Source organism: Muntiacus reevesi, chromosome 13 (assembly GCF_963930625.1).
Source record: "Muntiacus reevesi chromosome 13, mMunRee1.1, whole genome shotgun sequence".
NCBI lineage: Eukaryota > Metazoa > Chordata > Mammalia > Artiodactyla > Cervidae > Muntiacus > Muntiacus reevesi.
The window spans coordinates 51,522,549-51,666,727 of record NC_089261.1 but is presented as its reverse complement, the minus strand read 5'-3'; the positions used below and the strand labels follow the sequence as shown (position 1 = coordinate 51,666,727).

Genomic DNA, 144,179 nt, shown 5'->3' with positions numbered 1-144,179 from the left:
TATAAATATTTTCTCCCATTCTGTGGGTTGTCTTTTTAAAGGCAGAAAGTGAATTAGTGTTTGCCAGGGACTGGGAGGAGGGAAGAATGGGACTTATTGTTTAATGGGTACAGAGTTTTAATTTTGCAGGATGAATTCTGGGAATGGACAGTGGTGATGGTTGTACAACAGTATGTATATACTTCATACCACTGAACTGTACACTTAGAAGTGTTGAACATAGTCAGTGTTGAACATTTCATCACAAAAACTGGGGGGGGGGGGGGAACTCACCTGGGAAAGCCTATGGATGAGAAAGTAAAAATCTAATGAGATAAAGTAAAACAGTAAAATTTATTCATTAAAAAAGGGACTCTCTTAAAAGGTGTAGGAAGGATATAGGAATCTCAGAAAGGAGAATTCAGTACCCTTGGACTCTTGCAGCCAATACCCTAAGACTGAAATATCTTAGGTGATTACCAGACCTAGAGATAGTTTTGTGGAGAAGTCACCCAAGGGGCGTTGTGTTCTTCACCCGATAGGTACAGCCAGCTCTTGGTAACAGCTCTCCTTTCTCTCTACCATATGGCGCCAATTCTCCCCAAGAGTGGCGCCCAAGGGCAGCCAGAGACATGAGAACCCACTGATGCTGCCCAGAGAGGCTGCCTCTCAGAGTAGGGCATGCGGAGAAGGCTTGTAAGGTGGGCCTGCCATGACATTCTCTCCCTAGACTACTGACTCTTGATTCTGATGCATTCTCGTTGAATGTGGTGGTCTGCTTTTATGGAGGGCTGGAGTAGGGTGTGTGATGTTTGGACAGCAGCCGTAACACTTAGTAGATTCTGTGGAGATATGTCAGGTGGCCGTCTCTAGAGTGCGTGTGATATTCAACACCAATAATCCTCACCTTTGGATTATAGAGCGATCTCAAGCCACTGGCAGAGCCTGTTTAGCATCCTGATTCAGATACAAATGAGGGACAATTATTAATGCACCACATAGGAGAAGGCATAGATTTCATTGAGACTTTAGCTTATATAATTCTGTAGAAACTCTTTGAGGAAAAGATACAACAGTATGAATCCAGGGCTTCCCGGGTGGCTCAGACACTAAAGAATCTGCCTGCAATGTGGGAGACCTGGGTTCGATCCCTGAGTTAGGAAGATCCCCTAGAGAAGAGAATGGCTTCCACTCAAATATTCTCACCTGAAGAATTCCATGGACAGAGGAGCCTGGTGGGTTATAGTCCATAGGGTCACGAAAGTTGGATATGACCGAGTGACTAAGCACACACAGTATGAATATAAATTTAGTCATGAAAGAAGCTATTGATACAGAAATGGGAAATCACAACACATTTTAAAATGTTGACTAATGCTGAAAACACCAAGAAAAAAAAATCCCCACACCATTGAAATACTTTCTTCTTCCATATTTTGGCAGAATATTCTCTCAATACCTTTACACATAAGAAGGATTTTATAATATTTTCTGTAAAGTATAGGGAGATCATTTCATCCTTTCTCTGGGATATCCAATTAAAATTTGTTTTTATTGATGTTTTCACCACTTACTATTGATTCCATCATGTCAATTTTGGGGACTGTGATATTTAAGAAAATTGCTACAGTGTATTTATGATTGTGTATATTTATTTATGAAGTGTATTTTTGATAGCCAATCCTTTTGACTTGATGTCAATGTCAATCACATTCTCTGCTTACAATTTTAACTTCTGTAATGATTGGAACACTTTCCCACAGCCTAACTTCTGACTCTGTACACGTCATATCTCACTTCCCTCCCCACATGCTCTGGTTCCAGGTGCTATGGGATTTTCTCCCACCGAGAGCTGATCTCTGGATCTGCCTGTTTGTGTCGTGTGATTGAGTGTATTGATGTGGTTACCTGTTCCTGGAAGCCTCACCCAGCTGGCAGTAACCTAACCACACACATACGTGACTGAGATTCATAGGAATATACCTCATTAAACAATATGGGGCTTCCCTGGTGGTTTAGATGATAAAAAATCTGCCTGCAATGCAGGTGACCCATGATTGATCCTTGGGTCAGAAAGATCGCCTGGAGAAGGGAATGGCTACCCACTCAAGTAGTCTTGCCTGGGACATTCCATGGACAGAGAGCCCAGTGGGCTACAGTCCATGGGGTCACAAAGAGTCGGAAACACCTGAGCGACTAACACTAACTAACTAAACTCAATACAGATGTATCATTGACTCAACTTCTGCTTTACTGGATCCCAAACATGCCTGCAACCATTCCAACTGGAGCAGAGGTTGGGATGGAGTTGGTAGTCTTTAGTTGGTTGTGCAACAGAAAACACTGTGTTTGCTAAATTTACAAAACTTCATGACCATTTGAAGACTTCCTTAAACTCTTAAGCACATTGATATTCATTAAAACTTAAGCTTCATTTGTTTTGTGGCAAACCCATCTTTGCCTCCTGGAACACACAAAGTGCTTCCTGTGTCATTGGCTGTGGATGGGTTCTCCTCTGATGGTCAGGTCCTCCTATTAAATCCAGCATCCTACACCATCTCCTTCAGCCTTTGTAAAATATGCCCTCTGAGGGTATGAGCATCTGTGAATATGGGTCCTTTTGGTTGCCCTCTCTCAGTCCCAAGAAGCTTTAGTAGATACTTAGACAAAGTTGTCAATTTCATTTTTTTTATCCAGGAGAAATTTCAGCTTTCAGGCCAACCAACAGGTACAATTTGATAGTTGGGGTTACATTATACCTATAAATTACAAATTTTGATCTCTGCTTTCTGTTGGCTGGGAAACCCAGAAACATGGCTAACTCTGAGAAACCACACAATTATTAGGACCAGGATACCTGGGACAGTCTCTTTGCTCACTTGATAAGACATCAGTAATACCCTTAGAATAATACTAGTCAATATTATTTATATACTAAAAATCTTTATATTCGTTTTGCTTTTAGTCATCCACATAAAGAATTAAATCTTTAAATCACTTCTGCTCTATTGACAATTTATTTTCAAGGTACTTAAAAGAACTGATAATGCTTGTAGCTTTAAATATGGTTAGCATCTGAGGAATCTCAGGTTAGAATTCTTTTTTCTTCTCTCTGCCACGTTATGGGTGGAATGCCAAAGTCGAAAAGTCATCTTGCCAAGTCTGAGAATAAAATATTCCTCATCACATTGAATTCTGCTGCTGCCTGTTTTGCATTTTTGTTACCGAAAGCAAGTTCATGTGCCTGATACACAGTGAGGCCAAACAAACCAAAATATGTGGAATGAGAAAGGTTTATTGCAGGGTCATGCAAGGAGATGAGGGAAGGGATCATGCCTCCCAAATCCCAGACTTCCCAAAAAGTTTCAGCAAAGCACTTTTAAAGGCAAGGTGAGGGAGGGGGCGTGGTTATCTGTTGCAAACTTTTTGGTGTCAGAATCCAGTTGCTCTTAAAGTTGTCCACCTATGGCAGGTCACAATGTTCCTACAAACCTCCAACTAAACAAATGTTATTCTCTGTTTTGCAACTTTTTATCTCTGTATGAATGGGCGCTTGAAGGTCAGAGCCTTGAGAATAGGCTGTCCTGTATATCTTAGACTATAGACAACATTCTTTTGCAAAAGGTGCACAGCCAGCATGACTAAGCACAGGCAACAGAGCTCAAAGTTTAAATCAGAAGTAATAAATCTAACAGAAGTCAGATTTGTTCTTCCCTATTACATTCTTGAATTTGTAACTTAAATAGGAATCATGTATTCGTGTCTATGGAAATATAGATGTTTGTGACACATATAATATGTACATAGTTTCATTTTTTAAGCATTTTAACAAAAACAGTATCTATTATCTTCCTACCCACAGCGAATAGTCTTCCCCTACAACTGAACATACCGATGTTCAGGTATTTAAGAAGGGACCAAAGTTAGATAACAAATACTTCAATTAGGATTTAGGAAACTGATGCATGGAAAATGAAACCTTTATGACTTCCCTATCACGTTGAGCTAGTTTCTTTCTTTTGTTGTCATAGAAAAGAACAAAAGATGCTGCTGGTTGAAAGCAGAGAGAGCAATTTGCACAGCAAATGCTCAGGGTGTATAATAATAACTAATTAACCTAGACTATAGGGTTGTGGCAACCCACTAAGGTGAAGTACATGAAAACATTTTGGAAAATGTAAAATGTTGTAGCCAAGCATAATTATGTTTATGTTTTACAGTTATATTTCTTTTAAAATATAAATATTACCCAATAATCTGTACATAATAAGAATTTTTATTTTAAAAATTCACAAAGCCTTAGGTAGTTTTCGAAAATTCTGTTAGAAATTTCCTGGTTTTAAATGTTCCCATTAAATTGAATCTAGTTTTTAAAAATAGTTTACTTTGTAGCAATGCAGATTTTAGCAAATAGTATTCTTAGAGACAGTTCTTATTGGGAAAAGATCATGTTGACTCTTTGCGACCCTATGGACTGCAGCCCACCAGGCTCCTCTGTCCATGGGATTGCCCAGGCAAGAATACTGGAGTGGACTGTGATTTCCTCCTCCAGGGGATCTTCCCAACCCAGGATCACACCCACGTTTGCATCTCCTGCATTAAAGGAGAATTCTTTACCACTGAGCCACGAGGGAAGCCTATAACCCTGGGTAGCCTTGAGTAAATCCAGTGGAATGTGACACAGGATAAAGATTTACTTCAACACAGCATTAGTTTATGTTTTACCTTTCTTCTCCTTAGTCTTACCTGCTTGTCTGTTACATCAACAATGAGATTTTCCCACAAACTTCTATTAAAACCTTTTTCCCATTCAGTTGAGAAAATGATTACAGATATACTTCCTAACTCCATTTGCTCTCAGACATTACTTTGATGCTCTGAAGGGATTCCACAGAATTACTATCAGAGAAAAGAAAAACATCACTTTTGATTACTGTGAATGCTTGTCTGTGCTTCGCAAGTCTGCAAATTGTCAAACTTTGTGTTTAGTTTACAGATTTTGAATAAAAAAATTAAATTACACACGATGTATTAATGTTTGATTGTGTGACTTACAGTTAATATACATTCAAGTGTGGGTGGATATGTACATAAGCAATAAATACCCACTTGCATATTTTTAATTGTTAGACCATAAAAGGTTGCACTTTTGTCTTACTGTTTTATGACATTATATCCCAGTAGTAACACTAAGATGTAGTCTATAAACAAAGGACTTATTAGATTATCTGAATTGTGAAAAAATAACATTTTGCTTAAAAGAGCTGCGGTCTAACACCTGTAAATATATTTTAAACCATAAAAAAAGCATAAAGTTACTCTGAAAACTGAAGATCAAGGGTACATCTCAAACTATAAAACAGACCTAACATCTGAATTTTCATTCTAGCAAGACACAGCCTGTATTTCAGTTTATATTTCTTCTAATTGATTTAGCAGGCCTGACGCTGAACGGCTCATAATACCACCAGTTTGATGAAGTGTGGCCCATCCGGAGGTCACTGGGTAACCATAAAAAACCTGCACTGAATCCTAAGTCTAAGGCTTTAAAGTTGGACAATAATATTCACAAATATATTCAAAAGTAAAGTTTCCAGTTGCTACGCACTTTTGAGTTTTACTTTGTTGAGAAGAATGTTCTCTGGAACAAACAGCAATATTAGGGACAGAATCAAGGAACATTCTTAATAGGAAATATTGAATTATTATGGTGCAGAAATAATTTTGCATTTCATTAATTAATCCAAAGTTCCTTTATTTGAGAATGGAGAGATGAGTTAGATAATTATGATGCTTCTTCCTAGCCCTGACAGTCTTAGTAAACAATATAAGATCAATACCTTAAAGAGAAAAACAGTAGGGCCAAATGGAGGTTTTCTTTTGATTCTCCATAACTTGGATCTTTTTTTCTGGCTTTCTCTTTCAAATCATGTTAATTTTTTTTCCAATATAAGTATCCTAAAAAGGAATCATCAATCTTACATCAAGCAAAAACTTAGTGATGAGATAACCAAAACAAATCCAGAAAGATAGCTGATGTGTTTATAGTGATACCATCCTTGTTCATTTTACTTTGAAAATGGAGTTATTTGTGTGTTGCTAGCAAATTCCTTAGCAAAACAACCTCTGAATCTGTTTTAAAGTGATTTAGAAGGGGAGAGCAAAAAATAATTTGATTTCCACTCTCCCTGATATGTTCCCTTTCATTACAAAAACCCACTTGAAAAAAAAAAATGTGATTCAAATCTCTTGTTTCTGACAACTACTGCAGAGGGAGATACCATGACTGCATCCTTACGCAGCCATCAGACATCATAACTCAGGGGCATATAGTTGAACAAATCTCTAGTATTATCCAGAATGAATTTGTATCTCCCCTCCCAGTATCCTGGTCTTCAGCGTTGATTGTGCCTCCTGTCTGAATATATTTTCTAAAGCCATTGATAAGCAAAGTTGTTGTGGGCAGAGATCATTCTAAAGAAACATAAAAACTTCATAAAAATTACACCAATATCCGTGCTTGGGAAATGGGTGTGATTTACAGTGGTACATTTGTGTTTACTTTCTGATGTGTTTTCTGGTTCACCCAGCATTTCTAACTTGAGATTGGAAAATAGAAGCCCACAGGCGAAGGGGAGAAAGAGAATTTGGCAGAAAAATTTGCATCCCAACAATAAAATGAAACGCTCTGCCCCTCTGAAATATATTTAATTTTTGTAATAACTTTAAAGAATTTCTTTTTAAAAAGCACCCAATTGAAAAGTTATGTGCAACATTTGTATATTATCAATGTTCTCCCTAAAGCTTTTTTCATATAGGTATTATTTTTTCTATAAAGATCAATGAAATATTTATTATAGGGACATTCTAAGTAGGGTAAATTACAAAACTGCTTAAAGTAGCATAGATCATGATTTAATTTTATCAGAATGTGGTGTGATAGAATGAAATTTCAATTATTAAGTAGGAACACCATAGATATTAAATATACAATATGATGACTAAATCAAATCATTCTTATGAATTAATATGTTATCAATTTTTTGAAAATTATATGGCACATTGAGAGATTTTTTTGATAGAATTTATAAACAAGTCATAATTGTGTTAATCTATCCATTTGTACATGAAAAAAATTGAGGTGGAGACAAGGCAAATCATTTGCCTGGTGTCCCGTTAGTATTCAGTGTAGAATGGACTGCAAGGGCTGTTACTGATCTGTCACACTCACCCTGCAGCATAGGGATCCTTCTAGGAAGCAGGACCATCATTGAGTGTGTATCAAGTGTGAATTTAGTATCAGGAAAATTTTACATAACTTCATGTTGAAAATTTGTGTAATATTTCCTAGTCACTCTGATATAACATAAGTAAAATTTCTTATGATTATAATAAAGATTTTGATTCATGGCACAATAATTTCTAAATACCAAGGTGATTTATTATTTGAGCATTGTATAGTCCTTATGTAATTATACACTCTACTTCACTCATTAGATAAAGCAGACAATTTGTTAATGGATGGAGGTTGTGATTTTTCTTTTGTATTTTGTATTTCAGACCTGTTAAATGGAGGGGAAAGAAGCAGACTAAATCTTGGAACTGTGCTTCACAATTGTACAGTATTTGGTATAGTTAGGAATTTGAATATTGTTAACTGACATTTTAAAAATAATTTTGATGAGTATTGCTTTTTGGAGCAAGTTAGCCAAAGATGCAGCTTCTTGACCCAGGCTTCCTAAGAAACTTACAATTTTAATAAATTGAATTTTTGTAGAAAACAACCCAGACTTCCAACAAGGTTGCTACTTCCTAAGAATCCAACAGCAAGAATGACAGATATGTTTCTAAGCATACCCTTCAATGTAAAGAAAACATGAAGAATATTGAGGTCAGGGATTATGAGGTGGGTTAGAGATTGAAAAGAGATGGAGTAAACCCTAGAATGCTTCAGAAAATAGAGACCTTGAAGCAAACAATTAGACATAAGATGCAATATGCTTTCCTGGAAGTAAGAAATTGCCTATTTAGAGCCTCAAAATTCACTCTGAAGCAAGAGAGCATACTGTCAGAGAGGGCATGAAATAGAGGTTAGTGAGAAATGAGCTCAAGGGAAGTAAAATTCTATGGCAAGAGAATCTGTCTCCTTTTTCCTACACATGATTTCAAATTTCATGTATTAATAGTTCATACTGAACACAGAATTGTGGACAAGAGCATGGATTCTAATTTAAGGGTTATGTCTAATTATAAAATGTAGATAATAATTTTACTTACCAAATGATTAGCATTGTTGGAATTCTTATTATAAACTAGGAACACTTTGCATATGTGAACTCATTAGACCTCAAGATAACCCCTTGAGGTAAGTTCTCATGCTCTTGTTATAAAGATTAAAAGGAGAAATAAATGCCCAGCACGTCAATGAATGTAGCAAACTGTCCAAAAAGCTAGCAACTTGGATCATCTTAATGAGATGGTCTTTAAATTAAATGAATGTAAGTTTATTTTTTTGTTGAAGTATAGTTGACTTACAATGTTGTTTTAATTTCTGCTCTACAACAAAGTGATTCAGTTATGTGTAAAAATAGTGCATGTGTGTGTGATCAGTCATGTCTGACTCTGTTACAGCCCCATTGCCTGTAACCCACCAGGCTCCCCTGTCCACGGGATTTTCCAGGCAAGAATACTGGAGTGGGTTGCCATTTTCTTCCCCAGGGGATCTTTCCAACCCAGGGATCAAACCCATGTCTCTTGCATTGGCAGTCTGATTCTTTACTACTGTGACACCTGGGAAGCCCAATTATATAAATATACATTTTAAAAAAATATTTTTTCCATTATGGTTTATCACAGGATATTGGATATAGTTTCCTGTACTGTACAGTAGGACAATGTTGTTTATCCACCCTGTATAAAATAGTTTGCATCTGGTAACCCAAACACCTACTTCATCACTCCCCTGTCCTTTCTCCCCTTTGGCAATCGTGTCTCTGTTCTGTATGTCTGTGAATCTTCTTCTGTTTCTTAGAAAAGTTCGTGTGTATCATATTTTAGATTCCACATACGAGTGATATGGTATTTGTCTTTCTCTTTCTGACTTACTTCACTTAATATGATAATCTCTAGAGCCACCAAAACTGCAGATGGTGTTATTTTGTTCTTTTTTGTGGCTGAGTAGTATTCCATTGCACATATGCGCTACATCTTCTTTAGCCATTTATCTGTCAATGGATGTTTAGGTTGTTTGCATGTCTTGGCTATTGTGAATATTGCTGCTATGAAAACTGGGGTGCATGTGTCTTTGTGAGTTACAGTTTTGTCCAGATACGTGGCCAGGAGTAGGATTATTGGATCATACGGCAAGTCTCTTTTTTAGTTTTCTGAGGAACCGCCCATACTGTTTTCTCTACTGGCTACACCAATGTACATTCCCACTAACAATTTAGGATGGTTCCCTTTTCTCCACACCCTCTCCAAGCATTTGTTATTTCTAAACTTCTAAAGGATGGCCGTTCTGACTGGTGCGAGGTGGTACCTAATTGTAGTTTTAATTTGCATTCTTCTGATATATTTGACTGTGTAGATCACAATAAACTGTGGAAAATTCTGAAAGAGATGGGAATACCAGACCACCTGACCTGCCTCTTGAGAAACCTGTATGCAGGTCAGGAAGCAACAGTTAGAACTGAACATGAAACAACAGACTGGCTTCAAATAGGAAAAGCAGTACATCAAGGCTGTATATTGTCACCCTGCTTATTTAATTTATATGCAGAGTACATCATGAGAAACACTGGGCTGGAAGAGGCACGAGCTGGAATCAAGATTGCCGGGAGAAATATCAATAACCTCAGATATGCAGATGACACCACCCTTATGGCAGAGAGTGAGAGGAACTAAAAAGCCTCTTGATGAAAGTGAAAGAGGAGAGTGGAAAAGCTAGCTTAAAGCTAAACATTCAGAAAACCAAGATCATGGCATCTGGTCCCATCACTTCATGGGAAATAGATGGGGAGACAGTGGAAACAGTGTCAGACTTTATTTTTTGGGGCTCCAAAATCACTGCTTATGGTGATTGCAGCCATGAAATTAAAAGACGCTTACTCCTTGGGAAGAAAGTTATGACCAACCTAGATAGCATATTAAAAAGCAGAGACATTACTTTGCCAACAAAGGTCCGTCTAGTCAAGGCTATGGTTTTCCAGTGGTCATGTATGGATGTGAGAGTTGGACTGTGAAGAAAGCTGAGTGCCGGAAAATTGATGCTTTTGAACTGTGGTGTTGGAGAAGACTCTTGAGAGTCCCTTGGATGGAAAGGAGATCCAACCAGTCCATCCTAAAGGAGATCAGTCCTGGGTGTTCATTGGAAAGACTGATGCTGAAGCTGAAAATCCAGTACTTTGGCCACCTCATGCAAAGAGTTAATTCATTGGAAAAGACCCTGATGCTGGGAGGGATTGGGGGCAGGAGGAGAAGGGGACAACAGAGGATGAGATGGCTGGATGTCATCACCGACTCGATGGGCATGAGTTTGAGTGAATTCCGGGAGTTGGTGATGGACAGGGAGGCCTGGCGTGCTGCAGTTCATGGGGTCGCAAAAAGTCAGACACGACTGAGCGACTGAACTGAACCAAGCAATTAGCAGTGTTGAGCATCTTTTCATGTGCCTATTGGTCATCTATATGTCTTCTTTGAAGAAATGTCTATTTAGGTCTTCTGCCCATTTTTCCACTTGGGGGTTTGGTTTTTTGTTGTTGAGCTCTTTGTACGTTTTGGAAATTAAGCCTTTGTGAGTCATATCATTCGCAAATATTTTCTGCCACACCATGGTTGTCTTTTTGTTTATGGTTTCCTTTGCTGTGTAAGAGCTTGCAAGTTTGATTAGGTCGTCTTTGTTTATTTTTGCTTTTATTTATGTCAGAAAATGTTTGCCTATGAAAGTGAGTGTATGATTACTCAATATCTAGTTAAAGTCATTGTTGGTAGTGACATGACCAACGTCATGAGAGTAGATGAACAGTTATACCTGAAATTATTTATGAATCCAAGACTCATCATAGTATCTGAAGATCAGAACAAATCATCCTGTCTATGTTATGTGCTTCACATTTGTAGTTCAACTATTTTTATTTATTCCTTGTCTTTTGGAAGGTGCCTATTTTTATTGCCCAAAGTATGCCTTGAAAATGGGTTTATAATGAATACATTTTTTGTTTGTGTCTGCCTGATTCTGCTCAAAATATGAAAAAATACATTGTGTGGGTGTAGTAAAATTTCTGATTGTAGTTGAATTTGGTTGAGTCTTTAAGAATTTTCACCCCTTGTCCACAGTAATTTTGAATGTCTTTTCTCACTATGCCAAGAGCTACCAAAGTTTTTTGTCTTTTACAACAGAGCTTTGCAGCAATAATTGGCACCAAGGTTCTCCAGCATGTTGGAACAAGCACTTTTTCTAAGGGTCCGGAAATGAATGATTTTAGCTAAAGCCAAAGCTTACTTTCACATCTCCCTGATCTGGGACACAGAGCAATGAGAGTTAAATAAGATTGGGATACTGATTCACTGTAACAAATATAAATTGGTGCCTATATACATAGCAAATGAATAAAAGAACAAAAAGTCAATGCCCTTTGAATATGCACCCTAGAAATAAAATTGTCTTTCATAGTAGATTTTGTGGCTTTTGAATAAAGTATAATTATGACCTTAAAACATTTCCTAATTTTCAAATAGTGTATTCGTATATTGCAATTTAGGGCTTCCCCAATTGCTTAGCAGGTGGAGAATCTGTTTGCAATGCAGTAGACAAAGGAGACTCAGATTGAATCCCTGGGTCAGGAAGATCCCCTGGAGAAGGAAATGGCACCTACTCTAATATTCTTGCCTGAAAAAACCCCACGGACAGAGGAGCCTGGCAAGCTACAGCTCAATGGATCACAAAGAAAGAGTCAGATACTACTGAGAGATTAAGCATACACACACATGTACACATTGCAATTTAGTTAGTTAAAACAGTTATTAGCCAACAAGTGCAGCATGAAATACATGATAAAGTGATTTGCCAGTTAGATGCATGATTACTTTATTAAGAAAACTATAATTGGACAAACATTTGGGATATATTTTAGATATAACTTTTTAAAATAGGAGAATGACACAAATCTCCAGCTACAAAATATCCTTGGAGATTGTTGGAAGTAATTTATGCAAGCCAGTCAGCTCAAAATGATAGTATTTTTTTTTGTTGAGCTTTGATACTTTTCAGAAAGCCAAGAGAGAAAGAGGTGAGAATAGATTTTGAAAAATATTTGTGTTGCTAAAATAATGGTCTCAATAAAATGCAGAAATAAAATATAGGCTGTGCTCCAATAAACTGGTAATCTCCTTGGCAGGGCTCTGAGTAATCCTTTTTTCAGATTGAGCATTTTTTTCTTTACGAAGATGCAGTATGCACATTGATTTGTCAGGCAAATAAGCCCCTCTAGAATCCATTGACAACAATTCAACTCTAACTCTGTGAGCATTATATGCTATCTGATATTACTCACACAGAAGAATTTTTTACACTTGTGGGATGTTTTCTCCATCTTTATTTTAATTTCTTTCTTAGTACAGAGAATCTGCCTTGACTCCAGTGGGTTTTTTTCCCCTTCCTTCTTTTGTTTTTAGTTTTGTCTGCATTCTTTTGAAAGTGGCTTGCTTCCAGTGGCTTGCTCTATTCCTTAGTCAATGTTATAAATGAGTGTCTTCTTGGATCCAAGTTATATCTTAAATAGATATTCTGATTATTCTTATGCCATCCCTTTATCAGCAGAAGTGATGACTGCCTTCCACAGTGGTACAGAGGATGTTTTACCAAAAAGCTATATTTGGAGTTTCAAATATTATAAGAAAAACATAAAAAGAAAGCATTTATCTTTATGGGAAATTGCACAGAGTAGAAATACTTGCACATGCACTTCAAATACTAATTTATCTCTAAGGATACAAGAAAAGAATGTGGTTTTAGACTTCAAGACACTTTGAAAATGATATCAGACCTTCCACAGTTGAAGAGTCAATATAACAAAGTGCCAAGAACATAGACTTTGGAAAAAGATGCCTCTACATTGAAATAACTCCTCATGGGACTTAACTAACCTTGTGTTAGGTTTCTTAAGCTCTCTGAGATTCTGTTCCCTCATCTGTAAAATAAGGATTGTAGTATATACTCCACAGAGTTATTGTAAGTATTAAGTGGGATAATATGTGATTAGAAGGGTAAAGCATTAGTAGCAGTAGATGGCTGTTACAAGGGAGAGAAACATTTCATTGAATTATAATAGGAAGTTTTGGACTTTTCCCATTATAGAAGATATATCAGTCTTGTTTGCTTTTCTCTGTGAGAATTGAGAATTAAACTATATGTTGCTGCTGCTGCTAAGTCGCTTCAGTCGTGTCCGACTCTGAGACCCCATAGATGGCAGCCCCCCAGGTTCCTCCATCCCTGGGATTCTCCAGACAAGAATACTGGAGTGGGTTGCCATTTCCTTCTCCAAACTATATGTTAGGTACATAAAAATTTTTGTAAGGGAAACCTCATAAACTGTTTCTGACAATGGAGAATAATAGAGAGGAACATGCTGTTCTGATGATGTTAGAAGTTCGCAACGCAAATAGGGCTCTGGTCTGACACTTCCTTATTAGAAAAAAAAAACAATGGTTGAGGCATCAATTTAAATAATAGCACCCAAATATCTTATATCTCTGTAGCATTATTCTAGGTAAAGGGAATGGAACAATGAACAAATGAGACAAAATTTCCTGATGTCTTAGAGTTTATATGTGGGTGGGAAAGACGAGCAATAGGTAAGATAAATAGGTAATTTATGACATATAACAGAAAGGGAGTAAGTGCTTTGGAGAAAAATCAAGCAGAAAATGATTGGGAGCGCTGTGTGGGATTAAGAGCTAGTTCATCCAGGGTGGTCAGGAATGGCCTCCCTGCTCAAGACTGCAAAGAAGGAGGGAGCTACAGATTCCTGGGGCTCAAGTCTTCCAGGCAGTGGAGAGAGCAAGGGTAAAAGCCCTGAGGCAGGAAGGAACTAGCATTCCCCAGGACTGGCAGGATAGTCATACAGGAATGGGCTGAAGGGAGGAGAGGTGAATGCTGTCAGAGAGAAGGCTATAGGGAACTTTGAGGCCCTTCTGCTTTTACAAAGCCCCAGTTAAAAACCAGGGGAGCAACCAAAGGGGACTCAAGGCCTTAAAACAGCAATCACTCTGGGTTTTGCTTTCTCAGTGATCTGTGAGACAGGGAGCATGATTTATTTAAAATCTTAAAATGTGAAATGAATAAGCAAACAAGAGGCATAGTATGTGTTTACTGAAAGCTTTACTCAATGGTTAAACCCTGTATAGATCTAACATTGCACAATATGGAGAAGGGAATGGCAACCCACTCCAGTATTATTACTTGGAAAATTCCATAAACAGAGGAAACTGGTGGGCTCCATGGGGTTGCAAAGAGTCAGACATGATTAGCACTTTCACTTTCAATCTCATCTAATCCTTACAACTAATCTAAGAGGTAGTATATACATTGCTTATTCTCATTTTATACAGAGGAAAATGAGTTTCAGCAACTTGTCTAAGATCATAAGGCCAGTGAGTCACATTAAGATGATCTGATTCCACATTCCAGAGTCTAAATTCTAATAGTCTTCCTTAGCAATCTTTGGGGAGATATTATTTAGCCTATCACTGAAAGCAAGAGAAGACTAGCCTTTCTTATGAAATGCAAAATAATCTTACCAAGTCTTACTATCATAATAGTCTTACTAAGACATTAGATGAGATTTAAACTGTTTATATCTGTGTATGTGTTTAAAACTTTTTCTTTAAATTCTTATTTTGCTATAAAGCCTTATTATTAGTTTTTAATAAAATACACTGCCTTTTGTATTAATGACCATGAGAGGATGAAAATACCTTCATATTTCCACCTAATATACTTTGTAACAGGTCTGAAGCTCAGGAAACAGTTTTTTGTATCAATATCAATATTATTTCAGTTCACATGTTAATGCTCAACGGTGTCAGGCTATTTAAAAAATTGATTCATGAATGTGTGCTCTTTACAGCCTGACTCATTCCATGAGACCACCTTTACCCTGCTACCCAAACCAGACAAAGATACTGCAGAAAAAGAAAATTACAGGCAAATATCACTGATGAACACAGACAAAAAAAATCTTCAACAAAATACTAGCAGATCAAATCCACAATACATTAAAAGAATCATACACCATGATCAAGTGGGATTTATCTCAGGAATGGAAGGATTTTTCAGTATCTTCAAGTCAATCAGTGATACAATGCAGTAACAAATTGAAGAATAAAAACCACATGATCATCTCAATAAATGCATAAAAAGCTTTTGATAAAATTCAACATCCATTTATGATAAAAACTCTCCAAGAAGTGGGCAGAGAGGGAAACTACCTCAACATAATCAAGGCCACGTATGACAAACCCATAGCTAATGTCATGCTTAATAGTGAAAAGCTGATGTACAGTATTGTGTAGTACATTCTGATGTACACTTTGGCCTCCTAATTAAGTCTTTCTAAGGAAATAACAGAGTTTGAAGTAGAATCAAGTGAATGGATATTTACCTTCAATCTAAGTCTTCTCTTTCTATCTTTAAAATGACTTCTGTTCTGGTTCCAGTGACATAGTTAACACCCAAAGTTTTCCTGAGAAGCCTGAGGAAATTTTTTAGAGTTCTAGTAGAAATGTGAACATAAGTGAAGATGGTTCTTCTTTTGCATCTCATAGGAAACGCTAGTCTTAGCTTGCTTCCAGTGATAGGCTGAATAATACCCTCCCCCCACAAAGTTTACACATATCCTAATCTCTGAAACCTCTGATTATGCCATTTTATTATATTGCAAAACAAAAACTTGATGATGTGTTTAAGGATCTTAAATTGGGACGATTATACCGGATTATCTAGGTGAGCCCAGTGTAATCACAAGGGTTCTTCTGCAAGAGGCAGGAGCTCAGAGGGAAGAGAAGGAGAAAGGAATTTGGAGTGAGGAGGAGCCAATGGTCAAGGAAGCTTGTGTGTGCGCTCAGTCGTGTCCGACTCTGTGACCCCATGGGCTGTAGCCCTCCAGCCTCCTCTGTCCATGGGATTTTCCAGGCAAGAATACTGGAGTGGTTTGCTATCTTCCCAATCCAGGGATTGAACCTGCGTCTCCTTCTTTGGCAGGTGGGTTCTTTACCACTGAGCCATTTGGGAAGTCAGGGAGTGACAAAAAGCTGAATAAGGCAGGGAAATGAATTGTCCCATGGAACCTCCCGGAGGAACCAGCCCTTGCTGACACCTTGACTTTAGCCCAGTGAGACTGATCTCTAGAAGCACAAGATAATAAACTTATCTTGCTTTGAGCCACTAAGTCTGTGGTAATTCACTTCAGCGACAATAGGAAACTAACATACTTCCTATTTCCCTCAGATTTTTGCCCCAGTGTCATGTTACAGGTTGAGTGTCTCCTTAGGGCAGGCTTCATCCTGGAAGGTGGCTTCATCTGGATAGTTTCAGGACCCTGGTAGGTCCAAATCCTCCAGCACAGCCACACCACGCCTTTCTGTGGTCCCTTTGTGCTCACCTGTGAACTGGAGCAGCAGACCCACCTGAAGTTTTGAGGCTGAGTAGAACCGGCCCTACTTGGCTTTTCAGTGAGGACCTCTTGGCAACGTTTGGCTTCTCCAGCCACCAGGGCCCTCAGAAGTCCCCTCTGCCTTTCCACATTTTCCTTAACAGTTGCACACACTCTGGCTCTTCCTGCTTTTGATGGATTGTGGCCACTGACTCCTATTTGGGGATTGGTAATGAGACTCTCACTTAATTGTGTTGTAGATGTTATTTGTGGGTTTCAGGTCTTTGTCTGCTGCTTATATGGGGGATATAGAGAGATCCCAAAATAAGCTTTCGGAGTCTTATCCATCCAGAAGTTTTTAATGTCATTTGTGCATGTGTGCTCCATCGCTTGGTCATGTCTGACTCTTTTGCGACCCCATGGACTGTAGCCCACCATGCTCCTCTGTCCATGGGATTTTCCAGGCAAGAATACTGGAGTGGGTTGCCATTTCCTACTTCAAATATCATTTGTAAATATGCACAATTTGGGGAATGAAGCTTTTGCTTCTTTGTCTTTGTTTTCTTAAACAGATTATGGAGGAAACTCCAAAAAGAAAAAATACATTATTCAGGGATTTTAAATCAAAATTTTTAGTTGACACTTGCTAAATAAACCAAGGGCCCAGTATAAATTTATACTTATTGTTTTCCTGTTGATCTTGGGTGGCCTTGGCCTGCAGTAGCTTGAAATAGGATTTCAGTTCCCACCCAGAGACTAAAATCAGGCCTTAGCAGTGAGAATGCTGAATCCTAACCTCTAGACCACCAGGAACCAGTAGTCAGTGACAAGGCCCTGGCCCATCAGCTGTGTAGAAATGGATATCTATGTAGAGATTCAAAGTAGTCAAACAAGGAAAGAATTTATTTGGAGTAAAAAAAGAGTACCTGTGTCTAGACACATGGCTGGACTCAGACAGTTGCACTCTTAGGATAACTTGAATCACTTTTATGAGGCACTTATAGTGATTTTCCTTTGGCCAGTCACTTTTGTTTGTTTATTTGCTTGGTTCTGAGTTTGTATTTGATATATCTTGGGGTCCTCCTATATGTGCACATGTATCTCTTAGCCAAGATGGATTCTAGTGAAGAAGCGGCTATGAGTAGTTGATATCACTTACTATGAGGTGACACCAATTGAGTCAGTCTGAGCACAGGTTGGAAGAAAATTTCCAGACACAGAGCATTTCAGAAGGAAGTGAGTGAGACACGTGCACCCCAATGTTCACTGCAGCATTGTTTATAATAGCCAGAACATGGAAGCAACCTAGATGCCCATCAGCAGATGAATGGATAAGGAAGCTGTGGTACATATACACCATGGAATATTACTCCGCCGTTAAAAAGAATTCATTTGACTCAGTTCTAATGAGATGGATGAAACTGGAGCCCATTATACAGAGTGAAGTAAGCCAGAAAGATAAAGATCATTACAGCGTACTAACACATATATATGGAATTTAGAAAGATGGTAACGATAACCCTATATGCAAAAGAGAAAAAGAGACACAGATGTACAGAACAGACTTTTGGACTCTGTGGGAGAAGGCGAGGGTGGGATGTTTCGAGAGAAGAGCATCGAAACATGTATATTATCTATGGTGAAACAGATCACCAGCCCAGGTTGGATGCATGAGACAAGTGTTCAGGCCTGGTGCACTGGGAAGACTCAGAGGGATCGGGTAGAGAGGGAGGTGGGAGGGGGGATTGGGATGGGGAATACATGTAACTCCATGGCTGATTCATGTCAATGTATGACAAAACCCACTGAAATGTTGTGAAGTAATTAGCCTCCAACTAATAAAAATAAATGAAAAAAAAAAAAAAAAAAAACAGAAGGAAGTGAGTTCATTAAGGACAAAGAGCAGAGATAATGTGGGTACTGTGAGCATAGGGGTCCACTTCTGCATAGACCAGGGAGAGTTGACAGTTTTCGTGGGTTAGTAGCCAATTTTTACAACCTGAAGATGAAGACAATTCCTGCTGGAAGGTTGGTATTAGGTAATTGGTTAGCTCTGGTGGTAAAGAATCCACCTGCAACTTGGGAGACTTGGGTTCAATCCCTGGGTTGGGAAGATCCCCTGGAGAAGGGAAAGGCTACCTCCTCCAGTATTCTGGTCTGGAGAATTCCATGGACTGTATAGGCCATGGTGTTGCAAAGAGTCAGACACGACTGAGCAAATTTCACTTTAGGGCACTAGTGAGTGGCTACTGGAGTGGGCATCTTTGCCTAACTGGGAGTCAGGAAGCCTGTTAGTGATGATGTAGCTTGGGGGGTGGGGTGTTTTGCCAATGGTTACAAAGAGGCTCATTCAGCTTCAAAGGTGACTTTGGTCTGGGCTCTGCTTCTGTGGCCTTGGTACAAGGCCTCGCAGTTGTGGCCTTGGGGCAGAACTCAACAACACCACATCCCTTTTTGATCTCCAAGGAGTCTTTCTGCTCATGTGTTGTCAGGAGGGTCTCCTTGACTTTGAGAATGAGAAATATGTGGTCTTTTATCTGCACAGGGCTCAGCTCCTCTTTGACTTCTGCTGTTTTGGATTATCTATCCACAGGGGATAAACTCTGGCTGCTTAGCCCTGGACCCATCTGTCTCCTGCCTCCCTATGACTTCCCTTCTTTTGAAAGGAAGCCAAAGGCATTTTGTGTCATCTGTTAGGCACCACGCTGAGTATTTTGTGTTCATTAGGTCACATGTTCCTCACAGCCTTATGAGGATATGTTAGCTGAATGTGACAGATAAAGACTCAGGCTGTGTGTATTCAGTTTGCTGGTGGTGGTGGGTGGGGATTTTTACAGAATTCTGGCTCCTAAGAGGGATGGAAGGTCAAGGGCTCATGCAGAGATGCATTCAGGGTAGTAGGGGTCTACTTACAGTGAAGACAGCATGTGGAGAGACTGAGGCAAAGGGTTATTCACATGAGCTGGACTTGCATGTTGTGGAGTTGAAACAGACTGGGCATGCAGGTGACTAAGAGCGATCTCATTCTTGACTCTGGGGGAAATGGTGACAAGACTTTCTCATCCTAACTCCTAGTGAGTGAGGCTGAAACTCATTGTGTCTGTGCTGTGCTTGGTCACTTCAGTTGTGTCTGACTCTTTGTGACCCCATGGACTGTAGCCTGCCAGCCTCCTCTGTCCATGGAATTCTCCAGACAAGAATACTGGTATGGGTTGCCATGCCCTCCTCCAGGGGATTTTTCCCAACCCAGGGATCTAACCAACCCATGTCTCTGTATGGGTCACTTTAGTGAAAGGTGGATTTAGTTGAAGGATTACAGTAGATCAAAAACACAACAAAACATGTTCAGCTAAAAGGAGGAAAAAGGATGATTCAAGGATGACAGCAATAAATTTAACCTGATTTACCATTTTCCTTAAGTGTGCCCCCAAAAATGTTCTCCTTGGAAGACTTTCCATGTCATACATTGCCCAACCTTCGTCTTTTAAAACAACAAAAATATTTTGATTCTGTCAAACCTATAAAAATGGTTGACTTCAATTTCTTCCTCTCATATTTAAAATGTGTCAGAGAAACATGAGTTATTATAATTGGATGCTTTTCTCATATGCCATTCTCAATTAAAATGACCATAAAACACCCAGCCATAAACATATTTTTTAAAAAGTGACTTCCTTTCTTATTTCTCTCCTCTCTCCATCCACCTCTGCCTCCTTTCTTTCTCCTTTCTTTCCTTTTCTTAATATGCAAACCAGCTTTGACTCAGTTTGCTAGAAATGATACATGGCACCTTTGAACCTTACTTCACTGGCATATTAAATATACAAACTTCAGTGCTATAATTGGTAGAATTTCCTACCATTCTCATTAAGAAGTCGAAACCATAAAAATGTTGGTCAAATACTAGTTATGACAAATGCACTGAATTTTGCAGTTGGCTATTTAACTGAAATGGATGCATTCTGACTTGATGTTCATGGAAGGAAAAGACTTCTTTGCCAATTTAAAAACTCACTTCCAACTTAGAGCTTTGCAAATTTAAGTTATTGTCAATCATGCTGCATTCGGGTCTGTAATCCCCAAGCACAGCATAACCACCTGCATTACTTCAAAATTTTCAACACACTCTCTCTGCATCAGCTTCATCTATCATCCTCCCCCTACATTTTCAGCTTTCTTCTGAACACCTGTCAAGTCTTGATATTTTTTGCTTTGCTTTGTGTTAGAAGTGTTTGTTCCAGATTCATTGACACTTTTCCAGGATGTGATGTATGTTTTTGGTTAGCTGTATCCTGGCTTTCCTCTTTGGTTCTTTCACAAGTGTGGTGTTTGATCATCGCAGGCTTGGATGGGACAGATTGCTATGCTGCAGTTGCTCATTAACTTGGCAGATTGATCAGCTCAGAGTTTCAAGGGAAAGCAGAACAAATGGACCACCTTGCTGTGTGTTGTGTGGTTGTCATTTCTTTTTCAATCAACACCTCCCCCCACTGTCCTCCCCACACACACACAGAGGCTTGCACAACCTATATGGTTTTAATGTAGTAGGGAGAACAAATCTGGGACCACATTGAATCTGTTTCTTTTACATGAACCTTTGTGTTCTATTGCTTTTGCTATAAGTTAATCACTAAAGGGATGTTGCCGATAGTTTAAAGTATACATATTAGCCCGTCTCTGGGAACTGTGCCTCCCATGCCTGAGTATTAAGCTAAAACACCTTTTATTTCGCTCAGGATGCATCCTGACCTGGTCCACCTATGAATGGCTTCAGGAAAGAATAAATTACCTTATTCCCTCTGGTGTCTGGCTGGAAACAGGAAATAGTCACAACAATTTAGCACCTTTTTACTTTACCTCTCACCTCCTCATCTTTGTTCTGGAAAAGAAATCAGCGCCCAAACCCAGGCAAGATGGTTCTTTGGGATACTGGTCCACCATCTCCGCAGTCTGCTGACTTTCCAAATAAATTCGCTATTTCTTGCCCCAACAGTTCGTCTCTTGATTAATTGGTCTATCTTGTGTGAGCAGTGCGAGCTTGAACTCAGTAACAATCACTGTGTCTGTATTTCTGAGGTTTCTCTTACTACTTGACTGCTCACCATAGTCTAAATTCTTTGTTTCTCCTCACAGTGTGTTATGCCACATATTAGACTATTTCTTCCTATTTTAGAGACTGTTGGATAGATAGACACACACACACATACACGCATATACCAGGTGAATAAAACTTGTATTTGTTGGAGAGAATTCCCTTATAATTGCTTCAATGTAGTGCTGCTTCTAGAAGGCACTAGACAGAATTTGTAAACATACTTGCTACAGCATATTTTACCTTTCAGTATTATTCCTTTGAGATTGATTTGTTCTGCTTGCTTTTGCTTTATCTTACATTTTTATTCACAATTGCATTTTCAAAATAATAGTGAGGAAGAAAAAGAACCTGTTCGTTTAAAAACTAGGAAAGAATTCCTCTTTGGTGAAGCAAATGCATTCTCGAGACCAAGGCTGTGATGGCCATTTGGTTTGTGGAATGACGTCTCTGGGTGTCACGTACAGACTGGACTGGGAGTGAGGCAAAGGCAAACCAGTTGCTATGGCTTGAGTTTCCCTGCACTGTGCTCAGTCGCTCAGTCGTGTCCGACTCTTCGCGACCCCGTGGGCTGTAGCCCACCAGGCCCCTTTGTCCATGGGATTCTCCAGGCAAAAATACTGGAGTGGGTTGCCATGCCCTCTTCCAGGGGATCTTCCCCACCCAGGGATTGAACTCAGGTCTCCCACATTGCAGGTGGATTCTTTACCAACTGCACTACCAGGGAAGCTCTAGGCAGTCTGAGAATGAGAGAGAAGATGAAAGTGGATAAGGGGTAACTAGCAACTTTCTAACAGTTGGAGTTCTCTCTGGAAGGAAGATTATCAGGCAAAAGTCTTCAGATCAGGAAGGTGACCTCAATACCATGCAACACTGTTTCCAGGGACTTATTATTGCATTACCCTGGAGAAGGCGATGGCAACCCACTCCAGTGTTCTTGCCTGGAGAATCCCGTGGATGGAGGAGCCTGGCAGATTACAGTCATGGGGTCACAAGAGTCAGACATAACTGAGTGACTAAACCACCACCCCCACTAGTGCATTAACAGTGTCATCTGCGTGTGGGAAGGAACTCTGAGCATATTTATCCCATGGTGTAAGTTATGCAATTTGTGCATTTATGTGTATTGGTGGCCAAAGGAGATAAAAAGGAACACAAAGAGAAAAATGAAAGGGAGAAGAGGAAGAAATAAGGGAGAGAGGAAAAAAGACATGGCAGAATTCTCCAATGTTTTCAAAATTGATCATGAACTTTCTGTTGGATGCTCTTCTCTCCTCCTCCTTTCATTCTTCTCGCCACTTTTTTTTTTCTGCCCTTTTTTCCTCTTCTTTTATGCTTCCTTCCTTCCTGCATTTTTGCTCTCATTTTTTCCTCTGCAATGAAAGAGAATGGATTGCGAAGTAGGAATGAGGGAAGAATTTTGGGAAAAGGTATCTTTCAGTCAGTAATTTCTGCATTCTCTTTGGTTTTGCTTATTTGATGCAAGGAAGAAACTGCTCATGTGTGCTCATGTGAGTCTTTGCATATTCAATGAGATAAAGGATATTTGCCTAACTATGGAGATGGAGGCCAAGTATGAGTTTATTATCAAGGGCAGGTCACGACATGGGAGAGAAAGAGGTAAGCAGTAGGAAAAGCCTGAGTAAGGTCCGTGGAGTACACCATTAGTTTTCAGAGAAGAGCAGTATTGGACAACTGGGACAGGATAAGGAGGGGTGGTTGGTGGAAATCAAAGATGTTCAGACCATTTCCCTGTCACTTAGGCTCCTATAGAATCCTTTCTTACCAATTATTCTAATTAAAATAAACTTATTAGCTGCTTCTGCCCTACTAAACTATAAACTTCATGAAGACAGGGATGGTAAAGAGCTTATTCAGTGCCAGGTATCAGTATATAACACACATTATTATTATCACTATTATTATTTTTTTTTAGCATACTAAATATTCTCACTTTGTGTAATGCCAGGCACATGACTAAATATTCGTCAGATGTTTGCTGAAGGAAGGAGTCAATTGGCAGATGCACATGGGAAAAGCATAGGTTGAGGAGGTCAATGAATTGGGTTGGTTCTTCCAAAGTGCATGTTCTCACCTAAGAGCTTTGTATGGTAGGGTATACGACTTCATATATCATTCATATGCTTTTGCAGGAAGTTCAAGTGGAAAGAGAATTTGCTTACAAAACGAATTCAAATACTTACTAAGCAAATTTTAAAATAATCTAATTTCAGTGAAATAATTTTACTAGTTTTTGATTTTGTAATTTATTTATAGTAATTTGTGACACGTGCTAAAGTAAGTTAGACATTTTATAGAAATTATTTTGGTGAATTTTGGCCCTGAATTTCACAGGGAAATTTTCATATAACTCATGACTGAATTCGCTAGGTTTGAATTCACAGTTTATTACTCGTTTTGTTTAACAGATAAAAGTGTGAATAAAATGTCTAGTCAAAGCTATGGTTTTTCCAGTAGTCATGTATGGATGTGAGAGTTGGACTATAAGGAAAGCTGAGCACTGAAGAATTGATACTTTTGAACTCTGGGGTTGGAGAAGACTCTTGAGAGTCCCTTGGACTGCAAGGAGATTCAACCAGTCCATCCTAAAGGCGATCAGTCCTTGGGTGTTCATTGGAAGGACTGATGCTGAAGCTGAAACTCCAATACTTTGGCCACCTGATGTAAAGAACTGACTCATCAGAAAAGACCCTGATGCTGGGAAAGATTGAGGGCAGGAGGAGAAGGGGACAACAGAGCATGAGATGATTGGATGGCATCACCAACTCTATGGACATGAGTTTGAGTAAGGTCCGGGAGTTGGTGATGGACAGGGAAGCCTGGCGTGCTGCAGCCCATGAGGTCACAAAGAGTCAGACACGACTGAGCAACTGAATTGAGAGAAAAAGATTTCACCCTTCCTTCCATACAGCAATGATTTAATTTGAAACTACTATTTGGAAAATTTCTTTAATAAGTTTATTCCTGAAATGAAGTATAGGGCCTCTAACAAATGAATCTACTGAACAGGGACATAAATCATATGGTAGTTATGCTGTCAGTAGTGGTAAAGGGTGTATCCTTTTCAGGGATTAAAAGATTTCCTGCTTTTTACAAGAACAAATAGTGGAAATCCAAGTTGAGACTTGACTATACCTATATTGTGGTGACTCAATGTCATGATTGAAATCAAAGAATGTGATTCACTTATAACTTGAGTTTCTGAAATGGAAATATCATAAGAATTATGATATCTAAATTGCACATATTTATATCTATATTTGTACCTACCATTTATATCCTTTGTTGCCTCTGAATATTTTCTCTGGAGTTCACAGATTTTCCAAAAAAAAAAAAAGTGCAGAAAGCTGAAGATCTTAATTACTCTAGGTGTTTTGATATTGCTCATTTATGAATGATTTTAGTTTGTTTAGGTTTAATAAAACCTCAACCATCTGTTACAAAAGAGTGCTTTCAGACTTTCCCAGATGACTGATAAAAAATGTATGTTAATAGGAGGCTAAGTACTCTTCCCCAGATCTCTTTTGAGTCACAATTTAGACTTATTGAGTAAAATAATTACAAGCAAGACTAGACACATCCTACCACACCAAAGATTCCAGTGATTCCCTTACTGGTGTGTGTTGTGAATTCTTCCCAGAGTTGATGGTGCTTACTGGGATTTTACATGAACTTTGAAATGTCAGATTTTGGTCTGACATTTTAAAATAACCAAACTGTTATTTTTCTGGAGCTCACATTTTGTTTTATTTGAAAGAAATGAAACATTAACTATCCCAGCAAAACCTCTTTCCTGTAACTCTTCCCCTCTCTTTTCTCTTCAAAAGTAACCACTCTTCTGGAGTTGGTTAAAGCCCTATGTGATTTTTGTTCTTTCTCTACATATAGAATGGATTCATAAATGCTATGCAGAATTGTATTGTGTACTTTTAAGCTTTATATAAATGGAATCATACTGTGTGTATCCTGGGGCAACTTGCTTTTTTTCAGTTCATCTTATGTTTTTAAGATGTTAATACATGTAAATTTGGTTCATTCATTTTACCAAGTGTATCACATTTTATAGGAAATAAACAGTTTATCTACTCCTCCATGACAAATGGTTAAGAGCTTACAGGTTTTTGCCATTATAAACATGTTGCAATGTGAGATCCTGAGCTTGTCTCCTTTGAGCACTTGAATGGGAATTTCCTTAAGGTAGATTTCTGGAAGTGAAATTCATAACTCATAAGGCAAGTGCCACTTTACCTTCTCTAGATATTTCTAAATTGCTCTCTAAAATTGTTGCATGAATTTACACTCTCAGATCAATATTTTGATTTTTCCCCATATCTTCACCAAATGTTGGTGCTGTCCATCTTAATATTTGTCAAGCTGAGAGGGGTGAAATGTTAATTTTTCTTTCATTTCCTGTTGTAAAACAGCTGGTTAAGATTTGTTACCAGGAGACTAGAAGGTACAATTACTACTTTTATTTCCTTTAGGATAGCAAGTGTTACATTCATTATATTCCTAGGTCCAAGATGCAAAACCATTACTAGTCCATGCATAGCCATATTTTTATTTACCTGTCTCTTTGTTTATAAATAATGTCATGAACACATATAAACTCTCATATAGATCCCAGAACCCTGAATTTTAAAATGTTTATCATTTCCTTGCTACTTAGGAATTGTGTGTGTGCTTGCTTTTGCTTGCTTTTAAACTTCATGAAAAGAGTATCCTATTGAATGGTTTTAGGACTTTATTTTAGTTCACATTATCCCAGATTCAGCCATGTTGTTCCATGAAGTTTATAGTTTCTTAATTTTCACACTCCATTGTGTGGATAAAACATAATAATTCTGCAGTAGAAGGGAATTTGGGTTGTTTGTAATTTTTTGCTTTCTGGTTGTTCTTATGGATGTGTAAATCTTTCTCTTAGTTAAATTGCTATGAGTAGAATTGGTGGGTTTTAGGGTAAGCAATTTCCAACTGCACTACTTTTTAGCAGTTTTGGTAAGATTCATCTGTGAAACTATCTGTGTTACTGTTAACATTCTACAACTCTTCAATTTCTTTAGTAGTTATATTGCAATTCAGGTGTTCTGTGTCTTCACAGATTAGCTATGTTAGCTTAACCATGGAGGATTCAAGTCAATGTATGGCAAAACCAATACAATATTGTAAAGTAAAATAAAAAAATAATAAAATAAAAAAATTTTTTTCCATTTCGTCTATGTTTTCAATTAAATTTTAATAAAGTTGCTGATGATATTTGCTTACTATCTTTTTAAATTTCAATTGTATTGTTAGGATTATGTTTCCTTTATCATTCATAAAATTATGTGCGCATTCTGCATCTCTTTCATCCATATGTATTACCAGAGGATTGCTTTTATTTGTCATCTTTCAAATATCCAACTTAGAGTTTACTGATCTCTTTATTCATCTTCCTCTTTTATTTCATTTTTAAAATTATTTTCTGTTTTTAACTTTCTTTGGGCTTATTGTTTGTTTCTAATTTCTTATTGGGGATATTTACTCTTTCGTTTTTATTCATTCTTCTCTTCTAAAGTGAGTAGTTAAGGCTATACACTCCTCTCCTAGAAAGCCCTTAAACTATTCTTCACAAATTTAGATACATAATGCTTTTATTTTTATTCATCTGTGAGAATTTTTAAATTTCTTACCATTTATTTTTTGATCAAAGTTTCTTTTTAATGTGTATGTTCATTTTCTTATTTTTAACTTTTAATTGTGTTATGGTCATAAAACATAATGTGTATACATTTTCTCAGAAAAGGTGTGAGATTTGTAGTATGGTTTTAGTGTATGTCAACCGTGATAACTGTTCCATGTGTATTTGAGAAGATTGTGTTTTTTCTTTTAATTCTGTCTTGGATGAGACTATGTTGACCCCAGGGAGGCTTATGAGGCTGGATAAGATGTCTAGGAATAAGACATACAGGAAGCTGTCAAATAGTGAGTTGTGTACTCCTTAAATGGATAAGTTAAACCTGGCCCTGGGGTGGTGGTCCAGGCACTTACTCACATTAGTTTACATGCAGAATTTCCCCAGGATTATTACATCAGGCCAGATCTGGAGAGTAGTTGTCATGCTAACAGAAAGTCAGGGGGAGCTCACTCATCTCATTCATATGTCATGGTCGATAGCTGATGAATGGTCCATAGATGGTGAAGTCCCATCACTTCATGGCAAATGGGTGGGGAAACAGTAGAAACAATGACACATTTTATTTTCTTGGGCTCCAAAATCACTGCAGATGGTGACTGCAGCCATGAAAATAAAAGACTCTTGCTCCTTGGAAGAAAAGCTATGACAAACCTAGACAGCATATTAAAAAGCAGAGACATCACTTTGCCAACAAAGTTCCATCTAGTCAAAACTATGTTTTTCTCAGTAGTTATGTATAGATGGGAGAGTAGGACCATAAAGAAAGCTGAGCACTGAAGAACTGATGCTTTTGAACTGTGGTGTTGGAGAAGACTCTTGAGAGTCCCTTGAACCACAAGGTTATCAAACCTGTTCACCTTAAAAGAAATCAGTCCTGAATATTCATTGGAAGGACTGATGCTGAAGATGAAGCTTCCAATACTTTGGTCACCTGATGTGAAGAATGGACTCATTGGAAAAGACCCTGATCCTGGGAAAGATTGAAGGCAGGAGGAAAAGGGGACAACAGAGGATGAGATGGTTGGATGGCATCACTGACTCGATGGACATGAGTTTGAGCAAGCTCTGGGAGTTGGTGATGAACTGGGAAGCCTGGCATGCTGCAGTCCATGTGGTCATGAAGAGTCGGACACAACTGAGCGACTGAACTGAACTGATAGCTGGTGAACCTGCACCTCTGTCTATGCCGCAGAATGTAGTTAAGAACTCTGAGGTATGGACTTCAGTGCCCTTGCTGCCTTCTCTGTGCTTTTGGTACATAAACCTCACTTGATTTTCCAAAGTGGTGCCGGCCTCCAGTAACATTTATTACTACCACTTTTCAATAAAGTGGTTGTGTACCTGATGAGGTACACATTCGTATGTTTTCTCCCAGTTGGGTTTTCTTATCAGAAATAGTTTGATTAAGTCCTTTCTGTCTTGAATTGTTTACCTTTTCTCATAGATTTGCGAATACATATTCTAAACTTTGTGTTTCTCTTATTGAAATAATAAATATTATTTTTCAGATTAAGGCCTATCTCTATGCTTATGGTGACTTTTAATGTTCAGAAATGTGTCAACTTAATGTGATAAATTTATAAATACTTAAATTTTTATAATTCTACATATGTTATTAAGGGAATACTTCATGCTGGGTACTAGGTCTTGGGAAATATTCTATTTCTATCTCACCAGTGATGAAAAATAAATTGTTATGATGAAAAATAAAACAGGGTAATTACTTTATATTACTGAGATAGCCTGATCATCATTATGAATTACTATTTAATAAATATGTAAGTGTAACACATTGAGAATATAATTAAAGATTTGGAGTTTTTTCTCTTTTATCACTTTGGGTGACAGTTTGCTTAAGACGTGAATTATGTGTTCTTTGATTGTTTATGGATCTTTCCTACATAAATCCCTGTATGCTTTTTGTGCATTTGCTATGCATGATTTTTAAACTGCTGATTAATTGCTATTGAAGAATTTTAAATTTCTGTTTACCCTTGAATCATTGTGGTAATATATATATATTTTAAAATATGGCTTATTTAATATAATTTTTGAAATAAATTGTTTTAAATTTGTGCTACGTTAGCATAGTTCTAAACCTGTATTTTGTTGGTACATATGAACCTTTTTTTCTTTATAAGGATTAACATCTACCAAGTCTTTTTACTTTGATCCATCTTGTCAAAAGTATGCTTAACTTGATAGCTTTTCATGGAAACATATGTTGCTTTTGTTGTTTCTTATTTTATTTATTTCCATTTTTATTATTACCTAATTACCCTCTTTTTTCTATGTTTTTTAGAACTTTCTCCATTGTTCTGTTATAATTTTTATTGTGGTTATTAAAATATTAATTCACAGTAGTATTAAATAGCACTTAAAAATATATATATATAGTGAAAATTTCCCTCATATTCTGACCCAATCTGCTCAGTTACCTTGCAGAGATTTTATGCAGTGAGATTTATACCCATGATTATTGTCCTTCATATATTTCATATTATATTCCATATATATCACATCATATATATCTTATAAATATCTATATTAGCATATATATAAAGTTTTTTAAAGAGCATGTTTAGATAACTATTAAACCATTTCAATTTTGAATGGGCATTGATATTTTGAAATTTTTATAACTACAGACTATGATATGATGTTAATATTTTACTGACTTAATTTATCTGTCTTTATACATATTTTGGTGAACAATTTGGAAATTTGCATATATCATGACATATATATTTCATACCTTTTGCTGAAGAATATTTTTCTATGCATCATAATTTTTTAATTAGGCTTAAGGAAATTCAGAAAAGTTTCCTATATTATCCAAAACAAAACTTGTATTTAAATATCCCCAGATTTCCCAAATAAGTCTTTTATATATTGTTTTTTAAATCTGCATTCCAGTTAAGTTTTATAAACTGCATTATGTCTCTTTAGTTTCTTCTAACATAGAGTGGGCTTTCCAGGTGACACTAGTGGTAAAGAACCTGCCTGCCCATGTAAGAGAAATAAAAAAGTGCAGGTTTGATCCCTGGCTCAAGAAGATCCCCTGGAGGAGTGCATGGCAACCCACTCCAGTACTCTTGCCTGGAGAATCCCATGGACAGAGGAGCCTGGTGGGCTACAGTCCATAGTGTTGCCAAGAGTCAGACATGACTAGCACGCATGCACTGCAATATAGTAATATACCCACTACTCCCTTGTTTTATTACATTGAGTTTTTGAAAATTTAATTGTTAAATAGACTTTCTCCTATTGTGGGTTTTTCTGATTGTTTCTTTATCACTCAGTTCAGTCACTCAGTCATGTCCGACTCTTTGTGACCCTACTGACTGCAGCACGCCAGGCTTCCCTGTCCATCACCAGCTCCCAGAGCTTGCTCAAACTCATGTCCATAGAGTTGGTGATGCCATCCAACCATCTCATCCTCTGTCGTACCCTTTTCCTCCTGCCTTCAATCTTTCCCAGCATCAGGGTCTTTTCTAATGAGTCTGTTCTTCACATCAGGTGGCCAAAGTATTGGAGCTTCACCTTCAGTCCTTCCAATGAATATTCAGGACTGATCTCTTTCAGGATGGACTGGTTGGATCTCCTTGCAGTCCAAGGGACTCTCAAGAGTCTTCTCCAACACCACAGTTCAAAAGCATCAATTCTTCAACACTAAGCTTTCTTTATAGCCCAACTCTTACATCCATACATGACTACTGGATAAACCACAACTTTGACTAGATGGAACTTTGTTGGCAAAGTGATGTCTCTGCTTTTTAATATGCAGTCTAAGTTTATCATAGCTTTTCTTCCAAGGAGCAAGAGTCTTTTATTTTCATGGCTACAGTCACCATCTTCTGTGATTTTGGAGCCCAAGAAAATAAAATCTGTCATTGTTTCCATTATTTCCCCATCTATTTGCCATCAAGTGATGGGACCAGATGCCATGATATTCATTTTTTGAATGTTGAGTTTTAAGCCAGGTTTTTCACTCTCCTCTTTCACTTTCACCAAGACGTTCTTTAGTTCTTCGCTTTCTGCCATGAGGGTCGTGTCATCTGCATATCTGACGTTATTGGTATTTCTCCCTGCAATCTTGATTCCAGCTTGTTGCTTTATTTAGACTGGCATTTTGTATGATGTATTCTGCATATAAGTTCAGTAAGCAAGGTGACAATATACAGCATTGACATACTCCTTTCCAAATTTGGAACCAGTCTGTTGTTCCATGTCCAGTTCTAACTGTTGCTTCTTGACCTGCATACAGATTTCTTAGGAGGCAGGTAAGGTGGTTTGCTATTCCCATCACTTTAAGAATTTTATAGTTTATTGTGATTCACACAGTCAAAGGCTGTAGCATGTTCAATGAAGCAGAAGTAGATATTTTTCTGGAATTATCTTGCTTTTTCAGTGATCCAATGGATGTTGGTAATTTGATCTCTGGTTCCTCTGCATTTTCTAAATCCATCTAGACCATCTTGGTTCACGTACTGTTGAAGCCTAGCTTGGAGAATTTTGAGCATTACTTTGCTAGCGTGTGAGATGAGTGCAATTGTGCGGTATCTTGAACATTCTTTGCCATTGTCTTTATTTGGGATTGGAATGAAAACTGACCTTTTCTGCAAGATTTTACACAAATGATATTGGATTTTATCAATTGTTTACATCAATTGTCTTTATTGATGATATTTACTTTGATTACTTAACTAAGGTGGTAACAGTCAAATCTCTGGAGAGGGAACCCAAGATTATGTGAATATTTTCTTTTGTGACACATTTTTATCCAGTGATTTTGATATTCAGTATTAATCTTTGTCTGAATCAATTATTGCATTGAATTGCAAGAATATTGATTTTCTAATTCTTTCTCACCCTTTACATATATTAGCAATGAATCTTTAGAAAACTTTTTTTTTTAAATTTTATTTTATTAGTTGGAGGCTAATTACTTCACAACATTTCAGTGGGTTTTGTCATACATTGACATGAATCAGCCATAGAGTTACACGTATTCCCCATCCCGATCCCCCCTCCCACCTCCCTCTCCACCCGACTCCTCTGGGTCCTCCCAGTGCACCAGGTCTGAGCACTTGACTCATGCATCCCACCTGGGCTAGTGATCTTTTAGAAAACTTTTCTTATTTTCTCCTTTTCCTTCTCTCTCACGCTCTTTCCTAAGTAAACTGTATTTACCATTACAAAAGTATGTTATAATCTATTGTATTCATTATCTTTTCTGATGCTCAGATTATCCCAAATTTGGACCATAGGAGCTGCTTCAAGAAAGAGTCTCTTTAAGTGCTCGGGCCTGGTGCACTGGGAGGACCCAGAGGAGTCGGGTGGAGAGGGAGGTGGGAGGGGGGATCGGGATGGGGAATACGTGTAACTCTATGGCTGATTCATGTCAATGTATGACAAAACCCACTGAAATGTTGTGAAGTGATTGGCCTCCAACTAATAAAATAATATTAAAAAAAAGAAAGAGTCTCTTTTGACCAGTTCTGTCATTTTTGAACACATCCTTGATTTATGGAATTGTGTTTTTTCAATATGAGTAACGTTGATTATTTGTTTATATGAATGCCATTGGTATTTCCTTTTCTGTGAAGGGTTTATTCATATATTTTGCTCATTTTCTGTTGGATTGTCTTTTTTCTAATTTACTTGTATAAAACTATTTTAAAAGGCTAGATCTTTGACTGTGATATTAAAATATCGTTCCTATTTTACTTTTTTCATTTGTTTTTTTCTGAATTGCTGCATCAATTTTAAATTTTATATCCTCTTAATATTATCATTTTTATGACTTCTGGAGCTTGTGTCAGTTCTATAAACCTTCTTCATTCTTCAATTCTAAAGAATTCGGCCATGTTTTATTATAGAACTTTTAGGATTTTATTTTTCCATGTATACCTTTGACCTGCTAGAGTTTTGTTTCTTTGGTGTTGAGAACTGATCCAACCTTGATTTTCTAAATGATTATCCAGTTTTGTCCGCGTCATTATTGAATAGTCCGTATTTTCCTCTGTAGTTTGAGATGATACTTTTCTCATAAAGTTCTGAATGTATTTGGGTCAATACTAGGCTTTGTCTTTTCTTCTATTACTCAATTTTTAATGTACTGATGCCACACATTTTAACTAATGAATAGCTGTAGTATATTTTGATTGCCTAGTATTCCCTTAATGCTCTTATTTTTCACAATTAAGAAACAATATTCTTCTGTAAGTGTAGAATCAGTTTTCTAGTTAAAACAAAATTAACTCTTAGCATTTTCTTCTAGATCATGTCCTAAGAAATTGACAGCTGTATGGTATTAGTCTTCCTACCCACGAATATGATGTACTCTTCTATTTGGTGAAGCTGATTCTTTAAAAACACAAGTTTACAAATCTCTTACTAAGTTCGCTGTTTGGTTTTAAATTTATCATTGTTACTATAAATGACATAACTGGTTTCACTGTTTCATTTAACTTTTTGCCTATGTAAATATTTATAATCTATAAATATATTTTAATATTTATTTGTTTTTATTAATTGCCTTATAAATTCTTTGATCCTTGTAGGAATTTTTATTATTATTGCTGAATGTTTTGTTTTTTCCAGGTAATTTATCATAAAATGGAATTCTTGTCCTCTCTTTTTTATTTTAAGTATTTCTTTTTCTTGTCTAAATGTTGTGATAGTACCTCATAGATAATATTAAATAATGGTAACAAATTTTTTTTTTTTTTTTTTACTTACTCTTGACATTGAGGAATGCTTCTCATGTTCTCAAATACCAAAGAGCTTGCACAGGGCAGTGCATTCCTTTCCAATGACAGGTTTGTTTCCCCCCACCCACCCCATTTTACCTTAGGCAAGAGTCTTAGTAATTGCCGTATAAAAGCCTGACATGGGCTATGAATCTCTAACTGCCATTAGTGATGGGGTCCTTACTGTCATTTGACAGATGAGTGAGTAAACCACACTTGCACTTTTTTTAGAATTTCCATTCTGGACTACTTTCAATATATCAGTCATCTTAGTTCAGATACTATAGAAAAAGATTGTGAGATGAAGCATCATATGTAAGTGATTGATAAAGAAATATTTTCATGAAAACTAGTAAAGGAATACAGTAGACAGAACAAGGAGGAGAAATAAGACAGTGAATATGCAACTTTTGTTAGACAGCTTTTCAGTTTGGTTCTTCAGGAAGAACTCTTGAGGATAAATTATACCTTAGAAAATTTCTCAACTCAAGGCAAGGAATTTGGACTTTCATATAATCAGATCAGTGGGTCATTGACTGATATCTCTTAAGGGATGTAAACTTCGAGGTACTTTCCACTCTCTGAACCTGGGAAATGACTCCATTGGTCCATGGGCAGTCCTCTGAGGACAGTCACAGCTATGCCTTTATAAAGCAGAATAACAAGTCAGGAAATGGGTACACAGAAACAAAAATAGTGATATAAGGAAATTTGATAGAACATCAGTAATTGCCTACAATTGATAAAACTTTTTTTTATTGATTCAACAAATACTAACAGTGTTGATATTGCTAAGGACAATTGTGTATGAAATTTTCCTTGTAATTTGATCATAATTGCTTCACTTATTTTGTCTCTATATTTTAGGTACATAAATGTCTTAATTTTCACAATGACTTCATCTATAATAGTTCTTTATCTTAAAGTTATTTTGTTTTAATTTCATATGCTCTTTTTAAATAGAACCTAACTGTATCTTCATTTTTTATAATTCAACCTAAATCATTGTGTTTTAACATATGCTTTTAATCCTTTTAAATTTATTGATATTACTCATATTTTGACATATTTTTATAATCTAATTTTGTTATTTTATTTATCTTGCCCATACTTTACCCTTTTACCACTTCTTTCCTAATTATAATTTGGGATAATTGAGGTTTTATTCTTTTCTTTTTCCTTTCTTTTGATTTGGGAGTCATGGATCACTTCTTTTTTTTCTTTTTATCCTTCCCTCATTTGTTCCTTCTTTCCTTCCCTTTTTATAATTACTTTTAAATAATTCACATGAATACATGACTATATAATCTAAATTGATTAATCTATCTACCTTCCTAATACTCAAATAAAAAGGTATTAGAAATTTTGATCACTTTCTATTTTTATGCTATTTTACCTGAATTTAGCTATTATTGTCGTTCAGTCGCCCAGTTGTGTCCGACTGTTTGCAACCCCATAGGCTGCAGCATGCCAGGCTTCCCTGTCCTTCATCGTCTCCCAGAGCTTGTTCAAACTCATGTCCATTGAATTGATGATTTTATTTTATTTTTTGTTTTAATAAAAAATAACAGAATTTGAAAATTCAAGGTATTCTACAAAGCTTTTAACAGGAACAGATGTCCTTGATTTTTAATATCCCTTTTCATTCTTCCCCTACCCTTTTTCTTGCTCCCCAAACACAACACATTTTCCAGAGCCTGATTTTCTCCTATTCTTTATGTCTATATATCTAAATAGTATGCATATCCTGTTGTAATACATTTATTATTGTTTTTATTATAATTATAAAATATAAAATTTTATGTTTATATATAAATGATACAGATTATTTATATAACATCATATATTATAAATTTATATATTATATAAATAAATATAAAATATTCTTTATATTTATGATACATTTATTATTGCTTTGTATGTTATATATCAACTTTTTGCTATGAAAGATAATGATGTGACTTTTTGGCTAGTCCTTTCTTCTCTCAATCCACTCCTTTTTCTTTCCCTATAGAGCTATAGAATACTATTGTTTATATTTCAGGGAGTTAATTATTGTCAAATATATATCCAATACTTACTAGTCTATAATACATTATAGGGTAGGCATTCAAGATACAGAAATAAAAATTCAGTCTAAGATGAGGGAGCTCATGATCTAACGAGGTACAGAGAAAATGAATAAACCTAACTGAAATAAAATGATTATTTGTGATAAAAGTTTGCACGGGAGCTGAGAATGAGACCTGTAAATATTAAGGGAATAGAATTTCAGGCAGAGGGAATTGCGTCTGCAAATGCCCTAAGTCTGAAACATATCTATGTTATAGGACTAGCAAACTAGGAATGTGCAGGAAGAGTTATTAGTAAGTGAGACTCAAAAAAGAAATGGATTAGCAGTTCCCTTATGCCAGGGTCGTCAAACTTTCTTTAAAGAGCCAGATGGTTAACATTTTCCACTTTGTGAGTTTTTCAGTTTCTGTTGCAGTTATTCACCTCTGCTGTGATACTGTCCAAGCAGCTAAATAAAATATACAAATAGGTGGGCATGCCAGTGCTTCAATAAAACATTATTTACAGAATCATCTGTCATAGTTAGCTTAGTGACTTTGCATTACTTTATCCTATTTGCAAAGTACTACTAGACCAAGGGTTGGTAAACTGCACAAAAGCAAAGAATAATTTTTACATTTTTAAAGTGTTGGAAAACACAAATGCATACACACATGAAGAATACCAGACAAAGGCTATGTGTGGCCTTAAAGCCTAAATATTTACTATCCGCCTTTTTACAGAAGCTTGCCGATTACTACACTAGACTCACAAAAATGAGTTGGATAGTTATTCTTTTTTTCATTCTCTTGAATAACTTACTTAATTCATAAATAAGTTATACAATAAATAAGAACTAAAAAAACTTCTTTAGTTCATAAAATTTTGGTATGCCTCCTCTGTAAATCAGAGATTCCTATGATTCTAGGCTCAGTGATAAAGAATCCAACTCCCAATGCAGGAGACACAGTTTCAATCCCTGGATCTGGAAGATTCCCTAGGGGAAGAAATGGCAACCCACTCCAGTATTGTTGCCTGGAGAATCCCATGGACAGAGGAGTCTGGTGGGCTGCAGTCCATGGGGTTGCGAAGAGTCTAAAACGACTGAGTGAATAAACATGCACGCTTGTCTGTAAAGCAAATGAAGCCTAGTTTTTTGGGGTTTTTTTTTTTTTTTTTCTGCATTAAGGATATCCTTGATTATCACCTTAAATGGTTATTCAATTTTTCTATTTGCTTAATTTTTCTCTTTTTGTCTACTACCATTTCAGTATCTATCTGTTTTCCAAAAAGATGTCCATTTACTGTAGGTTTTTATATTACTGGCACATAGTTGTTTTCATTATATTTCTTTGTTACTTAAAAACTTTCTCCATCTTGCTAAGATATTTTCTCTTTTTTTACTTTACATTTAATTAATTTCCTTAGTTTTTGTTCAATTTGCCAAACTTTTATATATTAATCTTGGCAAAAATTACAGTTTGCCATTAGCAATGTTTTCTATTGTGCTTTTATTCTTACTTTTCTTACTCCTGAATTTTTTAGTTATCCCAAATTTGGGATTAAACATTCAGCCGCTTTCCTCTAAAATTTCCTTATTTTCTTATTAATGTGATTTATAGCTTTCAGTTTTTCCTTTAAGTAACTTTTCACTGAGTCTCACAAATTCGAACACATACTTTTTATTATTATACAATTGTAGTTATTTTCTGAATATTTTTTCTCACATTCATTCTTTAACCTAAAAACAAGTTGATAGCATGATTTTTAATTTACAGACATGCAAGATTTATTGTCTTACATTTTATCATTTTTACTAATTTCTAATTTTATTGTATAATGGAAGAACGTGTAGTTCGGGTGTAATTTTTCGAAACTTTTTGGGGTTTCAGTTGTGTCTTAGACATGGCATTTGGATAATGCTTACTATATGCTCTAAAATAATCTATTTTTTGTTTATTTGGTGAATAGGAAGTTCTCTATAGAATGACCATCTTAAATTTGTTAATCATAATCTTCAGATTTTCTGTGGTGTTGCTTATTTGTCTGCTTGATCTATCAATTTTGAGAGAATGCCATGAATTTTCAACTAAAATACTGTTTTTTAAAAATTGAATTTTAAAATGCATGCAGAAAAATATAAAAATATAAGTATATAATCCAGTTAAAAGACATAGGTATTTACCAGATTGTTAAATTGCACACAGAATCCTAGAACTGCCTCTGTGACCCCTTCCCCCAGTCACTTAAATCCACTTATTCCCCAAAGATAGCTATCACAGTTTTCACACAATAGAAGTTACTTGTTTTAAATTTTATGTAAATTAAATCATACAGTATGTATTTTTGCATCTGTCTTCTAACATTATGTAATAGCTATCAATATTGCTGTACATAGCTATATTGTCCATTCTTTTTCATTACCTTGCAGTATTTCACAGAACAAATACAGTGATGCACCTGTCCATTCTACTGTTTATGTATACATCCATTATTTTCAGTACTGGCTGTTGTAAGTTCTCATCCTTGTATTTCGGTACCTGAATGTCCTGCATTGTTATTGGACAGGCAAATTCATAAGAGTGGGTTTTATTGGTCAAAAGGAATCTATATGTTTAACTTTAGTAGATACTATCAAAGAACTTTAAATCCCATTTGGGAATACCAGACCACCTGACCTGCCTCTTGAGAAACCTATATGCAGATCAGGAAGCAACAGTTAGAACTGGACATAGAACAACAGACTGATTCCAAATAGGAAAAGGAGTACGTCAAGGCTGTATATTATCACCCTGCTTATTTAACTTATATGCATAGTACATCATGAGAAATGCTGGGCTGGATGAAGCACAGCTGGAATCAAGATTGCCAGGAGAAATATCAATAACCTCGGATATGCAGATGACACCACCCTTATGGCAGAAAGTGAAGAGGAACTGAATAGCCTCTTGATGAAAGTGAAAGAGGAGAGTGTGAAAAAGTTGGCTTAAAGCTTAACATTCAGAAAACTAAGATCATGACATCTGGTCCCATCACCTCATGGGAAATAGATGGGGAGACATGGAAACAGTGTCAGACTTTATTTTTTAGGGCTCCAAAATCACTGTAGATGGTGACTGCAGCCATGAAATTAAGACGCTTACTCCTTGGAAGGAGGGTTATGACCAACCTAGACAGCATATTAAAAAGCAGAGACATTACTTTGTCAACAAAGGTCCGTCTGGTCAAGGCTATGGTTTTTCCAGTGGTCATGTATGGATGTGAGGGTTGGATGGTGAAGAAAGCTGAGCGCCGAAAAATTGATGCTTTTGAACTGTGGTGTTGGAGAAGACTCTTGAGAGTCCCTTGGACTGCAAGGAGATCCAACCAGTCCATCCTAGAGGAGATCAGTCCTGGGTGTTCATTGGAAGGACTGATGCTGAAGCTGAAACTCCAGTACTTTGGCCACCTCATGAGAAGAGTTAACTCATTAGAAAAGACCCTGATGCTGGGAGGGATTGGGGGCAGGAGGAAAAGGGGATGATGGAGGATGAGATGGTTGGATGGCATCACCGACTCGATGGACATGAGTCTGAGTAAACTCCGGGAGTTGGTGATGGACAGGGAGGCCTGGTGTGCTGCGGTTCATAGGGTTGCAAAGAGTCGGACATGACTGAGCGACTGAACTGAACTGAACTGAGCTTACATAATTAAAGAAGATCTTCGGGATCCACAGCCAATCTGGGTTACTTAGGAAGTAAAAGAGGGCTTAATGATTTTGGGACTTTCTAAGTATCCCTCTTCTCTGCTTATTCTCTTATTCTCTTATTTCATGAGGGTTTTCTCAACATGGCAGGGGACAGGGCCACCGGTTGTTCTGGGGTCATAGCTTTACAACTTCCAACAGATGAAAAAAGATAAACCTAATCTTTTTAGAAATATCCTAGCTCAGGCCACATTCCTCTTATACCCTGCAGCTGGGGAGATGATTATTTTTGGCCAGTTCATTCAATATATGCCCATATTAATAATCATGGGACAGAAGTCATCACCAGAAAAGGGAAGTTACAATGACATATTACATCTATTTTTAAATATTATTTTTATCCCTATTTTACAGAGGGTAAAATAGGATCTAAGGTAAAATAGATTGTCAATAGCTAGATTCTTTTTTAAAAAGCAATTAAAAATTTTGCATGAACAGCATTCATGGAAATGAAAATGAAGGAGAAGAAGTCAAATGACAAGGATTCAGTCACCCCAACACCCTGACAAGTCAAACTGAGTTTTACCTTCTAGTTCTTGTCACTATGCAGACATAATTTTAAAGTTTCAATTACTGTGTCAAAAAATGTTCTGTTTTCATTTAATAGCTTTTTATTCCACATAATCTTTGCAAACTTCAATGATCTGTATTATAATTCATAGTTTATATAACTTCTAGTAATTGGATATTTAGTTTGTTGTAAAAATATTTGTGATTGTAAACAATGCTGCAGTAAACATCACGGGGACTATAGGTTGTCTTTTGTATCATTTTCTTGGGAGGGAGTCAGGGAGCATAAATAGTTTTATGGCTCTACCAAGCAGTTTGAAGATGGAAAAATTCCTTTAAATTATTGTAAAAGTGTTTGAGGTTTCTGTAGATTCATTTCTTTTCTGTCACACAATACCTAATTCTGTGCTTTTATCTATTTGGATCTTTTTTTTTTAAACTTTTTACTTTGTATTGGAGTATAGCCAACTAACAATGTGCGATAGTTTTATATGAACAGTGAAGGAACTCAGCCATACATATACATGTATCCATTCTCCCCCAAACTTCCCCTCACATCCATCTGTCACATGACATTGAACAGAGTTTCCTGTGCTATACAGTAGGGCCTTGTTGGTTATCTATTTTAAATATAGCAGTGTGTACATGTCCATCCCAAACGCCCTAACTATCCCTTCCTGATCCTTCCCCTCTGGCAACCATAAATTCATTCTCTGTGTGTCTCTTTCTGATTTGTAAGTAAGTTCATTTGTATCATTTATTTTTAGATTCCACACATAAGTGATGCCATGCTATATTTCTCCTTCTCTGTCTGACGGACTTCATTCAGTTTGACTCTCTCTAGGTTCATCCATGTTGCAGCAATGCAGTATTTCATTCTTTTTGATGGCTGAGTAAAATTCCATTGTATATATATACACACTATGTCTTCTTTATCCATTTCTCTGTCGATGGACATTTAGGTTGCTTCCATGTCTTGGCTCTTATAACACTGCTGTGGTGGCTATTCTTTGTGCACTAAATTAATATTTGTAAATAACACTAGAATAGTCTCCCAATGCTTAAAATAAGGCCTAATGCAGGGGGAGACTATAAATGCATTTGCTTAGAACTAGTTTTTATGGCACACACATATTTGAAGACCATAACATTTTTTAATTTGTAAGTTTACAACTATTGATTTCTAAGGTAACCATGAAAATACCTCAACATTTTCTCTGTAAACTACATTTTCTGCAGATTTCTATGTGATTGGATGAAGTATACTGGTGTCTTTGGTAACTATTTGCAGCTTTGCAGAGTTTTGGAATGTGACTCTATTTATATGATAGTCCAGTCCTTTTGGCCATTAGTCTAACTTCAACAACTTTTCTGCAACAACTTTTTTCCCCCTCATTTTGAGGGGAGTGTTATTTATTCTTAAGAGAATATTTTTCCTCCTTTAGACTTTATCTAACTTCTGTCTGAGTGCAGCTTACTGTCAATTTAATAGCTCAGTCATTTATCACAAAATTTAAAATTAAACTGTGGCTCTATGTTAGTTAGAGATGGGAAACTGTTCCCTGATATTCTAACATCCTACTTTTAATTTATATTTCTTCAGAGCTAACCTGTTTCCCCTTTTTGGAAAACAAAGGCCTTTCGTCTCTTCATTATGTACATGAATCAGGAGAATTGTGTGATTGAAGGACATGTAGGAGGAGGAAAAGAAATAGAGGAAGAATGTTCCTTTAGCTTCTTTTTTTTCCCTTTTATTTCTTTTTTTGGCATTTCAACAAGGTTGAATGAGGAAAACTAACCATTTTTATTTTTTGAAAAACATGCAGCTGGGAAAAAGTATTTATTTTGGCTTGATAACACTAACTTGGTATACTCAAAGCAAATTATTTGGGTTTAGGTAAATTATACAAAAGGGAAATGATGTAGCTTCAGTTACTTGCATTGATGTGGTATAATTTGCTCAGGTGCCAACGTAACAGAAAATGGTCAGATCTCCACTTTTAAGTGGCTGCTTCTTTCTTGTGTCATCCTGGCTTGCCTCCTCATCCCCATTGCCACCTCTCACACACATGTTTGCTGTCTCTTGTTTCTGCTCAGAAACATATTTAATAGTGTTTGTAAGTGTAGATTCAGAGTAATAATAACTAATTCTTCTCACTAAAATCCACAACTATCCTATGACCACAATCAAAAGTGGTAGCTGAGATTCCTTTTGGTATTTGTTTTATGAACGCTTGATTAAGAAAGTTAATAGGGTTTAAACATATTTGCCTTTTGTGACTATTTCAAGCTAAACATTTTAATTTTAGTTTATATTTCTAATATATTTAAAATTTATAGTTATAATATAACAATAGTCTGTACACTTTAGACAAAACTCCTACATAATGTGAATACTTTCTCAGTTTTATTGTGTATCTGTTTTCATGCTTTTGTTATATGCATGTTTTTATATCATTGTAAATGTTGGTTAATTTTGAAATTAGATATTTTGGTAATTTGTTGGGATAACATGCAAATGAAGGGTATATCTTTTATGAGTACTTAGCTTAGGAGGTCACCTAGCACTAATAAGAATCAAAAAATGACTATTCTCTGGAGTCACTAATTTTTGAAGTAGTCATATTCAGGTGGCAATCTTAAGTACTGGTGTATTATTGGTAGTAAGAAATAGTTTTTAATGTTAAGTAAAGCTCACAGTCGTTTTGTGCGTGACAGCAGCTATACAGAATCCTTCTAGCTCTGTAAATATTAGATTTGACTGTGTTGCTAGGAAACCCAAAATAAAAAGAAATTGAAGTAAGCAGGAAGCATTATGAAAACTAAATTTTGTTTTTATAAACAGTGCAGCTTTGGGTTATGCTCCGTGATTAGAAGGTTGGTGTAAACTATTTCAGATGTACATTAAAGAAAAAAGAAACTTCTTACAACGTAGTGATCGTTTCCTGTTTCATTTTTAGTTTTCTTCTCGTGTAAAGAGCTTTCACTAGGAGTTGCTTGAAATCTCTGGGAAGGTCTGTTCTGAATTTACTACTTCTGGATTGGTTAAAATCCCTTTTAAGTGTGTGCTTTTGTTCTTTGAAAGCTTTGGTCAGTTGAGCAACTTGCTTCTTGTGTAAAAAAAAAAAAAAAAAAAGAGCTGAGTAATGCTGGAGCTTTCTCATGTGGCTGATGCAAACCTGGAGAATTTGCATCATCATCCAGCTGGAGTAAGTTGGTGTGACAGGCAGGCGCTTAAATACCAGCCCACGGGGAAGCTGATCTGGTCTGTAGTGATAGGGCGGCAGCTGCGGCCGCAGCAGCCGAGGTGGTCGGGGAGGTGGGCGAGCCAGAACACCATGAACCAACACACAGGTGTTTCCGAGGCGTAGTTAGATCGCGGAAGGTGAAACACACCTTAGCTCTTTTACCTGGGAGCACAATATCACTGAGAAGCGAATCTGAAAGCAAAGAGGAAGAGATCAGATCGGTCAGTCACCCCAAGAGACACCACAGTTGAAAGTTTGGAATTTAAAAAAAAATTTTTTTTTTTTTTTTTTTCCCATTTCCTTCTCCCCTCTGCGGGTCTCTGCCATGGTCAGAAAGCCTGCGGTGTCCACCATCTCCAGTGGGGCTTACCTGCAGGGCAGTGCTAATGGGAGGCTGCCTGCCCCGGGCGGCAAGGAGCCGCCTGGGCAGGAGAAAGTTGTGCTGAAGAAGAAAATCACCCTGTTGAGAGGAATCTCCATCATCATTGGCACCATCATCGGAGCAGGAATCTTCATCTCTCCGAAGGGCGTGCTCCAGAACACAGGCAGCGTGGGCTTGTCCCTGGTGGTCTGGACGGTCTGCGGGGTCCTGTCCCTGTTTGGTGAGTGTTGCTGCGTCTCTGGGGGTGTGTCTGTGGGGCTGAGCGCTGTGCTGTCTGGGAGAGCAGAGGGAGATTTCAAAGGAGTGAATGAATGGCAACGGCTACCCCAGATTTTCTGATTTTAGGGGAGGTATGCGAACTATCTAAGCACACTGTCCACTGCTGGCAGAATGCGGAGTTCCCTGAAATTGCATCCTATAGTCTATGCTCTCTTTTCCTGACCAAGGCACTCTGCTTTCTGACTTTTCCCTTTGGCATTGAATGTTGATGCTAACTTTGATGACCCAGTAAAATACAGGTGAACTTTCTGTACCCCGCACTTGCGCCCAGTGAAGATATGTTTGGGGTGTCTTGGCAGCTGGCAAGCTGAATGAAACACCTGTGAAGTGACACCCGGTGTGGCCTATTTAGACACAGAACTGAGTGCTCAGCAGAAGTTTTACTGACTTTTTATTGGCAAAACAAACGGAGGGCAGTCTTTTCCCTTTTAATTTTTTTAACTTCATATGCTTGTCAGTTCCTAGTCTTCTTTCAAAAGTCCTTGAATGTGGATCGTAGTGTGATGGCACATAATTCAGCTCCTTTTGTAACTGGGATTATTGCAAGGGTGTGAGCATATTTCACATTTTTTTATACTTTTCATCTCTCCACAGTCCCCATAAGTTTTTGCAATATAAATTGTAAAATTGGCGTTGGGTATTAGTTTGCTATGTTTGCCCAGGTCTGTTTTCTTACTCTACAGTTCACTTGGTCTTCGGAGACACAGGTCATTGGTCCACCTGTCTGCAGAGTTAGTCTCATCAGAACTGGTAGAACTGGTAGAAGAAATGTGATTATTAACTTTTCTTCAAAACCGAGATCTCTTTTATTGATGTGATGATTAATAATAAAGAAGTAATAAATGTCCCCCCATGAGGTGGGCATATGACTGGAATGCTTCTTGGGTTAGCTGTCAAGGTGTTAAAAACTGGTGAATGATCAAGAAAATTAAACTGTATTTATACTATGGGGAAAATGTCTAAGATATATTTGCTCTTCTCTGGCAAATAGTGCTTTTTTATTCCAAAAGATACTGCTCTTTAAAGGTATTAACACTGTCCTAAATCTCTAGGACCAAGTACTAACTCTTGGCCCTACATGGACCAACCTGTTTATTCTGAAGGTCTTGGCAATGTTTTCATGGATTGGTTTGAGCATTTATCTAGAAAACTCAAATTTTCATGATTAGGAAGAAAGTATTTTAAACAAAACTTGTTGAAATAAAAACTTCATATAGAAATATCAACAGAGGAATTCTATTTAGGTGTTTACAAAGGGTTTATGGTATTCATATGGTGTGGCATACACTTTTATAGACAAAGAGAAACCTAATTATTGATCTTCTTAAATGATTTTGTGTACCCTCAGCCTTTAATCTTCTCCAACACTTGGTATATTCAGAATAAATCATTGTCTAATAGGAGAAACCATAACCAATTTCCTGGATTTTGTATACTGTGTGCATGCACCTCCCACTATATGATTCCCCTTTTGTACACTATAAAAGGTTATATCAAGATATGATAAAATGGGTGGCTCTGAGCATTAACTAGTTAAAGTGATATTGACTTGTACTATGAAAATATGCTTCTGCATGAGTGTGTCATCTCAAGTGGTTAAAAATAAGCTAATGGGACTAGCTAGTAAGTATTCTTTGGTATACTTTGATTACTGGTATTCTTTGATTATTAATCACAGGGAATATGCTCCTATACTAATCTATCTATCAATGTTTGCATTACATTGGTCACTTGAGCTACTAGGAACTTTTGACAGGAGTACCTTCTTAACAGGAAGCAGAGCAAAATATTAGGACAAAAATTCTTTGTCTTAAAACTCTGGAACTAAGAGTATAGAATGTGTATACTGTGTTTACAATTTTGTTTAAAGGCAGGTTTAATACATGGGTTCTTACATCCTATTTTGAACTGTTTTCATCTGACTAATATGGTTATAGAGCTTGAGACCTTTAAATGAAAATTTCACTTCCCCAGAACTCAATTTAAACCTGGGGCAACCATCCTGGACTTTAAGCAAAGAATACACAGGTCTAGGTATTGATTCTCTGGAGATAAATCCTGAGGTTCTTAAGACATTTTCCAACAACATTTAATATTGGATGATTTTTTGTACAGCCTACCAACATGGCAACTGGTTTCCAATAGAGAATGAACTGCAACTAGTTATAGTTAGTTTTAGGTGGACAAGCTGTATCAGTGATTCCCAACTATCCATCTGTAGACTAAGTTACTTTAGAATTAGCTGTGCTAATTTTAAAAGAATAGATTTTCTTTGATGCCTCTGTTGTAGAGTCCGGCCTCTCTTGATCAGAGAGTAGGTCTGGGGTATGGCCTTAGTGCTTGTACTTTTTATTTTAATTAAAAAATTGTTTCCAGGTGACTGTATACAGTGCTAGTTTTGGAAATAGGATAAGCAACTCTAAGATTTTGCTGAATATCCAAATCACATTTATGTTGGACAGTTCTACCTAAAGGTCTACTGATTAGTAGTGATTTCTCATGCTTTTAGTCTCCAGGGGAGCTCAGGCAGAAATTATATCTTACATTTGAGTACTTAGCAGTATGGGTAGAACTTTTCAGACAATGTCAAGATATACTTTTTATTAAATACAAAATGAGCTGCGCACAGCAGTAGGTAAAGCTGTATTTCATGAGGTGCTTTCTGTCTGTCAGGCCCGTTACCGTCCTTGGCATTCATTTTCATATTTATACACACAATCCCCTTATGAGGTGAGAATTAAAATCTTTATTTTTCGCAGGATGAAACTGAGGTTTGGGGAGATTACATAATCTGCTCAAGTGTTTGTGAATTTTATTGCTAAATGTTAAAAATTGGTTTATAATTAATTTTATCTCCATGTTCATAAATGTGTTATAGCATCTCTTTTTCAAAACTTTTATTTCAGTCACCCAGGAATGATACTCTGAAATACATCTATAAGAAAATTTCTTATTAATAGACTATCTGAGTCAAATTCATTTTCTTGATAAACAAAACATATCCTATAAATTAAATGAAGTCTTCCAAAACCTTGAGTCCATCCTTTTCAGGAGAAGAGAGGAATTTTATTTATTTTGATGTGTCACAAAAACATCATTTATTAAAAGGATGCTCAGTATAATGAGGTCAATTTTATATAATTCTTTGTCTTTATGTGAAATTATGTTCTTCAAAAATGGATTATTATTATTGGCATCTATCTTCTTTCTCTTGTTCTCAGTTTTGAGATTCAAAATTCTTAATAGTATTATATTGTTTTAGAAGTTTGTCTTTACCATTTCAAGTAAAATTGCCTTGAATAGAATGAATGAGAGTTCAAGCATGAGGAAGTTACAAGGGGAATTTGGAGGTCCTTAGGAATTTGCTGAGTATTGTTAATTTGGAAAAAGGGTATCATTCAGACCAGAGGATGTAATATCATCTCATGAAACATTGCTGTGTCCATTCTACTGCAGGATGACTTGGTAATATTTTAACTTTGTGCCTTTTTATCATAATTATTTCACAGGAGCCTTGTCCTACGCTGAACTGGGAACTAGTATAAAGAAATCTGGTGGTCATTACACATATATTCTAGAAGTCTTTGGCCCATTACCAGCTTTTGTGCGAGTCTGGGTAGAACTGCTCATTATACGGTAAGAGCCTAGATAGAAAAAAATAAAGGAAAAATAAATCTATTCATTATCCCATTTTTGAATCACTAGGATTATTTTTAAATAATTAGAAATATGCATGACTATGTGGTAAATATGTCTCCTTCAGGACATAAGATCTGGGATGAAATACCTTTCCCAATTAATGTTTTTAATGCCATTTTGCCACTGGCAGTAGTTTTCTAACCATGCCAAACTTTCAAAGCATCTGCTTGTTGTTAATATTCAACTATTTTGTATGTCATCTTCAGGAAAGATGCTGACCTGAAAAGAATATGAATTTTCAAAATCTACCATGATAAATCAGACCTTTTTTTTATTATAAATTATAATTAGACAAAATTAAATGTTCTTCTAGGAACTGGAGTTTTCCTTCTTGTAGATTGCACCATCAAGCCATCTTAAGTTTACTCAGTTCTCGTGACTAGGAAACTTCTGTTCCTAGTAACTTAGTATGTCATCAAGTTTTATATGCTACCAAAAAAAAAAAAAAAACCCAAAACAAACAAACACACACTTGTCATGAATGACTCATATCCTCACATTAAACAAATCAGTGAACTACAGTTGCAAAAAGCTTTTTTGATTATATTGTTTTAAGAATACATTCCCCTTCCTGATTGCCTTGGTTTAAAATCAAACCAAATAATGCTAAGTCACTCTGAATAGCAAATCTCCTCCAATTTTGTGGGAAACTTATGATGTCACATGAGAACTTCAGATTATCCTTAAGGCAAACTACTTCCATGAAATGTGACCGGCACATTCTTACCGCAGAATTTAACAGAAATAATTAAAGAAACTTGCTCTTAGTGTAAACTTATCAGACTTACACAGCTGAAAGCTCCTGTGAGCTCTTATCCTATCATTTAGAGCTAAGTGGTAAATGTGGAGCTAATAAGTATTGACTTAACACTAATCTTAATTTTTATAGTCCTAGGAGTCTCTTTTGTAGTAAAGAGCTTAGAATAGTATTTACATCTTTGTAAAGTCTGTTCTCATTTTAAGCAATTTTGCATTACTTAAAACTTGTTATTATGAAAGAATGATAAAGAAGTATTTTGTTCCTTTTCTAAACTCTGGAATTTGCCTGGGAGGTGCCTTCTACTCTTTTCTGATAATATGAAGATTACTCTTCAAAGGTCAACTTAAGTTCTATCTTTTCCACAGTTAATTTCCTGTTCACCCTAGTTTATAGTATTTCTTTCCTCTCTTAATTCTTCTGAAAAAAAAAAAAATGCAGTCTCTGCTTCTCATTTGACATTGAACATGCTGGCTTATATTCTTACTGAATATTTTAGGAATCTGTGCTCTGTTTCCCTGTTAAAATTGCAAGCATTTCAAGCATATAAAATAAAAGTCTCTCACTTTTTGTCACTCTTATACTACTTATTGTCATATATTAAATGCACTGATTGTCATATATTAGGTTCTTTTTGAATAGCAGTTGAAAAATTAAGTAATCATTCAATCTTTCAGTAAGTTATATTGGGTTGGCCAAAATGTTCATTCAGGTTTTTCCATTAAGATGGCATGGAAAATCCCTAACAGATTTTTTGGCCAACCCTAATAGTGTGAATAAAATATACTCAGTATTCAAATAAGTACAATACTTATTTAGAGTGGTGGTCTGCTAGAATAGTGGACTTTGGGGCCTGATGCAGCTGAGCTTGGGTCCCTCTCCAGCCATGTACTGGCTAATTGTGTTGGCTGGTTAGCCATACTTTGGTTAATTGCTCAGCATTATGATGGACTTGATCATTCCATTTGCAGTAGTAGCACCAACACAGTGCTCATTCATTCATCTATTCATTCCTCAAGTTATCCTACTGAATGGTATATGGCAAGTTAAAAAAATCTAAGGTGAAGTGAGCCTCAGTTCTTATTCTCAAGTAGCTTATAATCATATTACCTTAGAGAGCTACTTCACAGGGTGTGTGTTTATGGAAGCAATTACCTAAATATATTCTAGAAGCTTTTGTAATGGATTCATATATTTCTTTGTAATAATGGACTCACATTACTCAGTTGGGCTTTCAGAATAATGAATGACTTGAGGGGTGACAAAATACCTGAGTGGTTAAACATTCCTCTTCCATTGAAAGTACCCATGGTACCTAAATATTTGCTATTAAAAATGTACTTCAGATTAAGTCACTTTTGTCAGAAATAATCTGTAACAAATCTTAAAAAGAAATCATACATCAGAGGTCATTTGAATTCATATATTCACCATATATTCATTAGTTTTCTGTTGCGTGACAGACACTTTACTATACACTTTACTATACACTATTTCATACACTGGATGAAATAGTGATTAATATGGACACAGTCAAACTCATGAAGCTCACAGTCAAGTGAGGGAAACAGTTATCAATCAAGACATCATGTAAGAGAATAAAAAGTTACTACTTTTTAAGGAGAAAGCAGAGCTATGAAGTTCCATAAGAGAGTATACTCTGGGAGATCTAATGCAATCAAAGGACTGAAAAAGGTTCCTTGGGAAAAAGATTGAACTAAGACCTGAGGTATAAGAAACTGTCAGGGAGTTTCAGGGGCTCACTAAAATGACATGATCAGATTTTAATTTATACATCAGAAATTTATAAATGATGGAGAATAAGAAAAAGTATCTTGTTGTGGTCAGGAGGAGATTGTCTTGGAAAAAAAAAAAAAATCAAGAAATCTCACTACTGCACATCTACACCGAGGAAATCATAATTGAAAAAGACATAGGCACTGCAATGTTTATCTCAGCACTGTTTATAATAGCCAGGATATGGAAGCAACCTAGATGTCCGCTGACAGATGAATGGATAAAGAAGATGTGGTACATATATACAATGAAATGTTGCTCAGTTATGAAACAGAACATATTTGAGTCAGTTCTAATGAGGTAGATAAACCTAGAGCCTGTTATACATAGTGAAGTCAGAAAGAGAAAAACAAATATCGTATATTAACACATATGTATGGAATCTAGGAAGATGGTACTGATAAACGTATTTGCAGGGTAGCAGTGGAGATGCAAACCTTAAGAACAGGCTTGTGGACATGGCGGGAGGGGGGAGGAGAGAGTGGGGTGATTTGAGAGAGTAGCCTTGAAACCTATGCATTACCATACATAAAATAGAGAGTCAGTGGGAATTTGCTATAAGATGCAAGGAGGTCAAATCTGGTGCTCTGTGCCAACCTAGGGGAGTTGGGATCGGGTGGGAGCTGGGAGGGAGGTTCAAGAAGAAGGGGACATATGTATGCCTGTTGATGCATGGCAGAAACCAACACAATATTGTAAAGCAGTTATCCTCCAATTAAAAATAAATAAATCTATCCTGGTTTCTAATACCAGCAGGTCAGGGTTGGAATACATAATGGTGGTTGGTTTCCTGGCAATCTATGGGTTGGACCTGGAGGTTGAGTAACCATGAGATGGAAGATAAACTGAAATGGAAGACTTGGCATGGGAAATTGGATAATTTCATTTACTTGCCTGTGTATCTAACAAACATGCATTCATATGTAGTATATTTAAACTGGAAAGGCCTGTGTCATTCTCTAACAGAAAATCGAAAAACTAAACTAGAATCATTTGCTACCTGTTTTATTATATACCTGAACTTATTTCATTTTCTTATCTCATTCATGTTTTCTCTATTTATAAAATTACAAGACTAATTTTATTTTTCAACACATACTTTTCACCTAAATGTTTCTATGAAATTAAGAATAATCACTTGGCTTTTCAAGGTTTTTCTGTATGGAAAAATCTAGACTAATACAATGTCAGGCATATAAGCATATATTTGCAATGAATACTTATAAATACTAATTTTTTAAAGTTGAGTTTTGTTCCTTTTCTGAACCCATTAGACTATGCTGTTAACTCATTCCTACTCTGCTGGAGTTTAATTGTTGATTTACTGAGAAAGGAGACTATTTCTTGTGTGGCCCAGCCCTGTTGGATCTCAAGTAATAAACTAGAATTTTAGGAAAAAGTCAAATATGGGAGGGAAGAGGAATGCTGACAGCACTCAGACTTGTTCCCAAGCAGATGTGAGGTTTACAAATTAGCTACCAAAGTTGCAGACAGTATTTCATTTGGAATATCTGTGACGACCTAATCAAATATAGGCTAAAAACTCAACATTCAGAAAACTAAGATCATGGCATCCAGTCCAATCACTTCATGGCAAATAGATGGGGAAACAATGAGAGATTTTATTTTTGCGGGCTCCAAAATCACTGCAGATGGTGACTGCAGCCATGAAATTAAAAAATGCTTGCTCCTTAGAAGAAAAGCTATGACAAGCCTAGACGGCATATTAAAAAGCAGAGATATTACTTTGCTGACAAAGGTCTGTCTAGTCAAAGCTATGGTTTTTCCAGTGGTCGTGTATAGATGTGAGTTGGACTATAAAGAAAGATGTGTGCCAAAGAATTTATGCTTTTGAACTGTGGTGTTGGAGAACTTTTGAGAGGCCCTTGGGTTGCAAAGAGATGCAACCAGTCCATCCTAAAGGAAACCAGTCCTGAATATTCATTGGAAGGACTGATGCTGAAGCTGAAACTCCAATACTTTGGCGTGCTGCAGTCCACGGGGTCACAAAAGCCAGACACGACTGAGTGACTGAACTGAACTGAATCAAATATCGAGTTCTGAAAAGCATATACTTCCCTATTTAATATGTTCCATATGCTGAGTAACTGCACCTCAAGGTAGAAAAAGTTAGTGAAAGTGCTATTTCTTTTTCCTATGGTTAACCTAAATATGCGTTTCTTCTAGCCCTGCAGCCACTGCTGTGATATCTCTGGCGTTTGGACGCTACATTCTGGAACCATTTTTTATTCACTGTGAAATTCCTGAACTTGCAATCAAGCTCGTTACAGCTGTGGGCATAAGTGAGTATCATAGGTATAAATATGAAAAAACAGTCCTTACAAAAGTGATTGGAGACAACATTTCTTGAGACTTTTTGCATGGTGGTACAACTCACATGGTGTGCTTGCTTACAACTGCTCGCCAGATTTGTTGTGGAAAACAAAGAAAAAAATAAAGATTTGGAGTGATGCCTCCTGTGACATTATAAGCCTATTTTGTATTGGATCAATAGATATGATGGCTAATCTTTTAAAACAGGCCAACAAAACACTTTGTTAGTAAAATAGTAACTTGATTGTGCATAAAAAGAGATTTTACGTGAAAACCCAATTTTTAAATGGGTGTTCTGAATTATGAAGTATCCTTCGTTAGCAATAACATGTAGAAGCATAAGGCGCTTACCCTCATGGAATGGTGTCTGTGTGTTGGGTGTGTATGTTGTGTCCATGAATTTCCTAGTACCAGCTGCCACTCTGTGTTCGGATTTTAGCTGTCCACTGATGGTCACCAGACTCTTCTTTCAATGTTTGATTATTAGTAGCATTTCTCAAATAGGGGTTTTCTTTATCATTTCCAAATTAGGAAGTTGCTCATTTTCATCACTGGGCACAGATATTAGAACTTTTTTTAAAAAAAAGGAAGTCAAAAAAGAGGAACATGCACCACATGACGTAAGCGATGTGAGGTTCAGTATGACTCTAACTTCCTAATGTAAGAGACAGGTGAACATTTCACAGTAGAGAGGTGAGTGATTAGTAGGAAAGAGTCAGGAATTACACATAAAATATCGCTAGTACTGGATCCATATTTCTGGACTTAAACAGGTTCATCCTGGATTCCCCCCTTATTGCATGAAGCATAATAATTGTTATGTGGAATATTTGAAGGAAAACCAAGAAAAATACTTGAAGGAGATATTTCTAAGTTCTGGAGAGGTAATGGTGTTCTCGATCGATCCTACCCTTTACACACACTGCAGCTGTGAGACCTGGGGTCAAGTCACGGCTGCTTTCTGCACCTAAGTGCTCTTATTTATAAATCTTGTCCAGCCTCATAAGATGTCTTTTGAGGGTTAAATGATATTAAAAGAGACAGTGTATATAAAGTGTTTTGAGTAATGCTAGAAAAGTTTTAAGAGTGAAATTACAAATGGTAGCTTTTTATACTCTTGTGGGAACACATCAAGTTCCATAAGACCAGGGATTTAACTAACTGCTGTGTTTCCAGCCCTTCACATAGCCCCTAGTATGTTGTTTGTGCTCAACAAATATTTGTTCATGACTGATTTTAATGAGAAGAGATGTAAGCATTCTTCTAGTAGAGAAGCTAATGGAATGCCCATGTGTTAAACTTAGAGGATTACACATCTTCACGTTTCTCAAGCACCAGGAAATGGAGGTGAATGAAATAGATTTTGCTCAGATCTAACACCGTGAAGTTTTGATTTTTTGAACCATTTTAGCATTGTGGTTATAGCTCAGGCTCTGGAGGCAAATAACTGAATTGAAACTAATTGAAATTTAGTGTCAGGGTTTTCAGTTATGTGATTTCAGGATAAATATTAAATCTCATTAAACATCAGTTTTATTTATTGGTAAAATACCTGTGAGATGATAATTTATCTTGAATGGGTCTGGAAGGAAGTTAGATTTTTAAGACTGTATCAGAGTGCCTTGCCCATAGAAAGTTCTTGATAAATCTAGTGTTCCACCTTGGGACTGGATCAGTAGCCACTGTTGTACTCATTTTATTCTTGTCTCTCAACTGACCGAGGCAGAATCATATCACAATTATTATATTTAAAAAGAGAAACACAGGGGTAGCATTTTGAGAGCTCTGTAATTTGCCAATCAGAGGTTACTGATTAAAAGCTGTAACAGCAAACTTTCATTATATATTATGTAAACATTTACAAATCCACAGCTTGGATTGAGAAGGACTTGTAAAGGACTTGTAATGAATTAGATAATGACAACATATTACCATTTTGGTAAATCTAAATAGCTCTTTTATTTGTCCCAATTCTGTTAAATATTTTAAAGGGAAAAACTGTATTTTAGAGGAGTAAATGGAAACTTTTCAAGTCAAAAATTTAAAGCAATTATAGGTAAGAATGATTAAATATGTTGCATTTTACAAAAGCTGTAGTAGAGTTTGGTGATGGTGTAACTAACAAAGGGCCTGAGTAAATATGGGGTGAATTTAGTCATGTTCTTCCATTTTTACCATTATTTATAATATTAATTTACAGATCTTGATGCAAACTTGAGTTTTTGAGGACATTTGTTCCTAGGATCAGAAGCACAGAAAGATGAAACTATATAGTCTTGCAACTCAGTGGCAGGTGATATAAATCAACGGCCTAATTGGAAAAGTCAAACTGTCTCTGAGAACTTAGCTTTAAAGCAACAGCAGGTGGAGATGGAGATAGAAAAGGAGAGATTTACCTGGGGGCCAATCTCACATTCTGTAGGGTTCAAAGCCAGGAGAGAGGTGATTTTCTGCCTGCTGGGGGTGAAAGGTTAGTGAGATGTAGAAAACAGAGTTTAATTGCATGAATTGCTTCCCTGTATTCTCCCACAGGGAATGGAAGCAATTTGTGGTAGTTTGAATTCTCTAGTTCAAGTGTAGAAGAAGAACAAATCTGAAGGATATTGTTATGGTCAAATCATAGAAGAAAAGGAATTTCAGGGTTTGTGAAATGTTAACCCATCACTTGAGAAGTGAGAGTGGGGTGGGAATGTGGCATTGCTATATACTAATTACCCCTCTGGGGCTTCCCTCGTGGCTCAGATGGTAAAGCGTCTACCTGCAATGCAGGAGACCTGGGTTCAATCCCTGGGTTGGGAAGATCCCCTGGAGAAGGAGATGGCAACCCATTCCAGTACTCTTGCTCCAGTACTCTTGCCTGGAAAATCCCATGAACGAAGGAGACTGGTAGGGTTTACTCCTCTCCTCTTTTGAAAGTATTCAACTTCATTTCTCTCAAATTAATAAAAGTGAAAAGTTTTGGAGTACTTCCCTGGTGGTCCAGTGGTTAAGACTTCTGCCTTCCAATGCAGAGCATGCAGGTTTGATCCTTTGCATGGTACTGAAACATGAAACAGAAACAATATCGTAACAAATTCAGTAAAGAATTAAAAAATGGTCCACATTAAAAAAAATCTTTAAAGAAAAAAGGATTTTGCTTACTCCAAGTCTTGTCCATTCTGGCAAGCATGTCAGGCACGTGGAAATTGAGTAGGGAAATTTTATATATTCACATTTGTCATCTCTCCTCTAGCCCATTGTCCTTGGGTAAAGGGATATTGCTCCCTTTACTTTCTATGGAACTTCATGAATTTCACTTTCCTCGAAGCTTCAATAAACACTGAAGTGTGTTCAAGAGTTAAAATAAAATGGCATTTCGTTTTTGGTTCTGGTCTCCTGAAACCAGACCCTGTTTAAGTATACACTTGAATGGCAGAATATTCTAATAAAAGTACCTTATGTCAGATGTGGGCTCTTATCTCAGACACATCCTTAACAACCTCTCTGAGTCTCAGTTTTCTTATTAGTTTAATTTACCTAGGTGAATAAAGAGCCTTAGCTTCTTCCCACAACCTGTGGGAATAATGGGAGAAAGCAAACAAAATAACACTTGTGATTATTATGTGAGAAAAAGAGATAGCCATTTCTATAAATGCATTAGTGTATTTTGTCAAACTGTACTCTACTAGCATCATTAAATTACATGAAAGAAAGTCTAGGCTGAGGGCTGTGCTAGTTTTTCAAATATTACACATAAAGTGGCTCTATTTAAACCCCAAATTGGACTATCTTTACTCCTCTTCTACCGTAACTAAATACCATGACAACCAATTCTTAGGTAGAGATATATAGTATTGAAATATACAAGGACTTCAAAACAACAACCATACCCTTCAGACGGATGAGAAATAAAATGTGGAATCAAAGTGTCTTGAAATCCCAGCCAAGATAAACATGACCCCTAGCAGAGAAGAAGAGCATCGGATGTTTGGGAGAACTAGTGAAATCATATGTGTCTTTTGACCTTCTTCATCACTGTTACCTGTGAACTACTGGTAAAATTGTGGACTCTGGAGTCAGCTTACTTGGCTTCAATCTTATCTTCACCTTTACCTTTGTGAACATGGACAAGTTAAGTAATATCCGGGTTCTCAGCTGTTCATCTGAAAAATAATGCCGACGATGGTACCCAAGTCATAGAGATATGAGGATTAAATAATATTATCCAGGTAAGATCTTTGCTCAATGTGTATCATATAATAGTGTACATTTGTTTAACGCTTACCATTTTTATTCCCAATAGTGAGATCCTAGATATAGCCTCTCTCCTTCATAAAGGTGTTTATTGCTACATAGCTTCTCTGAAATGAATTCGTCCAGGAAGGAAATGCTGGCAGAAAAATGGAGGCAACCCCAGCAGCTGCTACAAAGAACAGTGGAACAATTCACTTCAGCTCACCATGATGCATCCGTACAGTGTCCATATATTTTACCAGCTTTGCACAAAGCAGCCAGAAGCCAGGGAGAACCTGAACCTGGGGGGAAAAAAAAACCACAACAATATATCCAGACTCAGTAACCTCATTCTGCAAAAGAAAAGACAAACTTGAATTACTGAAGTACAGAAAGAAATGCTTACTAGTCCTTAAATCATGTTATCAGTTTTTTAACACTCCCCTAAACATCCTCTTCAAATGCAGTTCCCTTCCCTATATATTTCTGGTTGCCAGAGTTTATACCTATAACTTTCATTACTGCATTTCAGTTCTTAGGAACCAACCAGCACCATTAATAAGTAAATAAAAGCTATATGTCTCTCTATTTTCATTTCGGTAACATTTAAGGTCAGCAAAAGTAATAACAATAATAAGCTCAAATTAAAGGTAATTTTTAATGCATGAAATTAGCAATTATTATTCAAAGGAAGTGAAATTAGGATGAAAGCTTGCTCAGATTTCTTTAATGATTACAGTGTTAGTAGCTTGTGTATAAAAACCTGAGTAGATACTATCTGTTTCAGAAACTCTGAAAGCTCTTAGCATTTAGTGAATCCCAAATCCCTTTTCAATATTGTTGGATAAGCAACATACGTGGACTTAAACTTCTCTGTAAAGACGCATGATGAAACAGCAGTTCTCGCCACTTGAGGACCTCCACAGTGCCTCTGTACTGGCTGCCTCATTGCTTGTTAAGCTGTATCCCTTCAGGGTCATAGAGGTACATCTCAGCTGGAATTTGGCATATGGAGTAATGAGGGCAATGTCTGGATGCTCAGATAAAGCAGGGTTTTGAGAAACTTTTTGAGAGAAATCAGACTTAACCAGAATTTTGATTTCAGCTGCCTGAGAGGAAAGCAAGGTGAGATTATCAATTCATAATATTTGTTTGATTTTTGTCTTCCATTTTGCTAAGAAAACTTTACAAAATATAAAATTCCCAGCCCTCATTTTTGTTTTCTATTTCAATCGGCATTGAATTCTAACACTCTTTATGAAAGGAACAAACCTTCTTTCCCCTTCCCAAATACATAGAGGTTCTAATATGAGAATGCCTCTCTTTTCCCTCCCCCTCCCCGCTCCTGCTTTTCCTTCCTCCCTCCCTCCCTCTATTCCTTTTTCTCTTCTTTCTTCCTCCTCTTTTCCCTTCCTCTCTTTACAATAGCTCTTTTCTACTGTGGAGTACTCTCAGAAATGGTGTTTGGGTTTTTAGGAGCTCTGCTTAAAAGAAAACAGTGCTCTTTTGTGTTGCTGGGAACATGAGTCCAATTATTTTCAGACCAATGCTGAATCTCCTTAACTAAAAAAACAATCCCTTTCATATGATGATTCATTTATCACAGAGTCATTTGCATAGAGAAAGGACAAGAATCACTGGATGATGACGATGAGTGCAGAGTTGCATTAAATTATTTTCAGTATATAAGTGTGTTTCACAGGGGTGAGAAAAATCATTTTACTTCATATCTTTCTGCTGATAAAATGATGCACTTGGCAATTAACAATGGACCTGTCTGGTTCTTCATGTTTCCAGCTTCAAACACGGGTAGAATATTTCTCTCAACCTACCATGCAGCTTATTCAGGCCTTCAGCCTTCCTAATCATTCTCAGCATTTCTCCTTTGAAACATTTCTTCATTAGTAACCCACTATTTAACTTTGTATGGTCCCTTACTCTTCCCACCTTTGAGCTTTTTTCAAAGATGAAAATTGCTGTTTTTGATTTTTTTACTTAATGCTTCAAGTTCATTATAAGAATTACTAAAAAGTATAGAAAAATAAACTTTTAAACTTAAAACTTATTCCATATTCTATCATCTATAGATACCTTCTCTTAAAGTTTTGGTAAATACTCCTTCAGAATTCTTCCTTTCCTTTCTTTCTGAGTTTGTAGCTTTGTCTTCTATCTATGTTCCTATATGTCAATTTAGCATCTATCCACCTCTCTGTAATTTGCTGTATTGGTCAGTAATGTGTCATGAACCATCTTTTATGTAATAAATATTTAACTGCATCATGATTTTAAATGGCTGCATAGTAAACCCTTAAAAAGATATACCTTAATTAGCCTAGTTTTAGAAGGCTAGATTATTTAAAATATTTTTGCTATTGTATATTATGTGTTGAAAACATTTGCACCAATTCTTTTCTTTTTATTTTTTATTTTTATTAGTTGGAGGCTAATACTTTACAATATTGTAGTGGATTTTGCCATACATTGACATGAATCAGTCATGGATTTACACGTGTTCCCCATCCCGATCCCCCCTCTCACCTCCCTCCCCATCCCATCCCTCTGGGTCTTCCCAGTGCACCAGCCCTGAGCACTTGTCTCATGCATCCAACCTGGGCTGGTGATCTGTTTCACCCTTGATAAAATACATGTTTCAATGCTATTCTCTCAGATCATCCCACCCTCGCCTTCTCCTACAGAGTCCAAAAGTCTGTTCTATACATCTGTGTCTCTTTTTCTGTCCTGCATATAAGGGTTATCGTTACCATCTTTTTTAAATTCCACATATATGTGTTAGTATACTGTATTGGTCTTTATCTTTCTGGCTTACTTCACTCTGTATAATGGGCTCCAGTTTCATCCATCTCATGAGAACTGATTCAAGTGAATTCTTTTTAACGGCTGAGTAATATTCCATGGTGTATATGTACCACAGCTTCCTTATCCATTCGTCTGCTGATGGGCATCTAGGTTGCTTCCATGTCCTGGCTATTATAAACAGTGCTGCAGTGAACATTGGGGTACACGTGTCTCTTTCAGATCTGGTTTCCTGGGTGTGTATGCCCAGGAGTGGGATTGCTGGGTCATATGGCAGTTCTATGTCCAGTTTTTTAAGGAATCTGCACACTATTCTTCATGGTGGCTGTACTAGTTTGCATTCCCACCAACAGTGTAAGAGGGTTCCCTTTTCTCCACACCCTCTCCAGCATTTATTGCTTGTAGACCTTTGGATAGCAGCCATTCTGACTGGCGTGTAGTGGTATCTCATTGTGGTTTTGATTTGCATTTCTCTGATAATGAGTGATGTTGGACATCTTTTCATGTGTTTGCTAGCCATCTGTATGTCTTCTTTGGAGAAATGTCTGTTTAGTTCTTTGGCCCATTGCACCAATTCTTAAATTCTGAAATGAGCTAATGACTGTATCAGGCAATTGGAACTATGAAGATCACTCATTAGTGTACATATGGAAAGCTTCCTACTGCAACCTGAATTGTACGAATTGTGTTTTTTTAATTCCTCAAGAAGTGTTTTCATTCATTTTTGTTGTTTGTTTAGGTAGAATACACCTTTTGAAAATAACTACAAATGTCAGGTATGAAGTAGCTTATTTGTTGGGAGTGGAGAGGAGAAAGGTGAATAACACCAAATGTGAGGTTTTAGAAAGAGTATAAAGTTGAAATTTGCTGTCTAGAATAACTCAGTCATTCTAGAATAGTATAGGAGGCAGGGTCTGAAAGTACCACCATTTATTTCTTGCCTTTTTGGCTGAAGGTATTATATATTTTTTTTTAAAAAACTGAGGATCCAGCTCATTCATTTATTCAACAAAACTGTGTTAATGATCTTCCTGGGCCATGGATGAAGCTGGATACTAGCAAGACAGAGATGAATAATGCTTGTTCTGTTCTCAAGATTCTCATGGTCCACAGTGTGGGGTGAGTGGCTAGTTGAATACTGCTGAAGACATTGTAGATAGCATCACCAAGAAGAAATTCTGCTGGCTTCAGACCCCGTGTGCCTCCTACTCTGGAAACACTTTTGGATTTATCATTCAAAACATTTTTTCAAGTTCCAAAACATATCTTGAAAACCTGTACATTTAGGGTAGGTTGAAAGTCACTCCTTACTATGCTGATTGGAAAGTGGAGAGAAAATACAAAAAATTCTGGCTAAGGCTAGTTCTGAAAGTTGGATTAAGTCCCAGTCCACTTTTCCACACATTGTCCCTTCTTGAGTGTGATCCCAAGTCTGTCCCTTCTTTAAAGTAATCCCAAGTTGGCAGGTGACTATGCATGCGGACATTGAGGGGGGAAAAGAGCTCTCTGCTGTGTCAGGCTAGAGTCACATTCAACAGTCTGCATGTGGTGACCTCAGGATTTGCTTAGAAGATATTTTTATATGATTGTTAGGGTACCACAATCCATGTTCACTCTTACTGACATATAGAAGGAATCAAACCGTGGTCTCCTGTATTGCAGGCGGATTCTTTACCAACTGATCTATCAGGGAAGCCTATACAAAGAACAAGAGATAACTTTTTTCTGTCTGCAGATTTTATCTGGTTTCTCAAACTTCAGTGTGCATAAAAATCACCTAGAGATCTGGTTGAAATGCATATTTGTAGTCCTTAGGTCTGGGGTGGCATCTGAGATTGTGCATTTCTAAAATGCTTCAGGTAATGAATGGCAATACTGCTGGTTCATGGTTGGCACTTTGAGTAGCCAGTACCTAAGACATCACATATACCAGTGAGGATTCACCTTTTGTAACTTCCTCTGTTTGTTTGCAGCTGTGGTGATGGTCCTAAATAGCATGAGTGTCAGCTGGAGCGCCAGGATCCAGATTTTCCTAACCTTTTGCAAGCTCACAGCAATTCTGATAATTATAGTCCCTGGAGTGATGCAGCTAATTAAAGGTATGGACTGAAAAGTAAATGCTTTTTAAAATACGTATCTGCTTTTGGTCCCTTCTAACACTGACTTTCGCTTGTACTAGCAGAATCACTTAATTAGTCTCTCTGCTCACGGAACTTAGACTCTATACTGTCATCTAATTGATCTGAAAGCCTGCAACATTGGGGGGTGAGTTGGTATTTACAGCTGATTGGCAACAAGAGGATTAAGACTGGGCCAAGCAGCAAAATAAGGCATCAGGGAATTTTCTCTTGGTCTAAACTGTTGGAGAAGGAAATGGCAACCCACTCCAGTGTTCTTGCCTGGAGAATCCCAGGGACGGTGGAGTCTGGTGGGCTGCCGTCTATGGGGTCGCACAGAGTCGGACACGACTGAAGCGACTCAGCAGCAGCAGCCGCAAACTGTTTGTAGTGAAAACACAAAGTGGAAAAAAAATAATCTGTTTTAGCTACAGATAAATATGTCTTCTTATTTTTACTTTAAAGTAGTTCAAACATATATTAAGGATTAGAGAAAGAAAAAGATATCTGGAAAATAATGAAAAATGATAAAATATTGTTTTACTTTTTGGTAATTACTCCTTTTACCTTGAGAATGGAATTTTGATAGAAGGAGAGTCAGCTATGGAAATAGCATTCATTTAAAAAACAAATGCTATCTGACAATAAAAATAGTTGTAAAAATGTATTTTATTGTTACATTATTTTAATGTAAAATCTGCAGTTCTGTAGAAATGTAACACCATTTTCTGGGAGTATTTGCCTTTCTAGAGTTGAGATAGTTGAGAGTGATGTCACTTAGAGTTTCAGTTGTTCTAGAAGAAGGCACAGGCAATTGCTTGGATTCAGGGGAAATTACTGGGTGAGATGGAGGCCTAGTGAGTTATTTAACTAACAGTGGACACAGCAGTAGGAAATAAGTAGGGAAGTAAGAAGAAATGATAAAGGCATGATGTGTAACTTTGGCATGTAAAGTATTTCATATTTACATTGATGTTGTCTGTTCCAAGAAAAGGAGTTTATAGAGAAATTTAATGAAGTTGCAAGAGAAGGATTACTCAAGGCAAAAGGAAATACCATAATTAAGCAAAAAATCATTGCTGATTGTAGAGGCATTAAACAATAACAAAGGTGGAAAGATTTGTCACTGTATCTGGGGAAAGGGAACTACTGCTGTCTGTTTAATAAAACCTAGTGGGACATCTTAGAACTCTCCCTGCTAAATGTTTGCATCAACTTCAGCAACCTCAGCCAACTCAAAATAAACACGATGAAGATCTTTAATACTATAGCTTATACTGAAGGGAAAACATGAACTCACTCTTCTAATTCATGTCAGTCTCCACAGAGCTGGCCTTCTCATACTTTATCTGATCCATTAAAAATGTATGGAAAGTAACTTATTTTGTTACCGCTTTCCTTTTCTGGGCTAACTCTTTAGATTTCTATAAGGAATTTCTTACATTTTTGGAAAGTTCAGAAACTCTGAGTCATTTAGATTCCAAAAAAAAAAAAAAAAAAAATGGCATACAGTCCTTTAAAATGAAGATTATTTTTTTCTTTTCTCTCTTTGATGTAAGACAGTAGTCAGTTTTTACCACTTAATTATATGTGTTTGTGAGGTGAGGTGAGGTGTAGTTGCCCAAATGTTACTGTATTGCAAATTCCTTGAGAGCAGAAGCCATGACATATCTTTTAGCTTTAGCTTTTTTTTTTTTTTTTTTGACACTTACAATAAAATGATCCTTTAGTATTTATGGTATTGTTACTGACTTAATCTTGGGTCTGCTTGCCCAAGGACCAGCAATGCCAATCTACTGACACCAGATTGTGGTGAAGGAAAGGAAGCATAGTGCTTATTGCAGGGAGTCAAGCAAGGAGAATGGGCAGCTCATGCTCAAAAAATCTGAACTCTCTGGTAGCTTTTAGGAAAGACTTTTTAAAGAGCGTGTGAGGGAGAAGGTCACAGAGTACCTGATAAGCTCCTGCACAATACTCTGATAGGTTGATGATAAAGGTGAGGTCACAGAGGTCAACATTATCAATCCTTAGGTTCCAGCCAATGTGGGGGCTCTGTGATTGTGGTCATCTTGCAATTAGCTTCTTCCTCCCGATACAGGCTTTAGTATCTGGGAAACAACTCAAGGATAGGACTCAGGATGTTATCTGTAGCCCTAAGGAACAACTAGTGGTGGTGGTTTGGTTGCTAAGTCGTGTCCGACTCTTGCGACCCCACGGACTGTAGCCTGCTAGGCTCCTCTGTCTGAGGGATTCTCCAGGCAAGAATACTGGAGTGGGTTGCCATTTCCTTCTCCAGGGAATCTTCCTGACCCAGGGATCAAAGCCGGGTCTCCTGCATTGCAGGCAGATTCTTTACCAACTGAGCTATGAGGGAAACCCAAGGAATAATTAAGGAACCTTAATTTTGCTTTATAGCTAAACTATTACTCTTTTATCTTTCTTGACTGCCTTCCTTTGTTTCTGCATTTTCTCACTTCTCTGATTAAAATCATTCTTTGGAACTCAGGGAAGCCTAGGGGGCTAAAACTTTTCTACAAACAAGCGGCAGGGGACGTGGCAGTGATCTGTCCCCAGTTTCATTATCAATACTTAATGTGACCAGGTTTCCTTATATATCTCACTTAACAGAGAAATGACCTGGGAATTTTACCACATTTAAGTAAGTTAAATATTTTGGAGAGTATTCTTAGCAGAAATATTTACTCTGTTACTAGAAAACAGTGATACTTCTTTGTCTCTAACTTATCACGTATTTTTCACATTAATACAAAACTTCCAAGAGGAGAAAAATTTTACTTACCCAGATTGTACATTTATTCTGATCTAATGAGATTCAGAAAATAATTGTATGTTCTATATTCTCTTATGAGGATTTGTTAAAGTTTCCTTTGAATCTAATAACTTTCATCTTCTTGAGATCTCTGTTATGCAGCCAAATACTCCTGAAATTTGGAAACAACTCTCTTTTGTAACACTTTGTGCTCAGGATTCAGTCTTTACAAAGTTTGGTATCTTCTATTGATTATTCAGTATTGCACTTTTAGCAATATTGTCCCATAAGGCCTAGGAGACCACAGATCATGATAAAGCAATATATAGCAGATGTTTTTAATCTGGGTTCCAAGATTTCTGTTTTTCTTCTATGAGGACACACAGATGTTTTAGTAAAACAGATATTTCTAAATTGACAGTGTCATTTTAAAAAATGATATATATTTAGGAATTGGATGTTTTGAGAGAAAGCCATTTAGTGGATAACACAATATTCTCCATTTTTGGCCTCAAAACTCACATTCTGTATTGATATATACGTTGTTGTCTGGAAACTGCAAACAAAAACTGAAATTTAAGTGTGGAGAGAGTTTTATGTACACCATCTACCTCCTACCCCCCCTTTCATTTACTTATGTGATGGCCAATTTTGAAACAGTCATATTTCCCATTTAGATAATCTCATTTGCTAGTTTCTTTGGGAAACAGAAACTCATTATGCTTTACTTTGAATATTGACTGACTAAATCTGAACTTCTATTTTTTAAGTACCCAAAAGATATAGAAGAAAAGTCCCCTCACAAAGAGGAGAAAACTGTGATGCATAAAAGCACTCAGTCTACATGTTGATGCAACAATGTGTTTAAACCTATTGAAAGTTCAATATAGATTCTTTTCCATGCTTCTAGGAGGAAGCAGTGCCATTCTCTAGGTAAGGGTCCGCAGACCTTCTTTGTAAATGGGCAGATAGTAAACGTTTTCACCCTTGTGTTCCATGTGATCTCTGTGACAATTATCAGCCCTATTGTTGGAGAGTAAAATTAGCCATAGACTGATGGTATCTAGGTAAATAAGTAAGCCCAACTGTGCTCCAATAAGTTTTTCTTTATAAAACAAGCTTGGAAGTGCCAAGCAGATTTGTTTCACAGCATTTTGCAACCCCTGTTGGTATCTAATGAACTATCGGAAGAAAGCAAAAAAAGCAAATTAAATGATGTGAGAAGGTGGTTCTGGGGTTTCATGCCACCTCTTCATTGAAGATAGACCCTTGAATAATTCTTCCCAAGCACTGTATTATCATCATTGTTGAGAATTGTATCACACTCCTAAAAACTATAATTTACAGATGATCCTTTAGTCTGCTTTCATGGTGAAATTCTGTTACAGAGTAGAGGCATGCTAAAGCAAGGGATTGTTTTTGAAATGTTGTTTTCCTCTTTGCCTTGATTTTATTAAAATAAATGTGAAGTAGTGTTAGTGGCAATCAGCATATGTTTGGAATTCCTTCTCGATAATGGATACAGCATTAATAGATAAAGTTGGAAATGAGCAGAGAGTAAGAAATCTAGACCTGAAACTGTATAGTTCATCCCCAAGCCCCCTTCTCCTCCTTTTCATGTTTATGGTTAAAGAATGAGTAATAACCAGCTCTTTGAAAAGTCCTTAATCTTTTTATTCATATTTCAGGGCAAACACAGTATTTTAAAGATGCCTTTTCAGGAAGAGATGCAAGTATTATGGGATTGCCACTGGCTTTTTATTATGGAATGTATGCGTATGCTGGCTGGTAAGTTGATATCACTATCAACTGGTGATTTGGATGGTTCATTAATTCCTTTAAGTACTTCAAGTACCAAGCGAGGTGCTAGGTAATTGTGAATAGCCATAATTCAACATGATATGCTGTACTTGAAGAGAGGAAGGTAATGTGGCTCCCTTCACCAGTCCAGTCACTGTGTATACAGATTAACACAAACATCACTGAGGTTTCCAGTCAAGACAGGTACTAGATTTCACCTGATAATGTAAATTTAACATGATAATGTAAAAATAAACAAATGCTGGGTCTTGAGAACCAATACAAATCATTTACAAGTATGGATCAGTAAGGGCATAATAGTGCCAAAAGCCATTAAAGAATAGTGCTTTGTCAAAAAGCCTTCCAAGCTGAAGCTCCAAGGTCTACACAAAGAGTGATTCGTTGATTTTTTTTTTTCCACCTTCTTAGAAGAAAGAAAGAGTTCAGATATAGAAATAAGTAACATGTTCCCAGGAGGTAAAATGGTACTCTAAAGGCGAGAAGGAGTAAATAGGACAGCGAAATCAGATTTACTAGATAATCTGCTACATTTTAAAGGACTTTAATAAATTCCTTAAAATTTCCTCAACATTTGAAAACAAAAAATGCAGAAAAGATGAATAAAACCACAGTGCCACAAGTACATTTCCATGGATCCATGTCAAAGTGTGATGACATTCTGGTTGAAGCACTAAAGCTTTGTATTTATATCTTGTTTTGTTTAGGAACTTGAATAACAATAACCATGGTTATGAGAGGGAATATTTTCTAATTAAATTTTATTGATCTAGTAAGATTCAGTTGAGGTGATTATTGCAAGAAATGCCACTAGAAATGCCATTATTTAAACATCAAAATGATTGTAGTAAAATTAAATTTCAGTTTTGAAGTAGTAGTAACATTTCTTTTTAAAAAATTATATATGGAGCTAATTGTACAGTTGCAGTGAGGATGTTCTATGAGCCTAAAAAAGCAACAAACTACACTAGCTTAAAATTATGTAAATGCATCTCAAATACAAACACAATTTCTTTTTGTTTCTTTAGTTTTATGGTCTTACTCTCTAATTAATGCATGGAATATAAAAATATATTTTTCAATAAATGAAATTTTTACCCTATTAATCTCACTGAATTATGGAAATTCAGAGCACTACAGGAGGGTTAGGAGAGTAGAGGAACTAAAAATTTTAGCATGGCCTCTGAAGCATAATGTTTGAAGTTCTTAGAAAATTGTAGCTCTGAAGAGTCTAGCATAAAATATTTGTGTACTTTTGGGATATTTTGATAGCCATTGTGTATGTGCATTAGTCTTGGTATTTTTGAAGGCTTTTTATTTTTGTCCAAAGCACAATGTGGTGCTGAGCAAGAAAAAAAAATTTAAAAAGGAGTTGTGCTCCCAGGGTTAGCAGTGGAATCATCTATTCTATGGCTATTCAGCCTGATCAGAGCTCCAATGCCCTGGGGCAGCAGCCAAGCCCTGGCAGGGTCACCAGGAGGGGCCAGAGCAAGATGGGGAGGTGACAAAAGCTTTCAGTTAGAGCCAAGTGTTGGGGGCAGGATTGTGGGATGTGGAGATCCTCATGAGGGAGTTTTGATTAATTCTATTGAATGAAGTTTCTTTTGCCTGTGAGTGCCATGCATCTGTTCCCACGGAATCTTAAAATATTATTCTACCCAACTCACTCCCCTACTACAAGGGCTGAATACTCAAGTCACCTGCTTTATGGAGAGCAAATCTTCTCCACTTCTGTAAGCTTTTGAGGGCTACTAGCTTTCTCCAAGTGTAAAGAGTCTTTTCATTTTGAATTATCTTATTATCTTAATCTTTAGTTTTGTTGATGCTAAACCCAAAATGTTACTCTTGTTAGAAAGATTTTTAAAAGACAATTTTGGTGATATAAGGAGTCCAGAGAACTTAAAAATGAGGTGGAAGACAGGAAGCTTTTATGGGACAAAAAGTAAGGAACAAAGAAGAGAAAAAAGGAAAATGAATGTAAAGCAAAGAAATAAGTATAGAACCCAGGGTTGACTTGGAGATTAGTGGCTCCATCTTAGACATAAAAATTTATTTCAACACCCTGTTTACAGGGCAAATGGGATTTACACGAACCCTTGTTTATATTGTATTTTTCCTCATAGAATCCTCATGTCCATGTCCTGTTTTAAAGAACAGGAAACTTGGTTTTCTTATATTCTAGAGAGTTCAGTCATAAGACATTAAGGCATGGATTTTAAATGAATGTTATCTGATATAAGTGATTTATGTATGGGGCAGATAAGTACCTGTATGTCTCCAATAGCTGTTCAGCTACCTGGATGCTGCTTTGCAGGTAGGTAGAATTAACCTGCTTGTTAATATGTGGCCATCCGTCTTAGAAAAAGGGAGCTGTGTTTAGAAGAAATAGTCTGCTGGTTTGGAATTCCAGAGGAAAAAGTTAATATCTGGATATAAATGGAACAAGATGGAAACGAAAAGAGTGCCCAAAGCAGGGGTTATGTAGTCACTTTGCAAATATGATCCCACCTCTCTGACCTTTCTTTGTTTTTCATGATGGAATCAAAAGACTGTGTTGTGGAATTCTAAGTGGGGCACTGTAAATGAGCGTCCACTCCCTGTGCTCCTGCCCTGACAATGTTTGATGCAAAAATGAAAGCGTAGGGGGCATTGCAAATGAGGAGACAGAAGCAGTCGTTGTCGTCAGAACTTAACCACCCACAGTGTAAGTAAAAGCAGCAAGACCCTTGTTGCCTGGGAAGCCTTGTTAGGTTAGCAACTCACCACCTACCCACTGAATAGGAAAAAGACAAGGCCAGACCTTGGATGTGAATAGAGCAGGCTGTTGGTTTATGAGGAGTGCTGGACCTTTTTAGAATGATGAAAACTCCTTCACAGAAACACGATTGGGGGAAAGAAATCATTAACCCAGCCAGGTCACAGAGTTGGGTCAAAAGAACTTTAATATTATTGCCAACGTCTGCATTCAGAGAAATATGTCAGTCTCCCTGTGGCCCAGGGGAACTCAACCAATTTCAGCCCCATATCCTGATCCAAAGCTAAATATTACTTGGTGGGATTTTTTTTTTTTTGAACCGTGAGATAGGAAATAGTTTTTCATTGTGTCTTTTTTTTTTTTTCTTTTAAATCATATCCTCAATGGATTTAGTCTTCTAAAGCATCTGCTGGGATTATTTTGTAGCATTGTGTTAAATCTAATCTAAAGAATAAGCTTCTTTTTAAAATAATTCATAGTTGGGTATTGGAATGCATTGCCAGCTTTGCAATGTCTTTTATACGCAACCATGGAAAAGCTGGAACGATAGATCTTGTGAACATTCTCTAGAGAACTTGAGTAGATGTATAGAGAACGCTCTGGATGCATGATTGGAGACTAGGGGAGCATAAAGGTGTATTTCCCACAGGAGGTGAATGTTTGGACCAAAATAAGAAGCTTTCTCCTTCCCACCCTGCTACCATGTCCCAAGTCCTTTCCTTTTCTCTATGGAAATATTTGAAATTGGGTTCTTTTTTCATAAATATTTCCTTTCTTTCCTTAGCATTGTTTCTAAAACAACTGTTTAGAAGGAACTGGCTATTTTTGAAATGAGAAGCCTGGAAATATTTCTAAGTGTGTGTGTGGTTTTTGTGTGAGTTTTTTTTTCCCCTTGTTTTTTGTTTTGTTCATTTTCTTCTTGTACTTCCCATTGCCTTGGGCTTATAACAAATGCATCAAATCCCTCAGAGTGCATATTCCAGATATAAGTATTGATTGTTGCTTGCCTTCCTGGTATAACTACAACCTCTAGTTTGAGAAAATTACTTTCTAGTCATTAAAAAATATCCTTGGCTGCTAACCTTTTAGATCACCTTTGTTGCTACTGTTCTCTCAGATATTCAAATGTTTCTACTTCGCACATGGTCCTTAAAATATCAGGCACCTTAATTTTATTAAAAGATAAACTGAGTCATATTAAAATTTTTACGAGTTTGAGAAAAAATCGATATGAATTGACAGCATCCTATCTAGCAGGTAGAAAGGAACTCCAGGGAGCTATACAAAAGAGAAAGCTTTTTATAGGCTGAAAGGGTGGGAACAAAGAAGTTATACTAAGCTAAAAAACGGGTTGGTTATTACGGAGTTATTTTCATTTAGGGGATAACAAGAGGCTACCAGGTAGAATACTTAAATAGTGCAATTCCTAACTGACTGGTTTTGGATTCCATTTCTGGGAGACCTGAAAATTTAACTGAATTATGTTTTGGTTTGGTGACACGAGGCTTAAGTATAAATGACTCCATTTGGGGCCTGTTGTCTTGGTTTTTTACAACTATGAGCATCAATTGCCTGTTTGTGAATAAAGATGGAATAAGACAGGTTTTCTCATCTTTGTTTTAAGTTATGAGATACTTTAAGTATGTTAAAGGCTGATGGACTAATATTCTAGTCACTTGGTTTTAGATTATATAGAGAATTTGTCCCTATTGCCCCATGCTTCTGTGGATCTATGTAATGGCTATTTTATCTTCTAAGGAATAATAAGAACACAGAACAGTACAGTGAAAATATGACATTTTACTTTGTGGACATTTTCGAAGCCTCTGCAATGAAGAAATGAAAATGTCTTTGTCCTTATATGTCTAGCTCTGTTCATTATGATCCTTCGTTTTCCCATTTTCACGATTTGGTTATCATGTCTGCATATCTGAAGAGTCTGCTGCATCTTGGAACCTTGAAAGAGAACTTTAAGGGCTTTAAAGGGTCTCCAGCAGTCCTTTTAGACTGGAAAAAGAAGTCAAGGATGCAAGGCAGCCAACATTCCTGGGTGGGCTAAGGAGAGTAATAAAGTGAAGGAAAGGAATCTGGATTTTTCTTGGGTCATAAGTTTAGGGTAATATTTGCAACCCTATGGGACTAGAAAGTGAAATATCATGTGTCTAGAATGCTTCTTGTCATGAAAGAGATGACAAAAGTGTTCAGGTCTTGGGGGAAATATTAAAAATGTTCTGTTCTTTAGTATCAGCTTATAGTGTATTGACTAACAATGGAACTAAAATTAGATGCCTAAATATTTTTTTAAAAATGGCAACTTCATAGTCACTATTATGCAGAAGGCATATTTACCTCATGTTGTTCTTGTAACTACAAGACTTGAGATTATTTGGATGGGATGCATATTGGAAAACTGAATTCAAAGAAAAAAGTGCAAATTGAGAATTTAGTATCTTTTATCCCATTTTTTATTTCCTGTTTGCCTCAGTTTTCATATCTAGTAAGTCAGTTCCCTAAAACTGAGAAATGTTGTCATTGTACTTCTATTTTCCTAGAGTTTTTATTGGCCCATCACCCCTACTGAAATCTAGATTCCCGGAAGCCAGAGGCCACCTTGCCTTACACTGTATTCTCACTCCCCGGGCACCCTTTGTACTGCAGATTACTAAGCCGCAGCTCACATCCCTGTGCATAGAGGACTTTACCAGACCCACATGCGTGTGTGCTCTACGGAGAAGGCAGCGGCACCCCACTCCAGTGCTCTTGCCTGGAAAATCCCATGGACGGAGGAGCCTGGTGGGCTGCAGTCCATGGGGTCCTAAGAGTCAGACAGGACTGAGCGACTTCACTTTCACTTTTCACTTTCATGCATTGGAGAAGGAAATGGCAACCCAATCCAGTGTTCTTGGCTGGAGAATCCCAGGGACGGGGGAGTCTGGTGGGCTGCCGTCTATGGGATGGGGGAGTCTGGTGGGCTGCCGTCTATGGGGTCGCACTGAGCCAGACATGACTGAAGCGACTTAGCAGCAGCAGCCACCTGGAGTGTCCTTATGCCATTTCATCAGGGCTAATAGTTAAGAATTTTTGAAGCCTCAACTTGGGTGATGCCTCCTCTCAAATACTTTCTATGACCTGCCAGTCTGGTTTTGACCTCACCCTTGGCTCCTGGTAACCTGGACATGCTCTAGCATTGCCTCCTGTGTTGTTATATCCACAATGGATCATTCTATGAACAATGAGCTCTTTAGGGAAAGGGATTATAGATTTCCTACTTTTATTTCCCCAGTGACTAACACATAATAATCTCATATATTGCTGGAATGCAATTAGGAATCCAAAAATGGTAAAAAAAAAAATAATAATAATAATAACCATGTATCTACCCTATGATCCAGTGATCGTATTCTGAGTATATGCCCAAAAGAAACAACTTCATGGTTCCCAGAAGGACATGCACAAGCATATTTATGGCATCCTTATGTGTAATAGCTATAAATTGGAAATAATTCAAATACCCATCAGTGGTAGGCTGTATGGTGTTATGTTCATACAATGAAAAACAACAATAAGTAAAAAATGATGAAATACTGCTAAATACAATAACATGGATGACAGCCAACAGATATAAAGTCCAGCAAAAAAAAAAGCCAGACATAAAGGAATAAATATTGTGTAATAGTTATACAAGCAGATATTATTAGTCTATTGTAATGAAATGAGCAAGACTAATTTATAGTGATAGAAATCAGAATAGTGGTTGTCTTTATAGGAGGGTGAAAGAGATGATTGCAAAGGGCCTTGAGGGAACCTTCTACGGTGCTAGAAATGTTTTATGTTTTGATCTTTGTTTTGGTTGTGTAGGTGTATAAATAAATAAATATTTATCATTCTACGTTGAGACTTGTTTGCTGTTTTTCCATTATACATATTTACACATTTACTCTTTACATACTGTTTACATGTTTATACATTAAGATTTGTTCACTATTTACTAATCAGTTTGCTGTTCATTTTATACCTCCATAGAAAAATTAAGAAATAGAGAAGAACTCCATAAATACTGTTTAATAGAAAAATAAAATGCGGGAGCTTTTAGTGTTGGAGAATTTCATCTTAGGTTATTTGTTTATAAAATTTTTATAATTCTGAGTTTGATTATAAATATTTAAAATGTGAAACTTTGGATAGTGATCATAAAGTTTATTAAAGGTTTTTAATTTATGTATGTCTTTTTAGGTTTTATCTCAACTTTGTCACTGAAGAAGTAGAAAACCCTGAAAAGTAAGTATTTATATTTACTGTGAAATATTTATAAGGAATAAAATATAAGGTTATATGGTTAAAAAGTAGACCTAAGAAGGAATTCAGTGGGGGCTAATTAGCTTTCTCATCTTCATCATCAGTGTCTTGGGCAGTAAAATGTACTTGATTTTATCATAAGTTAGATGTAAGTAACTTTATTGTATATTCTACATCCAATATTAAATTGTCTGATCACCTGAAAGCATAAAAGAATAGATTTATATTTTAGCTAATTCATTTCTTAAAAAATATACATGCAACTTAAAATGGACTCTTGACTGCTCATAAATGTTCCATAATTTGTGAACTCCAAAAATTGAGTATTTCTAGTATTCATGTGAATTTTTTTCATAGCTATCCAATTAAGGAGAATGATGTAATTAATGAACAAGTAGTTATGAAAGCCTGTAAATAGCTGTAGAATATCATAGGCACTCGTAACTTTGAGGAACTGGATGAGTGCTTTTACTTTTTGTTGTTGATAAAAATCATCCTTTTATAATTAGGTGGCATGATGGTTTATATATGTTCCAAAATGAATTATTTTTAATCTAGAACTTTGAAAAATAGATTTTTATGATTTGTATAAAAAATGGACTTTATACAGGAAAATCATGTAATCTATGGTCAGAAAGTCAAAAGAAGGACAATATGAGTAGTACAATGTAAGATAAAGACAGAATTTTGGAGTTATTTAACTCATCTGACTTATTAAATGTCTACCCTGTTCCAACTATTGTGCATCATCTTATGTGATGAATAAGACTTGCATTCAAGATTTTATTGTCTAGGCATTGAGTCAAATGTGTAATCAAAGAGCTGTAACATGGTGTGATTGGTCCCACAGTAGATTATTTCCCCAGTCTGACAGAGGTGAAAGGAGGAAATATTTATCTAGAGAGATGTTGCTTATACAGAGACTCAAATGATGAGTAGGTGATCCTTGTTGTTGTTTAGTTGTTAAGTTGTATCCAATTCCTTTGTGACCCCATGGACTGTAGCCCGCCAGGCTCCTCTGTCCATGGAATTCTCCAGGCAAAAATACTGGAGTGGGTTGCCATTTCCTTCTCCAGGGGATCTTCCAGACCTGGGGACTGAACTCATCCTGCATTGGCAGGCATATGCTTTACCACTGAGCCACAGCGAAGCCCCTGGTGTTCCTTAGGTAATAAAGGAGAGAGAGAAAGGAAGATAAAGGGAGAGGAAGGGACAGACTTTGAAGACAGGGAAGCAAGTACGAAGGTGAGTCAGTGTGAAGTAACCTGGACTTCAGAGAACATGCCTAAAGGGTTGACAGTTCAAATGAAGGTAGACTAAAGTTCTGGCGGCAAGTGTATTGGAAGCTGATTAAATCTGGCCAAGTGCCAGAGTTGTCAAAATTTTGGACGCATAAGCCAGCATGTGTGCACGCTAAGCTGGTTCAGTCACGTCTGACTCTGCAACCCCACGGACTGCAGCCCGCCAGGCTCCTCTGTCCCTGGGCTTCTCCGGGCAAGAATACTGGAGTGGGTTGCCATGCCCTTCTCCAGGGGATCGTCCCGACCCAGCAATTGAGGTTAAAACGGTATTTCATACTATCTGATGTAACCTTTATGCAAATTACTTTATGCAAATTTAAACATGTGAAAGATTCTTTTGTTGGGAAACATACATGTGTAGCAATCTTTTTATCTTTATAACTAGAACTGTGGTAGACAACATACATTTACCAGAAACTAGTTCTTTCTAGCATTACTCTGAAATGATAAACTACATTTTGACTCTACATCTATTGATTACAGAGATAAATAGGTTGCTCTGTTGTTTTTTAAATAATTAGTGTGTAAGTGGCAATGTGGAGAAAAGACTTCTCTTACTAGATTTCATGTAAAGTATTTATTGAATTTGCTTTGTGTTAAAGAGATCGCTATGGCTTATGGCTGTCTCTTTTGAGTCTAAAAACATTTTAAGAGACCTATTGCTAAAATCCATTATCAGAGATAGTTTCTTACAAAAACAAGGGCAAACTGTAGGTTTGGATGTGAACCCATAATACAACATTTATGACATGGTACCTCAGTGGCATGGAGATAATTCATATTCTTTTTTTTAATGTTATTTAATAATTTAAGCATAGGTTTTGTTTTCGGTGTATAAAACAAAAAACTACTGTGCATTTTAAGCATATTTAAGACTATTTATGCCATTATTAGCTTGATCTGAATTTCTGATGTATTCTGTCAGAGAGAGATGCCAGTCAAGGATTCTGTTTCTCTCCTTTTCTTTTTCTTAAAGAGCCTTAGTTTCACACATAGATAATGTCCACGATCAATATATATACAAATACTAAATAACTTTGATGTATTGGTTCAGAGATTTCTTGTCATCATCATTGTTGTTGCAAAGAGATTTCCTCATCTCAGAAAGTAACCATAATAATGACACCTGCCTTATTAGATTGTAGTAATGAGTTGATATGTATAAAGTATGTAGCTTAGTGACTTATTTTTAATCTCTACACAATTGGTGGTTGCTAATAGTTTTACATTCTTACTTTTGAAACAAGGTAAAATGTTACTCCCATAAGAATGTTTTTTAGTTTTCAATATCCTAAGCAATTCTTTTTCTCTGGTGTTTTTGAAAGAAATACAAGAAAACTATTTCATACCATATTGAAACTTGTTGTTTAAGACTAAGGTTGTTATCACTGGTTACATTGGATGAAATATTGTCTTTTATTGCAAATCATGATTCTGCAAATTTCATCAACTCTTCCTAGAATATTTTTAATTTAAAATTATATTTTAAGATATTAAACTAAGGAACTTTTCAGGAGAGAGTACAGATCCCTAGATTTTTAGCTTAAGATGATGAGTGACTGCCAAGACTTCAGCTGAAGAAAGAAACTTCTGATTTCTTTCTATTCTTTTATGTTAGGTACTCAGATATTCCATTTTTGTATGGAGGATTGTTTGTAAAAGTCAAACAACACATTTATTTTCTCAGAATCAGAATATGAGAAGTCTGTAGAATTCCCTTAATAAAAAGTACTATGGAAAGTATTAATTTGTAATATTTATTTATCAACCAATATTCAATATATTAATTTTAAAAATAATATTCCTCTGAAATGTTGACAGTTAGTCCAAGTCTTTTAAAACTAAGTCTTATTTTTTTTTTAAAAAAACAGACTGCTTTGGGAAATATTGATGGTTGAATATAGAGAACAGATGGTAAAATTATGCGGACCTTGTCCAGCTGTGTAATTTGTATTATTTTGTAGGGAGACACAGCTCCCAAATACCTTTAGTTACAAGGGAGAATAATTATTATTCCATCTTCTTTGTGACGTGCCAAGATAAATATGCCTCCCAATCAGTCATGGCTGTGTGTGTCCAGGTGTGCTGTAATGGGCAGCATTCTGGCAGCTGGTGAAATGAATCATCTGCTGGAGATACAATACTTTTTACTGTCCTCTTCCACCTAGGCAATATAATTCCCCTAAAATTGTGACCTGATAGAAAAAGAGATCATTAGTTTAGATAAGTGAAAATAGTGATGTGATTTAAAATATATAGAATGTAGAATAAGGTTTCACGATTGCAAAGGGTAACTAACAATTAGTTACCCTTTACATAGAATTTAATTTCAGTGGAAATCTTTCAAATTAACTAACATTGCTCTATGGAATAATTTCTGAACTGCTATTATGACTATGACTTATAGAACAGTTCCTTAATGTAGCAAATGAGAGATAAACTGGGAAATTAATGGAATCTTAATAATGGAATCCAAATAGCTCATGACTTCTTTCTTAAATCTCATCTATTCTTTAAAGCTTATAAAGCACTAAAATTTGGGGCAAAATTCCTGTTATATGATTATATTTGTAGTGTTAAAAAATGTTCCCGTGGTATTTCTTATAATTTATGTTTTCTTCTCTAAAAGTGGCTTTGGATCTATGGGAGGAGTTATCATTTAGGAGTTATTAAATATTTTTATGTGAAAACAGTGATTATCATTAAAATTTTATAATATAAAATTATTTCATTTAATAATTATTTATAGCATGGTAACTGGATCCACGAACAATAAATATTAGAGTAAGAATCATATTTTGAGGAGCACAAATGTGCAAAGTTTGGACCATGAAGGTGACATATAGTCCCAAGGAATATCTGAATTTTAAAATGATATTTTCCCCCCAAATGAAGTGTGCAATAGTAATAATTGCTAATGTGTATAGTTGTTCTTAGAAATCAAAATGTTCTTATTGAAAATATAATGAGTTTTTGCTTTGTGACATTACTTTTCTGGCAACTGTGCAATCTATCATTGTTCAAAAAGTTACATGGTGCGAAGAACATATCATTGAGATGTATAATGTTTGTAATCCTGCTTTCAGATGGATAAATCATGTCTTGTGTTGATGAAAGCCAAGAAATGGATTGCTTTAGTTTGACCTTGGGGGTCTGAGATTAGTCAGTCTGTCTATTAGACTTGTTCCAGTGCTCTTCTCACTTCATTTATTCCTTCTGTTCTGAAGAGCTGGAAATAGTAGACTTGAAGGAAGTCAGTAAGCCTTGATATCATCTGTCATTATTGAAGAGCAGGCTATCAGCATGCTCTGATTAATCAACTTTAATAGAAGGTTTAAATAATCAGAGTGTCAAGTTTAATTAATACTTTGCCTGCTTTCAATTTGTTTTAATTGATGCCTGAAAGTCATCACACCTTATACCAATGATAATTTAGAAGAGGAGAAATTTGGTTTGGGAAAAATGCCCAAAGACCTTTAAGGTCCTGGGATCGATCAGAGTGGTTCATAAATGGTCCATAACCATGTTATTTACATTCAGTTCAAGTGATGGATGTTTTTATCCTTATTGATTTGTAGTAAGCCAGAGTAAAGGCATTTGTTAATAATATTTTATGATTTTATACATCTATTGCTTATAGGACATATGAAACTGTTAATATGATTAAAATCATAGAAAAACAAAGCAATTTAAAAATTGTCCAAACATGCTGAAGCAAAATTGCATGACAAAACATTAAAAGTTGACTTGAAATCTTTTATCTTGCATTTTGACATTTAAAGGGTATAATTTTCTATGAAAGACAAGTCTTAAATGCTTTCTAGATTTCTAATAGCTGCTAGAAAATATCATATAATGTATATATGTACAGATTATAGTAATATTGTTTTGTGATCTTTTTAACTTTAAAAAGTAATGTTATTTTCATTCTTAGAGTATTCCTAAGGTGTCTTTTATAAATACTCAAATGTTATATGCTTTTAAGGTATATAAACTAATTTTCACAGAAAATTACCTCACTGTAGGTAAATGTATCTAGAAAAATATGGATTATTAAGCAGAATTAATTTGTAAAAGTTTTTGCCACATGAACTTCTTAGACATGATGTCTCCTAATGAAGCTAATTTGTAAAACTGAATTTATACCCAAGTTTACAAAGATTTCTTTGGCAAAATGAGGCATCTCTTTATTAATGGCAATAAGGCATTGCTAGGATTATTTTAATATGTGACAGTGTTTCTCTTCAGTTGTTGAAATAATGAAACCTAAATTGAAATCCTTCTACTTTATGTATTTCTTTTGGAAATATATATAAAAATTTGGCAGATGTATTTTTAACTATTTTCAGAGTAGGAGGATAATTATGCTGGTTGAGCCACTGAGGCAAGCAAAAGATCAGGATTTGTACAAATGACACAGGGAAGAGATGATTCTGTGTTCAGAGAACAAGGTCTCCAAGGTACTCTTCCTCGCCTTTGTGCTGTCTAAAAATTTCTCTCTAATGGAACATGAGGCTGATATACCCTGCAATCACAGTTTTTGCATTTCTCAGCTTCACATATGCATAAAAAATACATTTGGCTCAAACTCAGTTTGTTCATGTAAGGCTAAAGTGTCAAATAAGTGTTGCAGAAATTACAGGATTATGTTATAATATTTTATCAAGCAGTAATCAAAGAAGACAGGTATTAATCCTTCGTGTGCACTGTGGAAGACATTTAGAATTTTTATTTTTTAATTTTTAGGATTCTAACCTTATTATGAGGCAAAAATCTGAAGGTGAATGCTTTTGACTGTTTTATGTCCTTTCATTTTAGTTGTCTCTAAATTTGAATTTTAACTTTTTTGAAGTTTATATTTTGAGTCTAAATTCATAAACTCATGTTTTAGGAACAATAGTGGTGGTTCTACCCCATGTTTCTGTTCCCATTAATTATATCTAAAACAAGAGACCACAAGTGGTATGATGAATAGAATAAAAGAATTTGAGAACTAGAGGGGGACTTTGCATGCTGTCTAATCTAATGCTATGAATCTCCTCCATATCTTTAAACAGGTATAATTCATATAAGAAACATTGGGAAACTTACTGTAGCCTTTTTTTTGTTGTTGTTGGGAGTTTGTTAGTTCTTTTTTTTTTTTTTTTTCACTTATTTTTATTAGTTGGAGGCTAATTACTTTACAATATTGTAGTGGTTTTTGTCATACATTGACATGAATCAGCCATGGATTTACATGTGTTCCCCATCCCGATCCCCCCTCCCACCTCCCTCTCCATTCCATCCCTCTGGGTCTTCCCAGTGCACCAGGCCCGAGCACTCGTCTCATGCATCCCACCTGGGCTGGTGATCTGTTTCACTATAGATAATATACATGTTTCGATGCTGTTCTCTCAAAACATCCCACCCTCGCCTTCTCTGAATTGGGCTACCAATATTTTTTTACTTGCATATGTTGATTATCAACATGCTAATTTCTATAAGCATTTCAAACTTTGATAAATTGTTGACTGGCTGGCATAAATAGGGTGGGTCAAATGTCTTAACTTTATTAGGTACAACAAGAATGTCCTTTGGGGGCTTCCCTGGTGGCTCAAGACAGTGAAGAATTTACCGGCAATGCAGGGAGACCCAGGTTTGATCCCCGGATCAGAAATGCTGCCTTTAGTAGGAAATGACAGCCCACTCCAGTATTCTTGCCTGAAGAATTCTATGGATGGAGGAGCCTGGTGGGCACCTGTCCATGGGGTCACAGAGTTGGACGTGACTGAGTCAGTAATACTTTCAAATGTCATTTAATTCCTCAAACACCAGATGTTGCAGAGTTAGCATCCTCTTTTCTGAAAGGAAATACCTTCTGCAACTAGAAGTATTGTTTGTCATTAGATTGTCTCCTGCTTTTGAGTTCAACATTGTAGGAGCTCCCTTCATCAATATTCCACTTTATGCAAATAAGTTACCCTTCTCTGTGCCTGGATCTGAAAATCAATGATGGTACTCAAAAGATGGCTCATAACTAAATTTTACATTCTGGATTATACTAGGTAAAAACTTCTTAGAACACTAATATCTAATTCTTGAACTGCTGCTTGGTATTCATTCATTCATTAAACAGTGTTTAAGGTTCTCACAAAAATAGATGGATATCCCATATTGTTCCTTATGGGAAGAAACAAGATGTATCTAGGCCACTAGCTGTGTGCTTGCCATGCCTTGAAATAATTTTGACAATTTTGTTCAGTCATATTAAAACATTGACTCAGCTTGTCAGTCTACTCAGGAAAATGAGCAACTTTTGAATTTGTATAGGTGTAAGCTAAAATTGTATTCCAATAATGTGAACATCTAAGATGAACCCAGTAAAGTTGAGACTTTCCAGTTAAGCAATATTTTCTTCACCTTTATGAACTATAAAAATATTTACTTACTGAATCTTTGAAAATAGCATTTGCTCAGGGAATAAAAATTCTAATGCTGTCTCTACTTAATGAGATGTTTCACCTTGGGCAAACCTCTAAATTGCTTCTGAATCTTTATTTACCCCCCTTTAAATAGAGGGTATTAATCCCTATATTGCGGTTCCCATGGGGCTGTAAGGATAAAATATGTGAAAATCAAAAATGTTAAAGAGCCTGACAAGTAATATACAAACACCATCTGCAACTCAAACCTATGTTCTTCAAAGATTAGAATATTTCATAATCTTTGGAAAAAATTAGAGGATTAGCATAATTGTTTTATGAACAAAGGTGCCTTTTCAACACACATGACCTATTAATCAGCTTGAAAAGTTGTTCTGCACCATCAGCAAAGTGCCCAATTATTAGTAGTTAAAGGGTTCAGAAGATGATGAGAACTGCTTTTTATTTAATAGTTTCTAACCTCCCTCAGGTGGTAATAAGCTCATGCATCTTAATCAGAATGAATTTCTTGGCAGGTTTTTTTTTTTTCCCGTCTGAACCAAATATTTGCATACCCACACCCATACTGTCCTCATCACTCCATTGGCCAATGGTGCTGCTATAATGGATGGACTATTTGTATTTCCAGTGCAGTCACCTATTTTTAGGTTCCCTCTCTTCCCAGGAAACTCCTTTATGAAATCTGACAAACAGGTTCTTGATCTGAGTGGCTGGGATCATGTACTGAAATTTTTATTCCCAGAAAGGAAACTATGGAATTGACACAAAATAGGAGAACACAAGTGCTAGTTTAGCCCTGAAAGGTGGTGTATATATGTGTGTGTGTGTGAATGTTCACCTAACTTAAAAATGGATTATTAAAAATATGATACTTGTTATCTAAGTAATTGATGGGTTACTTCAGAGTAACACTTCGCTGTTTTTAACAATATAATGTGTCTTATTTCCATTCTTCAATTGAAAAAGCACATAGAAGTGAATTAGCTTCTCATGGCCATGTAATTAGTACATGAGAAGATTAGGATTATAATCCATGTTTAATATAATAATGGACTGTTTCTCTGGCTGCAGAGCTTTTCTTTTCTTTTCTTTTTTTAAATTCAAGTATAGTTGATTTACAATGTTGTGTTAGGTTCTGGTATACAGCAAACATGGTTTAGTTATATAAGCATACATATATATATATATAATTCTTTTTAATATTCTTTTCATCATGGTTTATTACAGAAAATTGTATATAGTTCCCTTTGCTATACAGTAGGGCCTTGTTGTTTATCCATTCTGTATATAATAGTTTGCATCTACTAGTCCCAAACTCTCAATTCACCCCTCTCCTCCCTCTTCCCCCTTGACGAGCACATGTCTTTTCTTATGTCTGTGAGTCTGTTTCGTAGGTAGATTCAATTGTGTCATATTTTAGATTCCGTATATGAGTGATATCATGGTATCTTTCTCTTTCTGTCTTACTTTGCTTAGTATTATAATCTCTAGGTCCATCGTCAGAGTTCTTCTCAAATACCAGCTATTCTCCTTGGAGGCAAAACACATGTGACCCATGGGTGTGCAAGGTGATGGTGCAATGCCTGACTAAGGATGTAACTTGGCTCTGAAAGAGGAAGTTTGGGGAAGGGCAGAACCTAGAAGGCTAGAATAGAGGAGTGAAGGCATCTCTGATAGGGGACGGGCATGCACACACCATGGAGCTGTTTGGTGGTTTTAGGGAACATTGTGTGGACTCCTTTAGCTAAAGCAAAGGATTGTGAAGATGAATAAGAAGGCACAGTGGTAGTTAAGATGTGGGTGCTGGCGTGAGGTGAGCATTATCCTCCATTACAAAAATTTAGGCCCTGATCTAGAAGCCCTATGGGATGGGGTGGGTGGGGGGTATGTTGAAAATTTTTGGTGTACATGAGGCAGTGTTTGGGGAGGATGACCCTGACGGCATGTTCAGCGGGTTTTCTTTTTGTGACATGTGTACAGTTTAAAGTGAATTACAGTCGGAGTCACATTTCATTCTTCTTTTATGACTTTATTAGTCAGAGTACAATTTACAACATTGGAGCTTTAAATGTTGTTTAGTTTGTGCTGTACATTGAAGTGAATCAGCTATATGTATCTGAGAAAAGGTGGTCGTGTCCTGGACTTGTTCATTGCTAGAGTCAGACGAGGTGGAAAAGAAAGTGGCAGAAAATTCTATCAAGTAGCACCTTAATCTCTTCACTGCCCAAGCCTAAAGATATGGACTAAACAAACTATTTAGAGATAAAGAGTGAGTCAGCATAGTCTACATATAACTCTCCTAAAAAGTATTGAATTGTCTTTTTTTTAATGGAAAAAAAAAAGACCAATAAAAGACCATACCAATAAAAGAGCAAGTGAGGCTAACTTAAATGAGAAGAGGGTTCATTTTAGAATAAAATTTCTGTTGTTATGTGTTGAAACAGAGAGAATTTGGTTAGGCATTAGAATTATCAAAATTAAGCTAAACGGGTTATCATTTAGCCACAATGATTTAGATATTCAGGTTGAAAAAAATCAGAGAAACCATTGCCTAAACTTGCTTCCAGTTCTATAATATAAAGGTTCTCTTTTTAGGTTAGTGAATATATAGGAACCAATGTGGGGAAGTATGTACTGCATCATAGGTCTATATTATTGGGGACGGTGTCACATACTAGGAAGATAGATGAAATCCAGAAATCCTTAGTTAGATTTTTAAGGTCAAATAGAAATCACAATATTGTAAAGTAATTATTCTTTAATTAAAAAATAGTTTAAAAAAAAGAAATCCTATATCAGAGTTTGGAAGTATTTAAATAAGATGTGTTTAAAAAATCTGGCATTCAAACATTTGGATTCTAGGGGAAAGGGGTTTAAGGAGGCCAGGAAAATAGCAGTGCCAGTAGAGGACAAGAGTTGGGCTGGGAGGCAGTTAGCACTGCCAGGCATAGTGAGATTCACACTGGTGTAGAAAAAGCTCTGAACTTGAAGTAAGTGATGAGGAGTCTGGTTCTGGAGATACTTAATTTTGTGTCTGTAGCTACATCCTTTATCTTCTCTGAGCCTTTGATTTTTCAGCTGCAAAAAAGAAGGGTAGAATAGCAAATTTTGAATTTTCTGTCAACTCCAGTATGTTCTGTGATTCTTACAGATGACATGTAAGTACCTAGTTTAACAAATAGAAGGTATTTGGGGAGCATGGTCAAGGGATGAAATTTATGAGACCTCTCTGAGGAAGAAAAAGTGTCAAGAACACAGACAGAGAACGGGATTCTGTGACCAGTTTCTAAATCACATAATGATTGGTAGATTAGACAGGACTAAAGTTTTTGAGTTACTTTAGAAGATGGTAAGAAGTTTGGATGGACATGTGGGGGTAATAAAGCCAGATTGGCACCCACCCTCATCCCAGTGTGAGAATTTATCAGACCTGAAGATCTAGGGTGAGATACAAACTCTGAAAACTGACTCATTGGGACCACCTTAACCACAGGATCTTATGATATATGGAGTGTGCCAGGAGGAATATAGATTTTAATACACTTGTTAGGATGATCAGTAATGATGATGAACCCTGGATCTGTTTACTAATTTTATCACATATATGATAGCTCTATTATCTTAACACTTATCTTAAGTGTTAAGACATTTACGATAATTAGGTTAGAATTATTGGTTTATTGAGGATTTTATGCTCCCTACCTAAGGAATGAGAGTTTTTGTAATGACTTTCAAAAATGTATTTTCATTCTTCTATTCATCTTTTCAGTGGGTATTCTTATACTTATCTTGCAAAGTTTTGGTGACAATCAGAAACAATATACCGATGTGTCTGACATTATTTTACTCATAGTAGAATACTTATTTAATGATAGGTCACTTACTTTTATTGTTGTCATAAAACATCATGTCATCAGCTCATTTGTAATCCAGTAAGGGTTATCAGATCAGGATTTGTAAACTTGGGCAAAGTGTTTCTTTTCTTCTGCACTGCTTAATTGTTGGGTTTGCAATCCATTATGACAAGGTAAAAGACATCCTGTTTGAAGTGCTTTGCCATGGGAAGCAGAAATTATCTCAGTCTCAGAGTTAGGCTTTTCTGATCTCTGACATTGGAGGCTATTTTTCAAAGACCTGAAGTATTTCATTGGTTTTCTAAGGAGACTAACTCATAGTTTTAAACATCAGATGATTCTCCCAACTATTTGCTATTGTACCATGTTCTCATACCCCACTTTTAGGTATTCTTTCTTCCTCTCTTAAACTTACAAACATGTGACAGATAGAAGTATCAAAAGCTTAACAATAATTATTACTGATGCAAATTTGTTGAGAATGCAGTGATGAAATACAAAGGCCACTATTTTATATGGTGTGCTGTGCTTAATTGCTCAGCTGTGTCCAACTCTTTGCAACACTCTGGATTGTAGCCCCCAGGATCCTCTGTCCATGGGATTCCCAGACAAGAGTACTGGAATGGCTTGCCATTCCCTTTTCCAGGGCATCTTCCCAACCCAGGGATTGAACCTAGGTCTCCTGCATTGCAGGTGGATTCTTTACCATCAGAGTCACCATATATTTTATATGGTAAGATATACTATATTATATGGAAGATAATTTATGAAATTAAGTCTATGGCATAGCACTCAAATATTTCATAATATGTGAAAAAGTAAAGCTTATAATATACTCATGCACCATAAAATGAGAAAGAGACTAACAATTATAATGCATGATTTTTATAAACCGAGTTGTTTCCAAAACCTGGTAGTTTGCCTATCACACTGAGCTTTTTATAAGCATCTGCTGTCCCATTCATCTAAAGCATCTCTCTCTCCTTTTGGCCTTTCATGATGTCATTTTTTCTTCCCTTCCAGTATTGTACAGTCAAAGTCATTCATTCAACGATAGATTGCAAAGCAGGTAGTAATATCTCTAAAGGGCTAAATTGTTTCAATTTTCATGTTACCTCTGTGTAAAAGTAGTTCTCTACCCATTTACCTTCTTCCATTCACACATTGGTATTGTTGTGGCCCAGTTTATTAGACTAACTCACTGTCACAATTAACAACATAATGAACTTGACCTTCCTAAAGGAGATCAGTCCTGGGTGTTCATTGGTAGGACTCATGTTGAAGCTGAAACTCCAATACTCTGGCCACCTGATGCGAAGAGCTGACTCATTTGGAAAGACTGATGCTGGGAAAGATTGAGAGCAGGAGGAGAAGGGGACGACAGAGGATGAGATGGTTGGATGGCATCACCGACTCAATGCACATGGGTTTGGGTAAATTCCAGGAGTTGGTGATGGACGGGGAAGCCTGGCCTGCTGTGGTTCATGGGGTCGCAAAGAGTTGGACTTAACTGAGCAACTGAATTGAACTGAACTTGACCTTGAAAAAATAAACCACAAAGGCCTGGGGTGTTAGAACTGGAAGGAAAGTAGCCATTAAATTTTCCAACCCTTTCCTTGTAAAGATAGGACAGTTGAAGTCAGCTGTTGGATTGTAGATTAATTTGCTTGTGTTTAGGAGTTTCAGTCCTGATCCCTTTCCAGTGCTCTTTCTAAACACTTAATGATGTTTGAACACAAATCTAAGAGAGATGGATAGTGCAAGACTGCAACCTTGAAATTGTTAACAGTTGAGGGGAGAATATAATCGTTAGGAGTCCCCTGTATGTCATTTGAAAAGAGAACAAAACTGCTTTTCAAAAATATTAACATTTACCTACATTCAACTTTCTGAAACTGTTACTCACACGTGTAATGAAAGAAGTCCCAGGCTACTTGAATTAAGTATTCTCTTCCAGGTCGTTTATTGAAGGTCTTTTAGTTACAAAATCAAAACAGAAGCTTCATGATTAGGAAATATTAAAATATTAGGCCATTATAAGGAAATGGTTGGGTTTTTTAAAAACTTTTCTCTAATCTTTAGAGATTGACTACTTCTTAAAAGAGTTCTGAAGTCTCTCTGAGGGGTAATATTTAATTTCCCCGCATTGATATTGTCAAACAGTCAAAATCTCACTTCCTTTATTCTGGCCTGAGGCAGGCAAAAGAGAAATTGATATAGAACACACGATTAATTTTTTTTTTTTCTTCTTTGAGCGAGAAAATGACAAAAGAAATGAATGAGATAGATAGCAAGAGGAGGTCATGATTCTAAAAGACTGTTTTCTAGCTGCTCGGGGTCTGATAGAAGAAAGGTTAAATGTGTTTTAAATGTATGTATTTAGCAACTGAGCCTTATAATGCCATGTACTCTTGCCAGGGAGAGGGGATCCAGTGGCAAAGATGGGGGGCGGAATGGAGCTGCAAATTAAACTCAGTGATGTCTCTGTCTGGGCCATGAGACTGTCTCCTGCCAAGCCACAACCTGAACTCTGAACTGCAGCAAGGGAGAGAGCTTCCGCTTAAATATGTAGGTGCTTTCAAACTGTCAAATTTGTGATGCAAGTCTGTGACTAAACAGAGTGGCAGTTTCCTGTTCTCTAAAAGATAGTGCTAATTCAGTTCCTACTGTGGTTATTTCTTTTTTTCAATTAATTTTTATTGGAGCATAGTTGCTATTTCTACAGCAACTCCTCCCAGAAGTCCCCCACCTCTCAGTCTGGCCTCTCCAACTCCACGTGGCTAGTCCAGGGGCACCCAGGAACACAAGATACCCTGTATCTCGTTCTCATAATTCTCCTAACACACCTCATTTATTCCATTTTATAACTGGCTAGGACACAAATTTCCATGTGTAGTTGTGGTCAAATGATTTAGTCAAGGGATAGACAGAAAATTTCTTTTTATGTCTTCTGTACCCTGCCAGGAAATGTCAAAGTAAAACTTTATGATTTTCATAGTATTTTCAATAACAGTCTATAGTTTCTCCCCTTTTATCTTAATAATAGATGATCATTTTAAAATATCAAAAATATGTAGAAGAAAATTAAAGTCAGATATCATCTCATGATTAGATCAAATGTAAGTACTCATTGAGAGTTTGTTGTTTTTTTTTTCCCCACTTGTGTGTGTATTCACTCCATGCATGTATTAGTAGAGATAAGTATACAGAGGCATTTTGCTTCATAACCTTGGCATTTTAGTATGTATTTACTTGTTTGCTTATATATTGGCAGTTTTTCCTGTGTCATTCATTGCTGCATCTGCAGCAGTTTGAAGGCACTGTGAAGTCTTCTCTGCCATCTAGATTTGCTGTTTGTCAAGCTTAACTCTTACTCTTTCTTTCATCTAGATCTATCTCACTTTTAAAATTTCATGTCATTTCATTATTTTCCTAGATCTTTAAAGTCTAATACCATTTTTAATGGTGGTGTAATATTTTGCTGGGTAGGTGCATCAGTATGTACTCACTTTTCTGTTAGACATTGAAAATGTTCCCAGCTTTTCTCAGTCTAATAATGTTGTTTTTATGCATTTAATATATAAATCTTTGTACATAGTCAATGATTTTCTTAGGAAGATTGATAAAAGAGAATTACTATGTCAAAGGCAATGAAATTTTGAAAGGCCTCTTTTTGCATTACCAAGTTGCTTCCCAAAAATGGGTACATATATAAATTTTCTCTCCCAATAGTGACATATAAAAACACTTAATCAGCATTCTATCATTATTTACAAAAAATCTTTGTTAAATGAAAAGCAAAAATTAAACCTCCATGTTTTAAGTTCCAGTTTCACACAAGAGGCTTAACACTTCTTTCTTGTCAGGTAACTGTGTGGCTGCCACTTGGGAGCATGAATAGTCATGATTCAACAGAATTCTTTGTATATCATGGGCACTGATTCTTTATATCCTGTTTTTTTTTTTTAACATTTCATGAAGTTTTCATATAAATAAATTTTTCTTTATGATTCAACTTATAGAACTTCAAATTTAAATATACTAACTAATAAGTAAAATGTTTAAATATCTATTGAATTTACATGTGGGGCTTCCCAGGTGGCACTAGTGGTAAAGAACCTGCCTGCCAACGCAGGAGACACAGGAGATGCTGGCTGGACCCCTGGGTCGGGAAGATCCCCTGGAGGAGGAAATGGCAGCCCACTCCAGTATTCTTGCCTGGAACATCCCATGGACAGAGGAGCCTGGTGGGTTACAGTCCATGGGGTCGCAAAGAATCGGACATGATTGAAGTGACTTAACAGCAGCCACACATTTAAATGTAACCATTTAAAATTTTTTTCTGTATATTGCTTTTATATCATAACTGTTTCTATATCCTAGATCATTTAAATCTCACTCATGTTTTGTTTGTTTTTCCCTGATTTTTTCCATTGAACATTTGTCTTGAATGGATTTCATTGTGTGTGATCCATCCAAAGTATCCATCTATCCTTGATTTCCCCCCAATATTCCAATATTCCATCATTTCTTGAACAGTCATATTACCTTTAGATTATGATATTTACTTAGCTTATAACATTTACTACAGTTATCTTATTATATTTTAAGCTTCTATGTCATGTACTAGGTTTTATTTCAAGGTAATCTATTCTGTTTCACTTATCTCCTCTGTTGATATATCAACCCATTAATATACAATTTTTATTATTAAAAGTTTTAATGCTTTTTTAATTGAGAGGAAAAGGAGGCCTTAATTGAGAGAAAAAGTATTCTTTTTCTCTAAATAAATCAACATGAGTATAACATATTTGTATAAAGACAGTTTCTACTCTTAGCTTTCCATGCATAGGAAGAGAATCCATGCAGTACTTTGAAATTTAAAACTCATGGTTTTTCAAGTTATTTTGGTAATATTATCTCATAATATAACTTGCACTATATAAAGATACATTCTGCATATATGCATAGAGAAGGAAATGGCAACCCACCCCAGTATTCTTGCCTGGAACATCCCATGGAGAGAGGAGCCTGGTGGCTGACACTCCATAGGGTTGCAAAGAGTTGAACCCAGCTGAGTGACTAAGCATGCACACATTGCATATATGACTAAATTCTTGATAGTCTAGCAATTTCTTTTGCTGTGTGCTGTGGTTAATTGTTGGCTTATTCTTTTTCTTCTATTAGATTTTTTAAATGCTGACTAATTATAACAACCTCCAAGTTATCATCCAATAATATTAGTCTTAATCTTTTCCCCTTTAGCCTTTCTTAACACCTGATCTCTACTGATAAAGCATTGGTAATGATTGTCTCTGTTCCAGAATATTTTTAAACAAAATGCCAAATGCCAGAATATCAATGGACATTTCAGTGGAAACATGCAAAAATTATTTCTTTATGTTGCTTGTAGTTGTTGAATCAACCATGTAGGGATTAAACATGAAAGAATGTAATTATTATGTATGTATCCAACTAGTTCAGTTTATGCTCCTGAGAAATAATCTTTTGCCACACAGAGTATAAACATGGCAGTATACACAATTCCGAAGCAACGTATATTAGAAATAATAAGTTTTACCCTCGACATTTTTCTTATCATTGAACCAAACATCTGTGGAAAAATACTCGAATCATGTTTTTAATGCATCTCTTAGACACTTGCTACTTTTCTTACAAAATGAGAATGCAGTATTGAATTATGTCATTTCTAGCATTTATTTTCTCGTGGTGGTTCCAACTCATTTGGTACAGTTCCAAATGGATGCATAGAAATCAACTCAAGAACAATCGTGTTGCTCTGTCAGTCCAATAGTCAATCAGGAAGTTCAGAGCTTTGACCAGGAGTGAGTCAGCTGCTAGCTGCTAGCACGTATTTAGAAGTGAGCCTTCCTTGTGCCTTTTCCCTCCCTCAGTGACATCTTTTCGGCCTGTGGTCGCTTTCCATCGGCTGCTGCCTCTAGATCGCGAGGCCTGATCCCTTCCATGGTTTGGACACTGTGTTTGTTTGCACTGCTAGTTCCCTGCCGATGGTTGCCAGTGTCATGCTGTGTTCGTGTTTTATGGGGAAACGTTCATGTGTGGCTGCTGTGTTTGATATTAAATCTGAGACGAACTTCAGGAAACCTCCTGCTTTTTATTAAAAATGATTTTGGCTAGGGGCTGTGTTATCCTGTTCATAAATCAGGTGTTCGCAGAGATTTAATAATTTAGAATTCACATGAGGTTTGGGTGGAATAAACATTCCTTTTTTTCCTTAAAGCTGCCTCTTAACATTTTTTTTTTCCTTTTTCCTCTTCGTTGCTTCCATTTATTTATTTTTTTAAAGTCTTCTTTTGGGAGGTTAGTACAGATTTATCTCATAGCTGTGAAAATATAAAAGGAAGAATCAAAACGACAGCTTAGTTTGCTTGAAGTAATTTAAATTTGCTAAGTTTTTTGAGTCTTTCCATCACTATTATAAACACACTTCTAAGTGTTTTAATACCATTATACATCCGAAGTATTTATCTTCTCTTCTTGTTTTAATGAACTATTTCTTTTAGAATATATCCAAAAATAAAAGATTGATGAAAAGCAAATAAATAAATGAGAGGCCAAATAGTCCAGGAACTCTTCCCATATGTGATTACAAAGTTCATAAAAAGCAGAACTGTTCTTGAGAGTAACAGAGTCCTGACAACTCCTTGTGAAAATGTTTGCACTAGAGTTTTAGAGCAAATACTTGAGGACACTTTATGTGGTCAGTTGAATGTCCTTAATTTCTCTGTAGAATTTGGTAAGTGTGAATATACAAGGATATTTGCCAAGACTGTTGGAGTTAAAAATGTTTTTTGTTTTCCTCACATTGAAAATAGTAGGGAATGAGGAGTACAGAGGTTGTGGGGCATACTCTGAAATGGAGAGGAGACTTCTCTAAGGGGAGATTTTGATCTGAGCCTGACTGACTGAGGCATCATGTGAAGAATGGGAGGTGGGGAGCTCCATGTCTTATCCTGTTCAAATTTTGGATTCCATAAGAGAATGATTTTTCATTGTAGTTTATATCTTTATCACTTTACTTATAACAATGTCTAGCATAAATAAGATATTTGACAAACAGTGGTGAAATGAATCAACTTTTTTATAAACAACTCTGATAGATCAAATGACAATATCCTCAATAATGTTATTACAAATGTCCTAAAATTCATATAATTTTTTAAAAATATATTTGCAATAACATTTTGATGAAAGCTAAAGGCATAAAATATAAATGTCTTTGATGATATGGTCCATTTAATGTGGCATCCAGAGGTCTGACCTGATTTATAAAAACTGTCTTAGAATTTGGAGAAGGGACAGACCACTTAGCCTTTAAATGCTCTTCTGTAATGGTCAGCAAGGCTGATACAATGTAGGTAATTGTAATGTGCTGGTATTCCTGATTGAGGATAGAATCATAATCTCAAGACCCAGAAGAAGTGTTTGAAAGTCAGTATCCTATTTTTTTCTTTAAATGACAGAGCAAGGCAAAAGCAGGCATTTCCTTAGGATGCTCTGATACATGAGCAAGGACTCAGCTGAGTTTTCAAAGGATTCTGTTGAACAGTCTTTACAAATCAGCTTTGTTTGCTAAAGTGATCAAATGATGATCTTCCAAGTGAAACGGACACTGCATTTCATTAATTCAGCACCCTCTTTAAGGAGGAAGTTTAAGCCTGGAGAAGTCCAGTGATCTTCTAGGTCCCTGCGAATGCCTGGAACATGACTTGAACCAGCCTTCAGATTGGAGCTTAGAGAATTTTTCATAATTCTATGAAATCAAGTTAAAACAAACATCAAAGGCAAAACTTCAGAGAAAAGGTTTTGCATAAGGAAAGCTTACACTTGCGATGGTATATGTACATTTTTTTCTTTTCTTGGTTACAGGAATTCGAGGATGGGTCAAAGGGAGACTGTGTAAGGCAAGGGAAGTGACAGGGTGGGTGAATGGGGGAACCACTTCTCTTTCTGAAGCAGGTGACCCCTCAACCATTGCATGTTGTGTTGGACTTTATCCCTAAGGAGAGAGCTTGCCTGTGAATCCTTGCAATCTAAGAAAAGGCATTAGCAAATACAAGATAAAGCACAAAAGCTTATTTTTCAAAAGGTTTAACTTTTGAGCTGAAAGATAAAAGACGACGATATCCATTTCTGCTGGGAATACAAATCTTGGTAAACGAACAGCCCAAGGAGAGCAGAGAGGAGCTTGCAGGAAGTTCTGCCATTCTGGGGGCCTTTGTGACCTTTGCAGGGAGCTGTCAACTTTTCCACACAGGAGTCTTCATCATCACTTTCATGATAATGACATATTATATCTCTTAACTGGCAAGGTGCTTAACCTATCAGCTCTTTTTCTTCTCATCTTCACCTTTCTCTATGGCTCCATTAAGCCACTGTGTCATGTTCTCTGGGGCCTGACCTTGTGAATGTACCATTTTGATTAAAATCAAGGCATAACCATTAGCTCCCCTATCAACTTTATACCTTTCCTGCTAAGAATTTTTCCCTTAATTACCTACATATAGGATTGTGGCAGTGAAAAATTATTTTAACTTTTAGGATCAAATATATCCATATATGCAATCATTCATAGGTAGGTAATTTATGAAACCAATACATGTACCTTTAATAGGAAGCCAGTATTGAGTCCAAAAATTATCTGAAGACATGATTTGACTTGTAGCATCTGGAGAAATGGTGTTAAAACTATTCAAAAGCACTGGATCACTTCAGTTGTGTATCAATACATAAAACAAGTAAAAGAGGACTGATCTGGTTGAAGTGAGTGATAATAGGTTCACCTACTTACCTATTAGTTAGTGTATCCATCCATGTATGTATGCTAAGTTGCTTTAGTAGTGCCTGACGCTATGAGGGGAGAAGGCAATGGCACCCCACTCCAGTACTCTTGCCTGGAAAATCTCATGGACGGAGGAGCTTGGTAGGCTACAGTCCATGGTGTCTTAAGGAGTCAGACACGGCTAAGTGACTTCACTTTCACTTTTCACTTTCATGCCTTGGAGAAGGAAATGGCAACCCACTCCAGTGTTCTTGCCTGGAGAATCCCAGGGACAGAGGGGCCTGGAGGGCTGCTCTCTATGGGGTCGCACAGAGTCGGACATGACTGGAGCGACTTAGCAGCAGCAGCAGACACTTTGAGATTCTATGGACGGTAGCCCGCCAGGCTCCTCTGTTCATGGGATTCTCTAGGCAAGAATACCGGATGGGTTGTGGTGCCCTCCTCCAAGGGATCTTCCCAACCTCGGGGTCAAACCTGCATCTCTTATGTCTCTTGCACCATTAGCCGAATTCTTTACCACTAGCGCCACCTGGGAAGCCCAGTCCTACCAGTGACTGCCTTCTATTCTGATTCCCAGAGCACCAAGCTGGAAAGCCAGTTATCAAAGTAAAATGATTGCCAATAATTAGACTTGTCATTTTTGGTCACAAATGTTGAAGGCAGTTTTTGGTGGTAGAAGCAGTAGTTCATTTGCCGTGGTTCAATGTCTCCAGGTTTACCTGTTCCATTTCTTATCATGCAGCTGATCAGAAATGTGGCTGGATTTGATTTATGAGTTTATAGTAGGAGAAGTGTTATCAGTTCCTTCTGAGACTCATGTTACTGGCCTGAGGGAATTTTGACTCTTAATTCCCACTTACTATGCCAAAGTGGATATATTTATTTTACATCGCCTTGTTCTTAGTGTAAGAGTATACTTATTAAACTTTGCATTATCTTATTATGTGTCCTTGGTCAAAAAAAGGTTTGTTGGATTGATAGCAATTTTCAGAAGTGCAGGAGATATTATATTTCAAAAGAATGAACAATGGGGTCTATGTTTGCTCTGTTTCTGGGCAGTTGGAAGAATGATAGAATTTTCACTATTCTAACTTATTCAAATGTTTTAATTTATTCTCGTCATGTGGGGCATTATTTTAAAGACTTTATGTCATATACTAGTCTCTTACGGAGAAGGCAATGGCAGCCCACTGCAGTACTTTTGCCTGGAAAATCCCATGGAAGGAGGAGCCTGGTGGGCTGCAGTCCATGGGGTCACTACAAGTTGAACACGACTGAGTGGCTTCACTTTCACTTTTCACTTTCATGCATTGGAGGAGGCAATGGCACCCCACTCCAGTGTTCTTGCTTGGAGAATCCCCGGGACGGGGGAGCCTGGTGGGCTGACATCTATGGGGTCGCACAGAGTCGGACATGACTGAAGCGACTTAGCAGCAGCAACAGCAGTCTCTTACAAAACAAAAAATATAAGGTAAAAATTAATAAGGACTCATTTTGTCTCATATAAATTAATTCACTGAGATCTACAAAAAGTCTTGATAAAATGAAGTCCTTCATTCTCTTGTTAGGGTGATGTTAGCTGCTTTCACAAATGAGCCACAGATTTTTAGTCACTTTAAACAATCGAAAGTTTAATTTTTAAATCATGTAACAGTCCACTGTTGGTGTCCCTGGCTGAGGGTGGATTTTATTCCACGTATTGATTCTGTGGCCCAGATTCCTTCTTCCACATTGTGGTTTTGCTTCTGTATAGATCCTCTGCAACTATGGAAGTAGGGGTGGGGTGCGGGGGTGGACAAGGCAACCTACTTCTTAACCCCCTGACCTGCAATCGCCACATCAGTTGACATGGATGAATGAGCCACACTCCCACCTAGATACTGGAGAGTCTAGGAAATGTCTATCTAGGTAGCTGCTTCTCAGGAATAACTGATACTTTGGAAAGAAGAACACAGAATTATGATGAGTAGTTGATTTTCTCAGCCATATGTATCTGAGGCCTTCCCTGAAAGCTCAGTTGGTAAGGAACCTGCCCGCATTGCAGGAGATCCCAGTTTGATTGCTGGGTTGGGAAGATCCACTGGAGAGGTGAAAGGCTACACACTCCAGTATTCTTGGGCTTTCCGTGTTGCTCAGCTGCTAAAGAATCTGCCTGCAATGCAGGAAACGTGGGTTTGATCCCTGGGTTGGGAAGATCCCTTGAAGAAGGGAAAGGCTACCTACTCCAGTATTCTGGCCTGGAGTCAGACATGACTGAGCAACTCTCACTTTCACTTTATGCATCTGAATCTCAGGAACTTGGTTGTTTTGAAAAAAATGGTTTGCATCATCTTAGAGTACTTTACACAAAATCCCAAGGAAAATGTTTTAAAAAGGATACTGTAAAAACAGTATAACAAAAATAAGAATTGAACATTAGTGTGAAATGTAATTTATTGTTATTAAAATATTTTGTCTTCTGATTTATTTACTTGCTAACATTTTATCAAAAACCAATTTTGTTTCTATTTTTGTGCACTCAAACTTGCCTAGTAATATCTTTACATTCATCCGTGATAAATATGGATAACTGTAATACATCTGGAAGACACACTCTAAATCTTGAGAAAATGAGAAAAAATGAGATGCAGACAATGCAAATTTTTTGTTCATATGAAATTCAAGCAAATGAAAATTTACTCTCAAGCTATTTACATTTTGCTGAATAATTTTATTTAGGCATGAATTTATTCTAATAGTGGGATAAAAAATCAAGTGTTGTTAGGGCTGAAAATGCTTATACTAATGCTTCTGATTGCTTATTACCCTATGTTTCTGAATTATAAGTTTCCATTTTAGTTCATTTTCTGAGTGGTTTTGCTGCACTTTTCTCTCATTTCATGTATCTGTGTACATTTTTCCTTGAGCCTCCTTCAGCCTGCAGTCTTTTAATCTGTTTCTGTTCATTTCTTACATCTCCCTACAGGTTTCTCTGTCTTCTTTTTGTTTATGGAATTCTTCATCTGTGGACAATGGAAAATGGTGAGATTTAGATTAGACATCAGTGGTATTGAAATTTACAACATCTCAGTGAAGATACCCATAACTTTGCCAGAGTGCAGTAAGAAGCAGAGGGCAGGTGTTTAATGCTTGAAGTCAGCGGGATCACTGTGTACCTTTATGTGATTGTCACATCACTTGTGTTCAGCCTTGGCCCAGAAATTGTCATTAAGTTAGAATGTGAACCATGGACCTCTAAGAATGTTTATAAATAGGTTTATTGAATGTTTTCTTCCTCTTGCTACATTTTCTCCTTTCAGTGACAACCCTCACCTTCTTCCCAACTACTTGCTGTGTCTGCTTAAGTGCAGTTCTCTTATAGTGTTATTAACAGTCCAGTTCCCACTCGTGGTGTATAACTAGAGATATATGATAGCACTAAATGACAATGAGCCAAAATCACTGAAAACATGTAAAGCAATCCATCAGGTTCCAGACATCTGTAATCTAACTGTTTCAAGTCTGGAAAACAATCCATGAACTCTTCTTTGTAATACAGTCCCAGCTGGAAACATCAGAAATCACATAGCCAGATATTACATTTCCATTCTAGAGGGCATCTCTGGAGAGTTTGAGATGAGCAAGAATCAGGGAAATTATGTAAAAATGTAAGAAAGAAGAATCACATTAATGAGAAATATAGATTTCCTTTGACATAAAATATTATTTATCTTTTGGTTTGTAACATATTTGGGGTGAGATAAAATTAACAGCAGTGGTAAAAAAAAAATAAACTGAATAATTCTTCAAAATTAAATTGATGGATCGAAAAGGGAGTAGTAAGACATGCTTGAGTCACTTCTGGGTCAGATCTAGAGAAAGGCTCTCAAGGTCTCCTCTGGATCCTTATAAAGAAAATGGGAAATATGTATGATTCTAAAATAAGTTCTCAGAAGCAAAAAAGTATTTATAATATTAAACATTTTGTGTTGACATCAGTCATGGCTTTTTTTTCAGTTATATAGAAACAGTTTACTAAAAATTTTAAAATTCTGTGAAAAATCCTATTTTCCTTTTTATTTGTATCTCATATTAAGAAGTCTGCTGTTTTCATGCCCTTCTTTTTTTATTTTTATTTTTTAAATTTTTAGTTGGAGGATAATTGCTTTACAATGCTGTGTTGGTATCTGCCATACAACAACGTGAATCAGCTCTAAGTATGCATATATCCCTTCCCTCTTGAGTTTCCCTTCCACCCCCCAGCCCCATCCCACCCTCTAGGTTGTTACAGAGCATCGACCCCAGATTGAGCTCCCTGTGTTATGTAGCAACACTTAGCTTCCCACTAAGTGGAAAGTACTTAGCTGCTCAGTCCTGTCCAACTCTTTGTAACCCTATGGACTGTAGCCAGACTCCTGTGTCCATGGGATTTTCCAGACATGAATACTGAAGTGGGTTGCCATTTCCTTTTCCAGAGGATCTTCTCCTCCCAGGGATCGAATCTGTGTCTCCTGTGTTGCCTGCATTGCAGATTGATTCTTTACCCACCAAGCCATCAGGGAAGCCCCAACTTCTCACTAGTTATCTATTTGCTTATGCTAATGTTCTTGCCCTTCTTAATTTCTCTTTTTTCCCCTCCCTGCTTCCTCCTGAATGCCAAATACTTGCATTAAAATATTAATGATTTTTAAATTAAAAAAAATGTGAAGAATCGAGTACTTCTCATAGAAGATTCCAGTATACACAAGAGTAGGTTTTAGCAGGACTGTCATCACGCCCAATTTCATGGCTCAAAGACAATTTTAGATGCCCAGGGCCTGATGAGTTTTGTGGTCCCCAGTGGGTATATCCACAGATGAATGTATGAAACTTACTTTCATTCACATAAATCTCAGAAGATTTTATGAGAGTTATAAAACAGCTTTAGAAATATCCAGAAATTCAAGTGATAACAGAATTACTCAGATGGTCTGAATATCAAAAATCTTTGTGACTTTCAGGTTCCTCAACTCTGAAGAATCAAGCTAGATTTCTTAATTCTGTTTTCAGGGCAGGAGTCTTTTTAGCCAATATGAAGCTAGAAACAATGATCATTTTTGATGCTCAATCATATAGTGTATTAAAATGTAATGCAAAGTGTATTAAAAATGCTTCCCATGCTACATCATTTGTGATGATTAAGGTGCATAGTAAAATATACTTGGCTTAAAATGTGTCACATGGTAACATCAGACGACATCAATCAGCCTTCTGATCTTTGTGATATAAATAGAGTATATGTTTGTCAGCATGTGAGGATCCTAGGAACTTTGTACCTAGAATTCAGGTAGACACAAGCAGACATGTTATCCTGGATGAGATAAATTCCATGAATGTGGAACTTAGCATTGGAAGATCTAGGTTCAAGATCCAGCTCTCACGCTTACTACTTTTGTGGCCTTGGCCTGTTGAGTCGTGTAACCTCTCTGAGCTGTGTTTGAAAATACTGGTATTGCCTCCTATTTTAGTGAGTTTTGGATTTGGTCATTTGTTCATATTCTATTTTATTTCACAAAGGATATGAAATGCCATGTGTGTATTTGGAGATAAAACGTATTTGCCAGCACTTTGTAGATTGTACAAATATAATCTACCTGCCATTCCTATTGGGATTATTTAAATTTCTGAGGAAGTCTATCTCTAGAATGAGAGTGCTTCTCAGCAGATGTTCCAGAGACCTCCATTTAATAATTTCTGATAAAATAAACATTTATCCATATGTTACATAGACCGGTTACAGATGCCAATTTAAAATAAGCCTACAACAAAAGACCAACCAAGACCTTTTAATTGGAGACTATTTTCAATTAATAAAAATATCAGATTCTCACTTAATTCTTCCCATTAATACATAGTTGAAAAGACTATATCCTTCTATCTGTCTATCTGTGTATATAGTTTGTTGTTATTTAGTTTCTAAGTCTTGTCTAACTCTTTGCAACCCCATGAACTGTAGCCCACCTGGCTCCTAGTCCATAGGAATCTCCAGACAAGAATACTGGAGTGGGTTACCATATCCTCCTCAGGAGATCTTCCTGATCCAGAGATCAAACCCCTGTCTCCTGCATTGGCAGGCAGATTCTTTACCACTACCATACCTGGGAAACCAGGTATATAGATAGATAGATATGACAAAAAAGCTCTTCAGGATTAAGTCTCTTTTCCCAATACTATCTTGCTAATAATTAGTATCTTGCTAATCATTAAAAAAATGCACAAACATTTGAAAGAGTAGAAATTATAGGTGCAAATCATTTTTATTCAGCTTAAAGACAATGCTTTTGTTGCATTTATAATTGGTGCATACCTCACAGAAACACAGGGGCTTTGAAATATCAGTAGCCTACCAGTTCCCTTGACTCTTTTATTATCGTATGCCATTTGCCTTAATCTTGGGTACTAACTGTGCTTATCTGCCCTCTGCATCTAAAGCCTCCAGAAAGATTGCTTCTGCATGGCCTAAGAGCTTTTATCAGCTCACCCAGTGGCTCTTAGGCTTTGCTGCTTGAAATCCAGGCGCTACGCACATGGTGCCAAGCCCTTCTGAACAAATGAACTGTTTTCCTCAGTAAATGATCGCTGTTTATGCCAAGGCAGCCACAACCTCCTCTCCTTCCCTTTGTGAAAGTGAAATGGAACCTAAAGGACAGAAGCTAGTGGCTATCTGGCCTCATCCTCTCCAATTCCCATGGCTTAATGTTACCTCAAGAGGAATTACGGGGCTTATTGTGAATTGCTGCAAGCTTAGACCCTTTTCCTCTTTTATCCTATAGTTTAAACTCCTTTGATTTTTTTCCCCTCTGGTATCTATATAGTGTATTTGGCTGATAGTAAAACTGTTAATAATCTATTTCAAATTATCTGACATGCATGCTTACTTTTCCTCCTTTTCTGTAAGAGTTGTCTAGGGAAGTTTATTCAGTGAGCTTTTCTTGTTTTTAAATTAAGAAGGAACCAGTATTTCCTAAATATTGGGACTTGTGAAAACATTTACTTGACATTATAGTTCATATAAGGCAGAAAACTGAAGTATAGCTCTTAAGAACTATAATGTTTAATAATTTATGAGAATCCTGGAATAAGTCTTTTCCCTTCCTTCATACTACATGAAACTGCATTTTCAGTGAATACATGAGGAATACAGCCATGATAAGAGCTTTCCAATGAACATTATACATATTCAATAGTTACGATTTCTCTGAAAATTGAGTTTGAAGACCCACATACATGAGAGAGAATATTCTTTAGTCGTTTTAAGTGCTTTGACTTCAAGGTAAGCTAGACCTGTGGCTGAATTCTGGGGCTTCACTTATCAGCTGTGTATCCTGAACAGTTCTTTAAACTAAAACTTCATTTACTCATATATAAAATGGTGATGATGCTCCTAAATCACAGAATTTTCCAAGGATAGAATGAGACAAATATGTGAAGTAGGGGGTACACAGCAGAGTTGCTGCTGTTGTTTTTGTTATTGGCAAGTTGAGGGAGGAAAAAAAGAAAGAGAAACTAACCTGGAAACTTCAATCTTTTTTAAGGCCCCTTCTGCTGCAGTCAGTGTAGAAATCCCCCCTCAGGAAGATCATAATCTCTGGGCAGGAAATAGCGGGGGTGCCTCGGGAGGCTAGGTTCTCTGCTGGGAGAGCCAGCATCACATTTCAGACTCACTTCTCTGTGCTCTGTGGCAGCATCATATGATTGACAGTACTAGCTGTCCTGGACAGGTTAGGTGACTTCACTGCACTGAACAATAAGTCAGTTCACTTTTTATTAGCAGAGCCTTCGCATTTCTTAATCCTCTTGCGAGGAATCTCTAGAGAGTCTCTCCCTCTCTGCTTCCCTCCTCCACAGAAAGAACTCAGAACCCCATTTGGGATGCTATAGAAGCTTAGGGATTCAAATTTAAAGGAATACGGTGAGTGGTTGAAAAGCTGCCTATTCACCTTCGTTCTCAGCTACTTCTGCCTTTGCGTTGATCTGCCACCTCTCTTTCGAAGAAACAGGCATCCTTGTGTGCTAAGTCGCTTCAGTTGTGTCCCACTCGTGGCGACCCCACGGACTATAGCCTGCCAGGCTCCTCTTAACATGGGATTCTCCAGGCAAGATTACTGGAGTGGGTTGCCATGCCCTCCTCCAGGGGGTCTTCCCCACCCTGGGATCAAACCCATATCTCTTTTATCTCCTGTTGGAAGGCAGGTTCTCTACCACTAGTGCCAGGAGGGAAGCACCCAAAGAAACAGGATTCGCCTTTAACTTGCCCTATGCCATTTACCCCTCTGTTTTGTATTGGCCCAGTGAGGTCCTTCGGTTACACTTAGCATTTATCAATCACAGTGAGCAATGAGTGTTATGGTGTGAACCGCAAATTCCATAGGACCCTCTTCACGCTGGGGAAGGGGAACATCTGCTCCTTTCCTGTTAGGATGCCAGGATTTTAGAGGTCAGTGTGTTTCCCCATCGAGGCTTAAGGCTTTGGGGATCAGTGGAAGTGTCAGGCTCTAAGCACCGTGATGAATCGCAGTTGCTGACTGGCTGGGTTTGCCTGTTCTCAACAGGGGATAGAGAATTCAGTGTAACGAGCTGGGACTTCGTGTGCTCAACACACCCAGCTTGGGGAGTGAGGCAGGCTGTGCCTTTTTTTCATCCTGTTTTCAGAACTGTATTTTCATCTTGGAAGAAATTATATGGTGGTCTTCATTAGTGGCATCCAGCAGGGTTAAGGCTCCGTGAGGGCTGATAAGGTCTATGGCTAAAAAACCCCATCAGCCTTTGTGTAGGGAGCTAAAGGTTTAAGTTGCTTGAACCAGAAAGAGTCTGAAGAGGTGATTATGTTAAGCAAGTAATGTGTATCGGTAACATGGAATCAAATTATTAGGGTCAGTAACTTCGTGGCTTTCCTAGTGCATTAAATGAAGACATAGCATTGCATTTGTGCCGGATACTTCATGATGCTGCGTCGTGTCAGTGCTGTCTGATCATAGGTACTTCACAGCATGTCACCTCTAATTTCATGGGATTATCTGTGCTGTGGCTTTAATAGATACTCATGATCTTGAGCTTCCTTTGAACTCACAGCAGGGCAGTGCAAAGCCATTATTGGAAGCACTTTTAGGCTTTTTGTGTTATGTACAAAATTATTATTGCCATCATTTAGGAGGTAGATCTATCCTGTTCCTGTGCTTCCAAGACTGTGCACTTATTTGATGGCAAGGAGAATTACTGAAGGGGAAAACACTGAATGCAAAAGACCTTTTTGGAAACTAGTTTTAGAAAGGTTGTCAAGCCAAGTGAATTAGTATTTGAAAGGCATTGGAAAGGCCATTGGATCTCAAAGTGTGGTACCCTGGCCAGCAGCATCAGAATCACCCAGGGAGGTGTTACAAATGCAAATCCTCCTGAATCAGAAATTCTTGAGGTGAGCTCAGCAATCTGTGTTTCAACAAACCTTCCAGGGGATGCATGCTCAAGTGTGTGAAACACTGCTCTAAGATTTGTGGAGTAAAAAGAATGGGACAGACCCATATGTTCTGGGCAGAGCAGTAGATAAGACAAATGTACTATCTCCCCTCGTGGACCTTATTAAATTACAAAGGTTCACCCAGATGAAATGTTTATACATACCCAACAGAGCCTGTAGTTATCCATACCATTTTAGTTTTTGCTTTGCATGAGCCTGTTGTTTTTTTTTGGTCTCAGAGAAATGACTAACAAAAGATGACTAATAATCAATTCCTTTGTGCATTTCAGAACCATCCCCCTCGCAATATGTATATCCATGGCCATTGTCACTGTTGGCTACGTGCTAACAAACGTGGCGTACTTCACAACCATTAGTGCCGAGGAACTGATGCTCTCAAATGCAGTGGCAGTGGTAAGTCTAAGTTGGGTTAATGCCAGTTTGAATTTAGGCTAATGAATTGATGCACTTTTATAAGAGTTCACTCCAGTGGAAAATGTTTTGGTAATTTAGTAATTTTTTTGAACTGAATGATAATATTTTAAAAATTTAGGACATACCTTAGCATATTCCATGTAACTAAGCTACAGCTATAGCTACATCTGTAGCCACTGATACAACTACAATCCTACACGATTTCTGTATTATTAATTTCATGTAAAATATGTCCACATATACCAGCCTGAAAACACGTTTCCACACATACACGTTGAATAGAAGGCATTATTCTTCCACTGTGTCTTTAAGGACAGGTGGGCAGTTACTGAGTTTAAATGAATTCATTTGGGGGATATGCAAATTGCAATGTATTCTGTACTCTTTCCTGTTTAGACACTTTTCAAATGCTAACTTAAAATCTTTTCCCCAAAGTATCACTTTAGAACTTCCAAGTAGACCATATGCATTTGTTTTTTTGTCTCTAGTATATATATCCTTTTGAATACTAGCTCCTAGGATATTATTAATTTGGGGAAATAGAGTTATTCAAAGTTAAACAGATGTCATTTTTATTGTACTTCTCAGAATATCACAGGAGCTAATGTGTATTTTAACTCCCTAAGAAGTGGATACTTATAATTTCACAGCATTTTCCAAAATTTATTTGACTTCAAGACCATCTTTTGCTTCCAGAGGTCATGTTATGGGACTGCTCTTCTGTGACACAGACTTTTTGGTATAAAAACTTAGCTAGTAAGAGAGCGCTCATTCATGACCTTGTAACAATGAAGGGTGGGGAAAAAAAGAACTTTCCACCACTAGATGTCAGTTCCTTTTAAAATAGTCACTATTACCTCATAATAATCATCCACGGGGAACATCCACAGGGAACAAATTATCCCATTTCACGTGAACCTATGTCCGAGTTCACTGTATTAAAGAAGACGTTGCCCACTGCTGTAACTTCTACCAGACAACCAAATGCACAGGGCTTCCTGAGTCAGGTCGTCATCTCATCTTACTAGACAAAGGGCAGCACTTAGTTTCTGAGCGTAATGTGGTACAGTAATTACATAGCGCCAGCTGCTCAAGGACAAGTAAAGAATCCCACATCTTTTTTTTTTTTTTTTTTGAAAAATATATCCTTCATGAAAATGTGCAGTCTTGCACGTGCCATAGAATAAAAGGAAATGTCATAAACTTGGTTTCTCTTTTACATTTTCTGTGACTTGATGTCCTCAGACTTGTATTGGTATTCTAACCTTTTAATAAGAAACTACAGAAGGAACTGGCAGATACCTGAGAGGGTGGGATTGACTTGAGAAACAGATGCAGCTGATGTGATTTTTCTGAGACAAAAGATTTTCAGAACTGTTCTTATCCATGATACACATATTAAGTCATCACTTATTTTTCATCACACTTCTAAGTCCTAACACTAGGATTTGGTATATGAAATAAGTATCTGCAACAATTCTCAGTCTACCTTTGTACTTCACTATAAACATGTGGCTTTCCAGACTAAAGAGAAGGTATCATACAGAAGGATTTCTGTCTCCAAAAGGAGAAATTCTGAACTGAGATTTTTTTTTTTACTTACCAGAGTCAGAGACAATAGATATCACAGTTGATAGATTTGATAAATGGATCACTGCTTTTTGAAGGTAGAGGAAAGGTGCTTGTTTAGACGCTTGTCCATAGTTTCATAGCAAGCAAGGCTACCTGCCTTTGATTATTATTCTAAGAGGTTAGTCTGACCCTAACCCAGAAGAAGGATTGTAAAACACACACGTATCACCAGGTGAACAGAGAGTCATGGAGCAAGTTTGGCCTAAACTGTTTCATTTTATTCTACTTTCTGGCAAAGCATTAATTTGCTCCCTTCTGCCTTTCACTAGACCTTTTCTGAGCGGCTCCTGGGAAATTTCTCATTAGCGGTTCCGATCTTTGTTGCCCTGTCCTGCTTTGGCTCCATGAATGGCGGTGTGTTTGCTGTCTCCAGGTGAGTGAGTTCAAGCATTTCTAGAAAGGCATTTCTGGTTTTGAGATGGGATGTGATAAGGATAGGTTTAAGAAGAAAAGAAATCGTGCCTCCAAACCTGTTGTTTTTAAAGGGACACGTGAGATTGAAATCTCCCTCAACTCCTCCTGCTCTGACCATTAGAGGGTGCTGCTTGTCTGCTCATAGCCTACTCTGAAGCCAGGCATCGAGGGTTTTTTTTCTTTTTTTTTAATGTATGTCTGTAACAGCAGCATTTTATTTCTGGTAATAAAATCTTTGGTTTCTCTAAAGAAAAGGTGTCAAGAAAAAAAAGTAAAGTAATAGATACAAATCATCATTCCACCATCTGCATCCCTCTTGTTTTGTTTTATCTAGAAATCCCTTTTGATTTTATGTGATGAAAACCCAGTCAGATAAATATGAATGTTTGGTGTGTGTGTGTGTATTTTGTGTTGGATTGACAGCACACAGGTAATAATAGGAGTCTAGAACTAAATTCCTCACCAGCTATGGATATGGGGACAGAGCTGTACTGAGTCAGATATTGTTATTGTTTCTCCTCAAGGAATCATATTTTGGCAGATAGTTATAAAATTCAAAATTTAATTTCTCATAACATACTCTACTTTAAAAAGCAAAACCTATGTACTCATCATTTGGTGCAAAGATGGTGCAAGTTTTCTCTTAGCTGTCTGGATTTTCCCCTTTGGAAATGATCAATTATGCATTTTTCTCCTATCAGGTTATTCTATGTTGCATCCCGGGAGGGTCACCTTCCAGAAATCCTCTCTATGATTCACATCCGGAAGCACACTCCTCTGCCAGCTGTCATTGTTTTGGTAATGCATATTAACATGTGTATCTAGATATAGCCTCGAAGGACCGGTTAGTAAGGAGGATTTCTTTCTGCTCTCATTCATCTCTAAATTGGCTCTCTTTGTATCATGGTGGAGTTAGAAAGGCAGGATATTTTCCATTGCTTCTCTTTATCCAGTATGCTGTGCTATGTTTAATTGCTCAGTTGTGTCCAATTCTTTGCAACCCCATGGACTGTAGCCCTCCAGGCTCCTTTGTTCATGAGGATTCTCCAGGCAAGAATACAGGAGTGGGTTCCATGCCCTTCTCCAGGGGATCTTCCCAACCCAGGGATTGAACCCAGATCTCCCACATTGTAGGCAGATTCTTTACCATCTGAGCCATCAGGGAAGCCCAAGAACAGTGGAGTGGGCAGCCTATCCCTTCTCCAGGGGATTTTCCCAACCCAGGAATGGAACTGGGGTCTCCTGCATTGCAGGTGGCTTCTTTATCAGTTCTGATGCATATTTGGTGCTTTGGAGCAATAACCAAATCACTTCTCTTTCACCTTTGTAAAAATTTGTGAAATGAAAGGGAAATTATTACCTGGGCTTTTGTCAATGACTTAGAGCCTTTGCAGAAAATGCTATAGAGTAAAAAGTCCCAATTCTACTTATTGAAAGTGGAGCTAAAAGCTATAGTCCCCAAATATCCAGACGTCTCATCAGAGGCCCCATATGATGAGATGCATACACATTTATAGAAAAAGTCAATGAAATCCCAGACACTGCAGTGATTCTGTGCTTAAAAGTGAGACTTTTGAGGGCAGCCTAAAGGGAAAAAATAAAAGCACCACAATTTAAACTTGAATTGTAGGTTTCTTTAGGCAGAGGAAAGTATTTGCAAAATGTGGGATACAGAAGACTGTAAGATGTTCAAGTCCTCAAATCCTCATCGGCATTGTTATATTCCTTTTTATTTACTATTTTGTAACAATTTTCTCCCATGGAATCATGCATTGAAACATCTTTCTTTTTTCCCATGAATTTCATTTGTTTCAACATGTCTCCTTGAAATTTCTTTGTCAAGTATGTTTACTTTCTGTGTGGCATCTGGAAGTTTATGTCACTTTGGGAACAGAATGTATTTATTCGGTGAAGAGGGTTTTTTTCCCTTTAAGCTTCCGCTATCAGTCCTGCCGTCCTTGGTATGTGCAGCTGGAGAGACTTGCTATGCTGATCTCTGCGCTTCATTCTTTTCTGTGGTCTTGAGGGTCACACCTGGCAGGCACATGGGGAAAGGAAGTGTGGGGGGAAGAAAGGTCATGTTTTGCATTCAGGAGACCACACAGTCACCTAGAAGTTCCTGTGTGTGCATAGCCAGGAGGTCACCAGACACTATTCACAGAGTTTTCTGTAAATTTTTGTATTGGATGCACTTTTAATTTTTATTGTTAGTTATTAACCATCTCTGCCCTCTGGATCTTTAAATTTTGAGTTATTGAGTGTCCTGTGTTTTACTTTTGGAAAACACATTCTCTTAATGAAAAACAACGAAAAATAACACATCCATGTATGTGTGTACGTAGGAGTAAAGAGTAAGATATAGCTAGGAGGGTAGTTGAGTATAGATTTTAATCATGATGCTAGTTTATCAGTAAAAATAGTCATTTGGAAAATACAATAATATTGTGTAGTGATGTTATTGCTTGTTATCATGTTTGCTCCCTTTTAACTCGCTGAGTGTGATTTTTCTCTTCCTTCCCCCAGCACCCTTTGACAATGATAATGCTCTTCTCTGGAGACCTCTACAGTCTTCTGAATTTCCTCAGTTTTGCCAGGTGGCTTTTTATTGGGCTGGCAGTTGCTGGGCTGATTTATCTTCGATACAAACGCCCAGATATGCATCGCCCTTTCAAGGTAACCGCAGCAATCTTCATGGGTTTACATAAATCTTCCTCCTAATATCTGGCCCTCTCTGTCATAACTTGATGATGAGGAGCTTGGGCAGAGGGCAGAATCCTCTAAAATAAAACGTTTAACTCTTGCAGGTGATGCCTTCATATGGGATTTATTTTCGTTTGGAAAAATCGTTGATTAGCTTGTTTGCGATGTACTGAGCTTTGTATGCCACACTTTTGAAAAGGGGTGTTAATATTTAAATGGTCGTTATGTTGATTTTTCATTAATGTGCCTAATGATGTGATACATTCAAAGTAAAGACTACTCTTTTATGGTGAATAGTTGTGGACAATCATGCTGAGAAAGAGTGAGGAAGATACATATGAAATCATCACTAATTAAAACTCTAAAAAGGAATTATTGTTATTTAATAACTAAATTCTATCTGACTCCTTGTGACCCCATGGACTGTAGCCTGCCAGGCTCCTCTGTCCATGGGATTTTCCAGGCAAGAATACTGGAGTGGGATGCCATTTCCTTCTCCAGAGGATCTTGCAAATCAGGGGTCAAAACTGCTTCTCTTGCATCTTCTGCATTGGCAGGCTGATTATGTACTAGGGAAGCCTCTGAAAAGGATGCTGCTTTTCAAAAAAGGCATTTTGAGTATTCTTGAATGTTATGACTTGTTACATTGCCCCTTTTCCACATGATGCACTCCAGAAGTAACAGAGGTGTAAAATACATAAGAAAGTGAAGATGTATGAATTCACCACTTAATAGAATGTCCATTTACCATAATGAAGCATTTCCTTTTGAGAAGGCTGACGAATATGCTTCTCATCTCCTTCAGCCTTGAATGTTCATGGATTGATTTGAACTCACTATATATTTGCTTTTAAGAAATAACACAGATAATGTTGTCCATCATGTTGTCAGAATTTGTTTCTAATTATATTCATTACCTGATGCTGGTGACATCTTTATTAGTGGTTGAATAGGAGTTGGCCTATTTCATCCCTGTCAGTTCGTATTGTGAATCTCCAACAGAAAATCAATATGCACTGAAAGGCTTTAACATGTAACAAGCAGCCTGTGCTCTTGGCTCTACATTAAAGTGGATTCTAATCATAATTATCAAAGAAGCAATCTTTTACAATCAGAAACATAAATCATAATGGTACTTAACTTGTAAAAGAATTCAAACAGAACATCTCTAATGAAACACACTTATTTATCCTTAGATTCGGTTCTACCCAAAGATTTATCTTTAATTTAAAGGAGTGTTTTAAATCAGTATCTGCTCCGTGCCCTAGTCGAGAGATTTTCGTAGAACGGTAAGTAGGATGGTGCCCGTCACCTGGATGCATGATCAAAGCGTGTCGCCTGATCACGTGACTGACGTGCTCGCGGCGACTCTGCCTTCCGTCTCTCGAGCCGCGTTCGCAGTGGTTTTCTTGTTTGTTGTTCCAGGTGCCGCTGTTCATCCCAGCTTTGTTTTCCTTCACGTGTCTCTTCATGGTCGCCCTTTCCCTTTATTCAGATCCATTTAGCACAGGGGTTGGCTTCATCATCACTCTGACTGGGGTTCCTGCCTACTATCTCTTTATCATATGGGACAAGAAACCCAGCTGGTTCAGAAGAATGTCAGGTAAGACTTTTAAGCAGCTTTAGGACCTTTGAGAGGTTGGGTTGTAGAAAGCCCATCTCTGTGTACATGTATAATACGCACCTCAAAGTTTGCAAATGCAACTTGGGAAACTGCTAGTTTGAATATATTACTGCATTCTAATGAGAACTTGAAGAAGAAAAGGCAGGAAGGATATTTAAGGCAAAGTCACCGAATCCTTTGAGGGTATTTAGTTTGATTTTCTTTAATCACTTCTTAGGAGAACCAATTTTTGTATAGAATTTTTATCAGCAGTACTATAAACAACTTAATTGTTCTACTGAATCCCTCACTTACCTAATTGTTTCTATCCTGGGCTGAATGCAGTTTATTGATTCTGTATGATAACACACTACTTAATGACTGGTGTGAGATTTGGTGGGCGGTCAGGTAGAGTCTGAAAAGGTCTCAAGTATCATGATTTATTTTATTTTAACACTGCCCAACTGGTGAATCATGGAGGATCATAAGAACAGCAAGAATGATCAAGAAAAGAAGAGCAGTTGACAATTATTGAGTGATTTCTATGTGTTAACATAATATATATATATATAAAACCGTATTTAATCCTCATATCAACTTTCTGAGCTAGAAGAAAGTTATCCTTATTTTATAGATTTTGGGTTATGGTATGGAAAAATCCATGTAACTTGTTCCAAGTCATGAAGATATTAAGTAGAAGACCTAGAATTCCAACTTGGGCAGATTTGTACTTTACAAAAGTCATCCTGATGAGAGGGACAGTGAGGATAGAATAGAGAGCAAGAGGCTGAAGACATTCTCAAGAGTAGAGATTAGTGGTTATCACAGTAATCCTGAAAGAACCGAGAAACGATGAATACAGATGATGTTGAATACAGATGAATACAGATGATGTTGGTGGGGTCCAAAGGAAATGAAAGATATTAAAGATGAAAAATCAACAGAGCTTGGTGACCAGGTGTGTTGTGGGAGGAGAAAATACAGTAAATCAGTAGATAGGAAGAGTACTGAGGGGCAGCCTCTGCCAAAAGCCTTCAAAAGCCTAACCCTCTGTCCGGGCCTGGGAGATTCTCTCTCACATCATCATCTCTTTCATTCCTCCACAAGATCCATGTGTGAATTTGTTGATTTCTATACCCAGATGGGACAACCAGAATGCAGGGAGATGTAGCATTTTTTAAAAAGTTTATTTCTTTGTGACTAAAAGATAACTGCTTTACAATATTGTATTGCTTTCTGCCATACACCAGTAGGAATCATTCATGTTGTACATTAGGGACACACATGTCCTCTTCCTCTTAAACCTCCCTTCCACCTCCCATCTCTTCCCACCCCTCTAGGTTGTTACAGAGTCCTAGTCTGAGTTCTCTGAATCACACGGCAAATTCTTTCTGGCCATCTATTTTACATATGATAGTGTATATGTTTCCATGTTATTAAGCTGGGATTTGAACCCATAGCTGCTGGACTTCAACTTCTTGCTCTTTTTTATACTGAGAGCCTGGGGGAAGAGAGAAAGAAGTAAAAAAATATATCCAGAGGAGCAAATGTGTTCTTGCTGGTGAGTTTAGAAATCCTCTTTTGTTCTTCTCATTCATTTTAATTTACTTACTTTACCGTCATTAATTTTTTAAAGTCTAGTGAAAAGTTCAGGGAGAGTTCTGGTAAAATTATTAATAAATAATGTCAGTGTTACTAAATATAAGAAAAACAAACAACAACTTTGTGTACATTTTGCATCTCTACTGTGCTGCACAAGCTCATTTAGAAGCTAGTCCTTTAACATAGACTTCAGCTACTACCTTTTATTAGCTTGGTATTTGATATCTTTAGACCTTATACTACTATTTATACCTGCCTTTTGTTTCCTAGCTAGCAACACTCTTCCCCAAAAAAGTGTTACTATAAAAGTTAGGTTCTTCAAGGCTAACACGGGAACACTGATTGCCTAGCAGTGTATTTAATCCTTGTTTCTTGTCAGATCACACTAGTTTTCTGTAGAATAGCTTTAGTAAAGTTTTCTCTGCTGTAGGCAGTAAATATAGAGCTTTTTCTGGAAAAAAAAAAAAATCCAAGTCTTGTTGCACAATATTTACCATTAGGATTGCTCTTTATTAATTTTCAGAGTAGATGGGTATTCACCACTGGGAGGTCTTTGTCCATTTCAGAATAACTAGCTAAAGACAATTAAAATCCCTGAGCACCTGGAAAACCTTGAGAATTTTAGGAAGAGCAGCTTGCCTTACAGTTGAACAATGAGAGAGATTACCCTGAGAGAAGGAGTTCCTTTTACTTGCCCTATTGAGTAAACATTTTGTCCCTCCTGTTTGTAGCTAGCCGACGCTAACAAAGCTTTCCTTCTGCTAACATGTGCGTATTTTCTTTCATTTCTTTGCTGGTGCATATTAACTACTGATTTTCCTGCTTGCTCCTTCTTTGATGTTTTTCCGTGCTCCTGTAATTTTGGCTTTTCTGTTATTTTTCTGTCTCGAATAGCGTTTTGAACATCTCCAAGGACTCTAAATGTAGTGTTAGCCATTTGTGAAAGTAGCAGCAAGTAGTGGTCCCACAATGGTTATTTGGTTCTCAACAACGCCATTGAGTCTTACCAGGGAGCGTGGCAAATCTGCCTCTAAACTGCGATCATTGTAACCCTTTATCTTTATAGCTGCCTTGAAAGTGAGTCTGCAAAAAGCAACAGTCCTCTGTAATTTTGTTTGATTTTCCTCTTAGGCAGCATTCTTGTAGTAAAATAAAGAAAGTTCATAATATTTATTGTGGCTGTAGCCAAGTATTTTCCTAGCCTTTGGCCAAAACAAAACACACACACACAGACAACACTGAACCACTGTCTCATCTCCTCTCCCAGCTGTTTGTGTTTGGGGCGGGAGAAACTCAGTGTGAACTCAGAGGCCAGAGAGCGTCTGCTAGGTGGCCAGTGTGCAGATTTAACATCAGATTGTTCTGCTGGGGAACGTTCTTTAGCCTTGATACCATCACTTATTTTTACCCAAACATACATGAACAGATTAGCTCTGTGAAATGATAGTTTATCAAAACACATCTTACGGAGGGTGCGTCCATTAAAAAAAAAAAAAAAAAAAAAAAAAAAGGTCGCTGGAACAGCATTCAGAAAACAGGGAGATAGACTGCTGAGTTCAGATTGAACCAGAGGAGCCGAGTTTCAGAGATTTGATGAATTTCTGTGGCCACAGGGTGCCAGTATTGAACCGCATTTCCTTTGACAGCGTTCCTGGGATGAGAAGAAAAAAACGTGCTCTTAAGGGAACAGTCGGATGTGCAGAGAGCTTTTTTCCGCCATCTGTAATGGAGTGTTTAATTCTTCTGGATCTTTATTTATTTATTCATAGAGGCACGAGCTTCTCACCCAAGGAAAAGTCAGCAGATACCCCACCGATGTAGTGAAATTCATGGCGCTAGCTAGAGCCGGCAAACCCCAGCCAGGCTTCCCCGCAGCCCTTTTACTTGGCTGCTTCTCTTTATCAGTCAAACCTCATCCCAGCTGAGAGTGAATGGGATGGCTGGAAGCTGATCCTTCTGGCTCTGGGCATGATGTGGAGGACAGCTGTATTTAAAAAGAATCTTGAGTTGTAGACAGTCACTATAGCAGAGTGACTGCAGTCCATTGTGGTGGACAGTGATTTTGCAAAATCAGAGTCCTAAGAGCATAGTCTGCATACTGTGTGTCGTGATGAGTTTGTTTATGGTATTTCACTGAAAGCTGCCACATGCATTTGACAGACGCCTCCTGAAACCTGCAGTGCAAGCTTTTCAATGAGTTTAAGCTTGTCTACATTTCTTAGGAGGTGAAACCATCTTCACTGTAAGGGTAAAATGAAGCCAGGCCTGTGAAAGGGTTTTGAAGGCTTCTCAAAAAAAGCATAAATACTATTATTCTTATTATGATTTCTGGGAAAACTTGGTTTTGTGCCAGTACTTCAATAGGCTTATTCACATTTGGCTGTAGCTCCCATGCTTGTACCAGGCAGGCATGATTGGGTAAATCAGATTTACAGGGTCAGAAGTTGTTTCATCTGATTTCAAAAACAATTACTGAACATGAGCGGCAAAGCTAAAAATCCTACAATTGCTGTTTGGTCTTACATAACTAAAAATATCAAATGCAGACTCAGTGGCTCAACTTTATTTAAAGAAATATTGTGGGACTGATTTATCCCAAAAGGCAAAGACCTTATATGGGTAGGGATGCAGTTGGAGGCCACAGGCCTGCAGCTTTCCAGGACAATCAGGAAGCTTCCTTGGAGGCATGGTTGGGTCTGCAGAGCTCTGCTGTCTGGCCTCATGGCTGTGGATAACCTGGAGAAAATTGGTAGGACTCCAGCAGCTATGCAGAACCCAAATCAGTCACTCTCCTCAAACCTCCATTATGATGAAGATTATTCAAATCTCAAGGGCTTTCCCAGTGGTTCAGTGATAAAGAATCCACCTGCAATGCAGGAGATACAAGAGACCCAGTTCTATCCCTGGAATGGGATGATCCCCTGGAGTAGGAAATGGCAACACACTCCAGTATTCTTGCCTGGAAAACCCCATGGACAAAGGAACCTCATGAGCTACAGTCCACAGGGTTGCAAAGAGTCAGACACAACTAAAAGGATTTAGCACACTTGCATGTCCCACCTTCCCAAGATCCACCACAGAGAGTGTAGGAAAGCCACAGCAGGGACTGTCAACAGAACTGATTGAACAGGGAGGCAAAGAAAGAACTATGTGTAGAACCAGACGAAGGGTTCTTCCACCTCAATGTGCTACTGAACAGAAGATCCAAATTGAGGTTTTGGGAAGGAGAGTGTCACAGGAGAGAAGCAGCAGGACCTCTTAAGTTGTTCTCCCTGTGTTTGGAACCCAGGCAGCATTGTGACAAGACTTGGTAAGATGTCTAAGAAAGCCAACGGCTAAGGACTCCAGGATGCAGAGGTACACTTTTGGAAAAGGCTTTTGCTTTGGGCATGGAGGAGCAGATGCTGCAGAAAAAAAGATAGTTGTTAAAAAAAAAGAAAAAACCTCATTAGACAAATTCATGTGTAGTCACACAACACACACACATGCGCACACACACAAGAATGGCAGTTGTTGTAGAGACTAGTTCAGGTAGGTACCGCAGGACTTCTCCAGAGAGGAAGGACTCCTGAGTATGCCAACATAACCCCACTGCTTTGCATTTCGCCATGAAACTTGTTATTTCAATCATCTGTTAGTCCCAGTTTCATCTCTGCTTACAAAAGCCACATCTCCCTTACTATTATTGATTGATATTTACTTTTCTGCATTCTGCTTTTTCTAGGATAATTGTATCATTTCCTTTTTCTGTAAACGTGAACTTTAATTGCTCTTGAGTGCTCTCCTGTGCTCCACACACATCTCAATGTCAAAAGTGGGCTGTAACAAAATAGAATTCATTCGGGAAGCATGTACATAAGAGTTTACCATGTACCAGGATGGTGCTGGCCCATTTGTAATGAATGTATATTATAAATATTAGTGTGCTGAGGAAAACAACTTTGGAGAACATCGTTATAAAATAAAGGATGAAAAATATACTGGTTTTAGTGGCATTAAATTTTGCCTGTAAGAGACTGTTACAGGTGACAAGTCATAAAAGAGGAAAAAGATGACCAGTCTGGATGACAGATGATGTGTGTCTGAAACCATCAAGACACTAGGACTCAGGGGCTTTAGAATTAGTAGTAGTTTGAAGAGGGTCTTTGAGGACTGATTTCAGTGATGAGAAGTGGACAGGAACTAATATGTCAGGAGAGTAGAGTCACCGAGTTCTAAGATAAAATGACCTTAGAAATCACCCAGCCCCGTGGTGCCTACATTTTAGTGTCTTATCAGAATCACAGGCTTCTGGGCCCCACCTTCAGTTTCTGATTCAGTAGGTCTAGGATGGGATTTGAAAAGTTGTATTTCTAATATGGCAGGTGATTCTAATGTTGCTTGTCTGGGGATTAAACTTGGAGAACCACTGATCTAGTCCAAGTCCCTCATACTTCTTTATTTATTAGTTAACTTTTTCATTAAGATATGATTGACCCATAATATTGTTAAGTTTAAGATATAAGACTTGTTGATTTGATATATTTATATATTGCAATATATACAGTGGTAGCATTAGCTAGCACCTTTATCTTGCTAAACATCTTTATCTGTTGTTGTTGAGAGCAGTAAGATTTAGTCTCTTAGCAACTTTTATATCACAGTATTGTTGACTATGATCTTTAGAATTTATTTATTTACTAGTTGTACATTTGTACCCTTAAATGACATCTCTTTAATTTCCCCACCCTGCAGCCCCTGGTAGCCACTCTCTGTTTTCACAAGTTTAGTTTTTTTAGATCCCATTTATAAGTGATGTGATATACAGTATTTGTCTTTATCTGACTTATGTCACTTAGCATATGTCTTCCAGATCCCCCATGTTGTTGCCAATGGCAGAATTTCCTGTTTTCTCATGGCTGAATAGTATTCCAGGTGTGATGTGTATACCACATCTTCTCTATCCACTCATTTGTTGATAGCCACTTAAGTTGTTTCCTTATCTTGGCTGCTATGAATATTGCTGCAGTGAATATAGATGTGAAGACTTCCTTTTGAGATACTAATTTCAATTCCTTTGAGTACATACCCAAGGGTGGAATTGCCGGATCATATACTGTAGTTCAATTTTTAATTTTTTTTTCCATTTATTTTTATTAGTTGGAGGCTAATTAGTTTAAAATATTGTAGTGGTTTTTGTCATAAATTGACTTGAATCAGCCATGGATTTACATGTATTCCCCATCCCGATCCCTCTGGGTCTTCCCAGTGCACCAGGCCCGAGCACTTGTCTCATGCATCCCACCTGGGCTGGTGATCTGTTTCACCCTAGATAATATACATGTTTCGATGCTGTTCTCAATTTTTATAATTTTTTAGGAACCACTATTCTGTTTTCCACATTGGTTTACATCCCTTTACATTTCCACATTGATTTAGATTCCTATAAACAGTGTATAAAGCTTTCTTTTCCTCCATGTCCTCCTAATTTATTATCTCTTGTCTTTTTGGTAAAAAACCTTTCTCGTGCTAAGGTGAAGCTGTTCTCTTATGTGGTTGAGTTTCATTTCTGTGATGATTACTGCTGTTGAATACCTTTGCATACACCTCTTGGGTATTTGTTTACCTTCTTTGGAAAAAATATCTATTCAGGCCCTTTTCCAATTTTTAAATTGGATTATTTTCCTCTTTGCTATTGAGTTGTGAGTCCTTTTTTATTTTGGAGAGTACTCACTTATCAGGTGTTATAGTTTGCAAATATTTTCTCCCATTCTGTAGATTTTTTTTTCAATTTATTGATCATCACCTTTACTGTGCAAAAACTCTTTAGTTTAATGCAATCACATTTATTTATTTAGGTTTTTGTTGCCTGTGTTTCTGGTAACTTATCCAAGAAATCATTGCCTAGACCAATATCAAGGATCTTTTCCTCTATGTTTTCTTTTAGGGGTTTTATGTTTTCAGATCTTAGGTTTAAATCTTGGATCTATTTTAAGTTAATCTTTATGAGTAGTAGTAGGTATAAGTTAAGTTTCATATTACTTATTCATTTATTTTTTTGGTGTGTATACATAGTTTTCCCAAATACATTTATTGAAGAAACTGTCCATCCTCTATGGTGTGTTCTTGGCATTCCTGTCAAAAATAAGTTGGCTGTATACATGGGAGTTTATGTATGGACTCTTCATTCTGTTCCACTGATTTGTAGGCCTGTTTTTATGACAACACCATACTCTTTTGATTGCTCTGTTTATAATATAGCTTGATATATAATCAAGTATTGAAATGCCTCCAACTGTGTCCTTATCTTTTAGGATTACTTTGTGGTTCTAAGCAAATTTTAGGATAGTTTTTTTTTTTTTTTTCTATTTCTGTGAAGAATATCAGTGGAATTGTGATTGGGATTGCATTGAATCTTTAGATCACTTTGGGTTATTTGGACATTTACCCAATATGACTTCTTTCAACCTAGAAACACGAGATATCTTTCCATTGGTTTGTCTTCTTCAATTTCTTTCATTAGTCTTGTAGTTTTTAGTGTACAGATCTTTAACCTCCTTGGTTTTATCTACTCCTAGGTGTTTTAATTTTTGATACTCTAGTCAGCAAGATCGCTTTCTAATTTCTCTTTCAGATAATTCATTGTTAATATAGAAATGCAACTGATTTCTGTGTGTCGGTATTATATCCAGCAATTTTACTGCAATTCGTTTATTAGTTCCAACAACTTTTTACTGATCTTTGGGGTTTCCTATATATAAGGTCATGTTGTCTGTGAACAGAGATTATTTTACTTCTTTGTTTTTGATGTGAACACCTTTTATTTCTTTTTTTGCCTAATTGCTCTAACTAGAACTTTCATTACTATATTGAATGCATCCTTGCATTCAGAGATAAATCCCCCTTGATCTTGGTGAATGATCCATTTAATGTGTTGTTGAATTTGGATTGCTAATATTTTCTTGAGAAGTTTCACATCTGTACTCACCAGAAATATTTGTCTGTAATGTTCTTTTCTTCAGTGTCTTTGTCTGTACTTAGTTTCAGGGTAATTGTGCTCAGTCACTCAGTTGTGTCCGTCTCTCTGCAGTCCTTTGGACTGTAGCTCTCCAGGCTCCTCTGTACATGGAATTCCTCAGGAAGAATGCTGGAATGAGCTGCCACTTTCTCCTCCAAGGGACCTTCCCGACCCAGGGTTCAAGCCTGCATCTCTAACATTGCAGACAGATTCTTTACCAGTGAGCCGTCAGGGAAGCCCATCATGGCAATGCTGACTTCGTGAAATGAGTTTGGAGGTGTTCCCTCTTCATACTTTTTTTCATGTTATTGATTTCTGTATTTTTGTTTCAGCTTAAAGAACTCCTTTTAGGATTTCTTATAGGGCATGTCTGATGGCTACAAATTCCCTCAGCTTTTCTTGATCTGGGAAGGTTTTTATCTCTCCTTCATTTCTACATGATAGCTTTTCTGGGTAAAGTATTCGTGGTGGTAGTTTTTTTTTTTTTTTTTTTTTTTTTCCTGAGCATTTTAGATATATAATCCCATTCTCTCCTGGGATCCCAATCCCAATCTCTGTAAGATTTCTGCTGATAAATTTGCTGATAGTCATATCAAGATCCCTTCATATGTGATGATCTTTCTTGTCTTGCTGCTTTCCAGATTTTCTTTGTGTCCTTGATTTTTGAGAGCTTCACTATAATGCATCTCAGTAAAGATCTCTTTGGGTTGAATCTGTTTGGGACTCTTTGAACTTCTCATACCAATATGGCCATATCTCTCCCCACATTTGAAAGTTTTCCTCATTATATTTTAAAATAAATTTTATGCATCTTTCTCCTTCTCTTCTTCTGGGATTCCCAAAATATGGATATTCTTTCTTTAGATCATGTTCCACAGTTCATATAGACTTGCTTCTTTTTTATTTTAATTTCTTTATTCTCCTCTGACTGGATAATACCAAGAGATCTGTCTTGAAGCCCACAGATTCTTCTGAGCCTACATGTTGAAGCTGTCACATTTTTCATTTCATGTATTTTATTCTCAAGAATTTCTTGATTTTTAAATGATTTCTGTTTGTTGAATTCCTCATTCTCTTCATGTACTATTCCTGAGTTCATTGACTTGTCTGTGTTCTCTCATTTATCACTCGGCTTCTCTCAAATCATTATTTTCAGTTTGGTCACAGACCTCCATTTACTTGGGGTCAGTTGCTGGGGTAGTATTGCATTATTTTGGTGGTGTCATATTTCCTTTGTATTTCTGATGGGTTTGTGCTGGTGTTTGTGCCTTTGAGGCGGAGTCACCTCTTCTGGCCTTTTCAGACTGGCTTCAGTAGGGAGAGCCTTTCACCCAGAGGCAGCGATGAGGGTACTTGCTGGGTGAGATGCAGGGTCTTTGGTTCCTGAGGAGGCACAGTGATTCGGACTCCCTGCTACTCCACTGGCTGACCTTGGCCAGAATAGGGGGATCTTTGATGCCTAAGGCTACAGAGCACAGGCGGCAGAGGGGGCTGCTAGTACCTTCAGAGTCTGAGGTTGCTCTCTGCCTGGGGAGAGGTCTAGTTGAGGAGACCCCTCTTGGAGCCTGGTCTGATGTGTGGACACTCAGGCTGTACTGAACTGGGGTCATAGGACCAGGCGCACGTGGCACTGCGACAGTGCCAGGCCCTGGAGCACAGGCCCAGCTGCTGCAGGCGTGGCACAGGCGTCTAGGGTGGCGACATGTGCACCTAGCCCATGCAACTGGTACTTGGGTTTCACGGGCTCTCTGCTGTGACTTGTGATGAGGGGAGGGAATATGGCGGTGACAAGGGCCCTGGGATGACAGGGTGCATTGGTGGCTTGGGCGCGGAAGGCAGAATGCGGTAGTGGTACAGCCTTGGGATGGTAGGCTAAAGCCTCAAGTCTGCCCCCACCCTAACCCACCATGCGGAACACTCACAGGAGAGCAGTAGCAAAACCCCAGGAGTTGCTGCTTAGAGCTGTGTGTTGAGACTCCAGGGAGCCAGTTCCCTGGAGTAGCAAGGGGGGTACAGGGCAGGGGTAGCAAGACCCTGGCAGCGAGGGTTCAGAGCCTCAGCCTGGGATGGGCGGTTCAGGGCAGGGGTGGCCTGGTCCCAGTCTTGATGGGTCAGAGCTCTGACCTAAAACCTGATGGGTAGCTCCCCAGGCAGTGATGGTTCAGGAGCCTCAACCTGGGATAGGGGTGAAGCTCAGGGTACAGGCAGCCTAGTCCCAGCAATGATGGATCTGAGCCTTAACCCCACTACCTGCCAAGGCCGGGCTCAGGCCAGGAAGGTTCCCTTGGTAAAGGCGGAGCAAGGCCTGGGACTGGGGCGGGCAAAGAGTGGCGGCTCTGGTCTCACGGGGGGAGGTGTGCTGTGGTACCAATCTGAGAGTGGGGCGCAGCAACAGCTGGGGCCCTCGAGGGCAGGTCTCGCCTCGGCAACAGCTCCAGCCTCTGGGAGTAGATCCAGAGCCCAGAGCCTTGATTCTACGGATTGCTCCCTCAGCTAGGGTCAGCATCGCTGAAGTCTGAGAGACCCGTGTACCAAAAGCAGCTAACACCCACGATGGTGAGGTTTGCTGTGATCCTTCTGCTCTCCTCCTCATGTGGTGACCTTCCTCTGAAAGGATTCCTTCCGGTGCGCAGCGGTTCCCTCCAGGGAGGTGGGATAATGGCGGCAAAACGCTTCGTTTACTTTCCCATGTGGCCATCCTTGATTTTTGAGCTCGCCATGTTTTTTTGCTACTGCTTCTGTATTGTCTAGAGCTTTGCCTGAGCTGTTTTCTTCCATTAGTAGCTGTTTATTGTTCTTGGTTTTCTTTTTCTGTTTGCTTGGTTTAAGGGGAGAAGATAAGCATCCCTGCCTTCTGTCTTGCTGATGTCATTCCCAGGTCCCTCATTCTATTGATGAAGCAAATGAGGCCCTACCTAGGAGATAATATGTTTTGCTCAATAATATACTACAAGTTGAGACTGGAAATTATATTCTGATTCTTCTGATTTTGCTGCAGAATTGGATGTACTCTCGTAGGTGCAAAAACAACAAACCACTTTTAGACTCAAGATGAAGTGTAGTTTTGAACATCTATTTATACCTTGGTCTTATTGTCTCAAAAGATTTTTAGCCTTCTGGTTCATGAATAAAAGTCTTTATCTGAACACAAAATATTAATATACTCTTGCTGAGAAGCCATCATAGGAAGTTACAGAGGTGACAAGTAAATTAATTGAGCATGATAGGATTCTAACGAAATAAATATTTCTTGAAAGTGCTCTATGAAATAAGTTGTTGTGGGTTTTCAATGTTCAACCCCAAATAACTTGCATTTTGTTGTTTTATGCATTGTGATATCTGTGCATTTTAAATTTCTCTTCTTTATTTCTTTCTAGACTTTATAACCAGAACATTACAAATAATACTGGAAGTTGTGCCAGAAGAAGATTGTCATAAATTATGAATTAATGCATTTGAAATCTTGGTGTTCAATCCTTGGCTTTGTTTCTGCCCAAAGGCTGAAACAAATAAAAAAAAATGGTTCTTCACTCCATTTTATGAAAATCCAGAGGATTGCAACTTTGGGGATCGACTAAAGGAATCGGTTATTTCTATTTAATTTTCCAGTGTTTTCAAAGTGGTTACTAAGAAATTTCGTTATTACTCCATGTAGTTCTAGAAAGCTGATATGCAGATATACCATAAGTTCATATGATCATTGAGTTCCCTATACCTACCTGTTGAGGTTAGGGAAAAAGACTATAGAATGTACAATTACTATAGTCATCTTTGTCTGTAAGATATCTTATGGCTAAGAACCTTCAGATTGAAGACTGAGATGTTTTCTGCATATAGGGGTTTTGTAAAAACAATTTTTATGTACTGTAGGATGACTGTACTGTGAAAATTGTTTTCTACTCTTTTGGGTAAAGAAAAGTGTGTATCATCGTTATGGACAGAGGAAAGAAATTTATTTTACATAGGCATAGCATTGCTTCCCATAGATACCAACTTAGATATCATTCATGTTTTAAAGGATTATATCCAGAGCATTTTGAATAAGAACAGAGCAGGTATGCCTAATTTTAATGAATCCATTAAAGAAGAGCTTCTAGGGGTTATTGTTTAGGAGGCAAATCCAGGAATTATGTTTAAGCAAGAAAAATCCTTGAGAATATCATGTTAGGATTTTTTTATTCATTCATTCTCAGGAAGCTCCATGGATACATGCCATTGTGTTTTCATGGTAGCCTAATTAGCCAATTAGCCAATTGATCAGGAGAAGATGTAGCACCTTCCTTAGAGTAAAGCAATAGTTAGTTTGGTATTAAATTCTCTTAAGCACAGTTATGTGTTTCACTAATAATTTACTCTTTGATAAATGTATCTAAATATGTGCCTTTTAAATCTTCAAATTAACAATATCAACGGAAGACAGAAATCACCAAGAGAGAAAATGTCCAAAGTATATTGCCCAGATCTATGGTTCTATATACATTGTTAGTGATTCTGAATAATATTTTAATTTCATAGCTGTTTTTACATGGTGATGAATTTTGACAGTTTGTACCTTTTCTCTTTGGGCAAAACTGTCCAGATCAATTAGGAAAAGACACATGCAAGAGGCTAGGGTTCAGTCCCTGGGTTGGGAAGATCTGAAGAAGGAAACAGAAACCCACTCCAGTAGTCTTGCCTGGGAAATCCCACAGAGGAGCCTGGCAGGCTACAGTCCAAGGGGTCTCAAAGGGTTGGACGTGACAGCATGCACGCATGCTAAGGAAGAAATGTCACTGCTAAATAAGATTTACAATTGATGTTTCTAAAAAAATTTTCCATTTCTGTATTTAGGATTGATCAGTAATCTCAGTAATCTCTTCACCTTAATTATCATTCAACTTGTGAAAGAGATGACTAATAACAAGTTCACTTGCATGCAGTGTATATATTCAGACAGGTATTATTATGCTAGGTTTAGAAAACATTGTGGAATTTTCAAATAAGAATAATATAATGAAATTTCTTAACTCTTACTTAAGTCTTGGATTGAATAGTCATGGTCAGAATATTTTTCATTCTTTAATTTTTGCCCATTTGAAAAAAAGAATTTTTGGAAAAATTATACCGATTAAAATTAGTAACAGATATCGAGTTCATAGGCAGTTGATAATAATTTGAAACAATTACAATTCATTTACTTTCAGTTCATCAATTTCAATTTCAAAATTTAATTAATTAAATTTCAATTTAATGTATATCTGAGATTGAAATTTTTTTGCCCAAACCTAGTGTTTGGGCCTTTAGATGAATTTATTAAAATTCCTTCCTTTTCTCTTACCATGGGTTCTTAAAACTGGATATGAAATTTATACTTCTTATATCTATTTGTCTACATCTCTTCCCACTAAATACTTGCTAAAAGTAAAAACAAATTTCTTGTATACTATTTTTTATAGTCTAGGCCCATATAATCTAAATCAGCAAACTCTTCTGGAATTTTTTTTTTCCCTAATGGGAAAAAAATTATGGTGAGGCATCATGGAGAAGTTTGTATACTTCTGGATTATTCCTGAGGTTACTGTACTTATATCAACAGTGACACATAGGTCTCCTCATTTTATTTTTTCTTTAGTTTTGGTTCTAGTTTCTCTTTTAAAGGACTTCCCTGGTGGCTCAGATGGTAAAGCATCTGCCTACAATGTGGGAGACCCAGGTTCGATCCCTGGGTGGGGAAGATCCTCTGGGGAGAAGGAAATGACAACCCACTCCAGTACTCTTGCCTGGAAAATCCCATGGATGAAGGAGCCTGGTAGGCTACCGTCCATGGTGTCGCAAAGAGTTGGACACAACTGAGCGACTTCACTTTCTCTTTTTAATATATCATTATACAAATTGACTAGATTGCACATTATTTTCATCATTTTAAAAAATGATTTTATCATTGTTGAGTTTCTAATTGTAATGCCATTTTAATCAGATGGAAAGTCAGTTAGCAATTTTTTTAAAGTGATCATTAATTTGTATTTCTACTTATTCTTAAGATACATCATGACAAGACACAGGCCTTCTGTAATCATTCATTTAATATTCACATTTATTTGGAATGGTTTTATGTCAAGCAGATTCTAGTTTGAAAACTCTCCTACACACTTTTTTGTATATATGTATTTTTATACTAAATATTTTTTTCTCATACCTTTAGGAAAATTTTTTCTCATATATATTTTTTATATATCGAACTTTTGCATATGATATATTTGTACCAATGTACATTTTCAAATGTTTAGATACATTTTATCAGTTTATTATAACCCAAAAAGTATAAGTAGACAGTATAGTTTACAACAACTAATATAACATTTTCAAATGTTCTGCTTTTTTGGTACATAGATTCTCAAGTGTTTAATTATGAATTAAATAGATCGAGTAATGACTTCCAAAGCTCAAGCAGTCTGATAGATGAAATGGAATGACTCTCCTCACACAATTATGAATATTTCAATAAAAATTTTTGACCCTCTTTAAAAAATATTGGATTATTTTTCTGAGAATTTTTTCTTCTGTGTAATGAAGAAAACTGACCATTATGATTGGTGTCTTGGTCAGCTAGAAGTAAACTCCCTCCTTGTCTTTCATTAGGAGATTAAAGATTTGTCTTAGAAAAGATGGCCAAACATAAACATTAGATGTGTGTATACGCACATCTGCATACATACTTGTAGCTATCCCACTTGTGAGGTGCAAATTAGGGCAGAGTGTTCGCTTACGTTAGCAGTTCATGGTGGTTTCTCTAACACTAAGATACGTTGAAGCAAGTTTCTAGATTGTTTTGTGTGTCTGGTACAATTGTTTCCCCACTGCTTTTTGATACATCAATAGATGGTTAACATGAGTATAATTACATAACTCAGTAGAATTCTAAGTTGAACCGACTCAGTCTTCAGGAAACTCAGTATCTCTAGTATTTGAGATGTATGTAATGCCAACTGAGAAAGGGCATACCTTTGACCTGTAGCTGATTTCTTACAGTCGAGGAATGGGTTATGAAGAAATAGAAACTGATAGAGGGTAGCAGGGAATGAAAGGTAGTGTGTGATTGGAGGTAGCAATATTCTGGTCTAACATTATGCAATATAGTCAGAGAAATTTGTAAAAACTAACTGCTATACACAGATATCCCTAAAAGCTAATGAAACGTAAGGTTCAATGCCTGTCACTTAGACGTGCCTTTGTTCGGATCCTGTATCCCATTTTACGTTAGGAATTTTGTGTTACTTTTCTTGAAGAAGATTGGCAAAATTATATATATACTTCTAGCCTTACAAAATCTGCATCTGTCCCTGTGAGAATAAATGAAGGACTCTCGTTATTTTTTCTACTAGAAATCTCATCTGTTGGATATATTTTTAAGGAATATAGTTGTGAGTTAATTTAATTATCTCTCTGTAACTATAGAGTGGCTTTCTCCTAATATGTATTATATGTAATATACAAGGAGAGAGTTGCACTTTTGACATATTTTATGTGTCAGTTCTGAATGATAGGAAAACAATGAATGAGATTTTAATTGTAGCTCTTTTTCTTAGTTTGGAAAGAAATATGGAGATATTTGAGATTTGAATGCAGATGAGTCAAGGAATTTTATTTTAGGTAAACCCTGCTTCATTTCACCCTGTGTGATATACTGCATGTTGGTATTGATCTTGTCTACAGAGCTACATTTCCTGACTTTCCTAACCATTCAAAGTCAGGAACCAAAGCATGTCGTTGTGTAACTGAAGAGACGCTCACGGCGGATGTAAGTTAGTGTAGATAATGAGTCATTTTGACAGCTTCTGCTTACATTATTTATATATAGGTAAAAGAAGTATTAGGGCTTCCCTGGTAGCTCAGTGATATTGATGCAGGAGATGTGGGTTTGATCCCTGGGTTAGGAAAATCCCCTGGAGGAGGGCCTGGCAACCCACTCCAGTATTCTTGCTGGGAAAATCCCACGGACAGAGTTTATTACCTATAAATGTATTTTAGGTTAATTTTCTGATAAACTATTTTTAATTTATCTTGATATATATAATACCTAAAAATGTAACATCTAGGTATTATTAGTACTGTACTTAAGAAGATATTTTAATAGTCAATTTTGGGAGATAATCCTTTCTTTTTTTTGTTGCGTTTACAAATTAGTCGGCATCTAAAAATAAATGCTTGGTCTATTTTTAGATCTGATACAAATTCACAAAGGTGTTCATCATGGTCTCGCCGAAAGTTCATCAGTTTTCCATATGTTGTGAGATATTGTCATCTCATCAGGATAAGTGATATTTTTGAACCATTTCCCTGTTCCTTTTAGTTAATCAGTGGTTCTCTTTATTTTTCATTTTTTTGACAAGTTATTTTCAAAATAAGAGTGAGCCTTAATTTAATTTTACACAATTACTTGATATTCTTAGCTTGAAATTACCACTTCAGTTAGCTGTGGGTACTTAGGAGGCCCTGCCACCTTCTCTTTGTTACCATTGGCTTTAAAATATCAGTGGAGGATGGTTATGGTCTCCAAATAGTTATCTGTTACCTGTGTGTGTTTTGGCTACTTGGACCAAGGGTACATTTATAGTATCAATAACTGCCTTAACAGTTTTATAGATAACAATCTCTCAAGAAAGAGAAACTGTGGAACATTAGATATCTGGGAGCCATACAGATGGAGGCACTGGTTTGAAAGTGAGCATACGTTTTTCCCTCAACAGATACACTACTGATTTTATTTTTTAAAGTATGACTTTCAAGTGAATTAATTTTTTGGTTAGAACATTTGCTTCCTGAGTCCTTGTTACCTCTTGTTGAAGCCTCTAAAGCGCATGTTGAAAGCTAGAGAGAGAGAAAGAAACGACCAATGCACAGGTATCTCATTTGCAGTAGTGACTGTATTTGAGTTGTGCAACAGGGTATTTTGCACAGCATCTTGTGGGAAAACAGTCTAGACCTTTGGATGTTACAGCTGTATAGCTGGCTGGGTTTGAGAGGCCTGACTTAAATGAGGATTGTGAAGTTAGACTCAGCTTATTTCTACTGATTAGCATTCTTCTGTGCATACTTGGAAATACATTCACGGTGCACTAGAAGGCGATGCAGTTTGGTTCCCTGGTTTGAGTTTGAACTGTCTTATTTTAAAGCATTTCTGAATTATTTTTTCCCTTACATTTCTCCTTCATTCCAAATCTTAACTCACTGACTAATGGACTATAAAGTAAAAATACTTTGGAAGAGTAAAACACAGATTGTTTCAAATGAATGTATGCTTATAATAGAACAGAAATTATCTACATTAAACTACTGTGCATGTCAATTACTTCAAACACTACCACATAGCACTTTTAAATTACCCTGGAAGCAAAAAAGAAATATATATATATGTGTGTGTGTGTATATATATATATATATATATATATAATATATATATATAACATATATGGTTTTCACACAAACCACAAGAACCATTCAAAGATTTTAAGTGGTCTAGAATTATTTATTTTCTTTTTTTTAAAAGTCTGGGATTATTTTGATCCTCTCTTTGGAGAAATTTTTTGTCTGATGGTTTTCCCTTGTGAATGTTATTACTACTGTTAGAAATCTAGAACTAAACTATTGATGCTTCGATCTTGAAAACAGGGTTCATCTTTTGCCAATATCCATGTTCTAAGAATGACATATCACTCGACTCTTGCTTATTGTGAACACAGGCTTTTGCCCTCAATTTTTTATCTTTTTGTATATGGATTATAGCACTATAGTCATGAATTTTCAGTGGTACCTCTCAGTATTTGGGGAACTCTGCAAACATAAGCATTGGATGTGTTAAAAAAAACAAAAAACAAAAAACAACAAAACATCGTTTATCACCATGTAATAGAGTGTCTTCTCTTAGGGTGGACAAACGTGTAGAATTGTTTCACTGATGCTACATGTTGATTACCTGCAGTTTTATAATAAGTACAAGTCACAAAGAGGAAAAACAAAGGACTTCTTGTACTGGATGCTTTGAGAACTTAATTTTTCCTAGTTTGCTATCAGAGTTTTGATGCTGGGTTTGTTGTGCTTGGTTTTTAGATTTCATACGGTATGTTAGATGGTAGCAATGCACTGGTAGAGATGGTTTTTACTTATTGACTCTGAATTCATTTCACTTTGAATCTTTCATGTTGTCTTCTGTATGTATAACTGTATTGACCCTATAAAAAATGGGTTTAGTGAGTTTTGTGTTCAGATTTGACCTGGTAACAATAATTTGTTTTTCAACTATCAAGGGACAGAAAATATCCATGTGTATTGGTATGTTCATTAACGTATTATTAGGTACTATATGTGAATGTATTTAAATGCCTTTCACAATCTCTGGCAAGAATCTGTAATTTGCACCAAGGGAATCAATTTAGCCCAGTGGGAAAATAGTTCGGTTACCCTGGAGGGCTGTGTGGCAGCTGTCTCTTTGATCTGTGCTTAGATTGTAATGAATAGACCAGGCAGCCTGCCTTGTCCATTAACTTGGGTCTGGAATGCATTCCCCATGACCTTGGACTGTTCCTCTGATTGGAAGAGGGAGGCAGGTGGGTTTGGCCTGATGCTCTCAAGTAGAGGAACAAGAAGTCCAGCGGAGGGAGAAAGCCTCGCTGTTCTAAATGCTCCTCATCTGTGGCAGTGTTTCTTCCTCTGAGCATTGTGATTGTGAACCTTGGCAAATGGGATTGTGTGTATTTTATACAAATTTTACACAATATCCATTGATAAATTCTTAAGGAGCAAAATTCCTTTTCTGCATCTGTATTTCAAGATAATAGAAGTACTAAGATATTTATGAAAATACAAATGACTCAAAGGGGCTTTCGTTTGTGGATTGTGCAGGGCTTCTTAGGATTCTCTGGCACTGATACCTATACCAGCATGTGATATGTGAAATAAAATGGGTTTTTCTACAGCTTAATGATTGCCCTCTGGGGAGAGTTCTGGTACAGCAATCACACTACCAGATGGTGTTTATGGGCTATTTGTGTAAGTGGTAAGATACTATGAAATAAGTGTGCTTCCCTCTGGTGCAAACTCTTGATGCATGTGTTTTCTTATGGAATAAATTTTGGTGCAATATGATGTCACTCAGTGTTGCATTGCATTTGTTTCAGTTGTATTTATGTACATGTATACCTGTCATGCTTCTGGTTCAAACTTTGTATACCTATTTTTGTACATATTTTTAGTAGAAAATACTTTAAATGGAAATTAAATAAACATTTGATAGTTTACCTAATAAAATTTATGCTGTGTTTTTATTTAGCATACATTTTTTTAGTGTACATTCCATTAAATTGAAGATTTTTGTTTTAATGATTGGATTTATCACTAATTATATAAATTCATTGGAGTGTCTCACTTCAAAACAATTTCCTATACTAAACCCTGAAAGTGTTGGTGAATTCAGCAAACACTGTAGACACTCTTCCTCATTGCCTACATTTGTCTGTCCTCTGCCCTGAAATATCTAGCAGCTTCTCTTCCATTTTTTCCTGTCCTAGTTTGGTCTTATTTCTTGCATCTTAACAAAAGTCGTATATCCCGTCTATCTCTAATTCAGCCTCACATGTTTTCCCAGGATATTCTTTCTAAAACACAACAATGGTAAAAATCTTCGATAGTTTCACATTTATTAATTTTTTTTTCCTGGGTGGGTAAAACCCATACTTCTGTGTACCATACACAGTACTTTCCATAATTTGCCACATTTCTTTCTCCAGCTACAAATGGCCACCTCCATATTCTCTGCCACAATATTAAATGCCCTTTTAGTAGTCTAACAAAGAAAAAGATGCCATTATTCCATCTGACATAGTTGAAACAATGTAGGGATTCTACAGATACCTACAGGAATTATATTATCCTCTCCCATTGATGTCTCCTATGCCCAACATAGCATACTTCTACCCAACATTCAAGTTTGAGTTCAAAAGTCACTAATTGCAGAACCTTTTTCCAAGTTGGGTTAGGATCTGACTGCTGACCATGTTCATCTTCTGCAGCACACTTCTTTAGTGGAACTCATAGTACAGCTTTGAAACTGATTTTGCCTAATTCCTTTCTCTGCCTGCATTTGCAACATCTAGTTATCTTTTACTCAACTGAAGTATAATAGGTGCTCAATGTTTTATTTGACTTTTATTTACTTTTATATCTGTGCTGGGTCTTCACTGCTGTGTGCAGGCTTTCTCTAGTTGTGGCAAAGGGGGCTACTCTAGTTGCAGTGAGGGGGGCTACTGTTAGTTGCAGTGTGCAGGCTACTCACTGCAGTGGCTTCTCTTTGCTGCAGCACATGGGCTCTGAGGCTTGCAGGCTTCAGTAGTTGTGCCTCACGGGTTCCAGAGCATGGACTCAGTACTTGTGATGCACTGGCCTAGTTGCTTCTTGGCACGTGCAGTCTTCCTGTGCCAGGGATCGAACCCATGTCCCCTGTATTGGAAGGTGCTTTCTCTACCACTAGACCACCAGGGAAGTCTTCAGTGTTTTAGATTAATAAATTCAATAAATGAACAGTATTGGTTATTCATTAGGTTTCATGGTAAGTTTTTTTTTTTTGGAAGCAGTTTGTATTACCTTTAAGCAATCTCTTCAATTCTGTGGAATTCCGTGAAGTGAAATATCTTACCTTCAGAATGTAAGAAAAGTGGAGCGTTTCAGTCTTTCTTTTCTCCTCTTCTTTCTTTCTAACCCCTCCTGCATCGCTAGTTCATGTTGGTAAGTGGGCCTTAAATAGACAAAATGGTAAATGACGTACTGTGAACTCATCCCATGAAAAGATATTTGGGTTCCTATAGTCTTGATAAGGTATCTTTTTCATAACAGTATCATGAAAACAAATAACAGTCTGAAATAGCAGAATAAAATCTATACCTTTGATGATTCAGCTTCTCTTTGAAGTAGACACAGGAGATTAAGTAGCACTTTTTCCTAATGATATATTTTGGGAGAACAATAAGAAAGGAAACTATTAATAACTTTTGCACCTGTTAAATTTAAACACTTGGAGAGAAATACAAACTATGTGATATGTATTTATACTTATTTTATATACTTATCTTAAAGTTAATGAATATGAATAGAAATTTATTGAAAATGTGTTAAAAATTAGATAATACATAATTAGGCTTTTAAACCTCCTGGTTTAGGTTCACAATGACTTTGCAGCTGAACTACATCTAATAATTTTCAACTGTGAATTTTAGGCTGATTCTAATTCATACAAATTTGAGATGATGTATATGACCAACCTAGACAGCGTATTAAAAAGCAGAGACATTACTTTGTCAACAAAGGTCTGTCTAGTCAAGGCTACGGTTTTTCCAGTGGTCATGTATGGATGTGAGAGTTGGACTGTGAAGAAAGCTGAGTGCTGAAGAATTGATGCTTTTGAACTGTGGCATTGGGGAAGACTCTTGAGAGTCCCTTGGATGGAAAGGGGATCCAACCAGTCCATCCTAAAGGAGATCAGTCCTGGGTGTTCATTGGAAAGACTGATGCTGAAGCTGAAACTCCAATACTTTGGCCACCTCATGAGAAGAGTTGATTCATTTGAAAAGACCTTGATGCTGGGAGGGACTGGGGGAAGCAGGAGAAGGGGACGACAGAGGATGAGACAGTTGGATGGCATCACCGACTCAATGGACATGGGTTTGGGTGAACTCCAGGAGTTTGTGATGGACAGGGAGGCCTGGCGTGCTATGGTTCGTGGGGTCGCAAAGAGTCGGACATGACTAAGCGAGTGAACCGAACTGAACTGATCCTGGGATGGGTAGGCAGGTCCCAGGTAACTGTACTGTTGATTTTGCCTCCACATGCCCTAAGAATTATATTTTCAGGCTTTGTAGAAATCTGACTTTGAAGGTTGGGTCCTCATAGCCACTATATTGTTTTTATAGTCTTAAGTTTAAGAACACCTGGTCACCAGCAGACATTAACTAAAAACTATGATCTTAAAATGTTTGATGTTTGAAAGAATTTAGAAATAAAAATATAATTAGGATTCAATACCTTTTAAATTTTTAGCTTTGAAGATTTATTAATCTCTTAAAGACATGAAAGAGAATTTCAAAGGTGTTAATTCAGGTTAAATTACTATAAAAATTGAAATACCCTCTAGCTGTAATAAAGTAAATTGCTAAGTATAAATGAGTACAACCCTAAGAAATGTATGAGCAAGGCAATTATTTTCCTCTCATTCCAATTTTTCTTAAAAATAAGAGACTAATCTTACTTTTCTCATAGTAATTAACATTGTAAATATACAATATGTCATTACGATCATTATGTACTCCATTTCCTAAAATCTCAATACAACATAAAACTTTCTTTAATGTTCTGGATTCTATCTTAAACTTATGTTTCTTTCTCACTCCTGCATTGTCATTTTCCTTTCAAATTTGTTACTCAAGGCATTAAAATCAAAGCTGAATTATTCATTTACTGATTTGACAAAAATTCAACAAGCACCTACACCATGCCATGCAGTATAATGATGCTAGAGATACAGTGCTTAAGAGTGAGTATTGTCTATGATTCAAAAAGCTGAGTACATAGATATTTTCCCCTTGATCACTCACATGTCTTGTTAAGAATTAGGGTAAATCTCAGATACTAGAATGCAGTATACTCCAATATGATCTGGTCTAGGAGGTTGAGGAAAGCTTTCCTAATGATATGATATGAATTGATATTGAAGGATGGGTGCTCATTAACAAGGTAAAGTGGAAGTGGGATGAGGAGGGTTATAGGCAAAGTAGACTGTGTGATAAAGGCCCTGAGCCCAAAAAAATCAACATTTGTTAAAGGAAATAGATGCAAGATCAGTGTTCCTAGAGCACAACACAAATTCATAATGTACTTTGGAAGAAGAGTAGTTGCAGAGGACTTATTAGGCAATGTTCAAAGTTGTGGTCTTTACCCAGTATGATGGAGATGGTAGAGACAAATGAAATTCACATGTGACGTGAACATTGAACCTTATCAGAATTTCCAATTTTACCGTTTTGCAAAACTTCTAAATATAATTATTTCAGTAGTAAAAGAGTTGTTTTTACTACTTTCTTATTATTCTTATATTTTATCTAATTAGTTCACACTGCCAGAAGTTTGTAAAGTACAGTAGGCTCAACATATAATATTGAAAGAGAAAGTAACTACAGGAATGTGTAATCAACAAATGAGATAAGTTTCTTTTTCCAGGAATTTTATTGTTGCCTCTCCTTAGCATGTTTCCCCTTCTCTCTTTCAAGTTAGATCACATCTAATCTACAATATTGAACCTCATCAACTATCATCTCTAGGAAGATTGTAATTTTTTTTGAGAGATAGTCTCTCTGGTGCTATGAATTTACATGTCTTCTTAATGTCTAAATTTATTTTTTGTCCAAATGAAAACATTAAACAAAAGTCTACCTTGAATGACCTACTATAACAGAATCATTGTCTCACAGGTAAAAGTTCATTCATTTGACTCTAATGGGTTAATATGAGAAATGTCAGTATGATAAATATTTGAAATGTTTTGGTTCTGTAGAAATATGGAAGAGAATGTTTAGTAGTTTTTTTTCCACTCTTCATAATCTACAATTGATGAAAAGTGACTCTTCTAACAAGAGAACAAGAATTTTATTTAAACAATTGGGAAATAAAGTGACAAAAAGTATTTGAGATTACTTAAAGAACAGATCCATGGAAAATATGGAGTTCTCTGGTACCGTTTTTTCCCCCAGCTTTGTTGAGATACAATTGACAAATATTGTGTAAGCTTAGTACAATGTGATGATTTGCTACATATTATGAAATGGTTACCACATTAAGGTTAGTTAACACATCCTTCACCTCAAACAGCAACCGCTTTTTTCTGTGATAACAACATTTGGGATCTATTCTCTTAGCAAATTTCAAGTGTACAGTACAGTATTCTTAACTACAGTAACTATGTTGTATATTACATGTGCAGAATGTATTCATTTTATAACAGAAAATGTGTAGCTTTTGGCCATCTCCCCATTACCACCACCCTTCAATCCTTGGTAGACATCAACCTGCTTTCTATGAATTTGACTTTTTAAATTCTACATATTAGTGAGATCAGAAAGTATTTGTCTAAGAGTTTTTGGTGGAGTATTTGAGTTTACTAAGTACATAATCATGTCATCGACAAACAAAAACAATTTTACTTCTTCCTTTCGGATTTGGACTCCCTTTATTTCTCTTTCTTACCTAATTGCTCTGGCTAGGACTTTTAGTACTATGTTGAATGGGAGTGGTGAGAGTAGGCATTCTTTTTCCTTATTTTAGAGCAAAAGCGTTCAACCTTTTCACCATTAAATATGATGTTAGCTATTTGACTTGCGGTGCATGTGTATGTTGAGGTATATTCCTTCTATACCCAATCTATCGAGAGTTTTTATCATTAAACAGTATTCTGTTTTGTCAAATGCCTTTTCCTCATCTATTGAGAAAATCACATGAGTTTAATCTTTCCTTCTATTAATGTGATGAATCCTATTTATTGATTTGCATATATTATACCATCTTTATAATCCTTGAAATAAATCCCACGTGGTCATTGTGTACAATCCTTTTAACGTTGAATTTCATTTGCTAGTGTTCACAATAATCGAATGTGTGTTCCTCAGGCTCTGCCCCCCCCGCCCCCCCCAGCTGGATGGTGCCCCCGGTAGGACCCTGTGTTCAATCCTGGCTGCAGTCTGTAATCACGCAGTCTGCTGGCTGCAGTTCACCCTTAGTCTAGGTCTCTGGCTGGGATCCCTGGCGGAGCAGGGCCTCCAGCTGTACCCTGCAGTTGGGTGGTGCTGGGGTCTGTGATCTGCAAGGGTGGCTGTCCAAGTTTCCTGGGCACGTGGAGCCTAGAAGAGGAAGATGGCTGTGTTCAGCCTTTAGCTGGCAGTGTGGGCTCAACATGGGAATGCCTAGGGTCATGCTTTGGGCTCCCATGCCATGCCACGGGACTGGAAGTTATGTTCTGTGGTTGGGTGGGGCAGCCAGCTTGGCTCTGCCTCAACTGGCTTCCAGGGTGAGCATCACAGCTGCTCAAGGTCTCTGGCTGGGCTTGATGGTCAGGCAGGGCTGGAGGCTATGTCTAGCAGCTGAGTGGAGCCACAGACTTGCTTCACTGTCTAGACACGTGTACAGAATGGGCTCTGCCACTGGGACAGCCTACTGGCTGTGGACTGAAACACAGCAAAACTTCCTACTAAGCTCTCTGGCCAGACAGGGCCACCGACTTGGGTCTACAGATGGACAGAGCCGCTGGCTGGAATCTAAGATCAGGCGTCACTACCAGCAGAAAGTTGTCTCTCAAGATCTATAAGCTCCTGCACCCACTTCTAGCTGTTCCCCAGGTAAATCCCATGAGAAAATACCTTAGAGGATTTCCTGGGAAGCTCTCTGCATGCTGGAGAAGCTGGGTATCTGCCTTGGGCCCTCCTTTTTGCCCTGGAGAAATTATAGGCCAAGGCCGTGGGGGAGGGGACCTCCTGGGTGTGGCAGCGTGCTGGCTTGGGGCAAGAGAGATATGGCCAAAAGGAAACAAGTGTCCTTATCCTTTTAATGTGTTTTTCCTGGACTTTTGTAGTCCAGGTGTGTGCTTTAGCTTCATCCCCATGTTCTGGGATCTTCACAAAGGCATCTTATCTGTGTGAAGTGCTAGTCACTCTTTCTATGAGGGGAACTGAAGTCAGGAACCATCCATTTTTCCATTTTGCTCAGATGCCGTTTTTCCATACCCAAGTCTCCCTAATCTGAAGTCCCATTACCAGATGTTTCTCTGTATTTATAGTGATATATTGATTTCCTTAAAAGAATAATTTGATATCATCCAGGTGTGGCTAATGATAAGAAAAGGTTAATGTGGAAAGTCTATGATTATTAGTAAAGCGCTTTCTCAAATCACAGCTCTCAGATTCCAGTGAGAGAATATTGAATCAAAGGACTGAAAGGGCAGAAGAAATTGAACAATGGTTCAACTTCGTAATAGATGTTATTTATCATTTTTATTAAACTTTGTATTAGCCATGTGCTTTGCATTGACTAGGATACTCCTCAACACTTTCTATGAATAAGACAGATGACAAGTCTTACTTCCATTTTTGGATTAAGAAAATGAGTCCAAAATAGCTAAAATGCTTGCCTCGAGCAACAGAGAAAGTCAAAAAGATCAGAGTAGAAATTCTGATTACTACTTAAATCACTCTTAAGTTCCTAAATGTTGGATCAAATCATCTCTTAGGTTGAAAACAATTACTTTCTTATATTTATAAGTCAGTCAGTCATTAAATATTTATTTCATATCTACTCTATGATTTATAATGAACTTTATGGTATGGGAATGTATCATGATTCTTCAGCTGAATCTCACACAAATTCAGCTTGGATAAAGAAGAATCTGTAATAAACCGCAGGGGCACATAATTGAATACATTATGGGATTAACTGAAAAATGTGTGTTGGACTTTGCATTAGTCCTTAAACATTTGAAGGAGATTGTAGAGTAGACGTTGACTTGAATGATGTGTGTATGTGGTTTACAATTTGATGAAAGGCATATATTAAAAGGATACTCTGCTTTTGGTTCATAAAGGAATTAAGTTCAAGTAGAATTGAGGATGGTAAATACAGAGAAGTTGACTGTATCCTGGTCACTTATGGCAGCACCTTTAGGTCAGGAAAATGAGTGTGATCTGAGGATGGAAGCCACTGAAGGCGTTTCTGAAAGGAATCATATGGTCAAAGTAGCAACTGGGCAAAGTTGTCAGCTCTGCTAGAGTTTGTGAAGACAAATCTGGGTTCAGCAAAATCTAGCTGAAGAGTTTTTGCAATAAACAGGCATGAAGAGGTCTAGATTGGGATTGGAGATAAAAGGGCAGATGAATAAGAAATTTAGCAAAAAAGTGAAATCTTTTTGCCTGACTTACTTTGGGGGATTCAGAGGAGCGGGGGTCATAGGTGACTCCATGGTGTCAAGCCTGTGCTGTGCTGTCCAACTCTTCGCCACCCATTGGACTGTAGCCCACCAGGCTCCTATGTCCATGGAATTTTTCAGGCGAAAGTACTGGAGTGGTTGCCAGTTCCTTCTCTAGGGGATCTCCCCGATCCAGGGATTGAACTTGGGTCTCCTGTGTCTCCTGCATTCCAGGCAGATACTTTATCTGCTGAGCCATCAGGGAAGTCCAACGTGATTGAGCTAAATAAATAAATAAGGGAGCATGTGACTGAACAGATACGTTTGATGGCAAACTTCCTTTTTTGAGCCGATTGGAGATTAGAGCACATTTTCATTTGTGAAGTGCTAAATTTGAGGTAGTGATAATTCCATCTGGACGCATCCCCTGATCAACAGATTATAAGTCAAGAACTCAGGTGAGAGGAGAGGATTTAAATACACATTGTTAATATTCTCGGGAAGGGTTATACATAACACCTTTCTTCCCTCTTTGAATTATAAATCAATTAAGCTGTAAGTGGAAATTTTAAAGCAGATAGAATAAAAGATCACCTTTGCTGTTGATGCAGCTAATATAGAAGAATACGATTCATAGCTAAGGGCAAGTGGGCTTTCTACCATTGAACTCTGGAGTTAGAAAGACTTCCTCACTCCCTTGCAGGCAGTCTTGTACCATTTCACACCTCTTGCTTTGGGTCTCTGACCCTGGAAAACTTAAGACATGAAGCAGCACAGCAGAGTTAATGCCCTCTGAGGCCAGGATGGCTCCCAAGAGAGAAAAGACCTATAGTCAACTTCTTTTTTTTCCTTCCAAACTCACCAGTAAGATTAGGGCACTACTTTTCTAGAATGAGGCTAAGAGTGTCTCCCTGAAATGGTGGTTTCTACATGGGAGTAAATATCAGTTGTGGGAAAGAACCACTTCTTTTTCTCATCCCAACACTTTAGATGTGTTCTCTATAAAAATGAACATTCATGGATTCAGAAAACATGTATTTTGTATCTATAATCTGACAATCATGGTACCTGGAAGATATTAATCGCCCAACAAATAGTTTTTGATTAAATGGGTAAATAAAATTGGCAGTTGAAGATGATGGATTTCCATTGCAGAAATCCAACTTGGCGGATTTCCATTGTAGAGAGTGTAAAAAGAGAAGAGTATAGCCCCATGGAATAAACTTGCCTGAGATGGGTAGGAAATAGAGCAAGGCAAGAGAATTAAGTGGGAAAAGGATAGAGGTCCCCTAGTAAGACTGTGGATCTGAGATGGCTGTCTATTTTGCATGACGACACAATGTGTTATAGTTTCAGAATACTTCCATTGATGTCATTCTCTATTTTTTCCATATTTTGATCAAGTTGACAGCTATTCTAGCCTTTGTGGTTTCAGGAATGTGATTAAAGAAAAGATGTCCAACAGTGATTACTGTTTCATCTTCTGATCCATCAAAAACACAATTTTCAGCCTTAATGGATGTGTTTCAGCCTCAATCAGGTTGTTGTGACTATTACTTAGACTTTATTAGATTCAGGTAACAGAAACCAGTTCAAGTAATGAAGCAAAGGTGGGAATGGGATGTATGGCTATAGCTATACCTTGAAGAACCATTTGTCAGGAATGTGGTCTGGCCTCAGAGAGGGCCCCAAGCCTGGAACAGAGAGCTACAGGAAGCTGGGAAACGTTCTCTCCATTTCTTATCTCCATCTCTGTGCGACTCTATTCTACTTCTATTTTTCCCTGTACTGTCCTTCTGTATCCAGTGCCTGAGTTTACACACATCTTCCAATCAAGAGAAAAACTCAGATGAATTCTCAGATCTTTTAGTCAGCTAATAAATTCTAACCCCAAACAGAATCCAGTTATGGTTTTCAGGTTCCTGCACAACTGAATGGGTACATATTTTAGAGGAGGAAGAATTCTCAGAGGCTGCACTCACTATAAAATGTTTCCTCTATATCACACACATACCACACATACACAGACACATTCATGTAAAACATGAATAAATCCAGAAGTTAGAAAGACTAAGAAGAGTGAAATGCAGCCAGCAAATAAAAATAGCTAATGCTTAACAAATGCATATTACCTGCCTTTAGCACTATTTAAGCACTATACACTAACTTATTTATCCTCACGACAACATTTGAAGGTCCTCACTCTTAGGAAAAAAGGAGGCAAGCTAGAATCAAGTCCAAAGCATCCAAAATCACACAGTAAGTGTCTGGAACATTTCAGATGTTTTTAAATAAAATAAAAATTATTCATATTCTCCAGCCACCAAATGTTTTATTTTTAGTCTGTTCATAATTATTGAATTTGCTTACTGGGAAAAAGTGCAGGAAACCTCCATTGGTAAAAGGATTGATAGTGGGAAGGATTGATGATAGTACTACTGGTTCTTTGCGATACTCATGGTCACAGGGTGTGCTGATATTCACCTGGAGAATACATTATCCAGCTGTGGGAAGATGTTAAGAGTGGAAGTGTAGTTTGCCAAGTTCTCTTACCACTGGAAAATCCTGCAAATAGTAAAACAGTTCAACTCAAATTATAGACCTGATTTCCACAATCCTACCCCAAGCCTATAGCTAGTAAAAATGATTCTACTTCTAATTAACAGTTCCATGTTCCTTTTAGTTTCTTGGTTTCAGAAGTTTTTTTAGTAGGGGTGAAGTGGGGGTGAGCAGTGGATAGGACGACAGGGAGATCTGGATTAACTGCAAATTTTAATTGGAAATTTTTAACACTTCCTCAGAAATTGTTTATATCAAACACATAAGACATGAAGTTATAGAATGTTTGAAAATAGTAATTATATTTGTACAATTAATTACATGTAAATTATATGTTGATGTATAAAATTGTATATACATATGTGTGTATTTAATACCAATAAGCAAATATTATTTTGAGCTTCCATGTACCACCCACAGAAATTTAGTTTCTGTTGGAATTCAATGAAAACCACCTAAAGGTCAAGGAATCAGTATCTTGGAGATGATAATGATAATATAGTAAAATTAGAAATTAAAAAGAAAAGTATAGCTTTAAAAAGTCTATAAATCTGTACTCTTAGGTAAAAAATTTCTAGAATGCTTAGAACTACATGATAATGAAGAGCACAGACAAGCCAGCAATTTTCCGTGACAGTTAAAGCATTTAGCAGGGAAATTTGGAAGGCAAGGAGCATGGAGATGCAGATGGAGGGGGAAAATAACAATAATAACAACAGCATAACAGCAACAAAACCAGGACAGGTATTGCACATGTTGATCAAGATGATGGGTCATGAACTGAGAAACTGCTTAATAGTATTTTTTTAAAGGTAATAGTTTTGAAAAAATTAACTGCAGTAATGCAATAAGAATGTGTTCCATTCAAATCAGTTTTTAGAATGATTGTTGCTGCTCTTTAGTCCATAAATTGTGTCCAGTTCTTTGAGATCCCAAGGATTGCAGCCCCTCAAGCTCCTCTGTCCATGGGATTTCCGAGGCAAGAATACTGGAATGGGTTGCCATTTCCTTGTCCAGTGGTAGAGAGTTGTTTTAGGAAATTCAATTGATACTGAGGATCTGTGATAGAAATGTTTGTACCAATGAAATATCAATGCATGTTATAAAGTACCACCAATTTTTTAGCTATTTATGCATCTGTCATTCATAAAAGACAAAGTAAAACATAAAGAAGAATAAAGATGGTTAGTTTGCCATATTAGCAAGAGAAGTCCATTTCATTTGTGGATTGCTGAAATCTTCTGCTTCATTATCCAGGGAATTCAATCCTGTTTTCTAGGTTTCAGAGAAAAACGAAGCATAGAATAAACTTCCTCACTTCTCAGCTTGGGTGGTCAAATTTTTGACCTAATCATCTGAAGTTTCCAGGTAGTATAATTTTCAAATACTAATATCACATGAATCATAAGATAGTCTCCACAATTTAACTCCATACTAAATGAAGCAACAAAAAGAAGCCTTGAGCCGGGCTTATTAACCTTTCAGCTATATAATAAGATAAATATGGTAAAGGGAGATCATTCCAGAGACTTTCATTTGAGTTTCAATATGAATATGAATTTTAAATTACTTCTTATCTTATAAAATCTTTTTCCTTCATTGAGCAAATATGAGTTTTATCTGCATCATACCAACGCAAAGGTAATTCATACTCTTAAACTAGAAATTTACCATTGCAACCCTGGGTTATTTTATACACCATTTCCTATCTTAGATGGATTTTCCAGGTTATAAATAACAGAATGAGTTGTGGTGTTTTATAACATGCATTAAAATTTCTCTCACTGGTGACATATGTTTCTATCACAGTTTCTCAATATTCCAATTTGCTGTTAAATTATTTCCATCCCTTTGTTAGAAACTAGTCTTTGTATAGATGTACAATATTGTGTAGTTTAATGGAATAATTTAATTTATTCAACATATAAAAGCAACTACTGTGTGCCATAGTTGACTGTTGTGTACTGTTTTTCTCAAGTAATTAACAGTGAAAAAGAGACCCATAAACAAATTTAAGACAGTGTTATAAAGGCTTGATAGAGGCATGCATGGGGGCTTATGGGAGTCTTTAAGAGTAAAACCAAATCCCACCTAAAGAGAATAGAGATGAGATCCTGGAGGGGTGATGAATAAACCTGGCATTAAAGGTTAACCAGGCAAAGAGGGAATGGGAGGGTTGAGATTGTAGAAAGAATTCTAGCTGGTGGGAGCAATGTGTGTAATGCCATGGAGGAAAAAACTGTACTGAGTGCATGGGGATCATGATAGACTCCAAGCTTGTGTTTCTCACCACAGGACAGGCCAGTAAATCAAGACAATCTGTTGGGGAAAGGAATAGCGACTTTATCTGGAAAGCAGACAGACCAGGAAGGTGGCAGGTGAGTGTTCCAAGAATCATCTTTACCTAAGTTAGAATTCAGGCTTATTTTATACAAAAAGGGGAGGGAGTGTGGCTGGTTGTTGCAAACTCCTTATTTTGGGAATCCTTTTTTCTTGCAGCTGTCCACACGGGTCAGGTCAAGGGGTTTCTATGTTATTCTCTGTCTGCAACTTTTTATCTCTATACCAATGGAAAAGTGTTATACCTTTAAAGATCAGAGCCTTGAGAATGGGGCCATTCTGTGCATTTCAGGCTTTAGGTAACATTCTTTTACAAAAGGAGCTGGCCCAGCATGACTCAGCACAGGCAACAGAACGCAAGGGTTAGAGTTAGGAATAAGGAAGAGATCCAATATGGAATCAAGTTTGTTCTTCTCTACTACAGGACCTCAAGTGGTGTTTGTGGGAGGTATAGAGGCATAAAGCTGGAGAAGTAAGCAAAGGTCGTATGGGACGACCTACAACATTGGTGAACAATCTTTATACGATTCCTTGGGGGAAGTTTCACAAAACCCCATAGTGGGTAGAGACTAGATTCTAGCATGTAAGAAGAATCACAACAAATCGGTCCTGACAGTTTATTATACAAGACATGCCAAGAACTAAACCAGAACTGTGGACATTGAGACTGAGATAAAGGGATGTATTGATTTCCTATTGCTGTAATAAAGCGGTGCTAAGAAATTACTACATAGTTAAATGGGGGCTTCCCAGGTGGCGTTAGTGGTAAAGAACCCACCCACCAATGCAGGGGACATAAGAGATGCAAGTTCAATCCCCGGGTCAGGAAGATCTGCTGGAGGAGGGCATGGCAACCCACTCCAGTATTCTTGCCTAGAGAATCCCATGGACAGGGGAGCCTGGTGAGCTACACAGAGAGTCAGATGTGACTGAAGCAACTTAGCACCCATGCTCATATTTAAATGGCTTAAAACAATACAAATGTATTACCTTACTCCTTCGGAGGTCAGAAGTCTGAAATAGGTCTTATGTGGCTAAAATCAAGGTATCAGCAACACTGTGTTCCTTCTGGTTGCTTTAGGGGGGAATCTGCTTCTTTGCCTTTTCCAGATTTCCTGCATTCCTTGGTTCATTTCCTCTCCCGTGTGTCACTCTGACTTCTGTTTTTGTCATCACATCTCTGACTCTGACCCTCCTGTCTCCCTCTTATAATGACTCACATTGGGATTGACTCACACAGATAATACTATCTTATATTATTATCCTCGTCTCACAAATCCTTACCTGAATCCCCTTTCC

The 144,179-nt window shown here is 37.1% G+C and overlaps 1 protein-coding gene across 2 annotated transcripts; it reads left to right on the top strand.

The window, feature by feature from the left end:
• The first annotated feature begins 43,913 nt into the window (after positions 1-43,913).
• Positions 43,914-130,297, top strand: SLC7A11 (solute carrier family 7 member 11). Of its 2 annotated transcripts, none has more exons than XR_010658851.1 (12): positions 43,914-44,330; positions 47,899-48,025; positions 52,830-52,945; positions 61,976-62,101; positions 66,578-66,677; positions 73,696-73,740; positions 103,922-104,045; positions 105,968-106,071; positions 106,814-106,910; positions 108,636-108,785; positions 110,308-110,415; positions 122,392-130,297. XR_010658851.1 is itself a non-coding variant. In XM_065904443.1 (12 exons), the coding sequence occupies exons 1-12, from the start codon at positions 44,054-44,056 to the stop codon at positions 122,457-122,459; spliced, it is 1,512 nt and encodes a 503-aa protein (XP_065760515.1). In that variant the 5' UTR covers positions 43,914-44,053; the 3' UTR covers positions 122,460-130,297. The 2 variants fall into 2 exon arrangements, 1 of the variants encoding a protein (XP_065760515.1); XM_065904443.1 differs by having other exon boundaries at positions 110,238-110,415.
• The last annotated feature ends 13,882 nt before the right edge of the window (positions 130,298-144,179 follow it).

Bases quoted from the DNA above. Each gene is read 5' to 3' on its own strand.
- SLC7A11 (XM_065904443.1), top strand. From the start codon at position 44,054: ATGGTCAGAAAGCCTGCGGTGTCCACCATCTCCAGTGGGGCTTACCTG. The intron at 104,046-105,967 runs GTAAGTCTAAGT...GCCTTTCACTAG, and splicing joins TCTCAAATGCAGTGGCAGTG to ACCTTTTCTGAGCGGCTCCT. The intron at 108,786-110,237 runs GTAACCGCAGCA...TTGTTGTTCCAG, and splicing joins ATATGCATCGCCCTTTCAAG to GTGCCGCTGTTCATCCCAGC.